This window comes from Grampus griseus (assembly GCF_964374135.1).
Source record: "Grampus griseus genome assembly, chromosome: 3".
Lineage (NCBI taxonomy): Eukaryota > Metazoa > Chordata > Mammalia > Artiodactyla > Delphinidae > Grampus > Grampus griseus.
In genome coordinates, this window is record NC_139019.1 from 5,226,921 (window position 1) to 5,369,722 (window position 142,802).

A 142,802-nucleotide genomic window follows, 5' to 3' on the forward strand; every position below is an offset into this window, starting at 1 on the left:
GAGAAACATGGCGAGACACATAGTAATCAAACTGACAAAACTGAAAGACAAAGAAAAATTATTAAAAGCAACAAAGGAAAAACAACAAATAACATACAAGGGAACTCTCATAAGGTTAACAGCTGATTTCTCAGCAGAAACTCTACAAGCAAGAAGGGAGTGGCATGATATATTTAAAGCGATGAAGGGAAGAACTACAGCCAAGATTACTCTACCCGGCAAGAATCTCATTCAGATTTGATGGAGAAATCAAAAGCTTTGCAGACAAGCAAAAGCTAAGAGAATTCAGCACCACAAAACCAGCTCTACAACAAATGCTAAAGGAACTTCTCTAAGTGGGAAACACAAGAGAAGAAAAGGATCTACAAAAACAAACCCAAAACAATTAAGAAAATGGCAATAGGAACATACATGTTGATAATTACCTTAAATGTGGATAGATTAAATACTCCAACCAAAAGACACAGGCTTGCTGAATGGATACAAAAGCAAGACCCATATATATACTGTCTACAAGAGACCCACTTCAGACCTAGGGACACATACAGACTGGAAGTGAGGGGATGGAAAAAGATATCCTATGCAAATGGATTCAAAAGAAAGCTGAGGTAGCAATACTCATATCAGATAAAATAGACTTTAAAATAAAGAATGTTACAAGAGACAAGAAGGAAACTACATAATGATCAAGGGATCCATCCAAGAAGAAGATATAACAATTATAAATATATATGCACCCAACATAAGAACACCTCAATACATAAGGCAAATGCTAATATCTGTAAGAGAGGAAATCAACAGTAACACAATAATAGAGGGGGACTTAACACCTACTTACACAAATGGACAGATCATTCAGACAGAAAATTAATAAGGAAACACAAGCTTTAAATGACACAATAGACCAGATAGATTTAATTGATATTTATAAGACATTCCATCTGAAAATAGCAGATAACACTTTCTTCTCAAGTGCATACGGAACATTCTCCAGGATAGATCACATCTTGGGTCACAAATCAAGCCTCAGTAAATTTAAGAAAATTGAAATCATATCAAGCATTTTTTCCAACCACAATGCTATGAGATTAGAAATAAATTACCGGAAAAAATCTGTAAAAAATACAAACACATGGAGGCTAAACAATATGTTACTAAATAACCAAGAGATCACTGAAGAAATCAAAGAGGAAATCAAAAATTACCTAGAAACAAATGACAATGGAGACACGATGACCCAAAACCTATGGGATACAACAAAAACAGTTCTAAGAGGGAAGTTTATAACAATACAATCCTACCTCAAGAAATAAGAAAAATCTCAAATGAACAATCTAAACTTTCACCTAAAGGTACTAGAGAAAGAAGAACAACAAAAACCAAAGTTAGCAGAAGGAAAGAAATCATAAAGATCAGGGCAGAAATAAATGAAACAGAAACAAAGAAAACGATAGCAAAGATCAACAAAACTAAAACCTGGTTCATTGAGAAGATAAACAAAACTGATAAATCTTTAGGCAGACTCATCAAAAAAGAGAGGGAGAGAACTCAAATCAATAAAATTAGAAATGAAAAAGGAGAAGTTACAACGGGCACTGCAGAAATACAAAGAATTATAAGAGAATATTACAAGAAATTCTATGCCAATAAAGTGGACAAACTAGAAGAAATAGACAAATTCTTAGAAAAGTATAACCTTCCAAGACTGAACCAGAAAGAAAAGAAAATATGAACAGACCAATCACAAGTAATGAAATTGAAACTATGATTAAAAATCTTCCAACAAACAAAGGTCGAGGACCAGATGGCTTCACAGCTGAATTTTATCAAACACTTCCAGAAGAGCTAACACCTATCCCTCTCAAACTCTTCTAAAAAATTGCAGAGGAAGGAACAATCCCAAACTCATTCTACGAGGCCACAATCACCCTGATATCAAAGATAAAGATACTACAAAAAAAGAAAATTACAGACCAATATCACTGATGAATATAGATGCAAAAATCCTCAACAAAATACTAGCAAACAGAATCCAACAACACATTAAAAAGATCATACACCATGATCAACTGGGATTTATCCCAGGGATGCAAGGATTCTTTAATATATGCAAATCAATCAATGTGATACACCATATTAACAAACTGAAGAATAAATACCATATGATCATCTCAATAGATGCAGAAAAAGCTTTTGACAAAATTCAATGCCAATTTATGATAAAAACTCTCCAGAAAGTGGGCACAGAGGGAACCTATCTCAACATAATAAAGGCCATATATGACAAACCCACAGCAAACATCATTCTCAATGGTGAAAAACTGAATTCATTTCCTCTAAGATCAGGAACAAGACAGGGATGTCCACTCTCACCACTATTACTCAACATAGTTTTGGAAGTCCTAGCCACAGCAATCAGAGAAGATAAAGAAATAAAAGGAATATAAATTGGAAAAGAAGAAGTAAAACTGTCACTGTTTACAGATGACATGATATTATACATAGAGAATCCTGAAGATGCCCCCAGAAAACTACTAGAGCTAATCAATGAATCTGATAAAGTTGCAGGATACAAAATTAACGCACAGAAATCTCTTGCATTCCTATACACTAACAGCAACAGGTCAGAAAGAGAAATTAAGGAAACAATCCCTTTCACCATTGCAACAAAAAGAATAAAGTACCTAGGAATAAACCTACCTAAGGAGGTAAAAGACCTGTACTCAGAAAACTAAAAGACACTAATGAAAGAAATCAAAGATGACACAAACAGATGGAGAGATATACCATGTTCTTGGATTTGAAGAATCAATATTGTGAAAATGACTATACTACCCAAAGCAATCTATAGATTCAATGTAATCCCTATCAAATTACCAGTGGCATTTTTTACAGAACTAGAACAAAAATCTTAAAATTTGTATGGAGACACAAAAGACCCCCAATAGCCAAAGCAATCTTGAAGGAGAAAAACAGACCTGGAGGAACCAGACTCCATGCCTTCAGACTATACTACAAAGCTACAGTAATCAAGACAATATGGTACTGGCACAAAAGCAGAAATACAGATCAATGGAACAGGATAGAAAGCCCAGAGATAAACCCACGCACCTATGGTCAACTAGTCTATGACAAAGGAGGCAAGGATATACAATGGAGAAACGACAGGCTCTTCAATAAGTGGTGCTGGGAAAACTGAACAGCTACATGTAAAAGAATGAAATTAGAACACTCCCTAACACCATACACAAAAATAAACTCCAAATGGATTAAAGACCTAAATGTGAGACTGGACACTATAGAACTCTTAGAGGAAAACATAGGAAGAACACTCTTTGACATAAATCACAGAAAGATCTTTTTTGACCCACCTCCTAGAGTAATGGAAATAAAAACAAAAATAAACAAATGGGACCTGATGAAACATAAAAGCTTTTGCACAGCAAAGGAACTAAAAACAAGACGAAAAGACAACCCTTAGAATGGGAGAAAATATTTGCAAATGAATCAACAGACAAAGGATTAATCTCCAAAATGTATAAACAGCTCATGCAGCTCAATATTAAAAAAACAAACAACCCAATTAAAAAATGGGCAGTAGACTTAAATAGACATTTCTCCAAAGATACAGATGGCCAAGAGGCATATGAAAACCTACTCAACATCACTAATTATTAGAGAAATGCAAATCAAAACTACAATGAGACATCACCTCACACCAGTTAGAATGGGCATCATTGGAAAAATCCACAAACAACAAATGCTGGTGAGGGTGTGGAGAAAAGGGAACCCACTTGCACTGTTGGTGGGAATGTAAATTGATACAGCCACTATGGAGAACAGTATGGAGGTTCCTTAAAAAACTAAAAATAGAATTACCATATGAACCAGCAATCCCACTACTGGGCATATACCCAGAGAAAACCATAATTCAAAAAGAGTCATGTACCCCAGTGTTCATTGCAGCACTATTTACAGTAGCCGGGACATGGAAGCAACCTAAGTGTCCATCGACAGATGAATGGATGAGGAAGATGTGGCACATACATACAATGGAATATTACTCAGCCATAAAAAGGAATGAAATTGTGTCATTTGTAGAGACGTGGTTGGACCTATAGTCTGTCATACATAGTGAAGTAAGTCAGAAAGAGAAAAAACAAATATCATATATTAACGAATATATGTGGAATCTAGAAAAATGGTACAAATTAACCAGTTTGCAAGGCAGAAATAAAGACACAGATGTAGAGAACAAACATATGGACACCAAAGGGGGAAAGCGAGGGGGGGGCGGGGTGATGGTGGTGGGGTGAATTGGGAGATTGGGATTGACATATATACAGTAATATGTATCAAATAGATAACCAATAAGAACTGCTGTATAAAAAATAAATTTGAGAAAAAACATGTAAAGCACAGGGAACACTACTCAATACTCTGTAATGACCTACATGGGAAAAGAATCTAAAAAAGAGTGGATATATGGGTATGTATAACTGATTTACTTTACTGTACAGCAGAAACTAACACAACCTTGTAAATCAACTATACTCCAATAAAACTTAGTTTAAAAAATAAAAGTGAACGAGATTAATAGCATCATTGTAGAAAAGGCTTCCTACTGTCCAGCAGGTCCATGTTTGCTTGACAAGAAAAATCAGTCACCTCATACTCCTTCAAGAGGGTCAGAGCATGCCAGCCAAGATCAGGGAAGACTCAAGGGCTGTTTACTGCCTGGGAAGGAAGTTCTTTGTATGTCATCAGGGACTTGTTCAAACAATGAGTCTTTACAGAGCACATGCTTTGGCTTCATCTACAAGAAGCCTTGGGAACACAATGCTACTTTTGGTGCTAGAAGGACCAAACCAAGACAGTTTCAAGGAAGTTGTTGACAGGGGCGTGATGGCTCCATGGAGACTCTATACCTGGGTTCTAGAGCAGCACGGAACGGAAGGTGCATTTGCTTGGGGTGGAGGTAATCAGGACTATTGGGAAGACTTTTGCAGCCTTACAGCCCCTTTCAACCTTCCCCAATACACCCCTGAGCCAAGAGTGTCTGTCAGTCTTGGAAGATGGATTTGGAAACTAAAGCCAAACCACAAGATTTATAAACAGTGCATTTGTTCCTGGTCTTCTTGACATGTGGTAGCTCAACTAAAGTAAGGTTTCTGTTCTCGTTTCTTCTCTTTTTTAAAAAAAAATTGGACCTCAGATGTGCAGAATTGGGGTCTGTGCATAATCCTAGATTCAGGTTATAATACAACCATTGGTCCATGTATGGCTGTCTTTGTTAGGCACGCATGTCTGTCTGTCTGTATATGATAAACACCCTGAACTCACCAGCCACCTCAAGCATGAGAACACTGCAGATAACTAATGCCTTCATATGTGCTCTTTTCCCATAATCACTTTGCTTCTTTCCTCAGAAGCAACTACTGTCTTGAATTTGGGATTCATCATTACTTTGCTTTAAAGAAAACTATCATGACATACACATGTAGGCCTAAATATTTTGTGTAGCTGTGCATTTTTAAAACTATATTAGAAGTCTCTCATACTATATGAAGTTTTCTGGGACTTGCTTTTTCATGCAACCTTATGATGCTATGAAGCACTGTGTTTTGAATTTTATTTTATTTATTTCTTATACAGCAGGTTCTTATTAGTTATCCATTTTATACATATTAGTGTATATATGTCAATCCCAATCTCCCAATTCATCCCACCATCACCACCCCCGCCACTTTCCCCCCTTGGTGTCCATACCTTTGTCCTCTACATCTGTGTCTTGTTCGAGACTTCTTATACACGACTGTAAGCATCTCTCTTAATGGTTTCTAGGACTGGAATTGCCAGATTGTTGGGTAGGCTAATGTTCAACTTTACAATGTTCAAAGATTGATTTCCAGAGTAGTTTTAACAACTTAACGCTCCCACCAGCAATGTATAAAGTATATTCTTTTTTTTTTTTTTGCGGTATGCGGGCCTCTCACCGTTGTGGCCTCTCCCATTGCGGAGCACAGGCTCCGGACGCGCAGGCTCAGCAGCCATGGCTCACGGGCCCAGCCGCTCCGCGGCATGTGGGATCCTCCCGGACCGGGGCACGAACCCGCGTCCCCTGCATTGGCAGGCGGACTTTCAAGCGCTACGCCACCAGGGAAGCCCTAAAGTATACTCTTGATCTGCTTCCTCTCCAATACTTGGCACTGTCGGGCTTCATAATTTTGCCAAACATAGGTGTGCAATGGTATTTCATTATGTCATGGGCATGTCCCTGATTTCTAATGAAGTTTATTACAGTTTACTGGGTCCCTGTATTGCCTCTTCTCTGAAAGGCCTGTTCATATCTTTCACCCATTTTTCACATCAATTGTCTTTTCTTATTAATCTCTAGAAGTTTGTTTTATAGTCCGTGTCAGCTGCATGTGCTGCTAATACTGTATTCTAGCTTGCCAAACTCATCCGTTTCATAACGCAGGCTTTTGCTGTATTATTACAGAAAGCTTTTTCTACCCCAAGGTCAGAAAAATAATCACCTATATGTTCTCGTTAAAAATTTTAGCGTTTTGTTTTGATGTTCCTACATGTAAAGTTGACCTTTGTGTCTGATGTGAGGCAGGGATCCCATTTTACTTTCTTCTGTATGGACGAAGAAAAGCCACTTTTCTAGTTCCATTTACTGAACAATCTCCCTCCAACCAGCAATGTCACCTCAGTCGTGTATCAAGTGGTCCTGCTTGTGGGGTCTCTGTTGCGTCCCATTGGCTGATTTGTTATCCTTAGCCCAACACCACACTGTCTTAATTGCTATAACTTCGTGATAATACTTGACGTCTGCTAGGCAAATCCTCCTCATGTTTGTTTAGAATACACATGGCTCTTTCTCAGTCCTTTGATCTTCACTACACGTGTTACAAATCAGATGTCAAGTTCATGAAAACCCTGTTGTGATTCTGAATGGAGCTGTCTTAAATCTAGAGATCTATTTAGAGAGAATGTGTATTTTTGAGCCGTTCTGTTTTCCTATTCACGAACATAGGATATCCAGCCATGTCTTTGGTCCTTCTTTAATGTCATAGTCTGTACAGATTTTCTGTGTAAGGGTTTTACAAATAATTTCTTAGATTTGTTCTAAGAAATTGCAGATTTTTTTCTACTATAACTTTTTTTGCTATTCACTTTTCTTTTATTTCTTTTTATTTTGGCTGTGTTAGGTCTTCATTGCTGCATGCGGGCTTTCTCTAGTTGCAACAAATGGGGGCTACTCTTCGTTGCCGTGCACAGGCTTCTCATTGCAGAAGCTTCTCTTGTTGTGGAGCACAGGCTATAGGCATGCAAGCTTCAACAGTTGTGGTGCGTGGGCTCAGTAGTTGTGGTTCATGGGCTCTAGAGTGCAGGCTCATTAGTTGTGGTGCACGGGCTCAGTTGCTCCGTGGCATGTGGGATCTTTCTGGACCAGGGATCAAACCCATGTCCCCTGCACTGGCAGGTGGATTCTTAACCACTGTGCCACCAGGGGAGTCCACTATTCACTAATTTTTTTTTTGCGGTACACGGGCCTCTCACTGTTGAGGCCTCTCCCATTGTGGAGCACAGGCTCCGGACGCACAGGCTCAGCGGCTATGGCTCATGGGCCCAGCCGCTCCACGGCACGTGGGATCCTCCCAGACCGGGGCACAAACCCGTGTCCCCTGCATCAGCAGGCGGAGTCCCAACCACTGAACCACCAGGGAAGCCCCACTATTCACTTTTGAAAATCAATTTTTCATCTAGCCACCTTGCTAAACACCCAATTTTTCTAATAATTTATAGACTTTTGTGTTATCACTGTAGATAATCATATCTACAAATAATGATTTGTATTTGCTCAGTAAGCAAATAATGATTTGTAGATATTAATATTTGCACATCTGAAAATAATGACAAGTGTTTCTCTTTTTCATCCTATGCTATTAATTCCTTTTTATATGTAATGTCAAAAAGAAGCATAGGGGCTTCCCTGGTGGCGCGGTGGTTGAGAGTCCGCCTGCCAATGCAGGGGACGCGGGTTTGTGCCCCGGTCCGCGAAGATCCCACGTGCCGCGGAGCGGCTGGGCCCGTGAGCCATGGCCGCTGAGTCTGCGCGTCCGGAGCCTGTGCTCCGCGGCGGAAGAGGCCGCAGCGGTGAGAGGCCCGCGTACCGCAAAAAAATAAATAAATTAAAAAAAAAGCAGCATAGAGATATGGGACAGCTTTGCCTTGCTGTTGATTTTAAAGTGGACGCTTCCATGTTTCGTCATCAGAATGATTCATTGTGTATATATTAGGTACCCTTTATTAGGTGAAGAACATGTACTATTACTCCTAGTTTAATAAGAAATTTTTATTTTTCATCATGAATGGTTAAGTTTATATGAGGTTTTTTCAACCTCTACCGAAATGATTTTCTCTCTCAATAGAATGACAGTTTCAGATTTTCTAACATTAAATCTTCCTTGAACTTGTAGGCAATCCTTAGGTATTGGCTATTATCATTTTCATACACTCTGGGATTCAGTTTGCTAATATTTTGTTAGGGATACATCTTCATAAGTGAGATGGGCCAACAATTTGGCTTTCTTATACTATCCTTGGTTTCAAGGTCGTACCTCGCTTAGAGAAGGAGCAAAAGCCAGTTCTCTCAAATAAATTAATTTCCTATCTCTCCTTGTTGACATTTTCAAGTTAACAGGGCCAGCTCAGTAAGCAAGATGGGAAGGAGTTCAAAAAGAGACAAGAGGGGCATTTTAACAAGTTATTAGGTTATGAACAAGAACATGTTTTATAAAGACAGCCTATTTCAGTGTCTCTCAACCCTGGATGCAAAATAGGATCACCTGGAGAGCTTTAAAAAAAATGCCTGTGTGGCTTCCCCGGTGGTGCAGTGGTTGAGAGTCCGCCTGCCGATGCAGGGGACACGGGTTCGTGCCCCGGTCCGGGAGGATCTCACATGCCGCGGAGCGGCTGGGCCCGTGAGCCATGGCCACTGAGCCTGCGCGTCCGGAGCCTATGCTCCACGGCGGGAGAGGCCACAACAGTGAGAGGCCCGCGTACCGCAAAAAAAAAATTGCCTATGACAGGCACACCCAGGCCAATTAGACTAGACTTTCTGGGGTTGGGCCCAGCCATTGCATTTTTTAAAAGCCCTCTTGAGTGGATCTAACCTGTAGCCAGGATTGGAAATACTGGCACATAAGAATCTGGATTTTCCTTTCCACAAAGCAGTATCACAGATCTTCATCTTATTAATAGAGTGTTTGCTGGCATATTTCTGATTGGTAACAATGGTGCTGATCACAGTATAAACAACAGAGACACTCATACTCGACAACTCGTGATTGAATAAACTATGGTTCTTTTATTCAATGAAATCTATGTAGCCACCCAAAGAAAGTTCTACAGAGATGTCAGTGATCTAGAGTTCATGCAGATTATAAACCAGGAGGTACTGATCATGACATTTCATAAAACATTTAGAAAGAGGAAAAATTGCATGGATAAGCAACAAATAACCTCGTCAGTTGCTCTGTGTTGCGAGTAGGAATTGTTTTAGCTTGCTTTTATGGGGTTTTTTTCCCCTAGCCTGTTTGAAATGCCTAGGAAGTTCTTAGGCAAAAGGAAAACGATAAACGTAAAATATAATGAGACAGTTACATAATATCTTATTTTATTTAAGACAGTTTTGTTACAAGGACAAATCCACTCATGGCAGCTCCAGCTTCTTTATGCAGCACACACACACTCAAGATGAGGCCAAGCTGGCGTAGAACCAGGACCGAAAGTTCAGGGGCAGCCCCTTCTCCGAACTCCTGTCTCTCTCCCTCTCTGAGAACCTGCTCCTGCTTCCGTCTCCCCAGACGTCCCGTTTGCCCAAGTCTGTAGCTTGCCGTGGAGAGCCTCGGACTTAGTCATGACCACACGATCTTTGAATCCAGTGCCATCCTTTTGGGCAAGCTGCTAAACCTCCTGAAGGCTTAGCTGGTCATTTATAAACAGAGACATAATGGGACAACCTCACATATTTCTAGCAAAGTACCTGTTGCCTTAAAAACATTCAGCCCGGGCTTCCCTGGTGGCGCAGTTGTTGAGAGTCCGCCTGCCGACTGGGGGGACGCGGGTTCGTGCTCCGGTCCGGGAAGATCCCACATGCCGCGGAGCGGCTGGGCCCGTGAGCCGCTGAGCCTGCGCGTCCGGAGCCTGTGCTCCGCAACGGGAGAGGCCACAACAGTGAGAGGCCCGCGTGCCGCAAAAAACAAAAACAAAAACAAAAAAAACCATTCAGCCCATGTTCACTGTAAAACATCAAGTGTGATTATTACTTGTTGAAGATGTGCGATTAAACCTCAGCATTGCCCAGGGGGACAGAGGGCAACAAGGACATTCTGGGGCCTGCGGGGACAACAGCATGGACCAGCCTCAGCATCCAGCAGAGCCAGGAGGAGGGAGGCTGACGTGTGAAGGGGAGAGGGTTCCTGGAAGGATGGGCCCCTGGCAAGTCACATGGATGGCCTGCTCTGGAAGGACCAGGACCCAGAGCCCTTCCTGCTTCCAGAGCCTGAGGCTGGAAGGGGGGCAGCCACCCCTGACCTTTGCCATCACCATGAGCCTGGACCTAACTGCCCCGGCCAGCACGACCCGAGGAGACAGAGAGGCTGGACACGTCGACGTAAACAAGGATGGGCACCCACAGGAGAGACGAGATTCTCTCTAACTTTCTGCGACTCTAATCCCACTAGTCTGTGCAGGCTGTTCACTGAGCGCTCGCCGGAGCCCAGGCACCAGGGCCGTGGCACTCGCTGACCTGCTAAGTTCTCTGACCCGCCCAGGCCACTGCTGTGGCCTCAGATGTGGGGCGTGAGGCACAGAGGTTGGAGGCACCTATGAGCCCCCTCCCCAGGGCACAGCCCAGCCTCTCCCCTCAAGCCCGTGCTCTCCGGGATCCGTGAGGGGCGTCACTTCCCCCACTCCACTGCCTGCACCCCTTTCGACCTGTCCCCCTCCGAAGCCACTGCCCAGGTCTCTTCTGAATGACAGTGCTGACCTCTGAGATGCCTGGACTGCCCCAGGCCCACGTGGTCCGTACGACCATGGAGACCTTTCCCAACTGCCCACCTGACAGCGTGGGCCCTGCTCAGAGCCCCTCCCTTGCTCCCTATCACCGGCCACCAGGCGTCCCAGGGTCGTAGCACGTTATCCTAGGAGGTACTCCTTGCCAAGTCCTTTGAGGGGAATGCATTTGGAAAGGGCAGCGCCCCGTCTGCCCTTCCTGCGATCTACGGACACAGGAGCACGTTTAAGGCTCTGACCTGAGCCCAGAAAGAGGCAGAATTTACTGTCCTAGAGAAAGAAAGCAGAGCCAAGCTAACTGGGCAGGGGGAGGGAGGAACGGGGAGTTAGTGTTTAATGGGCACAGGGTTTCAGTTTGGGACGGCAAAACAGTTCTGGAAGTAGTGGTGATGGTCGCACAGCGTTGTGAATGTACTTGATGCCACTGAACTGTATACTTAAAGATGATTAAAATGGTAAACTTTATATGACGTATATTTTACAATAAATAAACCTAAATAAACAAACAAAACCCCTAAATTTCTCTCATGGAGGCACTCGAGCACAGGTCAGCTGGGTCCTTGACTTCCAGGCTGAAATCACACTGTCAGCCAGCTGTGTCCTTACCTGGAGGCTCCGGTGAGGAATGATCACCTTCCACGGCCCTCGGGGTGGTGGTGGAACATATTTCCTTGCAGTCATAGGAGACCTGGGGTTCCCATTGTCCTGCTAGCTGTTAGCCGGGGATGACCCTCAGCTTCTAGAGGTCACCCTCAGGTCCTTGCCATGTGGCCCCCTCCGCGGGCCCCTCAAACTTCCAACCTCTTGCTCCAGGAAGGGCTCAGCTCCTTGAAGTGCTCACCTGATTAGGCCAGGACCCCGGGATCCTCTGCCTTTTGATTAACTCAAGGTCAACTGATTAGTAACCCGCTTACAGGCATGATATCCCATCGGAGTCACAGCTTCTGCCTGCAATCCAGGGGCAGATTATAAAGGGCATGCCCACCAGGAGATGGGAATCTCAGGGTCATCTTAGAGTCCTGCTACCACACCTGCCCGTGTATATTAGAAGTCCCACTAAATCTGATTTAACCTACAATATCCAGCTGGTTCCACTGAGGTTCTCCGCTTGGCTTGTAGAGCCTCCTGGGAGAGAAGGTTTTACTGTGAGACACAGAAGAAATGAAAAATTAGTCTTTACCCTTCCACAGGGCCAGCCTGCTTTGAAGACCTCAGGAGCAGCATTTGCAAGACACAGGCAGCTGGAACGGTTAGCGTGTGAGTCGCTCCATCTCTCTGCAAAAGAGAACCCCTTGTGGTTGTCAATTAGCTGTGTTTGCTGGCTTAACAGTCTGTTGCCTGGACTTGAAGGTAAAAAAACTGGGTCAAATGAAATGATTTCAGGCCTGCGAAAGAGTTCTGTCTGCTGAGCATCCTGTCTGTGCTCTAGACGCTGTCAGTGCTTGGAGGCGGGTGGACAGTGGTCTCCACCCAGGTTGCCCATGAGAGGCCCTAGGGACCCTTAAGAAACAGGTGCCTGGGCCCTACCCACCGAGACTGATCACATCATGTTCTCTCGTGTATTCTCAGCACTGCTCAGGTGGCGCTAACGGGCGGCCCAGGCAGAGAACCACTAGATTGGATAATCATTTGGGGAACACGTCCTAATAAGATAACAATTAGAAACCAAGCTGATTTCGATGAAAGCGTAGCCAGCGTTTTAGAGCAAAACTGGAGCCCTGTAGGGAGTAGGGATACAGCTTAGAAAGAGCTTGGTTTACGTGCAATGGGGGAGGGATGGCTTGTTTCCAGGACATCCAGAGTCAGAGGAGGATTCACGGGGCCAGAGACGCAGCCCACTGTGCACAGCACGGCCCTCATGGAGCTGTGGTCTCCTGGGCACATACAGTAGCAACACGATGTGTCCCAAAAGCTGCTCAGATCCTGGCTGTGTGTGTGTGTGTGTGTGTGTGTGTGTGTGTGTGTGTGTGTGTGTGTGTGTGTGTCAGGGGGCGGGATCTGTAGACATAACAATGTAAGCCCCAATGTGACTTGTCAGAGTTGAGCGATGGTTGCATAGGGAGGGTTCATTGTACCATTGTCCCCACTTCTGTGCATTTGAAATTTTCCATAATAAAAGTTAACAAAATTAATCTGATGAACCAAGAGACAAAAGAATAACACATCAATTAAAATTTTACAAGTTACCTTAAGAAGAAACAGAGGAGTTCAAAGCGGCACGGAGCACTGCCGCTGCATGAGAAGATCATCACGGCCCTGAACCTGGAAACCACGTGCATTATGACCTGACACATATGCGAGACCCTGCGTTGGGCTGGGACCTGCCCCTGCCTTGGCCGTGGGCTCCTGACAGAGAGAGAGAGACAGCGCTCTGGATAGGACCCCCTCCACCAAGATCTCCGGGACAGCAGGGCCAGGTCTGCATCTCTTTGCACCCTCAGCGCCTGGAACAGCACATGGTGCAGAGAAGTCCCTGAAAAATCGCTGGGCGTTTACAGAACCAAAATAAACCGACTGATTTCTTCTTCTCCTTCCAGGTCCGGTCAGGCCCTTGCAGAAGATGCTTCCATCTGGGGATCCCTGTTTCCCAAGGATGTAAACAATGGAGACAGTGGAGATGTTGAGACAGAAGGGCCTTAGCAGGGGGAGCAAAGGCAAATCGCAGACGTGCAAGGTCTGGACCGGGATGGGACTGGCTGTTTCTCCATGTGGCACCCAAAGGAGATGAGAGGTTTCTATTCTGGATCAGGGGTGAGCCACGTGAGAGACGCTGAAGAGCTTGCTGTGCGGTCATCCCACGGGGCAGAGGTCATGGCTGTTCTCTCACCAGCCATCCTGAGCACACATCATGGCGCTGGGCATGTAAGGGTACACTGTGGAAGGAAGGAAGGAGGGGGAGGGAGGGAGGGAGGGAGAGGGGGATAGAGGGGAGGGGAGGGGGAGGGCAGGAGGGAGAAGCTCATTATATCAATAGGCAGTTACGGCATATTCCACACTGGAGACCTTTTAAAGAAGACAGAAACCATTCGGGGATTTGGACTGCTGAGTTGCAATATTGAAAATGCAGGACTCAAACCAGTCCAGGAGATCTGAACCTTGAAGCAGGTGCTGGAAGAAACACACAGGACTTATAACACACAGGTCCACAGCCTGCAGTAACCAGCACGGGAAGAAACGCCTTATCTGCAGTAACCAGCCCAGGACGCTGCCTGCAGTATTTAGTGACAATCCAGGAAGCAAAACAATAATCCCAGCCTCACGTGGACAGCACTTGATTAATAACTAATGACTTCCCTAATTTTTTTTTTCCCCCTTCCTACTTAGGAGCAGCCAGAGAAAGCCACATGTGCTCCCGTAATCAGTCACGTAGGTTACCGGCGTCCAGCCCCCAGGCCCGCAGCCTCGGTCGGGGCCACCTGAGCGTCCCTTCCCTCCACCAGGAAGCTCGCCCACTCCTCGTCTCTGCCAGAGTGCCTCGCCACAGCCGGCTCTGGGCAAACAGCCTCTGCTCTCCTCACGTGGCGGGCCTTCTGTCATTTCTACAACCCTCACCCCCAGACCGTTTTCCTCCCACTTCTGCCCCCCGCTGCCTGTGCTCCCTCCTGTTCCCCTTTCTGCCTTTGCTGGTTTCTGGACTGGGCTTACTGGATAAAATACAAGACGGGAGTCAAATTTGAATTTCAGAGAAACAACAAATAATTTTTTAGTATAAGTATATCCCAAATATTGCATGAGACATACTTATGCTTAAAAATATACAGTCAAAAAATATATATATATATACAGTCATGGGCTTCCCTGGTGGCGCAGTGGTTGAGAGTCCACCTGCCAATGCAGGGGACACGGGTTCGTGCCCCGGTCCAGGAAGATCCCACATGCTGCGGAGCGGCTGGGCCCGTGAGCCGTGGCCGCTGAGCCTGTGCGTCCGGAGCCTGTGCTCCACGGCAGGAGAGGCCACGGCAGTGAGAGACCCGCGTACCGCAAAAAAAAAAATTAAAAAAATATACAGTCATACCTCGTTTTATTGCACTCCTCAGATATTGCATTTTTTGCGAATTGAAGGTTTGTAACCCTGTGTTGAGCAAGTCTATTGGCGCCATCTTTCCAACAGCATTATTTTTTAACTAAGGCATGTACATTTTTTAGACGTAACTGCTACTGCACACTTAATAGACTACAGTATAATGTAAATATAAATTTATGTGCACTGGGAAACCAAAACATTCCTGTGACTCAGTTATTGCCATATTCGCCTTATCGTGGTGGTCTGGAACCGAACCCAGGATATCTCTGAGGTCAGCTTGTACACGTGTTGTTTATCTGCTAGTCAAATTTGACCGCGTGTCCCATGTTCTTATTTCCGAAGGCTGATGACCCTACCCTGCGCTTCTCCAGGTGGCCATTTACCACCCCTTCACCCAGCTCAGTGATGACTTGGGACAAGAAAGAATGGCCTCTGGCAGCAGAACCTCTACGCCCCCAAGATTTCAAAGAAGGAAGCGGAGACTCAGGACGCTGATGTACACACAGGGAGGTGTGGTAGCTGCACTACCTCTGCGCTCCCCCGAAGCTGAGGAGGGGGCCCTGCCGGCTGCCTGAGTCACACAGTCACATATGTGTCACGAATGATCCTCTAATCGACACTGTGCAGTCATAATTCCACCCATTTCAGATGGGGAAGCCGAGGTCACAGCAGGGCTGGACCCGCACTCTGGCCTCATCGTGTGGTTGGGTGCCCACCTCATCCAGCTGACCACAGGCAGCAAACACAGCTCCCCCTCTGCCCCCTGAGGCATCCAGGCTGTGAGCTGGGAAGAGGGCGAGGCGGGAGGACCCCCCTGAGAAGAGATTCTCCGAGCCTGAAAATGCAAGAGCATCATTCAACTCACCTGCCAACGATTTACCTCTGCGCCCAGAACGCACGTGCTTGTGCCTTGATTAGAACCCCACTCGGAGACGCTGGCTGTTAACTTGATAAACCTCAAGCGACATCTGTCCCCAAATGTTATGCCACAGCTGCCCCGTGGGCTAGTGCCCAATTTTGCATCATACAAGCTTATTCCAGCATCTCCTTGCCAGCTGACTGTACCTCTCTCCGTTCCTCAAATGTTCACTAAACCAGCTTCACCTTCCTGCCGCTCCCCTCGTTGCCTTATGAATCATCAATGAATCATTGATCCACGGTCACCACACACGTGTCTCAGAATCGGGTTTTGAAATGTTCGCCATTATACCTGGACCCCAGGACGGCACGCTTGTGCTTACCGGTTTTCTTTACATGCAGCAAATCAAGCTGTGCTTCCAGAAAGCCATATACAGTAAAAGTCTGACGTTACGATTAGCTACAGGCTAATATTTATCTTGTCCTCAAATACCAGCATTATTTTTAAAAGAAAAGAAAAGGCTTGCTGAGCTGTGGGGCCCATGGCAGCAGCGGGGACCGGAGAACTATAGCACTGACTGGAAGATTGTCACCCACTTTGGTTTCCACTCTGGACTGTCACCTCCAGGATGGGGGGAAGGGGCATGTGCTTGCATATCTTGATGTCTGGTGATGGTGCTGTGTCCTTGTCTACAAAGCCCTGAGGGGGCAGAGCTACTCTGAACAGCAGTAATCACAAAAGGCCCTTCAGGCGACCTAATTTGATGGGACAAGCACGCAGCCCACAGGTTTGTATCTGGCGAGACCCCCTATCGAGATGGGAAAGTGAGGCAGTTATCTGATACGACACGGATTGTGGAGGGGTCAGGGGGCCCCACTCAGGAGACAGGGCTCAGGCCCTAGCTGGACCCCGTGTGGTCTGCTCCCTCACCAAACAGCCAGGGGGTGGACCGGAGCCCTCAGTCCCAGCTGCGGGGAGAGGCTCTGGAGGAGGAGGCCTGCCAGCCTTGGGGCTCCTGTGCCTCCAGTTCTGTGACTTTGGGTGACGCCCTTCTCCATCCCGAATGCCATTTCCTCACCAATAAGCGAGCCGGGAGGGCTGTGTAAGCTCTGAGATTCTTCATCTTGGTGGGTGATGATATTCCCGCCCCTGATTATGGAAGTTTATAGTAATCATATTTTTATTTGCATGACAACTTTTTTGGTCTTAGCTCTGACTTATTTGATGCCAAGCCCTTGTTACGACAGCCAGCTCGCCCCCATTTTATACCATCTCTTATTCTCATTGTTCCCTTGGGGAAATACTGCCTGCCTTCTAACCATTTCTAGAAAGGCACTCCGGCAAAACACCTGTGGTGCTTGTGCCGGGCTCTCCCAATCACGGGGTGAGAGAGCTTCTGCTACGGTGGGGGGTCGGCCTGCGAGTTCCCTGCTGTGGTTGACACACAGTGACGGTCCTGAAGGTGCAGAGCAACGGGGGCTGGGGGAGGAAGGCCCCAGACACCTCGTGTCGCCTTGTATGCCACGATGGGGAAGCAGGGCACTAAGGGGGTTCTCCAAAGGCCTGCAAGTACTTCTTAGAGCCACTGCGCTCTCTTCCAAAGAGATTGATCCCCGCGGGACATTCACGCGTGTCTGGGAAGCTACTGAAACCTCAGCATGTATTCATCCTCGGAAGATGAATGATGCATCTTCAAGACAGAGGAGGATCTCCCTGATTCATAGTGGCTGCCAGTCCTGGGACGAGGGAGGACCACACACGAGAGCCAGTGTCCGTCGTTGGTGTGAGGTTGATGGGCGTTGCTGATTCAGCTGATGTGGAGGTGACGTGGCAGCGGGTCAGCAGGGAGGGTAGGGCCCCGGCTCAGGGATTCTGATGACTCTTCCATGGCTTCCAGACACGTTTTTCTTTGAGTCATTGACGGGCTGTCTGGTGCCAGCCTGCAGCCTCAGAGGGCAGGGTCACCACCTGCTGGGCTGTGCTAGCCACAGACGAGCCTGATGCCTGAGTGGTCCAGGCAGCCCATCCTGGGCCAGGAGGTTGGAGAGGCACAGGGGTGGGGGGGCAGGGCACAGTTCCACCCACCGTGAGCTCACGAGCAGGCACCCAGCCCGAGAGCAGGGGAGGCGAGAAGGAGTCTAACTGCCCACGTGGGCATCAAACCGCCTGGGAGGTTATCCCAGGGTTTGAGGACGTGTTTCCTTAGCCGCAGATCATCTCCTTACCTGAGGCTCAGGTGAAGAAGGAGTGATGTGCTGCAGCAGGGAGACAAAAGCTTTGTCTACCTCCTACATGGCACCATGCATCACTTGGGTCACACGAAGTGGTTAGCTCTCATCTTGGTAACTCAGATGGCTTACACAGCAGAAATTTATTACTCACAGCTCTGGAGCCTGGAAGCCCAAGATCAGGTGCCAGTGAGGTCGGGTTCTGGTGAGGACTCTCTTCCTGGTTTGCAGATGCTGCTTTCTTGCTGTGTCCTCATGTGGCAGAGAGCAGAGAGATGGCCGCTCTTCTGTTTCTTCTCATCAGGACACTAATCCCATCCTGGGAGCCCCACCCTCATGATCTAATCACCTCCCAAAGGCCCCACCTCCAAATACCATCACATTAGGGATTTGGGTTTCAACATGTAAATTCTGGGAGGATGTAAACATTCAGTCCAAAGCAACTGTATTACTTTTGTGTACCATTTATTTTTAACAAGTAATATATATACACAGGACAAAATTTTAAAGTATACAATGCATTCCCCTCTGATTCCCATTGCCCCAGATACCCGGTCTCCTCTCTGGAGACAAGCACAGTGACAAGTTCCATGGGCATCCTTCAGAGATAGCCATATACATAGTGCAAAAGCTGGCAGGCCATATGGGCCATTCTGCACCTTGCTTTTCTGCACTCACCGATGTATGTTAGAGATACACACCAGTAAATATAGAGCTGCCTTATTCCTTGAGCAAGTTTTATTCCATTGTGGACATACAGCAATCTGTTTCACCAATCCCCTATTAGCAGCTGGTTTCCAATCCTTTGCTCTGACCATGCCATGGTAATTAAACTGAATACACACCCTTTTCCCACTTACCAAAATATTTGTGGTATAAGTTCCTGGGAGTATAATTCCCAAGTCAAAACGTATAGGAATTGTAAATTTGACAGAGATTGCCCAACCGCCATCCAGAGAGGCTTCATCAGTGTGCACCCCACCAGCAGTGTGCCAGGGCACCTCGCTCATAGTGTTACAGGGGAAAGACAAACTATCCCATGGCTTAAATTTGCATCCTCTCATAAGACGGCATATTCCAGATGTTTACTGGCTATTAGTATCTATAGATTTTGCCTGTTTCTCTGGCTGTTGACCTTTTTGTTTTTGATTTGGAGGCACTCTACTGGAGAAATTAGCCCTTTGATTTGGCGTGCTTTTCCATTTATCTTTCGTCTTGACTATTTTATACGTTCTTTTTTCCATACAGGGGATTTTTATGTAGTTGAATTTTTGAATCTTTTCTTTCATGTTTCTGGGTTTGGGGGCATATTTTTTAAAGCCTTCCCCACCCCAAGGTTGTAAAAATCAGTTGAACTTTAAACGCCCCCTACACACACACACACTCACACTCACACTCACACTCACACTGTATTAAATGTAAGTCTACTGCAGTCACACTGCTTAATGTCCCCCCATAGAATCACTGATCTTCTAAGCTGGAAGGAGATCAAAGGTCAACAGGTCTGGCCCCCTTGTTTAAGCAGTGAGGGAACTGAGACCCGCTTGTAGTGACCATCACCACCTGCAGTCCCACTGGCAACTGGCCATGTGGCTGTGTGAGCACTGGCCACAGGGAACCCACCCTCGGTCTCCCCTGGATTCTGCCCAGCCCTACCCCACCTCCAGGCCCAGTCTCTCTAGCGAACCCAGAGAAGAGCTGAGGCGTGGCTTCCGTTTATAAAGTTCACAGTGTTTCTGGTTGAAATTCAATTGATATTTAAATCATGAAATACCTTAGGCTGGGGGCTTTGGTAGGAATTTCAAGGTACAGGTAGAATTCCAGGGAGCAAAGAGAAGAAATTCTTCTTCCTGCCAATCCTTTTTCTGCGGGATAGAAAAACACATCCTCGAAAATGCCCATCCTGACCGTGGCATTCCCTGGAGAATGACACACCGAACAGTACAGGATGAAGAGCTCAGAAGGGGGACCACTCTGCCCATCCACGCGCAGCCCTTGGGGAGAACTCGGTGGAAGATGCCCGGGCACCTGACCAGAGGGCGGGGATGGAGGAATAGTGGCCGCGAAAGCTCTTCTGGACACTGAGGATTAACTGTTGCTGCTCGGTGGGACCCAGCCCACGGGTCACCTACGAGAAGCTCCCCCACTGGGATTGGAAGTGGCTGATTGGCGTTTCTTCCTCGTCTATAAAATGAGTCATTTATTACCCATCCCACCAGGACGATTCACTTCCCAATGGCTCTAAATCAAAGAGCAATTCTCTCTAACCATCTAATACATGATCTCAAATAGATCCCTGGCCTTCTGCTCCACTGTAAATCCTGGGGGCCCAGGGCTCAGAAGGTGGGCACAGCACCCCAACTCTAGTGAAGGGAGGGCAGAGCCACCCCCAGAGAGAGCTGGGCTCTGTGAGCAGGTCGGAGACCTCAGGGCTTTAGTGACTCCCCCTGGCGAGTCTGACATGCAAAGACCCACTGCCTCACCCGCTGATGAGCATGTCTGTGCAGCTGTAACTGGTGCGTCTTCAAACCCCGGATCTCTGGGAACAAACGACGCACTGGCCCCAGGAGCTGCAGAGGCTGCCCGCACCGCACAGGCGAACGCGCTGCCGACTCGGGTCCCCGCATGGCTTGGCTTTCCCAGGCTTGCTCGGCTCCCGAGCTCTCAGCTAAGGGGACAGCAGGGGGCAGCAAAGGTGAAAATGTGACGGGAGGCTGGTGGGGCAGTGTGGCCCGGCGTGGGGAGGGGAGGGGTGTTCAGAGGCCGACATCAACCACTGGCCTGATCTTTATTATTCACAGATATCGGGGTGCCCTGTGGCCTGTGGCTGGCCCTACTCCACAGGAGTTAGCCCCTTATAAGAACTCAGGGAAAGCACACCTGTGTGTCCTCCTCGGCGAGGGCTGTGCCGTCCCCGCCAGCCCTGCGGATCCCAGGCACCGGATGCTCACCCTCGTCCATCATCGAAGGAGCCTCGGAATGCACCCACCCACCCCTCCCCAGGCAAAGGAAACCAACATGCTCCTGGCGCATCCCGCTGTCCCCAGGAACAGCCCGAGGTATCTGGGCGCCCGGGTCCCTCCTCCAATCCAGCCCATCCACGGCGACTCAGAGCTGACCCCTGCTGTCCCCTCGGCTGAGAGCCCGGGAGCCGAGTAAGCCTGGGAAAGCCAAGCCATGCGGGGACCCGAGTCGGCAGCGCGTTCGCCTGTGCGGTGTGGGCAGCCTCTGCAGCTCCTGGGGCCAGTGCGTCGTTTGTTCCCAGAGATCCGGGGTTTGAAGATGCACCAGTTACAGCTGCACAGACATGCTCATCAGCGGGGTGAGGCAGTGGCTCTTTGCATGTCAGTTACAGGAAGGACCTCCCCGCCCCCCCACCGCGAGGGCAGCACGTTTCACAGAAACGTGGAAGCGTTTGCCCTCCATGTATGCACCCCCTTCTGCCCCTTCCTGATGACAAAGAGGGAGAGGAGAACAAGGGCTCAGGGCCGTCTGAGACCTACCCGGCCTCCTGGTCCTGAACCTCCAGGGGGAGCTTTTAAAATCCTGTGGCTGAAACTTGGCATCTTTCCTCTCACTCCCCCTCCTGGAGATTCTGATACTGTGCCTGCATGGAGGGGAGGTGCTGGGAGGGTCCCAGGCTGGGAAGGGGGTCTTCTACAGAGCTCCACCTGCCAAGATTCAGATGAGCTTAATTTTCTGCAATTAATGATGTTTTAATGTTCTTAGTGTCATGTTCCAAGTGTAAAATTCATATTCATAATGCTGAATAGATATGCTTTTTAAGCTACATCTGCACAAGACTGCACGAGGGGTCTCTCCTCCCTCCATAGGCTGCTCTTGCGAGGCAGAAGAGAAACCCCAGCTCTGTCCCTGGGTAGAGCCCTCTGAGAGCTTCCTCCCGTTTCCTCATCCTGAAACGTGCCAGGCAATGATGCCCACCCACCGGGCAGTGTGTCTCCATGTGGGAACAAGGCACAAGCATCCAGCAGGTGTTGGCTTGGGAGATGAATCGGAGATCACGTGGGAGTCGCACGCCAGGTAGATGCTTCCCAAGCACCGGCTGGTTCAGGTTCCGCTCCTTGAATCTCACAATAGGCTGGTGTCCCAGGGGTGGGGGGATGGGGGCTTGTTTAGCCCCTTCCCTGAGTCCTGTGACCAGCTGGGCAAAGCAGACACACACACACACACACACACACACACACACACACACACACACACACACACACAGAGGTGACCAGAGAGCCAGTCTCACTTCCTCCCAAACCATAAGCCTGAGGGAGGGACAGAAAAGCCAGTGTCCCCACGAGAGGCTGGCATCCCTCACACAGGACGCCTGCCGCTGGGATTCGCTTACCAACACCAGGCCCTGCGGAGAGAGGTAAACCTCCCCGTCCTGGCGGAGCTTGCTGTCTAGAGGGAGGGAAGCAGACAGAGAGCGAATGCTAGAGGGCATGTGGAAGCGCAGGTGCCAGTGCGGCCGCCAGGGTTTATGACAACAGGTGAGCACCTGGGCGGGGCCTGCGGCTTCAGCTGGTGAGAGAGGGCTTGGGAGACATCTCAGCTCCCAGACTCTGGGTGACACCTGACACCACCGCTGTGGCTTTTATGCACATCATGCCAGTGAAGACCTCTACTAGGACTGTCACCCCTGGAGGGTCACAGCCAGCCAGGCAGAGGCTAAACACGCAAACAAACACACCTGGCCACCCTTCAGCCCCGTGAGAGAACAGGGAAGAGCCTCATCCGTCCGACTCCTGGGACCCAAGTCCTAGAGCAACTGAGATCCACGGAGATCCCCGCCCCTAACCCAGCACCACAGCCTCTCCTGAAATCTAACCGGAAGCACAGGGAGAGCCCACCTCCCAAGATGTGGCGCTAACCAGAAGGTACCCATTTGCCCACCACCTTCACCCCTTCAACTTTGGTCCCTTTGATGAGTGAATAATCAAAACTCCTTGACACTGTCATTTCTCATTTCTGAAGTCTGCATGGGGCTGTCTAGTGGTCACTTGCACATCTTTTTCTGCAAACTACCTGTGTCTCTCCTTTGCTTACTTTTCTCTCAAATTGTTCATCTTTCTCTTAGTGATTTGAAGAAGCTATTTACATAGCATGGAGGTGATGTGTTATCTGTTATACATATGGCAAATATCTTCTCTCAGCGTGTCACTTTGTAAAAATCTTTGTTTATGATGTCTTTTATCTTTATCAAATCACTGAACTATTTAAATAAGAGAGTTTTATATACCATTACAGTTCATTCTCTTGGATTTTCATACATAGATAATTATCTGACATGCAAATGATGGCAGTGTTGATTTCTTCTTTCCCTCATTTCTTCTCTTGGTCTCACTGAACTGACCAGGACTGTCGATGTGGACTAATTGAGACAATAGTGAACAATATCTGTTAGTTGGTTCTGGTTTCTAATATTTTTACTGTTAATTATGATGTTTGATACAGGATTTCTGATAAATACCCTTCATGAAGTTAAAAAAGTTCCCTTCTTTTTTTTTTTTTTTTTTTTTTTTTTTTCAGTACGTGGGTCTCTCACTATTGTGGCCTCTCCCGTTGCAGAGCACAGGCTCCAGATGCACAGGCTCAGCAGCCATGGCTCATGGGCCCAGCCGCTCTGCGGCATGTGGGATCTTCCCGGACCGGGGCACGAACCCATGTCCCCTGCATCGGCAGGTGGACTCCCAACCACTGCGCCACCAGGGAAGCCCTCCCTTCTATTCTTAGCTTATTTTTACTTTTAAGGTAAGGAATGAGTCTTGAATTTCATTAAGTCAATATTTTAATTTTTCTCCTTTAACCACTGAGTATTCCTATGATTCCTTATGTAGCTGTATTAAATGTATACATTCATATATAGTTTATTTTATAATGTAAATATATAATAAATAATATCTACAGTATATATAATAGAATATATAATTATATAGAGAATGTAATTCCTTATGCCCCGTGAATACATCATAGCACATCCCTTATTTTAATTCCCGGCTTGTCTTGTCTCACTAATGTTTTACTTAGGTCTTTTCACATCCACGGTAGTGATGTGTCAGCAGCAGCGTTTCCTTTTTGTATGTGTCCTTGACCACGTGGGGCCTCCTGGGTACGCCAACACAGAACAATGGGGGAAATGTCCTAACTTTTTCTATAAAGTGAATTTAACATAGGAAAGAGGTGTTCCCTGAAAATTTGGCAAAATTCACCTGGAAATCCCCCTGGGCCTCGTGCCTGTTTGGGGCGAGGAGGTGGGTGCATCTCCAACCGCCCTTTCCCTTTGTTTCTCTCCGTTTCTTGGAACAAATCTGGTGATTTCCTGTATGTTTTCATTTCACCCATGCCTTCAAGCCCATTGGCACGAAGGGGGATGGATGTGTCCTTGCACACTTACAAGTCTCTCCAGTAGTGCAATTGCCTTCTCTCACTGTCTCTTTCTTCCTTGAGCAGTTACCAGAGAGGTGCCTGTTTTACTGGTCTTTCCAAAAGCTTTTGAATGATCGGTCACCCCTAATGAGTATGTGTTCTATTTCATTACTTTGTGTTTGCTCAGGCTTGTTAATTGATACTCAAATCGCTATCTTCTACTTTGCTTGTCAATTTCTGATAGATGTTATTATTAAAATTTCTTAATATAACTGTGGATTTGTCAATTTCTTCTTCTATTGGCAATATTTTTTGCTTTTTTAGTATTTTGTTGTAAGGTGTTTTAAGGTTAAATGCTGTTATATGTTCTTGGTAGATTATTTCTTTTATGAATATAAAATATATAAAATATTCCTGTTTTTCCCATTTAATGTGTCTTACAATGAATTCTGTTTTATTTGATATTAATATCAACACGCCTGATATCTGTCCTAATTTAAAATGCACATATTCCCTGACCAATAAATGTCACTGCTAGGAATTTATTCTAACCCACATGCCATGTGCAGTATTTGAAATGAAAGGTACAAGGTTATTCTTGCAGGCTTTTGGGGTAGTAACAAAGGACCGGAAACAACCCAAGTGTCTATTCACGAGGTTTTGGCTAAACGGGGGATCCTCTGCCCCCTAAGAAAGAACGAAGCTCCTGATGTCCTGATATGAAATCATTTCCAAGCTGCATTATTAAATAAAAACAAATGCTGGGAGCAGAACATTCTGTACAGAAGTCATATTTGTGTAAAAGGGAGAAAATACCTGCATGGAATATCTCTGGAGGAATATACAGGAAATTACTGATGCTCGTGGCTGCCATGGAGGAGAAAGGGGGCCGGGAGAAGGTGGGGGGAGGCATCTTGCTGATCTGAACCTCTCAAATACTGAACGCTGTGAATGTTGGACTCTTCCAAATAATATTAAAGCAAAACACCCACACCTCCATCTTTCGTTAGTGTTTGCCTGTGTCCGTCTCGTTTCAATTGTTTGAGCTGTTTTGTGTTTTCTTGTTATTTCTATCCTTTTTCCCCATTCTTTGCTCCCCTTAGACTGATAAAATTTTGTTACCTTTTTCCTCTAGTGGATGGGAAGTCATAATTCCTATTTTTATGTCTCTACCATGTTGACAAACACGTGTCAGTTGTGTAGGGAATGCATCATGCTTGGGCACACAGCCCAGCCCTGCTTTCTTCCCTGGGCCTAGCGTTCTGATCCAAACTTCCTGCATGCAGATCTCCAGCCCGGGGCTGTTTCCCAGGGAACCTGACTAAAACATGCATTGATTAATCAGCCTTAGAGAACTGTCACCTCGCTCCCAAGCAGGACAGGCCCTCAGCACACCTCGACCTTCCCTCACCCACCGGACTTGACTTGCTGATATCATTGGGAAGCAGAGCACTGCCCACTTCTATATTTATATGTACTTTATGTCTCTGACTTTCCAAAGACTGGGCCACGCAAACGGTCCAACGCTAATAATGAGAGATCAGTTATAAAAGGCATATCTGAACGTTGGCACTGGTTGCATCCCGTTAGTGCATGCTCTGGACTCTTTATACTGTTTGTACTTGTCATTGTTTAAAACTGGCTTAAATATTTAGACATTTTGTTACTGGGAAATGCTATCTGTTGCAACCAAAATCCACCTGGAAAAACAAACCACAGATATTTATTTTTATTTCAAAAAGTGTAGCCATTCTCCTGACACCAATGACAATCTTATAAATAATCTAATTAGAACACAAATTTGCATAATTTCCCAGGTGCTTGGATACCTTTAATGCAAGACCTATGTTTTCCAGGTTTTATGAGTTTCTCATTCACTACTTTAAAACTATCTTCAATACTGAAGTTTGACTTTAAGGCTGGAAGGAGCTGGTGATGGAAACTGGTGCTTGAAAATCAAAGAATGGGGTCCACTACACAGTTCCGTATTTCCTGCCGAGACCAGTTCCTGAGCTGCTACCCCTGGCATGAAACACCCCCTCCCCGAGCCCAGGAAAAGAAGTGAGAGCAGAAGGATATGAACCAGGTGGTGCTATGCGGTTCCCGGGCTTTCCCTCCGTGTCTGACTGCCTTAGTCACTCCTGAGACTGAGGACCTTTGCAGCAACAGAACCTGTGAGCGAGACCACAGTTTAAGCTGCATGTACTTCACCCAGCTGATCTCTGTCTACCTGATCAAAAGGTTTTATCCAAGAGGGAAAAGAAACAAGGGCTATGGACTTCCCCAGTGGTGCGGTGGATGAGAATCCGCCTGCCAGTGCAGGGGGACACAGGTTCCATCCCTGGTCCGGGAAGATCCCACATGCCACGGAGCAACTAAGCCCGTGAGCCACAACTACTGAGCCTGCGCTTTAGAGCTCGCGCACCACAGCTACTGAAACGCACATGTCACAATTACTGAAGCCCGCACGCCTAGAGCCCGTGCTCCACAACAAGAGAAGCCACTGCAAGGAGAAGCCCGCACACCGCAGCGAAGAGTATCCCCCGCTCGCCGCAACTAGGGAGAGCCCGTGCACAGCAACGAAGAACCAATGCAGCCAAAATTAAATAAAATTAAATCTTTAAAAAAAAAAAAAAAGAAACAAGGGCTTAGCAGTGAATGCCTTGTCCTAGCAGCCTAAAAAAATCAGCCTGCACGTTGAAACACTTGCTGTCAAGTGCTGTCCCCAGTGTGTCCCACTCTGTCACAACTTCAGCCCTATCAGGTGGGTGTCGTCATTATGCCCATTTCACAGATGAGGAAATGGAGGCCCAGAGATGTTAAGAAACTTGCCCGGGCTCACACAGTCAGTCAATCAGTCAGTAAGTGACTATATCAGTTATCTATAGCTGCATAACAAATCACCCCAGGATTTAGTGGCTTGAAACATTTACCGTCTTGTGGTTTCTGTGGATCAGGAATTTGGGTCTTTTCTGGGTCTCCACCTTCAAGGTGTCTCACGAGGCTCAGTCATCTCAAGACTTGACTAAGGACAGACCCACTTCCAGGCCCGCCTACACAGCTGTTGGCAGGATTCAGTGCCATGTGAGATGCTGCCCGAGGTCTCTCAGCTCTTTGCTCCTTCAACACAGCACTCACGTCATCCAAGTGAGTGAGCCAGGGCAGAGGTGTTCCGGGAAGAGCTAACACAGCAGGGCTGAGACCACTGTCCTCAGAAAGGCCTGAATGCAAGGCTGGCCTCTGGGAACTTGAATTTGGGGAGTGTTCCTCCCACCCTAACTGATTGGGAGGGTTTCTGTGCCTCGACTGTTTATGCAATGTCCTGAACACCTGCTTTCCTTGCGGAAGGCTGGGATTTTGAACGTGCCAGGCAGGGGGTGCCTACATGACCAGCCCTGGTACAAACCTTGGGCTCTCAGTCTCTGATGAGCTTCCTGGTGGACAGCACTTCACACGTATGTCGCAACTAGCTGGATGATTCTCCCAGTCCCCTGGGAGAGGACTCATGGTTTCCTCCTGCCTTTTTGATGGCGGGAGTCTTCCTCTGCATGGTTAGGCATCATTAATTTCACCAGTGCCCTTGCCATGGGCTTCGCAGGTCTCTCCAGTTTTCTGTTACCATAAACGATGTTGCATTGCATGATGTAGACACGTCATTTTGCTCACTTGCAAGTGCAGGAAGTGGACTTGCTGGGTCAGAGTTATGTATATTTGTCATTCTTTTTTAGGAACTTTATTTTATCATCTTCTCTAAGGTGGTATTCCAAGGCTCAAAGGAAACAGAGGCTTTTAAGTGAAAAATTTGTCTCCCAGGTTGCCTCACCTGCAACCAACCCACCGCTATTTCTGGACGTGTGGGTCTCCTTCAGAGATGCCCTCTAGGCAAATACAAGCGTATCTGTGTCCTGGCGAGAAAACGTTCGTTCTTCAGCCAGATCGGTCTTTTCTCCTGCAACAGCCTCTTTTCAGAGCAGAAACCCCTCACCAAAATATTGATTAGAACTGGAGAGAAACCTTCAGTGTAAGTGTTCATGTTAAGAACATCCTTGTCAATTTTTATTTCGGGTTTTTAAATGGTCTCATCAGGCTTAGCCATATACCATCATCCTCTAGCTTATTTTTTAATAAAAGGGATATTTTTTAAGAAGCTTTCTTCTCCCTGTAGTCTGTGCTTCTTCCTAGCTGCTTTGTCCTGTTTGCTTTGATTCCTATATTCAATGACAGGAGCTGTTTCCAGGTGTCTGGGGAATCCTTGGTTGTCCACTCTTGACTACCGAGGGCTCCAAGGCGTCTCAGCGGCACTGCTGGGGAGAATGCCACCTGAGGGTGACTCTAGGCGGCCAGCTCTGCGAACCCTGAGGCCACACTTTAGATCTTTCCCCTGGAGCTGGACAGGTTCCAGAGAAGTGTCTTCCAATAATCTCCCACGGGGAGACTGGTTGCCCCAAACATTCAGGAGCCCAGGGAAGGGCCGCCTGTGGACAGCTGCACAGCGGACTGCTTCTCGGCTGTGCTCACCACTGACTTAGGGGTTCACTCTCTCGGTTCTCTTAGTACTACCTCTCAGTTTGCTTTCCAGCTTCTGAAATTGTGTTGCTTCTGTACTGTCCTCTCTTTGTTTTTGTTTGTTAAAATATGGTTACTGTAGTTTTATTAGGGCTTGGGGGGCAGTGAAATTAGACGCCTGGATTCAATCCATGTCTCAAACCAAACCCTCCTAATTATCCTCTGCTTCGAGAAAAGCTCATAAATTTACATTTGACAAAAAAAGCTTAGAGGTTTTAAACAGCTTTAATTTTAAAAGAAGCAAGAAAACATATACTCATATATCACATTTGTTCCTCTGGAGGTTCACTCCTTACTGGCAATTTCGAAAAGCTGCTGAAACCATGAAAATGTGATCACTAAAAAGCAGCCCTTGCAATGCAACTATCCCTTAAAAAGGGAGGTGTCCTGTGATAGAGGCCCCAGTCACAACTGAACTGCTGGCTCTGCTCCTGTAGGTCAAGACTTTTTTAAAAATTGGAATCCTGTTAATTCAGGGAAGGAGCAGGTCTGAAGAAAAAAATCTGAATTTATTTTTTCAAAAGGTAATGAAGACTTGGTTATGTAAATAATAATAATAAATGTTATATGCCAATTGCTGTACCCCTAATTAGGGAATCAGGGGAAATCATTTACATTTAAATTTGAATTATTTTCTTTATGTTTTGGTAACTAAAGTTCCCGTATTTATCAAAACAGCCTACCTGCAGGCTGCTCATAATGTGATAAAAAAAAATAAACTACTGTGTTTTAAAGAAAAAACAAAACCAAAAAAATTGGAATCCTGGCTTTGTCACTTACTCTGTGTGATGTCTGGCAGTTACTTATTTCTTGCTTCAATTTCCTTATCTGTGAGCAGGGGTGATAATACCGCCCTCCATTAGGTTGCTGTATTGAATGAGTCACATATCACTGGTCAGTTTATTGTCTCATGGCTACAAGTTCATCCATCATTGCCCTCTCTGCCAAAAGGGATCTGGGTCCTTGAAACAGTTCTGCCAGTTCTGGCAGTAGAGGGCACTAGAGAGACACTGCAGGAAGAAGGGGTTTTGCCTCAAGATTCTGGTGTCCTTGCTCCCCAGCTGCCCCACTGTGTGCAGCTGCCCCGTGTCCAGCTCCTGCGGGGTGCAATGGCCAGCAGCGCCCAGTGGCCAACAGCCTTCCCCGGCACCCTAGAGGGCAGATTTCCAGCAAGTTCCACCAACGCAGAGCCATAGCAATGTCCCTGCAGTCACACGCTCCTCAACAAATCCCGGGGTGAGGAGTGATGGGCTCCTCCTGCGGTGCTCTCGCCCAGGGCTAGCTGCTCCTTCTGTCATTCCCATACCCTTCTCTTTACTTTTTACCAGCCAAGCCCTCATTACCCCGACTCCACTACCATAAGCCATCCTTCCTATTAAATTTCCCGTTCCCACAAATTACTATGTGGTTTCTCCTGGTCACACCTGACTGATATGAGTCAGTGTAAGTAAATCACTTAACTATCATTGGCAAAGGTCCGACATTGCCCTGTTAAATGACTGTTATTACCTAGGACTTGGGTTTGCTTATACATTAAATTGGGATGAGATCTAAATACTCAAGGGTGTTTTATCGACTGCGTGGGCCCACAGCAACTATGATGCAGTGTGGACAGACCTGGGTTTGAATTATGGCTGTCATTTAATATTGGTCGTGACGATCTAACCATGCCTATATAGACTACAGCTACACAAAATGTTTGTAAAGTACCTCAACTGAACAAATGTTAGCCATCTTTACTGCAAAGAAAACGGCAAGGGTTCTAATTTGCCTTTAAGGTTATATAAACCAATGGTCCTCAACCTGATCACAAGTCAGGCCATATGGGGTTTAGACTCCACACGGCCATAAGAAATAAGAGTCTCCAATAATAGGGCCAGAAATCTGCATTTTAAAGGAGCTCTGGAGAAACTTGAACAGAACTAAGAGCTCCCCCTTCCCTTTGGCTGGTGAAGTTGGCTTTGGCACAGCTGGTGGGAATTGGAAGGGCCAGGGTCTGAGGCTTTCAACTCCAGTGAAAGAAGGGATTAGTACCTTCAAATGTTGAACAAATAGAAATAGGAAAACCAGGGCTACGCTGCTTACGTGGGAAAAAAGGGAGGGTAAATATGGAAGGGGGACTACAATAGAACCAGGTGGTGGGTTGGAATCAGAGGTATTGGTGTGACATGGTTTTAAACAATGTACAGGTAACACATGCAGATGTACAAATGTAAGGTGTGTGCACACACACGCATTTATTTCCTAGCTCTCTCTGCTGAGAGGGCCTGTAAGAAACAACACCCCAGTAGCTGTGAGCACACCTAATACCAGACGTTGGTTTCTAACTACCAGGTTCTACTAAAAGGATCTGGGGATCTGGGGCGGCTCCAGGACTGGACCATCATTGTACCAGAAAGAAGCATGATGGGGACATGTGGAAGGACGTTAGAACCGACTAGAAGCAACTCCCATCAGCAAATCCTGGGACAATGACAGTAACATATAGCTTACTGAATAAAATAGGAATCCTTGAGTCCACATGACATAAACGAATAAAGAAGTAAATAGGGGAGAGGGGAAAAGTGTTTAGTGTAGAATGCAAACTAATAATGTAGAGGAGTGATAAAATTGCAAATTATCATTTTGCAGATCTCATAGTAAATACTAGTTCAGGAAAAATTACCAAGAAATGCTAAAGCTGGTCAAGTTTGATAACAAAGAGATACACAGTCAAAGTATCTCCCTGAAAATACCTGTTAATGTTTTAAGTGAAGAAATGTGGAGGCAGTTTTACTCAAGTAAAACTTAACTAGGAAGCGACAAATCCACGTCACGAGCCTCTTGATATGCTCCTGGTGCCTTTGTTTTTAGCAAAGACATGCTGAAGTAGTAAGGGATAATGAAACATGTCTGCAACTAACTCAAATGGTTCAGAAAAAAAAATTAGTTACACACACACAGACACAGGAATTTAGGTGAAGGGTAAATAGGAACTCTTCACACTACTGAGCTGCAAAGTATTTCAAAATCAAGACTTAGGAGACAAATCAACCAAACACAGCGTGTGGCCTATTTGTCCAAACCAATTTAAAAAACAAACTGAGAAGAAGCAAATGTGAACATTAACTAAGCTATTGGTGGGGTTTTTTGGTCTTTATTTCTTCTCCATCTCCCAGCAGCCACTTTTCTACTGCTTTTTTCTGAGTTCAACTTTTCTTTTTTAGATTCCACACATAAACGACACCATGTCGTATTTGTCTTTCTGTCTGCCTTATTTCACTCAGCACAACGCCCGAGGTCCATCCATGTTGTCACAATGGCAGGACTGCTTTCTTTTTTACGGCTGAATAATATCCCGTTGTATATACATGCGCCACTTCTTTACCCATTCCTCTGTTGATGAACACTTAGGTTTACCCGTTTCCGTACCCTGGCTATTGTAAATAACATTATGACTAACATGGGGGTGCAGATATCTCTTGGAGATAAGTTTCATTCCCTTTGGATCAATACCCAGAAGACTGCTGAATCATCTGGTAGTTCTATTTTTAATTTCTCGAAGAACCTCCAGACCGTTTTCCACTCCCACCATCAGTGTACCAGGGTTCTCTCTTCCCCATGTCCTCACCAGCCTTTCTTCTTTTAGGTAACAGTCATCCTAACAAATTGTGAGGTGACATCTCGTGGTTTTGATTTGCATTTCCCTGATGACTGCTGACGTTGAGCACTTTTTCATGTGTCTGTGGCCATTTGTCTTCTTTGGGAAAATGCCTACTTAAGTCCTTTGCCCCTTTTTTTAATTGGATTTTTTTTTAATTCAGTTGTATGGGTTCCCTGTATTTTTAGTATTAACAGGTTAAATTTTAGTATTAACCCCTTATCAGACGTATGGTTTGCAAACATTTTCTTCCATCCCATAGGTTACCTTTTCATTTTGTTGGTTTCCTTTGTAGTCCCACCTGTTTATTTTTGCTTTTGTTGTCATACGCAAAAGAATCATTGCCAGGAGCCATGTCATGGAGCTTACCCCTTATGTTTTCTTCTAGAAACTTCAGAGTTTCAGTCTCCATTTAAGTCTTTAATCCACTTTGAGCTGACTTTTGTATATGTGTAAGATAGGGGTCCAGTTTCATGCTCTGTGCATGTGGCAATCCTCTTTTCCCAGCACTATTTATTGAAGAGACTGTCCTGTTCTCATTGTATAGTCTCAGTTCCTTTGCCAAAAATTGACCATATATGCATGAGTTTATTCCTGGGCTTTCTATTCTGATCTACATGCCTGTTTTCCTACCAATAGCATACTGCTTTGCTATAGCTTTTTAATACAGTTTGAAATCAGGAATATGATGCCTACAGCTTTATCCTTTTTCTCAAGATTGCCTTGGCTATTCAGGGTCTCTTGTGGCTCCATATAAATTTTAGGATTCTTTTTTCTGTCAAGAACGCCATCGGAATTTTTTAGGGCTTGCGTCAAATCTGTAAGATCACTTTGGGCAGTATGGACATTTCAACAGTATTAATTCTTCCAATCCATGAGCATGGAGTATCTTCCCATTTATTTGTGTCTTCAATTTTTTCATCCACGTCTTAATAGTTTTCGGTGTACAGAATTTTCATGTAAGTTATTTGACGTTAAGGAATTGTTACTGCTTTTGGTGTGAAGTTATTGAGGTTATTTTTTTATTTTTTTTTGCGGTATGCGGGCCTCTCACTGTTGTGGTCTCTTCCCGTTGCGGAGCACAGGCTCCAGACGCGCAGGCTCAGTGGCCGTGGCTCACGGGCCCAGCCGCTCCGCGGCATGTGGGATCTTCCCGGACCAGGGCATGAACCCGTGTCCCCTGCATCGGCAGGCGGACTCCCAACCACTGCGCCACCAGGGAAGCCCCTGAGGTTATTTTTTTTTTTATTTTTTAAAAGATTTTTTCGATGTGGGTCATTTTTAAAGTCTCTATTGAATTTGTTACAATGTTGCTTCTGTTTTATGTTTTGGTTTTTTGGCCATGAGGCATGTGGGATCTTAGTTCCCAGACCAGGGATTGAATCCACGCCCCCTGCACTGGAAGGCGAAGTCTTAACCACTGGACCGCCAGGGAAGTCCCGAGGTTATTTTTTAAAAAGAAAAAGGGTCCTTATCTTTTGAAATGTTAGACACGATTTACTTCAAAATAATATAAAAAGGTGGGTATTAATAAGACTGTATTCACTGTGAAAGCCAGATGACAGGGCCATGAAGGTTCACCACACCATACTCTTCTCTTCTGAAATTTTGATTGTCATGATAAGATGTGTCACCCAGAACCCCGCCTGACACATAGCAGGGACCTGGTAAGTGATTAACTGAAATGACCGTGCAGCTCCTGCCTGGTCAGCACAGTGCCCGAGGGAGCCCATTCAGCACTGGAGATGGTTCCCAAGCTGCTAAGCAACCCTTTACCCACCCAAATCGGGCTCACTGTAGTTGAAGGGTCAATACCGCCCTCTGGAGGATAAAAGGTAAACCCACAAGAAAGTCCTTCAAGCGCTTTCAGGCCTAACTACTGACTTTATTCAAGAGCTGTCTTCACATTAAAATTCCTTCCACCAGCTAAGGCTTTAATCCTAATGTTTCCATTTACCCCAAAATAAGTTAGTTCCTTCTGCCTCATAACCGGAGTAAACACTAGGAGTCGTACACATACCCATTTTCATTAATGACTCTTTATTTAAACTTTCGAAGGAACCCAAACCCCATTTAAAAATTAAAATTGCAGGGTACTCCAATAAAAGCACATAAGCCCCTCATGACTAGTATCACATTCACAATACAGCTCTTACTGTGAGAAAGTTTACTTTACCTTTTATTACAAAGGCACAGAAGTCATCTGAGACCTCAGATATTAACCCCACTGCGTATTAATGTCGCACTAATGGGCAACTTAACACGATTATTAAAGCTGATAGTACAGTTTTCCAACAATCCACGCGTAGTTACAGATTCTCCCTAAAAAAATGCCTAAAAGAAGCACTAGGCCTTAAGACCAATATAGGCATAACAAAAGGGACCTGAAATTTTCTGCCAGGGCAGTTATATGTCTTGGTAGAATAAGACTTTAACAATGAAAGTCTATTACCGGCAACAGGCATACTGGACCCATCTTTGCCAAAGAAATGGGGAAATTCTAACAAGCTAAAAAAATACCTTCCATACGCTCCATGTGAAAGGAGTCCAGGGGTCATTCAAAGACCTAACCTTCCGTCACTTCCCAGTCTTTACAGATGTGTGCCTCACCAGTCAGAAGTAGGCCTGGGTTTCGTCTCAGCAGCGACGCCGAGGTGGAGGCCCCCTGCAGCCAGCGCACCAGGGCGGGCCGGCCGCCGGGTCACTGCCTGTGGCAGCATCCGGCCGGCCGGCTACTCTGCCCCTTGCTTGGCACCCGCCTTGTCCTCCGGAGCTCCAGGGCTGGCTGCACTCTCGCTTGTCGGAACAGCCCCCTCTTTCTTCTTTTCTGCCAACACTTCCAGCCCCATCATCCTGAGATAGTGAAGCCGTTCGTTCTTTGGCACAAAAGTTCGAATCGAGGCCTTTCCCCGCCATCCACACAACACGATGGGGCACTGGAGTGTGTCCGGTTTCCTGTGAACAGAACGGCTCCGGGTAAGCGTTAAACATCCTCCTAACTGCACCGTAGGCAGTACTAACATAGAACTGCTCCCCCAAAAATACCCCCAAGCCACGGGGAAGGCATTTTAGTCTGTGATTCTATGGAGGCTTCTCTCAAAGAAAACCAGCTTCCTTCTTCCTGTCCTGAAGAGCATCAACACCCTCAGGTTGGCCAGTCTTTCCTTCTAAAAACTCACAGTGGAATAACCCCCAAATCTGCAGATTTCAAACACTTTCAGTGTTAGAATCTCCAAATGCTTGCGTCTTCGCCAATGTGAAGACCTATCTGTATGCCCATCCTACCCACCAACAGGAATCTGTCCTGTCCCTCATGGCTCCTTGCAGCTCCTGCCCACGTCTACAGGTGAGCAAACTAAGGCCCCGCAGAGGCCGGGTAACTGGGCCCAGAGCAACAGCGCCAGCCGCGTGGGGTGCCAGGACCGGGAGCCAGGACCACCAGTCTTTGCAGACTCAGTGCTTCCCAGAATTGGGTCTGGTCACCCACCCCCACAACGGTACAATGCCCAGCACACCAAGCCTGCCTGTGTCCAGCAAGCAGTGCCATCCGGGCCCAACCACCCTCTGGCTGCGCGACCGGCTTCCCAGGCGGCACCGACTCCCCTTTCCTAACTGGGAGGGCGGCTACTGTCTGTATTACGCATGTGTCCCTTATCAAGCACTGTGCGTATCAGCGTGTACCATGCATATTGTTATTTACTTTCTTTCAAACGTGACTCTGGTCTAGTTTTCAGGCTCCTAAAGCCCTCATTTAAGTAAACATGTGTCCCAAGCCTACCTGATGCCAGGCATCAGTGACAAAGGCTGTGCACTGAACAAACAAGCGTTTCAATCATATTTCTTAAAAAACAAACAGAAAAAGAGAAGAGAAAAGCCTGAACCAGGAAGAGAGAAACCACTAAGAAAAGGAGATGGAAACACATCTCCTTTTCTTAGTGGTTTGGTAAAAAACGATGACAGGAAAATACCAGAAAATTCCCATACTCCCATTGTCTTCCTCTTTAAAAAATCTAATTCCTGAAGCTGTCTTTTCACCTGTCTTTTCACCTGTGTACTTCAACTGGTAGAAACCAGTGTATGTGGAAAAGCGGACCCACATCTTAAAACAGCCTACAGTTTTCTACGTGGGCCACACAAGCACTGTTACCTTAAAACCCACCTGCCGTCTTACTCCTGGTCCCACCCCCCCCCCAAGGCTGCTCCCCACAGACGATGCTGGATGCTGGGACCTGGCCTCCTGTGCAGACTCCACCCAGGCTGCTGTCCAGCTGGGTCCTGCCTTCCAGAGAAGCTGCCCAAACCCCTCTCCAGCCCAGACCCTGTTCTATCTCCTCCTTTGGAAATGGTGCTGTATTTGACAGAGGCAGCTGTTAAATGTAAACCAGTCTGGGGATGAAAACGCTGACTCTGCCACCCCCTTGCTGAGGACCCCTGGGTCTGACACCCAAGTCCTCTGTCTTGTTTCTGGCAAGTGCTGACCACGTGGGACCTGCTCCCCCTGTGAGGGGTGTCACAGAACAGTGGTTCCGTGCTCCCGAGGTGGCTGTCAGTCTAGCTACGGGGGCCGGCCCCCCATGCCCCGGCCCAGAGCAACACTGCCTGATACCTAATGGGTGATCCACAAACACCAGCCGAACCAACGGCAGAGGTGGAAGAACTCAACCTCTCTTGACTGTCCTATCTGTACACTTCCTCTGTTTAAGATAAAAATCAGAATTAGATTTCTGGGGCACAGAGAATAGGACTCTGCATTTTATCTTCTAAATAAAAATACACATGGCTTGAAAGGAATGTTTTATCAAGAGTATCTTCATGATATACGAAAATATTCCATTTCTAAAATTTGCACAGTACTATTTGAGGGGAACATCATAAAAGGCTTCTAAGACCACCCACCATCCTCCCACCTCCAAGAACACGGAGGCTCCGATGGCAGGAGCGTCTCACTTACGTGGGGTCCGGTTCGTACTTCAGGACGACGCTGCCCTTGGCTGGAAGAGAAACAGACACACACTGGTCGAGCTCTGCCAGCAGGGACACCTCTGCGGTGCACGTTTATGTGCCCAGAGAACAGTAATCTGGACTCTTGATCTCAGGGGTCTTGAGGCAGAAAAGAGGCCTTTCCGTCTAAATTCACAACACCGTCTGCAAGCCAGGCACCAAGTGGGGTCACGGGGACAGTGTAGGAGAGGCTCACGTCAGACCACTGAGAGACTGAAAACACTCAGCAAGCCTCTCTCAGGAGCAGGGAGGTGGGGATTAACTACTGCTTAATTATCAGAACTCAAGACTAAGTAAATAACTGCTCCAACTCCCAGAAAGAGCATGGAACAACACATTAAAAACTGTCAAAAATTATGCTGCGGTCGTCCAAATGTAGGATTAAAAGAGAAAGAGAACACACGTCCCCTCATCCTTTAAAGCAATCCCTACTTTGAACGCAGCCCTGACTGGGGAGACGAGGACGCCTCGGCACGGCGAGCTCCTACCGCTCAGGCTTCAGGCCGGAACGTAAGGCATGAGACCACGTAACTTCAGTGACTGATTTGTGCCCTTTTCATCCAATCGAGCCGGAAATAAGGAATAAGTTATAAAAAAAGCAAGCAAGAATGAAAAGAAAAACAGAACTAGAGTCCCAGGTGAAATTATTTGTATTCGTAGGAGGAAACGTCACTCAGTGATTCGAGGTGGAAGTTTATGAAACAGAAAAGCAAGGATGTGACCGCTACCCACAGAGCAGCAGGAACCTTGGGCAAGGATGCACATTCTACCGCAGGGGGCTGGTCAAGGTGCCAAACCAAGCCGACAGCCTGCGCTCGTCTCTCCTGGGCCTCGAGATGCAGACACACCCGAGCGCTAGGACCTGCCCTCTGCTTCCACGCGGGGCCCGGTCCTGGCTGTCTGAGTGACAGCGGGCGGCTTGGGGCTCTGGCAGGTGGGCCGGCCGGGCCCCGACACCTGCACAGGTGACCGTGGAAGGCTGGCTCGGGGAAGGAGAGCAACCCCAGCAATGCCCTTGACCCTCAATGAAAAGGATTATCAGGCGTGTCTCCAGAAATCCCTCCGAAAATCGACACAGGCACTAAGAACAAAGCCACAACGTACATGAAAGTGAAAAGCTCCGTCAGGCAGGAACACCTGCATCTTCACTATGTGTGCGAGGACAAGCGACGCCTCTGCGCCAGTCAAACTGCTTACCCATGTCCTTGACTTGGCCGTATGCCTCACTGCTGAGTTTTCTAAAGAATGGATTTTCCTGGGTTAACAGAATTTTAACATCTTCCATCGAGACGGTGACAATTCTTGAATTAATAAATGGATACAATGTATATATTCCCTGTGGGAATAAAGAGAGGTGGCCATTACGAATGGCAGCACACCGCCCATGCACATGAGGTGAGCCGCCCGCCCAAGTCCGCGGGCTTTGGCGGGCCCTCCCCTCACGTCAGCCCCACCCCTCACCACAGCCCCAGGCAGGCGGGACACACGCCAGCAAGCACAGCCCCACCCTGGCGCCCCGGGAAAGCTCAGTGTCTTCGAGAGCCCCCCTGGCAGCAGCCGGCCCGGTGCTCAATGGTCCTGACCCGCCGGGCCGACTCAGAATCACCCATCCATGCCTTCACGGCTCGTGCCGCCCCACCAGCTGCGCTTACCTCCTGCGCCAACCGGAAAGCACAGTCGAACTCTTCACCGCTGTTATTTCGACACCAGACTTTAACCCCAGTGTTAATAACCTGGAATGGAAAATATCAGATGAAACGCACGTAAGTGAAAGTCAGGATAATCGACTAAAATACTCCTTTCTAGCACAAGGAGACAGAGCTCTAAGTAGCTGCTGAAAAGAAGGAAAAAAGGAGTGGAAAACACTTCAAGAGTCATCTGACTAAAATAGACGTTCTCTTGCCCCGACTGATACTCTCACACGGCTTTGGTTTCTGTGGCTTATACGGACTGATAATTACAATAGACGTTAAAACCAGGAAACTCTTAGAACACAAGAATAGGTCAGCACACATTCCACGGGCCATCGGGAGCAAGGATGCCGTCAGCCTGGAAGCCCCAGCGGACACCCAAGAGAGGACAGGAAAGACGGCACCTAATGGCCTAGCACTGTCCTGGGAACACTCTGACCTCGGGGGCCTCCAGACCACAGAGATGAGCTGCGTTAAACAAGCAGGCAAGAGGGAAATGAGCTGGGAAAACTGTAGAGCAAATGAAAAGAGGGCCCAGAAGTGGAAAAAATCTAAGGAAAATGGAAAAAAACAAAGCCAAGTGCCCACAGGAGCAGCAGGCAGACGTCGGTCCCCCGGGACGCAGACGGTGTGAGCCCAGCGGGGCGGACGGGACATGGCCGGGCAGCCTGTGCCTGGCAGTGGCTGAGGCCCCCGGGCAGCTCGGCTCCCCTCTGCCCACGATGGACAGACTGGCAGGGCCGCGTCAGGGCCAGCCCCTCCCAGCCGAGTCCGAGCAGACACGAAAGCACCGCGCGCTGAGCGCACGCGGGCCCCGGGGCTGTGAGCTGTACCTTCACTCTCTCACTGTTGTTCAGCAGCACGTTTCTCAGCTCCTTGGACACCATGTAGAGCTGCCTTCTCTTCCCCTCCACGGTTCGAGTTAACAAATTCATCTTTGGGAAGGAAGGGCCCAAAGCATAAAATTTCCTGTGAAAAAGACAGGGCTGCTTATAAGAGTTCCGTTCAGAATGTGACGAATGCCTCTTGGCGGCCTGCTCTCCCCGACAGATCCCATTTCTCAAAGCTGCTGTGGTTAAGGGTGCTGGCACTCTGCCGTGGACGCCCACCTTCACCTGCTTCACCTGGGCCTCCAGGAGCTTCGCCTGAGCACAGCTAGATCTGGGACCTGCATTAACAGGTGCAACTTCTCCCCTCAACTGCTGCTCCAACACCACACCTGAGAGGACCCACCTGCTCCATGGGCATTTTAGGAGGGAATTTTACAAACACAGGCAAAGGACCAGTTATCTACAAGACGATGAATGTAAGTGACCACTCTGGTTTAAAGATACTAAGTTCAACAAACAAGGAAGAGATGAACCCAAGACTGTTATCCTGAGCACCTTGTTCTACCTGGAAATCCCACCCAGACGCACTACTCTTCATTTCCTAACCGGGAGCAAGGCGGGGAGCCCTGGCCGCAGTCCAGAGTTTTCCATCTCTCTATCTCCTATACCTTTGGGTGGCTTAGGTTCTCTGATTACTGCTCACCTTAAATTGAAGGGTTCAGTAAACACCCTCTAAACTTTCATCCAGCTCTGACATGCGTTGTTAAAAAGGGGCTAAATGAAAAACTACAGTTAAATGTGACCACATGTGCATTTCACCCTACAGTAAATTTAAAAGAAGAATTTAAAACGTTGAATTCATCCTTACTGGATAGGTGGAAATAATGGGTCGTCTTCAGGAATAAATACAAACGGATCTTCTTTAAATCCAAATAACTTCATTTTCTTAGATGGAGGAGGACTGAGAAGGGAATGGAGACGAGGTAATCTGTCATCTGAGGAATACCGCTAAATCCCAACAGCACATCCCTCCTCCCGCCCAGCCCTCATCCCAGCTCCATGCCGCCCAGGCTCTGGAGGGAAGTAGGTCTCTTCCCTCGGGGGGTCATCAGCACTGAACCGTGTCCTATACAGCAAGGACCTTCTCACCCCTGCAAAACCACCCCCGAGAGAGATCTGGGTTCCTGTTTAATCTACAAGGGTTGGGGAGACACAAGAACGTGAGGATCAAGACACAACCGTTGGGCTTCCCTGGTGCGCAGTGGTTAAGAATCCACCTGCCAATGCAGGGGACACGGGTTTGAGCCCTGGTCCGGGAAGATCCCACATGCCACGGAGCAACTAAGCCCGTGTGCCACAACTACTGAGCCTGCACTGTACAGCCCGCGAGCCACAACTACTGAGCCCATGTGCTGCAACTACTGAAGCCCGCACGCCTAGAGCCTGTGCTCCGCAACAAGAGAAGCCACCACAATGAGAAGCCCGTGCACCACAACAAAGAGTAGCCCCTGCTCGCCACAACTAGAGAAAGCCTGCGTGCAGCAGCAAAGACCCAACGCAGCCAAAAAGAAAATAAATAAAATAAAAAGACACAACCGTTTCTTACCCACACACACCATCTTTCTTATTTTCATTATTCTCTAAATTCTCAGCTCTTTCAGTTGCTTCTGTGTCACTAATACCAGCGGCCGGTTTACTCTCCAGCTCCAAGGGGTGGGAAACGCTCCTTCCCATGGGATCTGCGGGGCCCGGCTGCACAGGCCCCCGCGGCTCTGCAGACTCACCCTGCAGCTGGAACAGGGGGTAAGCTTGTTTAAACTCACAACAACCTCCTCTGCCCTGATACAGGAAAAGAAGGAACTCAAAATGTCGCAAAATCCATCCAAATGAATACAGCATTTCATGTACAAAAGAGAGACAACAGAATTTTTTTAAAACAAGTGTCTTAAATCTATCTGCTATTATCAGAATTCACGGGCACTGATTCTAGTTTTAACTTCCTGTTTCCTAGCAAAGGCCAACAACGCCAGCTTGTCTTCACTCAGAAATGCTGCCGTGCATCTGCTCTGCGTGATGAGTCGCATGCTGCCCCAAACATACTATCCGGGGCCGAGAAGACAAGGACATACATACAGGACAGTGGAAACTCTCCCAGGACCCCTGGATAAACCGCTGTGGAAGTTAGAAGAAAGATAGTAGAAAGATAAAGTGGCCATCTAGGGACTGAGAAACTACCTGTAGAAAAACGAACTTCTGATCTGGGATAACAGTATAATTTTGGCTTTAAGAATGTGCAAAATGTTTCACTTACATTAATTTTTTATGTATATTTTATATACCATCTTATATAAAAAAACTATTACATAACACAGTACAGCGACTACAGGTAATAACACTGTTGCATATTTCAAACTTTCTAAGAGAGCAGATCTCAAAAGTTCTCACCATGAGGAAATACATTCTGTAACTATGTATATACAAACAGAATCATTATGTCGTCCACCTGAAGTAATATAATGTTTTATGTCAATTACACCTCAACTTAATAAAATTCTTTAAAGCTACACGTCCTTTCTAACAGGTCACAAGATTGGTAAAAGTGATAATTCTCAACCCCTATGAAGTGAGTTTACAAATTAGGACACTTGAACACAGAAAAGTTCAACATGTCCCTCAGTTCACAAAGCTATTAAGTGGACAAGTTGGTAAGGTTCTAAAGCTATTAACACTAGGCAACACTGCCTCCCAGAAAATGTACTCTATTTGTTTTAAAAAAAAAAAAAGGCAAAAAAGAACAAACCCTTTGCCAAGGCTAGCAATGGTACGCATCCTTTCTATGCCCACCTGTGCCTGCTGTTCGGAGCCCGTCTCCCACGGCCCTCTGTGCAGGAGGCTTTTTCTGTGCCATTGCAATGACCCAGATCTAATCCTGCCCCCTCACAAGGATACCAACAGCACTTTGTCAGCATGGCTCTCCCCGGCTCCAATTCTGACTGTTTTTACAAGCTCCATCACTTCAACTAGACAACGGCGTCCTGAAGACTGAGAATCTGAGTTATCAATGTGGCCCCAGCAGAGTTACGCTGGGCGAGCTCACAGGGCAGGCCGCCAAAACAGGTTTTCAAAGCTAAATGAATGAGGAACTGACATACTCACAGGAGACAGAAGTAGTAGTAAGATTTAAATGAGCAAATGATACCAAGTTGTTCTAAAAGGTAAGATGCCCCATCAGAGGTGGCACACTGAAGAAAAAGCTCAAAACCACTTATGTGACAAAAATGTCAACACAGCCTCAAGTGCAAGTGAACCTGAAGTACACGTACGTGACAGGCGCTGACCAGTACCCTTGTAGTACAGCACAGTCGTGCACTCTGACCATGTCAGATGTGCCCGGTGCTATGTAAGATGCTTCTTAGAGTGAAAGTTCACACTGTTTTTAAATCTCGGAATGCAAGCATGAAAAATATTTCACTAATAACTTACTTTAATTGCATGAAAATCACATTTTATTATACTGCGATAAATAAAATGTCATTAATCTCACTTTTTCGTTCACTTTTTATAATGCGGCTGCAAGAAAATTTAAGTTACCATGTGGCTGGTGTTCATGTGTCAGGGAGTGCTGCTCCGAGCCCCGTGGCCCCATTCCTGACCGGGAGTGAGGGGCTGTGACAGCCAGGGGCTCCGCCTCTGGGAAAACCTCTCCAACCTCACAAGCGCCGTGGCGACAGCCCGCAAATGCCACGTCGCTTCAGTGTGAGGCTGTGCCCCAAGCATTCGTCTGGATTAGCCATACCCCAGAGAACAGTTTCCTTTCTGTTTCTCCAAAGGCCAAGCATTATTTGTCCTCGTTTTCCAACATGGACTGTGACTCCAGGCCATGTTCCACGGCAACGGAAGGAAGGCTGATGGACACGCTAACAAAGTTCCCCACGTTGATACACTGATAAAGGGGAAGAGAGCGCATCACACGGCAACTTTGTCAAGACCCAAGGCTGCCCTCTCCGAACCCCTCGGCTTCATGGCCTCCCTTACATAACCCAGCGGGCGGCTGAGGTTCGTTCGACAGGTCAGGCTCTATCTATGTCCACTTCAGCCAGGCCTGGACAGCTTGTCATTACCTCTTATGGCCAAGGCAAAGACTGGCTGGCCTGAGGTTGGCAGAGTTGTTCCAACTGAAAACTACCCACAGGAAGGCAGACACAGACACTGGCCTGCAGGGGTTCCTTCTGATCCTAAACCACAGAGCAGCCGTCTTTATGACTTTCCAATTTTTATTAAAGAACTGGATTTAAGATATAGAAGAAATGCATTTCCCAACTCCGCCTTTTCCACCTCCCTTATAAGACACGGCTGCTTTCTGGAAAACTCAAAATTTAAATTTAAGAACACCACCATCACCGCCTCACACACAAAAACGCTCCACTGACCTCGGCCAGCTTCTGCCTCAACTGCACAAAAAGACCACACGGTATGCTACATTGTTTCGGAAGATGTTTACCTTTGGGGGACGTTTATTCCATGGCATTGAAGACTTTTTCACTAATACTGCTACGAAGAACCCTCCAGTGTTTTGATGATGTGGTAATATCCTAAGACTGAAAAAAAAAAAACCACACAATTTACCCTTTTTAACTGATCCTAAGTACATTCTTTTGCTGTAAATATTCACCCAACCCTCACTGACAGAATCATCAATGTGTAATGTGTAAAAAGTTAACGTAGTGGCCAAAGTATTACCTAATTAAGTTCAAGCCATTTATTTTTGTTATTTACAAATGCTCAACGCCTGCAGCTCAGGCCCTGAGAACCTTACTTGCTGAAAAGTTCACACATGAGGGGTCGGCCATGGGCGCAGCCCAGACCACGCAGGACACGCTAGAGGTCCCACCTCCCCACAAGCTCACCACCGCCCTAGGTGCATCGCCTGTGACTTCTCGGGGTCCTTTGGGGGGAACATGGTAGGCCGAATTTGGGTGTGTCTGCTGTGCGGAACATCATCCCACGCTGCAAACCACTGCCCATCCTTCGTCATCACCTGCAGAACGAGAGGGTGGGATTCTAGATTACCAGCCCCACCTAATAACAGGAGAAGTCAGAGTGGGCAATTCTCATTTCTCTCCAAAGCGAGGACTGTTTGCAAAGATAAAAATGCGACAACCTTTTACTCCATGAAACAGGACAATCGTTCTATAAAGCAGCATTTTCATTTTCCATGTGGGTTTTTTTTTTTCTTTTTTAAAACAAGCCTCAGATTGTTCCTCGTTTAAAACTGAAAACTGACTTGTTTCATATTGGAAACAAGGCTTGAATTCCAGCCAGTTAAAAGAAAAAAAGCAAAACTATACTTATGGGGATGAGAATAAACAAAGCTGACTTCTAACTGCAGAATAAAGACAGGAAAACTTTTCCAGTGCCAGAGAGAAATATTTGTGTAATCATACCATTTGTCATCAAACATAATTTTGAAATTGATTCTGAGCTGCATAACCAAATGTACTATTTATTCAAGTTACCCAACTGTGGGTGCTCTAAAACACCACAAGTCTAACAGGTCTATCAAGTTGAGCTGCCCTTCGGAGTCAGAGTCCTTGCAGAAAGACTACCTTCCACTGTGTGAGTCCAGGCATCCACTTTAGTCCTGGCAACTCAGAGGACACATCAGCAAGTTCCAAGGCACCTATGTATCAAACAAAAAACAAAACAAAAATTCACATTACGCCCAGTGAAAGAAACTAATTAGAAAAGATCACATATTGTATGATCCCATTTACAGGGAATGTCCAGGGAGGGCAGATCCACACAGGCAGAGAGCAGATTAGTGGTTCCTGCGGCGGGCGGGGTGGGAACAGGGAGAGACTGCAAATGAGTTCTTCTCGAAAATGCAGTGAAGTCACTACAGGTCACTGAACTGCACACTTAGAACAAGTGAATGTTACGTGCATAAATGACAGCACAGTAAAGCTGCTGCAGTAAGGAGCTGCAGAGTCCACACCACGTCCGAGACAAAGTCCACAGCAACAAGAGAAGCCACCGCAGTGATAAGCCTGCGCACCACAACGAAGAGTAGCCCCCGATCGCCACAACTAGAGAAAGCCCGCGCGCAGCAACAAAGACCCAACGCAGCCAAAGATAAATAAATAAATTTATAAAAAGAAAAAAAAGAACACTGTGTCTACAGTAGCACTGCTACAAGAAGCTGTAAGTTAGGGCCATTACAGGAAACCTCTCAAATGAACTACCATCCACAGAACACAGACAGAGCAGACGGTCTCAGGAAGAGGAAAATCCAACATAAGCTCCATGGAAGCTATGAAAAATGCAGGCAATCATGAAAACAGAGCGAAAGAATCCCCGAGGTGGAGGTCCAACAGTAAGAAACCTTTGACAAAAGCATCATACTGACCTCCACTAGTACATCCAAATATTCTGGCTTTTAAAAGCAAACACTAAATAATAGGGCAAGTGTACGAAAACTGGTTTTCTCAATCAAACACTGCCCTGGGCCCAGCAGTGACTTTCTGCCAGCATTCGGGTCAGAAGCTGCCAACGCTGGCCCAGCGCGTGTAGACTGAATGCGTATCGGCCACCCTTCCCCCAGCTGAGTCTGAGGACTTCAGGGCGGGGACCACAGCCTCCCCAGTCGAAAGCCCCAGCAACTGCAGAGTACAAGGCCCAGCCAAGGCCTACTGTCTGATGAAGCCACGTCCACGCATGATGCCTCTACAGGACGTCTACACGTGACGGAGGACAGAGATGAGACATGTACAGTGTGGTCTGGAGCAACCACGTGCAGAGATGGCTGTGAGAGCAAAACCGAGACTGGAAACCCACCTGCCTGGTTAGAAAGTAATTACAGAATAGGACACTAAGAGTTAAATTTACTATCAAATTACATCACCCACAGCTCTCCTCTTCACATGCCTTTCGAAATAAAGTACCATCAAAAATGTAGAGCTCATAACCATGCAAGAAACACTGTTCGGAAATCACATCTTTAGGTAAGTATAGCAAAACAAAATAAACACAACATAGTAAATTCAGGTCGAAAAGACCCCAAAGGTGCGAACAATCAGAGGGCTGACCACACAGCACAGAGATCACTCGGCCACTAAGAATGTAACGGAAGCCTAGACGGTCTCAGATACTGCCTCAGGAAATGCACACCTGTTTCAACATCTGCATTTCAACTTGCTTCATACATAAGTAGAAAACTCGGTAGCATTCTATTCTGGAAATGTAGTTAGTTTGAAATCTCCAATTATTTCTATTAAGGAGAAACTGACGGAAAGGTTAACATTTCAGCAAAAACATGAAAACATTATGAAATGTTCTTACAACCTATGCTGGTCCCTCAGTATAAAACAGTGTGATAAGACCTCACACCCATTAGGATGGTTACTATCAAAAAACAAAACAAAAAAACAACCACAACAACAACAAAAAAACCAGAAAATAACAAGTGCTGGCGAGGCTGTGGAGAAATTGGAACCCTTGTGTGCTGTTGGTGGGAATGTAAAACGGCGCAGCTGCTGTGGAGAACAGTATGGTGGGTCCTTAAAGATAAACACAGAATAACCATCTGGTGCAGCAATTCCACTTGTGTGTACGCACATAAGAACTGAAGGCAGGGTCTAAAAGAGTTATTGGTACGGCCATGTTCAAAGCAGCGTTTATTCACAACAGCTAAAATGCAGAAGCAAAACCAAGTGTCCATCAACAGATTAATGGATAAACAAAACATGGTCTAAACATACAACGGAATATTTTCAGCCTTAAAAAGGAAGGAAATTCTGATATATTATATAACATGGGTAAACTCTGAGGACATTATCTGAAAAGAGGTAAGCCAGTCAGTCACAAAACAACAATACTGTAATGATTTCACTCAAAGGAGCTATCTAGAGTGGTCAAAGTCACAGAGGCAGAAAAATAATGGGGGGGCGGGCAGAGGGGATACTGGGGAGTTGTTTAATGGGTCCAGAATTTCAGTTTAGCAAGGTGAAGAGCTCTGGAAATTGGCTACACAACAATGTGAATGTAGTTAACACTATCAAACTATATATTTTTAAATAGTTAAGATGGTACACTTTTAAGTTATGTAAGTTTTACCACAATTTTTTAAAAAATGCAACAGTGTGGTAAGGATCTGACATAACCTTTCAAACCTAGAGAAACAAAATGGGCAAACTGCAGAACTCACGAAACACAACAAACCCATTATATAAGCATGTTTTTAATCAGGGATACCTCATTTTAGGATTTATAGGCTAATCACACAAGCAAACGTAGAAAAAGCCTACAGAAAAATACACTATAGCAATAAAGGTTTTGAAAAGTACATACTCTTATTGAAAGATCATCATGCACTTACCTTCACTCTTTTCCAGTAAAGATGCTATGACTGCTTCATCTTCAATGGGGTTTAGTGAACACGTAGAATACACCATCCTGCCGCCTTCCACTAGCTGTTCAGCGCCCCGAGTTGCAATCCGCAGCTGTAAACTAAGGGCCGGAGACTAGGTTACCCCATGTGCCGAGCACATCCGCATGGCACATACATCAGAGGCACTGACTGTAGCACATATTCATTACAAATTTTATGACAGACATAATAAAATATAAAATACTCTATGTAAGATGAGCAACTCCCATATAAAGAAAAAAATAACAACAAAAATTTTAAGATTTTTAAGCGAAGTAAGATTAACCCTATATAAGATGTTCCCTGTTTATCTAAAAAGCACCTATTTATAGATGTTGTTACTATATGTTGTTACTACAATGTTGTTACTGTTGTTAACCTTTCCCAACATGCCAACAAGCAAAGCATAAAGCTGATTAACAAATGAATTCAATATATTAGCTAAATTTCACTATTAAAAAGTCTCCATACTTATACAAATATTTGCTTTTTCTTTCCATGAGCAGTTTGTATCTCTTAGTACATTATATTCCCAATTGCCTGTTTCACAAAAACAGTAGTAAGTTTTTAACAGAGAAACAAAATTTCCTGAAGTTATTTATGGTAAATATTCATTAGTACCCTCCAGATCACCCATAGTTCTACATTTGTATAATTTTAATGTTAAGTGAAAAAAAGAAAGCAAAGCTCTGTAGACAGTAAAATCAAAACAGCTATTTTAAAAATCCCTCTGCACAGAAAAACACTATAATATACCAGGCATGACAGAAATTTTCTTTGAGTTATAAGAGTTTCTCTTCCCTTTCACTTCTAAGAACTTTCCAAATTTTCTTTAAAGACAACCAAAACACATTTCTGAGAGGTCAAAATGTTAAGCAAAATAATTCAACACAAAAGAACTGAAAACAGAGAGGAGAAATATTAGTAAGAAATGGTCATTTCATGGAAAACACATGTCTGAAATGTGACAGGAAACTTTTATAAAAGGCGTTCTCAATAAATGTATACCTGAAATGTATACAATCTTCAGTTTCCTACTCTTGGGAGGTTTTAAAAACAACTACTTCTGACAAATAAGCAAACTCGCATGAAGGTGGCCATTAACATTCTGAGGATTACAGTCAGTCAGCTGAAGCTCTGGATGCCCAGGTAATTCAACCATAAACCTTCACTAATCTCTTAGTCACACAGGGCTACCAATTACAGTTTATTTACCCATGCAGCTGCAAGCTGTTTAAGGTGCTCCACTTTTTCCAGACGTCAATGTTTTTCCTCATAGTGCCATCTCCACTGCAAAGAAAGATATTTAAAAACTTAAAACTCTGTACCAGTTAGATGATCACAGCTTAACAAATATGTCATATTCGAGTTAAATTACAAAACAGGTATCATTATTATTACTATAAACACCAATTAGAAAACAATCTAAATTCTCACAAGCTACAATAAACTTTCTATTTTTGTTTTGGGGACACTCTAGTACAGTAAACCAATTGCACTTCCATTTCAATGCAATAAGGAAATAAAGATTTGAAAAGAACACCTCTCTCAACAAAGAGATAGTAATTTGTTTTCATTTGAGAAAAAATACTATAGCAAAACTAATCTTCAGGGCTTCCCTGGTGGTGCAGTGGTTGAGAGTCCGCCTGCCGATGCAGGGCACACGGGTTTGTGACCCGGTCCGGGAAGATCCCACATGCCGCGGAGCGGCTGCGCCCGTGAGCCATGGCCGTTGAGCCTGCGCGTCCGGAGCCTGTGCTCCGCAACGGGAGAGGTCACAACAGTGAGAGCCCCGCGTACCGCAAAACAAAACAAAACAAAAAACTAATCTTCAGACCTAGGACACAGAACCTTTTGATCCTGCTACTTAGAAAAGAAACTTGGCTAATCAACAGTAACATTTTAATCAGAATTACAAGAATAATGATAAACTTATAAAGGATTTCCACAGCAAATTCAATTAAGCCAATTTAATTTCTTTACCAAAATTTTTCTATATATCACACTTAAACATTTTTTAATTTCTGCTTTTACTTAATGGAAATCATTTACATGTAAATTCCATAATACAGAGTTGATCAATTAATCTTTCTGTCCATGTCGAATTTTATCTACTCAGAATTTGAGTAATTCCTGTGTCTGCTGGCTTTCTCTGTAAAATTTAATTTTCCTTGATGGTCTAGTCACATGTCCTTGAGGTGAAGGGTCTGCAGGATGGAAACGTCCTATACGATATAACTGCTTTCAAATGACATCCCTTGCATGTATGGTGGTGGCTTAAATTCTAATTCCCTCAGCTTACAACTCAGAGCTCATGAGGTCACGTCTTTCTCACAGTATGATATTTGTGATCGCAAAAACACAGGGGTGGGAAAAATCAGTTTTTCTGATCCAAAGGAAAACTAAAAAGCTGCAATCTAGAAAGAAAGGAACGTAGCTCATGACCTATTTCAATTCTGTGAAGGAGAATTCTTTCGGAATTTGACAGGCAGTCACACTCAGTGCTAATGAGTTCTGCCACCAGCAGTAATCTGCCCCTTGTTTAAATAAGACAGGATTTAATTCCGATGTGTCATATCTAAACACTGTGTTTAGTGCTAACAAAGTTCTGTGGCAGCGTCTGTACTAAACTTTGTCTCAACAAAGTTTGTACTTTGTCTCAACAAGGTCGTGTGTTCAGAAGGTATTAAACATGTGTGACACCACTGCCTGTGTCACTGCCTCCAGGAAATTAACAGACGTTTTAAGTTTGATTCTCTTCTTTTTAGAAAAACTAAGTTATTCAGTTATGCCATGAAATTCTTTTATAGGTAAACTCTAAAACTCTATAATTTATTTGTAAAACTTGAAGAAAGGCACGTGTACAAATACACTTGAGTTTCCCAAAGGTTGGAACCCCTGAGTTTCACTGTGCTACATAAGATTCACCACAGAAGCCCAATGTGATCACGTATTATCCTATGACAAGTATCCTACATACTCACCGGAAATAAGCACAAGCAAATCGCTCGCGGCACTAACATCCTGAAATGCCTGTTAACGAGGCTTTATGACGACACTGCTTGCCTCTCAGGTATCTTCTTCGTGTCCCTTTTCAAGACGATCAAAACCACCCCCTTTCTGATCTCTTCGTTCTGTTTTATCACTAAAATTGAGTTTCTGGCTTCTGATTTACGCTCAGTGTCTCTCTCTTCAAACCAGTTGCCACAAGATTGACACCTGCAATTGCATGCACACCGTGTGCAGATTCACTTTAGACTATATCTGATTTGATTTTGAGTGGACTCTGGGCTTTCCGGCCTCTTAATCATACCTGCAAGGGACGTCACATAAGATGCGGTCATAGAAGAGAATCTCCTTCTTCCCGTTCACATCCATCTGGAGCCGAGGGATGCAGGAAGCATCGTGGTTGACCACCATGATGCAGGGACTGCTCAGCCGCTTGGCCTGATGCACAAGCAGGTAACAGCGCTTGTTGTCCACGTCATTCGCGATGACAAACCCCTCTGGGAACATAAAACTGCGTCAGGTGAAAGGTGGCGTAAGTGGAGCGATTTCCTGAAATGTGTAACCTCTAGGTTGGCAGGTGAGACGGACAACTGAGCAAACGTAAGACGGAGCTTCAGATCTGCTAGAACTAGGGAAGTGGTCCAGAAAAAGGAACCAGGTGGCTCGGCATGGATTTCACAGTCAATTAAAATGTCAAAACTTCAAAATTCATCTGTTCAACAATTATTCACTTTGTACCAATTACTGTGCCAAAAGTAACATTTCCATTATTAACGATTAACTAAAAAGGAGGGTGAGGGAAGAAAGATGTAGAAAACAACGAAATCCCCCAACAAGTGTTTAAAATAGTGCACATGTGCTGGGCCTCCATTCTGGACCCTGCGAATCTGCTTCCTGGGGAGGGGCCGAGGCTCCTCAGGGTCAAGTCAACCCGCTCCCTGGGAGGCTCTGACCTTTGCAATCTTACATAATGTCCTCCAAGTTCAAGACAGATGTCCCATTTCGTATGTGATGTCTGGTAATGTCACAGAACTCACCTATTAAATGGCGGTGGGATTTGAACCTGGGGAGTCTGACAGCAGCTCTGGACAACTACATTCTCCTGCCTCTCACATAGGTAGTAAAGAGTCAAAAGGAAACAAAAACCCCAATGTGAGACTGTTACTACTGAAAACTCAAAGGGCAATCTACCTACTATGGCTTTAAAAAGAAACACCACTTGCTTTTATAGAAAATACACGTAGGGGGCTTCCCTGGTGGCGCAGTGGTTGGGAGTCCACCTGCTGATGCAGGGGACGCGGGTTCGTGCCCTGGTCCGGGAGGATCCCACGTGCCGCGGAGCGGCTGGGCCCGTGAGCCATGGCCGCTGAGCCTGCGCATCCGGAGCCTGTGCTCCACAACGGGAGAGGCCACAGCAGTGACAGGCCCGCGTGCCGCAAAAAAAAAAAAAAGAAAAGAGAAAGAAAATACACGTAATTCTAAAGTAAAGGCCCTCCCCACAATGCACGTGTGGGTCTGAGGACAAGTGACAGGTGTGCACAGCGTCCAGCTCTACTTCCAGAGACACAAAACCCATCTGCCTGATGCCTCCTGTGTTATGCTCTTTTCCTTGTCTACAACCCACCAAAGTAGCACCCCTACCCTTCAAAAACCAGCCCAGTGCATACCTGGGAAAGGCACGCTCATGTCGGCATGCAGCATTTCGATTAGCTGTGTGGTCTTTGATCCAGGTGCTGCGCACATATCTAAAATCTACTGAAAAGCAAGAAAATGTCTGATGTTCTTCTTTTAATAAATCAATCATCCTACATTTAATTTAGAACGACTTAAAACTAGTTTCTCATTTCTATTTCACAACCCAAATACATTTATTTATAGAATGAATCTATAGCATATTATACTGAACTTCCAGGGGCCTAATATTATATGATGTCCCCAAACCACAGAAGGATAAAGATACTTACTCCACAGGGGATAGGAACAAAATGGCACTAGACACCAGTGAAAGCAATACATTTAGGGATGATGAGTAAAGATGCTAAGTGCGAGAAGCAGTATAACAAAATGCTAAAAGGCAGAGCTAGCTGGGTTCAAGTCTCAGCTCAGTCACTGGTGACTAGTTGGTGACTTCAGGCTCCACTTTCCTTTGCCTCCTTCCCCTCATCTGGAAAAAGGGGGACAGTGATAGCATCTACCCTCACAGGGGTATGCGGATAATAAAGTGAATCGATTCACAAAAAGAACATAGAACAATCCTCAGCATTCAACAAGTCCTCAATACATGTTCACTATGATTTTCAACCGATTTAGTCAATCAAGAACACTGAAGATTATCTGAGTAGTAAGTAAAGAAACTGAGTTGTAAAAATTGCAAAAAGAACCTAAAATAAATGTCATTCTCCACTTTACCCAAAGTGAAAAGGAAAACAGAAATGATTAACTATATAAAGAAAAAAAGGTCTCAACAGAACAGAGAGACACAAACACTGAGGGTGGTCTACCCACCAGAATTTTCTATTCAATGCACGATACCTTATGGTGAGGGTGAGCATTAAGCAACAGTGGTGGAATCATGCTAACGGCTTCTTGACGACTGATGTTTCCCTTAGAAAATAAAATTTTTTAAAAATCAGCAATGGCATTAAGAAAGGCAGAAAAAAATTAATACTGGGCGTTATTTCCAATGCAACAGGAAAATACCATATAATTATACCAGAACACAAAAGTTAGTACTATCACATAGACAGTAAGTAAGACAGATTTTTATACTAGTGGATAAATGGTTGCTACCAAAAGACTAAGTAAGGATGACCATAAATATCAAAACAACATTAGAATATTAGAAATTCAAGTATAACACGAGCACAGGACAGGACAGAAAGTCCCCGTTAGAAGTTTCATAGCTGAAACTGTAAGTTCTATCTCTTAGTTCTCCTGTTTCCAGAACAGCCCACGCCTGCTCTGTATTCCTGAGAACTGTCCCCATCAACCACTGCCCCCATGTTTCCTGTGGAAGAGAGAGAATAATTAAAACTCCTCACTAAACCAACCATCCTCTAGATCTTCACTCGTGGGTCAGGACATCTGTTAAAATGTACAGCTGTTCAGATTCAGACAAAGTTCCTTAGTGAAATCCAGCACTTGTGCCAATCACAACTCTATTGTAACAGCTTAGGACTAAACACTTAACAAAAAGCCAAAAGAGCATCAGCTACCAGGAGGCTTCTGCTTCTTTACAACCTGGGGCCCCTGTCCTGGAAAGGCCACCCAAGCAGCCATCACTCATCTTACACCTGCGCACCTGACTGTCAGAACCTAAACACAGGCCTCCACTCACACCTGTTCCTTTCACCTCATGGGTTTCCGGCCAGCACTGCATCTGTGAGGACTGAACCATGACTGCCTCGCCAGGGGCACGGATCCCAAGTTCTGGGTTACACCTGTGATTCTGAAGAGCCTGCCTTCTGTTTTCACCCGAGTTGTCACTCAGAGCATTCATGTAGGACGAGGATGTCAGGCCCGTGGCTAGACACCCCAGCAGGTGGTCCCTGGATTCATGGACACTCTGCAGTCAACTTTGAACAACCCAGGGAGTATTGCACCCTGCTGACTCCTGATCAAAAATCTGGACTGGTTCCCTACCATACACGCCGCCAACACTAAACTCCAGTGTCCTCTACCTTTCAAAGCTGCCAAAACCCAGCTCTTCACGACCTACCGGACTGTGTATCCCTCCATTCCCCACAAACCCTCTGCTCTGTTGAAGTTTGAACCTAAATTGCTCTCTAACGCATCCAAGTAGATTAAGAGCTGAGCCAGAGAACCCCTTCTTGTATGAGCCCGAGCACAGAACTGGGCCCGTGGTGGTGCTCAGCTCTGTTTACTCCTTACCAGGGTAGGGATGGGGGTGGGAAACCAGGCAAGCGGAGCCCAGGTTACCGGGTTACCAAGCTGGACACAGAGCCACAAGAGGGAACAGCTCTACCCTGGACTGAGAAGCTACTAGAACGGAGCGAGGTGAAAGGTTTCTAAATTGGTTATGGCTTCAAGGCAAGAAACATGGGAAGCACGATAATCCTGTCAGCTGGACACAGACGCTCCGAGTGAAAAAGAAATAAAAACCATCTGGTGACACAGAGGTTTCCTTGGCTAGAAAAAGGAGATTAGAAAATAAGAAGGGGCAACTTCTGATTTTAAACGTGAGACTATTAAGAATGCCCAAAAAACTGAAAGTAAACTGCAAAGCTCACAACATCCAAATTTTATGGGCATTCACTCAATCATGCATTACACGCGGGAACAGCTATTTTGTCGGGGAAGATGTGAGGCTAAAGGTTAGAAGTTCAAGTGACTGAACCGCCATCAGGGAACCTGGGGAGGCGGAGGGGCTGACAGGGCGAAGGCGAGGTCGTTCTACGAGAACCAAAGTTGTCGCATTTAGGTCTTGTTTGTCTGCCTGGCAAATGCGGGGTAAAACACTTTAATAAAATACACATGGCCGCGAGAGCATATTGCTTTCTCCGCGGGAAAGGCGCGTGGCACGCGCACCTCGGAAGGACATGAGAGCGGACAGGGCAGCTGCTCCTGAGCGAGGCCCATGGAGCAGGGCGCTGTGCCCCGCCCCCGGCTGCGGCCACCCCAACCCGGAGCGGCCAGAAACAAGGAGCCACGCCGGCATGTGTGACGGTGCCCGCCGGACGTTTCACGATCAGAGGCGCCAAACGAGACAGCAGCCACGTAACTTAGCAGAAATTCAGGGGGCGCGCACACACTTCAGCGGGTTTTTCTGCCTGCCTCATCCACCTCGGCACTCCCAGAGGCACGTATGGTTAAAATAAAACTACCGGACTGATACTAAGGCCCAGTTAAAGTTTCAAGGAAACCAACAAACGTAGAGGCATCTACTCACAGATTCAGTTTCGCTAACCAGAAACTGGTGAAACTTTTCCAATTGTGGAGACTTTCTCAAGATTTTTCGACTTAAGTTTGTGTGCCAGGCAAGTTCTTCAGGATACCTGACCGAAAAGAAAGCAAAACATTTATGGGTTATGTTAAAGCGGCCTCTTCACAATTTCTTGCTTATACAGGTCATAAGCCAAACGAGACACCCGGCTGTGTTCCGGCCGCTCAGTCCCATCCTCGCGTGACGGCCAGCAGCACCGTGAGAGCTCTGGGACACACGGGTGCACTCTCACTGCGCCCCGTGGCCCCGGCACAGGCGGCCTGGGCGCTCTGAGAGACACACGCACATGACACCACTGAGAAGTTATGGTGATGCATGTCCACGATCTGATGAAACGGGAGCCTCCCACCCCGCTGCTCTCCACTGTGGTGAGCTAACGTGACGGCACGGAGGCCAACAGAGGACATAAGGTGACGAATTACTTAAAATGCAGATCATACAGAATCAAAGTGATGCCGTAGGGCAGGTATTAGAATGTTTGCCAGACGTTTGATTACAATCCTTTTTACTATATTTTTCACTATTTCCAAAACAAATCAGTCCAATAATGTACTGAAATGTTTTACATACCAAAATCCTTGGAAATCACCAATGCATTAATTTGAGCGCCTAGGCTGCTACTTATACAGACCTAAGAATGAAGCTTCTCCTGCCATTTCTGGGAATATATTTGAACTGTCTATAAATCACACCACCACTGATTAGGAAGTGTGTGCTTTTTCATCGCAGCTTGCACCTGCCCACCCACTGAGCTCCAACTGCACAGGTCAGTACACGGATAGGACACATGGGGCCACGCTCAGCATAACGTGGCACTCGGTGACGAATCATACCAAACTCATTGTTAACTCTGAGGTACAATAATGAGCTCAACTTAACAATGCAGGGTCACAATGTTTCCATGTGTCAAACTGCAGCTAAGGCGACAGCCAAGAAAATGAAGCTGGAACATCTGAAAAACAACACATCTGACTGCTTTGAGACTCTGATTATTTGACAGACACAAACTCAGGCTTAAGATCTGAAGACACTGCTCAACTGTCATGTTATCATGAGATACATGTGAAAAATACTTTCCACCAAACAATGAAGATTAAACTGGCTGAATCTGTTCACGGCCACCCTCCAAATGTCCCGGTGCTTTGTTTCTATCTCTTATGCCTGCTTCTCTCTTCAATATTTAACCTGTTTCAAAAATACAGAAGCAAAATGCAATCATACTTATCAGACAATTTCAAAAAGTTTAGCTTTAAATACTCCCTTTGGCCTCACTAGAGGTGAATGGCAGGGATTCACTCAGGTTGGCTCCAGCTGTAGAACTGAAGAAAACCTGCTGACCCACTGCTACCTTTGCTGATATCCAAACGTCTACTGGCAACCCCAAATTGTCCGTGACTAATGACAGCACACATGCCAGTTACTACGTTACCAAGCCACCGAACACCACAAATTTGAATGCTGCCTGCCACTATTCATTGTACATTGCTGAAGTTTCATTTTCAAATAGAGACAGCAGTCTCTAGATATAATTTGAGGGAATATTTCCTTATGTGCCTTACAGGTTGAATTTCTAGTAGTTAAAATGTAAATTTACTATTATAAGAATAAAATTCGATTGTAAGTTATTGTACATTATTATGATTGTGAAACCTCTTACTCATATGAGAAAAATATTTAAGAACTTTTAGACAGTTAAACACAGACAATTAAAATGAAAAAGTATGTTTCTTATATAGCTTTAGGAACAACTCTTTTGAGCTAACAGATGTTTATGAAAATCTTCACAGATTTCAACATCAAACAATCTTAAAAAACTGTATTTAATTTATAGTTATGTAATTCAAATTTAGCTCCTGAGTCTCTAAAGTCCTATTTTGCAAACTTGTCGTATCTTTTAAGGATAAATTAAAAGCACCACTGTCCCCTTTGTCCCTAAAAAATTCTTAAGAGAAACAGTCTCTAAATATATACAACACCTACGATAAACCATCTTCAACCCAGACATTTAAAAAGAACACAAACAGCATGACAATAAGGTGTGTTCTCAACAACTGACTGTCAAAACAAGGTCTCTTAAAAATTGCTTTAGGATAATTCCTTACAGTTCCTAGTCTATGAAAAGTAAGGATAAAAATGAAATCTGCCCAAGCTGTAAGCCCTATACATGATAAGTCCTATACCTTCTAGAAAACCTGGTTCCCAAAAACATTTCTCCTATATTATATCCCACGATGTAGCAAAAGGTTAGAAGAATACATGACCTATTTCTGCATTTTGAACAATATAGAAAACCACCAGAAGTAGTTTAAGCTTCTGCTTTACTTGCTTACTGATTTATGGGTTTCCCACACTTGACAAGTGAATTTGATTGATTAAATGTTTATACAATAAAACTATCACACAACTTCACCGATAATGGAAGAAGGTTGACTATCAGGAACCCAAATCTTACAACATGCTGCTCACACCCTTCAGCCATGTTCAGAAAATTAAAGCAAACAGTAACGTGTAGAGAATGCCTGGCTGTTACTGGAGTGACTCGCTTGTGTTCTTCACCCACAGAACACCTGCAGAGCCTTTCCAACAAGTCTGGGAACTGACTGGTCCTGTACCCATACCCCAAATTCAAAAATCGAGAGCGAAAAATAGCCGTTAAATGTTCAATGAGCTGATTAAACAAAAGTATGACCACAGTTTGCAGAAAACAATAAAAATAGCGAGACTAGGGCTTCCCTGGTGGCGCGGTGGTTGAGAGTCCACCTGCCGATGCGGGGGACGCGGGTTCGTGCTCCGGTCCGGGAAGATCCCACGTGCCGCGGAGCGGCTGGGCCCGTGAGCCATGGCCGCTGAGCCTGCGCGTCCAGAGCCTGTGCTCCGCAACGGGAGAGACCACAGCAATTAGAAGCCCACGTACCGCAAAAGAAAGAAATAAATAAAAAATAATAGCGAGACTAATTCCCGTATTTGTTGGAGCTGTGGAGGAAAATCCCACGAGAACAGGCCCAGAGAAAAGGCGCCTCTTTCCCACAGGAGCACGTGCTGAATTTTCACCTCCTCTTACTGCCCAGACCCAGAGGACACTCAGAGACCTTCGCATCCGAAAAGCTGCACCTCTGAACATAAGGCTGAAGGAATAAAAATGTTTTCAGGTGATTGTGAGAGGCAGCAAATGCAGGCAAGATTATTAGAAATAGAAACGTGCACAAAGACAACCTTAAACCTGCTTCTGAAAACATCAGATGACCCCTGCTTAAGCGCCAGGACATCAATCACATCTCCAAACCTCGGCACGGAAGAGTTAAGTCTACAACCCAAGTCCTCTGAGAGGAAGAGCAGCTCACCACGTGAAGGCTACCTCACTCGGCAACACTGTAGGTACAGCAACTGGAAATACATCTTCCTTGTCCACTGGCCTCAGGACCGCGGACATGCAGTGAGTGACCACCAACAGCCACCGAGCACCTGAGTCCTTTTCCTGTCCTCTAACAGTCAAGCTTTTAAACTCTGACTAAAATCGTTTTAACGAAAAAAAACACCATGAAATGTTCTGGCTTAATACTGAAGGTTTAGTCCTGTGTCCCAGAAATGCATTCTATAATGCTGACATTTGGTTTTGATCTGATTTTAGCATCTGGCCATTCAGCATTCATTCTAAAGGTGGATGATGTGCACATCTGTGATACAGACACTGAAAATCCAAACGGCCAACAAAAGAATGAAAAGGAAGCAAATCCACAGCCCATGATTAATGAGAACCTGACCTTGGTCTGTGATCACTAAAGGGTATCACAAGGGTAAAAATGAAAGGTAACATGAAATACATGAAGAGTCAAAGCTTCAGAAGTTGCCAGGAAATGCTGATTAAATTCAGCTTTTTATAGCAATCATTTAAAATGTGTTGTTGTTTTGTGAGAACTCTCAATACCGCAAAGTTGATCATCGGAAATGTGGAGCTACAGCAATTTAACGACTTTTCTGTTTATAAATTAGTCCAGGGCTCGGCATTGCTATGGTTTGTGCTCGAGTACTCCAGACATTTTACGAGACAGAAGGGTCTGCCTTCACACATCTGAGCCCTGAACTGGACCCTGAGAAACAAGTAAGCCACAGGACACCTACGGGACAGTAAGATTAAAGGGCAGTGAGCAGAGAGGGCAGGAGTGTGCTTGGGAGACACTGGAGACAGCTGACACACAGGACGGCTGAAGCAGCCTTGCTGAGCCTTTGCCAGGTGAAGGGCTATGTTGTGATTTCTAGTCATGTGATTCCTACTATCTCTTTTGTTTAAAATAAATTTATTTATTTTATTTATTTTATTTTTGGCTGCGTTGGGTCTTCATTGCTGCGTGTGGGCTTTCTCTAGTTGTGGCGAGCGGGGCTATTCTTCGATGCGGTGTGCAGGCTTCTCACTGCGGTGGCTTCTCGTTGCGGAGCATGGGCTCTAGGTGCACGGGCTTCAGCAGTTGTGGCACGCAGGCTCAGTAGCTGTGGCTCGCGGGCTCTAGAGTGCAGGCTTAGTAGTTGTGGCGCACGGGCTTAGTTGCTCCACGGCATGTGGGATCTTCCCGGACCAGGGCTCGAACCCGTGTCCCCTGCATTGGCAGGCGGATTCTTAACCACTGCGCCACCAGGGAAGCCCCGATTCCTACTCTCTTGTATGACTTTTGGCAGCGTTGAGTAGTCCGAAATGGAGTCACAGTGACCAGTGTGAATCTCCGTGGTGACTGTTCGGAAACGTCTGGTGTTTGGTAACGTCCTCAGAAAGACGGCATGGGAACAGAAGGGTGACAGATAGAGAAGAGAACCCCAGGTGCATAACTCTTTGAAACACTGAGACAGTGGCTGGAAGGCTCATCATCCCAGGACCTTATGCTCCAAGGCCGAGGAGCTGCTTCAGACAGAGACGCTGCTGGAGGCACTGTCAGATCAGATGGGGACTTCCCGCCTGCTCACATCCCAGGAAAGGGGACCAACATTCATGCTGAGACGCCCCCTTCATCACCCCCTTCCTTCCCTCAAGTGCATGATTACCTTCTCTTATGTCGTGTGGTGTGTACAATAAACCGAGCGATTCACAAACTGAACATCGGCTACCCTCCATGTTACCTCCCGTGCCACGATTCTTACCTGGCCTAACGGCTGGGCCCTGCAACAAAACATTAAGTTTGCAACGCTTCTGACATGAAGACAAGGGGTGTAAATGGAAATGGTGGAAATGGTAATGTCAAGGAAGGTAAGAGGCTGGACTGACTTGGAAAAATTAACTGAGATCAAGACTTCAACACACTACGGCTGCAAATCACATAGGAAAACTTGCACACCAGCGTGAACTAACAGCGATTAAAAAAAGCACTGGGAAGAACAGGAGAATGCCCGGAAAGTATATTCAGGTTCTTTCAGGCCAACAGCAAACGCACTACCAAGAAATACATTCAAGTGAGAAAGATTAAAACTCCAGAGAAATATCCAGCAGGATGAAGCCTCGTTATACCTACCAACTCAGAGGCTGTGGAACTTCAACTTTCTGCCCATCCACCTCCAGGTCCTCCAGTTCCTTGAAATACTTGTTCTTTAAGCAATGGAGAATCTCTTTTGCGTGGCTATTAAAAAGTAAGCAAGTTTCAAATCCATCTGGAAAGCTAATTTAATAAATTTTATCTCTCTGTAAATTCAAGATTATGTTTTAAAACTAAAACCATCGTTGTGTGGAGAGAACACATTCTTTAATTACTGCCTTTTTACTCTATTCTTTCAAAGCTTAACAATCCTCATTGTCTGACCACTAAAAGGTGATAAACTAAATACAATACTACTGCCTTCCTTCCCTCCTAAATATTCCTCGAGTTCCAATTTCACTTGCAGGTCATCTTCAAAAGGTATAACTGAAACCATACCCTGTAACTTACACACTCAAGGCCCATAGGCAAAACACAGTGATTAACTGAGACCTCTAAGCTTGTTTTGCAAAAGACCAGGGATGTGCAGACATGGAAACAACATGCTAAAGGCCCCTTCGCGTGGCACAGGCGCGTTTAGGGACTAAAATAACGCACGGTAAACTTTAGACATCACAGGCTGAAAATCCACCACATGTAACAGACAGAACGCCCCACCCCGAATTTGCACATGGGACCCATAAACAGGCATGAAGGACAGAGAACCTGTAGGGAACTCTTGAAACTCACCCCAACTTTCCACCCATCATTTCCGAGCCCCCTCCTCCTCTTACTGGCCACCTCCAAGATAAATACCCCAGTCAACAGCTGACGGGGAGAGCTGAGCTCTGCCTCCTGTCTCCTTGCTTGGTGGCCCTGCAATAAAGCCTTTTCACTTTCTGCAAAAGCCCCTTGCCTCGGTATTTGGTCTTTGTGCAGCGGGCAATGGGCGCGCACTTGCTCACCTACAAGACTACAAAAAAACATTTTTTTTAAGGAAAGAGAACACTGTACGTTTCACTTAAACTCGGTAATGTCACAAATTCTCATGTGTTCCAAAGGGTGGGCATCCTCAACTCACGAATTCCCAGGAGTCAACCCTTCCTCAGGCTGCATTTTCCTTTCTCATTCTGGCCTCCCAACTTGCAATCCCTCCTTTCCCTACGCCGTAGGACACTTAAGCTCCCTCCCCTCAAGGCCTCCAGGATCTCGAATCCGCACCGCTGACATGCGCTTCTTAGAGGAAAAAATAACACCCGCGTTTTAAACCTTGGGCGTTCTAACCCCAACTTTCCAGGAAATACGAAAAGCATGAGCCCCTACCTTTTGTAACCCGTAATTCTTAAAGTGGCCGGGAGAGGCTCCCTGAGCGCTTCCATGAACTGGTCCCACTCGCCTTCGGGCACGATCTTGAGCTCCTGATAGTAGTGCTCGAACAGCTTGTTCTCCTTGACGATCTCGGGGTACCCGCCTTCCCAGCCCTGAGGAATAAGAGGGACGTGTGCCCAGGGCCGGGGAGCCTCCCCTTCGCCGCCCCACAGGCCTGGGGATCGGGGAGGTCCCCGCGGGTCCCCGGCTCCTACCGCCCCACTGCGCTTCCCGCCGTCCTCGGCGCCGTCCTCCGCGCTCCCGGGTCGCTGCTGCTGCTGCTGCTGCTGGAGCCGCCGGCTCCGCGACCGCCGCCCCATGGCCCACGCGGCAGCGCACGCCGCCCGCACACAGCGAGCCGCCACCCTCGGCCGCGAGCACTTCCGGGCTGCAGCTCGAGGACCCCGTGGGTCAGCGCCTGCGCCTCTCCCGGACCTGCAGGACCCTTCAGGAAACAAGCCAGAGCGCCGCGACCCGTGCTCCCGGAAAACGACGAGCAGGAGGAGCCGGGGACAGTCCTGAGTGGGAAAGTGGCTCCAGAGAGCAGGCCGAGAGACGCCTACTGGCCGAGGGCCTGGGTTTCCGCGCGGGCTCAGGCGGCGATGCGGACAGCCCGAGGTCACGCATGCGCACCAAGGCGACGGGGGGGGCGGAGCGGGCCCGGAGTGGGCGTGGCTCTAGCTTGTGGGCGGGGCGGGTGGCAGACCCGCCTCCCGCCCAGTCCGCGGCGCGCCCCTTGTACTGGTGAAACAGGCGGAGTCAGCGTACCCACTGCTTCCTGGCCGCCAGGGCGGCGTGGATCGCGGCCCCGGATTTTGACAGCGGGCCCCGACCTCAGGTAACCGCGCCTCCCGCCGCCCCCGCCGCCGCCCTATATGTGGCGCGTCGCGGCTGCCGGGCCATGGAGCACGCCTGCTGTCCCCCACAATGGAGCTGGCCGAGCGGTTCCTGCTGGACGCACTCGCCTACCTGGAGTGCGCCCTGGGCTTCCTGTGCTACGTGCTGCTGAAGCTGGTGGGCTCGCCCTACGGGCGCTACGCGTCGCCGCGCTCCGCATTTCGGCTGCCGGCGCGGGCCGCTTGGGCGGTGCAGGAGCTGCCCTCGCTGGCGGTGCCGCTCCTCGCGTGCGCCTGCGCGCCCGCCGAGCGTCTCAACCGCTGGCCCAACTGCATCCTCCTGACCATGTTCCTCGTCCACTACGCGCAAAGGTGAGGGCGGGCGGCCCCGTGCCTCTCCCTGCCACCCCTGGTGCGCTCCCTTCTCCCTGCCACCTCTGGTGCCCTGCCCTCTCCCTGCCACCCCTGGTGCCCTGTTCCCTCCCTGCCACCCCAGGCTGGCTCCCTCCACCTGTGCAGCAGGGCCTGGCGCCCTCTCCTTGCGCCTCTGCTTCTTCTCCCAGCATCCTCTTTCTACTTTTCTAGTTCCACTTTGGGCTCTTTGCTGTGGGTGGAGGAGCTCTTTTCCTCCAGCCAAATGGGCACCTGCAACTTGGGAGCCTGGTTTCCTCAAACTCCTTGTGACTTGCCCTTTACGATGCACGGACTGTATGGGCTTGAATGGATCACGCTCAGAGACTTTCACCTCCACATTATGCAAGGGCCCCCGCGACTGTGGAAGTGGCTTTCCAAGAAATAACCTTAAACACACATGAGGTCTTTACACTGACTTCCAAGTGTTTCGTTTTTGTGAAGAATGCTCAATGGCTGTGTCTGAACTGTTCAGGTCTAGTAATAAGTTGGGACTTTCTCCAGCTCTTAGGTTTTGGCTTTTACACCGCTAAACCAAATGGCTGGACAAAAGTTTAAAATCAGAATTTGAAAATGTGTATTCAGACTTCAAAAGGCTGCCAAGTTAAAAAGGGCGTTCCCTGCATGTGAGAGACCTGGGCTCACCTGCTCTGTGAACGTGGGCAGGTTACTTGACCTCTGTGATCGTGGGTCCCACCCCACTACGCCCGCTTCATAAAGTGGGACGGGAAAGAAGTGTGGGTGTCTCTAAGCCTCTCTTGAGCCCCTGGCACAGCTGTGTCCCCACCTGCTTTTAAGCAGGCACGGGAAGTGGGCAGAGTCCGCGTTCCACAAGGCTTTCTGGGTGCCCTGTTTCTGACACTCCTAGAGAATTCCAGTAAGCAAAGTTGTTACCAGACTCATGGAGGTTCTGTAATGTGATTGAGCATTACTGCAATTTGCATATCAATAGAATTCTCATGACTACATAATTTCTCCATAAATATGCCAGAACCTGTGTCTGTCTGTTTCTGTCACAACTAAAAGCAAGCTCTCGAGTCAGACTGCTAGGTGTTATCTCAACCGCATCACTGGTGACTGGTGAGGTAAGTTATCAAGCTGCTCTGCAGCAGATTGCCCCATCAATGAAACTGGCATAGCCATGGTACCAGCTACCCACCAGTGGGATTGGCATGCATATTAGATACTAAAGGCAATTCCATAAAATGCTTGTGAGGTTCTGGGAAATCTGAATGCTCAATGGTGACAAATAACACCACTTGATATCACCATGCAAATGGGCGTATCCGCATACACACTCTGCGTGACATTTGTGCACGCTGCAGCCAGCTTCCAGTGCCAAGAAAAAAATCTGAAGACATTGAAGGCATTGGAAAGATGTGAAGGGAGCACTTTACAGAGCTTTGTCTGAAAGCCTGGAGTTGAAGCTTTTTGATGTAAGGTGTCATGTGTAATTGCATCGGGGCTCACTCTAGTGGGAGACTGGATGTGGCCTCCCGGAGGGCCGAAGTCGCTTCTACAGATAGAACTGGAATAGATCCTTTCATACAGATGAGGCCACAGAGCCCCAGAGTTCAGGTGTTTTATCCAAGCTTGTTGGATGAGCGATTGCCGGAACTAACACCCTGCTCCCCTCCTCGGTTTCTAGACCAGTGGTTTCAAAAACTCTGCTCCAAAGGATTGGACGGGTCACGTGTAGTTTTTTAAACTGCTGGGCTATTTTTTTTTCCCCAAGTCGTTCATGTTACTATACACATAGCCCATGTGGTTTGGAGGCATTTAAGTTTTTCCAAATAGAAAAGATAAACATCTTCCATTCTACCCAAGCAACTAATTTATTAAACGGTCATTTGACCTAAGTCGGTGAGCTCTTGGACGAGAACGGAAGTGCAAACCACATTGAGCGCTTGTTCCAAACCACTGAACTCCTTGACCCAGAAGCTGTTTCTTCAGCCCCTCATTTGTCAGGGCTCTGTAGGCCAGACAAGACAGTGAGAAGGCAGACAGGTGAATCCAAGCCCGAGTCAGGCTAGTGGCGGGAGAAACACAAACCATGGGACATGCTTAGGAGACATGAGACCGAGTGGGCAGCAACTTCCAGAACTTGGCAGACGTGTGCCGAGGCCCTTGTGCTAAGACGTGGGCTGACCCAGGAGGGAGGCGGGGCCCCGCCTAGGGGAGCTTGAGCCTCTTGAGGACTGAAGCCAGAAGGAGGCTTCCCACGGTCTGTGAGAAGGAGTGTTCGCCTGTGTGTTTTTAGCTCTTCATTCGGCACACACTGACTACGGATTGTTTGATATATTTGGCATTCTACTCGCCGTTGGGCGTACAGAGTTGAGATGTTCTCTTGAGTCAATGAATACAGGACAGACTCTGGAGAATCAACAGGATCTTCGGGGCACAAGAGCCAGGGATGGGAGGGAAGGCCTGCCTAGGAGGGCAAGAGGGGACAACTGTGGGACAGAACACACCAGGGCCCTGACCAGCTCCCCCAAGGACGGTGAAGGATGTTTGTAGTAACTTTTTTTTATTTTAACTTTTTGGCCACACTGTGTGACATGTGGGATCTTAGTTCCCTGACCAGGGATCGCACCCATGCCCCCTGCAGTGGAAGCGTGGAGTCTTAACCACTGGACCACCAGGGAAGTCCCCGTAGGAAGGTTTTTTTAATCTATGGCAAACCACATGGTTGTCCCGCCAGCGGCCTGTGGCCTTTGCATCCTGTCTGCACTGAGGTCACCTCCTGTTGGTCACGGGCTTCTGAGTTCCCAAGGGCACCACCGCATCTTCTTACACCGCCCTTGGTTTCGTGTGTGTGGAGCGTATCCGACCTCTCGCCTGCTCACCTGAGGCAAGTGTATGCCGGAAATGGGCAGTTGCCTGTTCTCAAGTCAACTCAGAGCTGCTCTGCCTTTGTCAGAAGCCCAGGTGTGGCTGCCTCAACCCCGTCCCACCTCGTGTTCTGCTGCTTTCTGTCCAGCCAAGCAGGGATTCGATATGACCCGAACCCTGGGTACCTGTGTCACAGATTTTCCCTTTCCCTTCAGCAGTGAGTGAGTGAGTCAGTCACTGATTATTTCTTAACAGCTCCTCTGTCTAACAGTAGTTATAAACCAAAATCCCACTTGAGCGCTGAGCTGTTTATTTACCGCTGGGGCCCCAGTCACCCTGAGGCCACAGAGGAAGGGAGCCAAACACCCACCTCCCAAGTGTGCAGACTTTGAAACACCCACCCCAAGGTCTCTGCTCAACCAGATCTGTGACCTTGTGGGATCTTGATTCTGTGGTCATCCTTGACTGCAAGGCCTCAAAGCCCCTCACCTACTTCAGGTTCATCGTTCCTCCAGCTGGGGCCTGTTAGTGGTCTGGGGAGAGCCTGGCCCAGCCTCTCTTTTAACTGTGTCATAAAGCATGTATCACATTAAAACACAGCAGAGGACTGGAGAGGGTGAAGGGCACACCACATCCTTGGCCCTTGCCTTGTGGATTCAAATAATTTGAGAAGAGGAAAACTTTTATGTCAAAGTATAGAATGACAGAAAGTAAAGTATTAATTGTGTCTGTGACCTTGCCTTGAAAGAGCAAAGTGCTTATTTAGGTGTGTAGCTTTACTGCAGTTTAATCACTACAGGGAAAGAGTCTTTTACAGAAGGAAAGAAAAGCAAAGGGCACTGATCCAAATGTAGGAAGTGCTGTAGGTTTCAACGATGTCAAATTGTTGGGAAAAAAGTAATACAGTCAAATATTAAAATCAACAGCCACTCGCAGTTTTAAACATTTAAAAATGGTTAAATCTACCATTACCTAAATTACTGCCAGATCACCAAGTTGGTTACTTAGTGTTCCCAAACTTGGGTGGGCGACATTATAGGCTGTCCTAGGAGATGATGTCCAACTGCTTCCATTTCCAGAGTCAAATCATTTGCTGAGTGATTGCGTTATTTCTCGTTGCAAGAAAACTGCAGTGTTGTTATTGCAGTTTATTGGGAAAACATTTTAAGAGAGAATTCTTATACTTCACTATGCAAATTAAGCAGTCATGGAGCTTGTGTCTGGGAGCCCAAAAATTGAAATCTTAACTTTCAACCATAGAGAATTGTCATTCCACATGGTTGCCGGCATGTTGACCTTTGAAAGGAATGCTTTCACTTGAGTCTTTCCAGCAGATGGGCACAGTGGTTATTTGCCAGTTAACTTGGGTTTTGTGTAGGCATTAACCCTACTGGCTTGAATGGTTCAAGAAACCACATGAGAGCTGCTTGGGAGGATGAGAAGCTTGGGTCTCTGGGCGCTACTTTGCAGTGAGAGTAGAAATGCGGGCTAGCTCTGGGGACTTTGTTCTTTTCTGTAATCCATTTTCCTTCGTGGGTGCTAATAGGATACTTTCTTGTTTCCTTAAAATTCAGGAAAAAATTTAAGGAAAAATTTTTGGTTTGCTTTATTAATTTTGCCTGATTCTCTCTGAGCCTTTTCCAATAAGCAATTGCAAGTCTTCAGCCCAAGAAATCAAATTTCTCCCTCTCACTCATCAGGTCTGTTCTGAATGTATTAGGTTCCAGGACTTAAAATACATGTGTGCATATTGCATGCAAAAGAACCTACAACTGAGGTACATGCTCCTGTACAAAACTTAGAAAATGTGGAGGAATTGAAGGAAGAAGATAAAAACCACCTATAGTTCCATCACCCAGAGATAACACTGACGATATTTTGGCATATCTCTTTCCCATCTCCTTCACTGTCTTTAATAAGTTTTTGATCACTTTTTTTTCTAAGCAGTAAAGATAACACGTATAAACACGCATAAAACCTTATATCCCACTTTTGTCACTTAACGTAAGTATTATACTGGCCTAGTAGAAATACTTACTAAGGATGACTTCTAAAGACCAATGTGCCACAGAGTGAACAGACAGAGCCAGCCCTGCTTGGTCCTGTTTCTCGCCACCACCTTGCGATGTGTTGGATGGCACACCTGGGTCATTGCCTCGGAGCCTGCCTCTTCCTAGCCTACTGTCTCTCTCCATCACCCAGGGCACCGCATTCCTCTGAGCCTCTGGGTCCTGATCTATTAAATAGGGTAAATAGTAACAGTTCTGACAGTATTTAAAAAAAAAAAAGCATGTTGTATAGGATTAGGAATTATTGGGAACATTTTTATCAGGCACTACGAGAAGCACCTTTATGCTTTCTAAGCATGGAAACTCACCCAAAAAGTAAACAGGTGGCAGACTGCCCTGAGCATCAAAGCCCCGCGGAGTTTCCGGCATCTCAGGGCTTTTGGTTCATCCAGTCGTCAAATATTCCCTGCATTCCTGATGGTCCTACAAACACAAACTTTTGTAAGTTTCCCTGGGTAATTAAAAACAATTTGATGATTGGGCTTCCCTGTTGGCGCAGTGGTTGAGAGTCCGCCTGCCGATGTAGGGGACGCGGGTTTGTGCCCCGGTCCGGGAAGATCCCACGTGCCACGGAGCGGCTGGGCCCGTGAGCCATGGCCGCTGAGCCTGCGCGTCCGGAGCCTGTGCTCCGCAACGGGAGAGGCCACGGCAGTGAGAGGCCCCGCGTACCGCAAAAAAAACAAAACAAAACAAAACAAAACAATTTGATGGAAAGTACATATTCTTTCTTTACATGGAACAGAAAGAAAATAAAATAAGGAAACTAACACAATGAAGAACAAAGTATCAAATTCAATCCCATATCTGCTTCTGATGATGTAGGAAAAAGAATTCCTTCCTAGCTCCTTGGGACCTGGCTACTGTGTATCCAGAAGAGGAAATGGCTTTATAACCCAGCACCTAAATAACATACTTTTTTTTTTTAATAAGTGGAATTTGTGGCTTTATTTATTTATTTATTTATTTATTTATTTGTGATACGCAGGCCTCTCACTGTTGTGGCCTCTCCCGTTGCGGAGCACAGGCTCCAGACGCGCAGGCTCAGCGGACATGGCTCACGGGCCCAGCCGCTCCGCGGCATGTGGGATCTTCCCGGACCGGGGCACGAACCCGTATCCGCTGTATCGGCAGGCGGACTCTCAACCACTGCGCCACCAGGGAAGCCCTAAATAAAATACTTTTAAGTCCAAGTGCTTCATAGTTTCTCAAAAGATTATTTCTATTTTAAGGAATTTTCAACCTCTGACTTAATGCCGTTATCTTAAAGAGGGGTGGTATTCATTTCCCATAGGTGAGTGTGAGGGTGAGGCAGTGTCTGAGAAGAGCTTTTGAAGACGAGTGTCTGTTGTAACCAAGGTGGCCTGGGTCCCAGACCCTGGCGCATGACTGGTGCTGTGTCCATCCAGCAGGTGTGCCTGCCTTCCTTACTGTCTGAGCCTGGATCCTTCGCCCTGATAGGCGGCTGGGTCCACGGCAATCCCTGAGCTGCTCTTGCCCCTCCAAAGTCTGGATGAAGGCTCAGATGAAAGCCAAGCCCAGAAGCCACCACTCCTTGGTCCCATTCTGGTTCCTAAATGGCCCAAGTCAAAGGAAGACACTGCTGACAACAGCTGCCTGGATTTCCGAGGAAAAGATGTAAAGCTAAAGGGAATAACCCAAAAAGAGAAAAATAATCGAAAAGATGCCAAGAGGGGGCAGAGCACTCCCCTCTGGAAGGCATGTTGCATTTGGACATCTGGCCCCTGAAGACCCTGGCCGGCATGTCCTCAGAGGCAGTCCTAGAGGTCTGCAGGCATAGGTGGCATTGCTCAGCATAGCTTGTTCTGACTTTGATGGTTTTTGTGGCCAGGCCTGTGGACATCAGGGCCACTGCTGTCCCCTCCAAGGGCAGAGAGCAGAGAGCAACGGAAGAGGCCTGTGTCAACCTTTATAAGGCCCTGTTTCCAGTCCTTGCCCCTTTACTGACATTCACGTGAGACCAGAGAGGTAAATCCTCTCCCCAGGTTCTTTATGACTGTCTTCCCCAAGTTCCCCCCAGGGCATGCATAGGAGCAGAAGTCAGTGCACCTCTCCTGCCTGGTCAGGTAACAGGACACAGGTGCGCAGTCCCTGCCAGCCACTAAGCCACAGTGAGCCCCGGGACGCAGCGGCTGCCCGAAGTCCAAATGCTGGGGCCACAGGCAGGAGTGTTTTCTAAGAAAATCAAAGTGATGGTTCGAGGTTAGAGCTCCTGTTTTAATCTAGACCAAGAGCTGTGAACTTTTTGGGAAAGGGCCAGATAGTGCATATGTTAAGCTTTCTGGGCCAAAGGACAAAATAAAGTACATGGTGTAGGAATTTATAACAAAAGAGAAAAAATTTCACAAAAGTTGTATTGACAAAATTTGAAATATGATACCTTAGTGCAATTTTGGTAATACAGGTGTAATGAGAAGAATGGGGTTCTTTTTTTGGTTGGGGAATAACATGTAACTTAATTGGACATCAGGGTTAGGGCACCTTCTTATGAAAATCTCTTGTGTCTACCTCTTACCGCGATGACATTTTATCTTTGAAAATGTCCTTTCGCGCATGTATGTCCTGCCAAATATTCGTATCAGTCCACAAGTTTATGATTGCAATTTAACACAACCCTGGCTTGAAACCCTTTTGTGAAATTTTTTTAAACTTTATTCTATAAATGTATTTATTTATTTATGGCTGCGTTGGGTCTTCGTTGCTGCGCGCGGGCTTTCTCTAGTTGCGGCGAGTGGGGGCTACTCTTCATTGCGGTGCACGGGCTTCTCATTGCGGTGGCTTCTCTTGTTGTGGAGCACAGGCTCTAGGCATGTGGGCTTCAGTAGTTGTGGCACGCAGGCTCAGTAGTTGTGGCTCGCAGGCTCTAGAGCGCAGGCTCAGTAGTTGTGGCGCACGGGCTTAGTTGCTCCATGGCATGTGGGATCTTCCCGGACCAGGGCTCGAACCCGTGTCCCCTGCATTGGCAGGCGGATTCTTAACCACTGAGTCACCAAGGAAGTCCCATGAAATTCTATTGCATTCTTCTCTCTTGATATCTGCCTTTTAGTGGGTCATGACATTGTAGATTAATATCTTGCGATTGAATATCAGGTGGCAGCTCCTCGATTACACAGCTAAGTGGATTTTGAAGTATGGAAACCAAAGTTCGAGAAGCACTGCTAGAACTAGTCTGGGCTTAGAAATTGTCCACTGCACATTGATGTGAGAAAGTAGATCTTGCTGCTGCTTTTAATTTTAACAGCACGGAAAGTATGAATATATAGAGCAGTCTGACATGACTTGTGATTCAAACAGTGTCAGTTGTCATTGAAATAACTAACACAGTGTAAATTTTGCACCTGAGTGATTTTTGTCCTACAGTTTTAGGTGGATTCACTAAGAAGGTGAATTGAACCTGCAGCAAAAGCTAATTTCCAAACCCTTTAAAACTCAGTAATAGTGGGCTTCCCCCGTGGCACAGTGGTTAAGAGTCTGCCTGCCAATGCAGGGGACATGGGTTCGAGCCCTGGTCCGGGAGGATCCTATGTGCCACGGAGCAGCTAAGCCCCTGCGCCACAACTACTGAGCCTGCACTGTAGAGCCCGCGAGCCACAACTACTGAAGCCCACACGCCTAGAGCCCGTGCTCCACAATAAGAGAAGCCACCGCAAGGAGAAGCCCACGCGCAGCAACAAAGACCCAACGCAGCCAAAAATAAATTAATTAATTAAAAAAAAAACTCAATAGTAGTGGTTGAGAGCAATTTTTCTCAATGAGAAAATTTGTCTTGAGCTCTAAATAGTGGTCAGGTCCATGGAGGGAATGTCACATGCACTGTTGACACTGTTGATTCAGTCACACACAATAGATTTTGTTTGTTTTGCCGAGTGCCTGATGGTATAGGAGATAGCTTTAAACACCTTACATTTTCACAAGCTTTGTAAATTTGTAATTTATCTGTGTGTCTGTCCCACACATTTTTACCACCATGAGTAATAACATCCTAGCTGATTCCCCTTTAGGCTGTACTGAACTAGTGTTTCCTCAACCTCTTTGGAAGTATCCTCACCTTTAGCTGTTCCACGCAGACTGTTTAGAGAGCCTGAGCCTGCAGTCGCTCCAGCCTCGGCACTGAACCCTAGAATGAACTGCTGAGCGATAGCATCCAGTTCCGTGGACACACCAAGAGCCAAGGATGCTCACATGCTGCATCTTCTGCCTCGCTTTTTTTTTTTTCGGTACGCGGGCCTCTCATTGTTGCAGCCTCTCCCGTTGCGGAGCACAGGCTCCAGACGCGCAGGCTCAGCGGACATGGCTCACGGGCCCAGCCGCTCCGCGGCATGTGGGATCTTCCCGGACCGGGGCACGAACCTGTGTCCCCTGCATCGGCAGGCGGACTCTCAACCACTGTGCCACCAGGGAAGCCCCCTGCCTCGCTTTTTAACTATAGACGTCACTCCTGGTATCCTAACTCCTCAAGTGCTGTTCTCCCCAAAAGACTAATAATAATGTACAAGTTTATATTCCCTGGACATGTTTCTTTGGCTGCTGCAATTAATTGCCTCACCATTGGCATATGGTTTTCCTTGTTTGGCTAACAAAATGAACTGCTTGGTAGCTTCCTGGGGGTCCGTAGCCTCATTTTCATTTCTTTTGTAAAGAAATTCTGTCATGGGGTGCTGTTTTAAACTCTCTGATTTTTTTGATCGTTGCTTTCCTGGGAGTTGGGGACATTGTGATGACGGCTCAGCCTGGTAGTGGGGACCTCTGTTATATTCTCCTGGCACAGCTATAGTGGCATTGCATCCCAAAGAATGCTTTGCCCTCTGATGCAGTAACAAAATAGCCCACACTCCACTGTACCTTCAAAGCACGAAGAGGCCGTCAACTTTTCTTGTTCTGACAGGATGGGTATGCACTGGTCACACACAGCCCAGTGCTGTGCTTGGTACTCAGGTCACTGCATCACGGTGATGGGCAGCGAGCACACCAAGCAGCAGTGCAAAGCGATAAGATGGTCATGTACAGTTTCTGCCACAGCTACTGAACTCTGCGCAGACAACGTGTAAACAGAGGACCATGCTCACGTTCCAGTACTGCTTCATTTATGGACACTGAGATTTGAATTTCATATAATTTTCACACGTCATGAAATATTCTTTTGATTCCCCTATCCCCAATATTTAAAAATGTAAAAAGCATTCTTAGCTCACAGACTGTAAAACACAGTGGTGGTGGACAGGATTTGTCCCAGGGGCTGTGTTTGCTGACACCTGATCCAGACTCACGTTTTGATATCACAGGCATAGAACATTAGTGACAGATGAGGAACATTTGTGAAGGCAAAACAAAAGAGAGGTTTGGGTTTCACCTTTACAGTGTGCCAGCCAATGTTTGCCAGTTCAGAATTCAGCCCTGAACTTGAAACCGGATTGGGAGAAGTCCATCAAAAGTTTGCTGTACAGAAACGTCTACCACCTTTGCAGAATGTTTCCTCAGAGTTGCTTCTACAACACTTTATACATCTATAATCTAGAAATTTGTGACATCTAGCCTAGAAGTTTGCCTCCCACCATTTTTTAGTACCTGTTTTTCCTATTCCAAGCTTACTGTTTTTCCCTCCACTCTCTGACCCTGCGTTTCTATTAGCCTGTGTTGAACTCGGCATGTTCCATTCAGGTCAACAGTCCCAGTCTTTCAGGAACGGAGCATTCTACATTTTAACAGGCATCTTTCTAAACCAAGTCCAACCCCTGCGTCTACCACAAGTCTTATATCCTGCTCTCTCTTCTTTTTTTTCCGTGTTTCTCCAAACTTGGAATTCTAACACTTTCTCAGTTCAGCCCTGCAATTTGCCTCCTGGAAATTTCCTTGAGACCATAACTCCCCAAGGAGATTTTTCCTAACTTTCTCACCATACTGTCCCCTTTCTACTTTCTCACGGCTAGAGAATCCCCTACGCTGACTGTGGAAATGAGGCTGCTCACTCCTGGTACTTCTGAAGTCTGGGCACTCAGGGACAGGGTGAGAGCCATTTTGTATTCTGCCATCTACCGTTTTCTCTGGGTCTCACACAAGGGCCCCTACCCTGGCTGAGAAACAGGGAGAGGCAGAAAGGCACCTTGACAACAGTGCCCAATCACAACATGTCAGAATCCCTGCCTGTTTTTAAGGCAGGTCCAAGACACGCACACTTACCCCCAATCAAGACCAAGTCCTGATCTTGCAGTGTGAGTGTTCGCAGTTAACCTGCATCCCCAGTGCCAGCCCACTGTACCAACTGTCTGCCAGATAGGAACCATGTTTTCCCGAGGCAGAGAGAAGTGGTTGAGATTCCCTGTTCTTTTTGAGGGGCTGGTCAACACTATAGTTTCCAGGTAAATCTCTACTTCACTGATGATGTCATAACCAAAGGGATGCTTTGCCCTAAATTTGAATAAGGTCTTCTTTGGGGGACGTGTCGTGAACAAGATGAGAACCTTGAAGGCTGCTTGTGATTCGTGTGAAAGTTCTCCCAAGATGCTGAGTGAGACTGTTGGGGAGAGAATCCCTTGAGGATGTATAGCCAACATTATAGTACTATTCTCATGCTATTACTATTACTATTAACAATCAATTACGTTTTTACTCTAGAGTAGATGGCCAAAATGGAAACAATAAGTGTTTACATTGTTCCTTGTTTTAAGCTATAATTTACATAAATAAAATTCACTCATTTTAAGTCTATAGTTTGATCAGTCTTGGTGATTGGATTAAGTTGTGTAGTCATGGCCACAATCTGGATACAGAACTGGTGTACAACAATTCCTTTCACCGACAGAGGGATTCAAGTTGTCACTTTCTTCTTGGGTCAGTTTTGGTCACCTTTGTCTTTTAAGAATTTTGTCTGTTTCATCCACGTCAAATGTGTTGACATAAAGCTGTTGAAAATAGTTTCTTATTATCCTCTTAAGTGCTGTAGGTTACATAGTGATGCCCCTTTTTAAAATGTATTACACACTGATTCTAAAGAGCAAATTCAAACACAGAATAAAATTTTGCATCCTGTTTTCTTCATACATTTCACGTTTCTTGTCCTTGTATTTTCCCTCTTTAAATTTTTAGTAACGTGCCCCTACACCAGCGTGATATAACCGAAGAACGTGATGTCAAATTGCCCAGGTTTACACGGAAACTCAGCCACTCTCTAGCCCTGTGGCCTTGAGCAGATCACTTAACCGCTCTGAGTCTTAATCTTGTCCTCTGTCAGATGTGCGTAACGCGATCTCCTGTGCAGGTAGCTGGGAGGCCTTGCTGTGATGGACACTCAGGGAATGAGAGCCACTGTGATGGTGATGGACAACGTGATCGTGGTCCCCAACGCGTAGTGCTCAGACTAGAACGAGTTACTGGTTTTAGGATGGTGGGAATTTTGAGAGTCTCTTGAAGCCTTCAGTCTCTCTCATTCAGTGTGTCTGTTTCGCATTCTGTACAGTTGGAATCCTGAGTTTGTGCACGGTGGTGTCCATTATTGAAACACGGTTAATTCTTTAACTAGAAATGCTGCTTTTAACAGATGTGGTACTCTGGGCAAGTATTACTAAGAATGACTTTTGTACAAAAAGCAGGATTAAAAACCCAAGACACTTAAAGTAGAATTGCAGAAATTAGATTCTTTATCGTTGTTGCTTTTCTTAAAAAAAAAAAAAAAAATATATATATATATATATATATATATATATGTTTCTTTTTTCCGAAGGGCCTTGATTTTCCCATTTCTGATCCGAGGAGGAAAGCCCATGCCATTGTACACCTTTATCCTGGCATTCACGTTCTGCACCTATAATGGCTACTTGCAGAGCAGGTACTTGAGCCAGTATGCGGTGTATGCTGACAACTGGCTCACTGACCCCCGATTTCTAACAGGTGAGTGTCCTTAGTGATGCCCTCCATCCTCCTAATCATAACTTTGGTGCTCACCTTCCAGTAGTGTCCAGTGAGAAAGCGCACACTTCTTGAGAGAACAGAGAGTCTGCGTAGGTCCATGACCTAGTAGGGGGCCAAGCACTGGCGGGAGGGAGGGTCAGGCTGTCCCAGCGCCGCATCAGTAGCAGGAGATGACGCAGGTGCCCGTCACCCTTGCCCACTCAAGCACTGAAAGCACAAATACCTGTTCTTAAGGTGAGCCTAAAAATAGCAACCGGTTCCAGCAGAGTGAGCAGTGGACGGAGAGTGAGTTCATTTGGGCACTAGTTGACTGTGTAATCTAAGACAGGGTTAAACCTCCTACGCTTTCTTCCGGAAAGCAAGAGAAAGTCAGACTGGGTCATCTTCCAACAAGATAATTAGACTTTTATGGTTATACTGACTTTAAACTTTGAGGTTTGTGAGGTTTTTGAATTTTTTTTAAATTTTTATCAATGAATGTAATGTACATTTTCAAGTTCTAAGTATAACCTTACAAGTTCTGAACAAAAATGATGATAGAACATTAGCCATCAAAAATATTTGCAAGGATGTTAAAACTACGTTATTTGGGAGCTCTTGTTTGTAAGGAAGTTTCTTCTATATGTTTACCCTCCTAACATTTAGACATTCTAGCACATTCAGGTATAGCTTACCCCCAAGGTAGCATGCTAAGAATCTGCAGTTGGTCCATCAAATTCTCAAACTGCCCCAGAGCCCTTCACCCTAAAGTACATAAAGTGATCTTACGTTTCATCTGGCTTTTTCTCCATGTGTATGAATTTGTCATAATAGAGAAAACGAACATTTGAGTAGTACTTTGTTGTTGACAAAGCAGTTTCACATTTCTCGGTCATATTTTTTTCTGTGAATTAAAATTTTGCTCCCAGGGCAGAGTCCTCATCGAACCTGAGAACTGTGACAACAAGGGATCTGCTTCCTCATCTATCAGAGGGGGGACGAATGCGAAAATTTTCAAGAGCCTTTTCTAGCTCCACAAGTCTGTGCCTCCATGAAACACCAGACTAAATTGTTTCGTTTGCACCCTGCCCCCAAATATCATCTTGATTTATCTGCTCCCTGACTGTCTGATTTTCTTCTGCCCCAACTCTCAGAAGGAGACAGAACAGGCTTGGCCATCTGCCAGGAGCTGTACCCATGCTTCTGCCTGTCCGAGGTTCAGAAAAGGGCAAAAGTTAGGTCCTTTTCACAGGAGAAAGAAAGGTCATATGGTTAAGCAGCTGGCCCCAGATCTAAATCGAGTAATAGCAGAGTGGTGGTTTAAACCAGCTCATCACACTGGCCCACAAAAGGCAATGAGGGACAGAGAAAGGGGATTGTTTTTTAAACTAAAAGGTAAAGGTTTTAAATGTTTATTTGAGATTCTCATGGGAATCGTGTTTATGATGAATTGTTTGAACTTTTGATGAACAACAAAACAAAAGAATTCTTTGGTCTGTGAATTTCAGTGTCATTTAAAGGAGCTCTATAGATAGACCATGTTACCTGCAGGTGCCTTTGAAATTGGTCTAAAATTTAAGACATCAATAAATTGTATACAGACTTCTTGACTTCTCTATGATTGAACAGAAGTAATTGAAAATGAGGAAATATGCCAACTGAGAAACAAACTGGGTTACTTTTTTCATATTCATTTCATAAAGTTTATAGATTTTGTAATTACATGAATAATTTTGGAAATCACATAATTAATTATACTTACAATAGTTATTATGAAAAGGTTAAGCAAGTATCAATAGTAATAGAATCCTAACAAAAAGTTTCCCAGAGAAGTAAGAGTGGTTAAGCTAAAAGAATTTATACAGAGATTTTAAGATCCTTAACCATGGAATTAAATGTTTAGTTCAGATAAGCACAGATATTAGTTTTCCTACGAATCTAGGCAATAGAGGGAGCTTGTCTCTTAGAAGACAAATAAAGGAAGCATGGAATTTTGAGAACGTGATGCTTTCTGGAGCATCACATTGGGGGCCAAATCACCTAGAAGGGACATACTGAAATTCAAACAAGGTAGCAAGTCAGCCATAAATTGATGGATCCAATAAGTGACTTACAAAACGTATGAGACAATTTGGTACAAACTGTTTAGAAAGGAAGCTGTCTAGTGAAATCAATAGGAAGAAATCTTGCAGGTCTTACTGTAGACCTGAACATGATTCACATGTCCCTGTTCTAACTGTGGAAAACTATTTAATGCCACGGGGGTAACTAATAATGTTACTCCAAGTGTACGTTCCCTTGAAATTGAATTGAATGCCACCATTAAGCACCATCTACCTTTCACATTGTTTTAAGTATCTCAGAATAATCAAATTAACTCTTTTTATGAAATCAAGTTATTCCTTTTATCAAGCACTATTTTGACATCTTGCCTTTTCTTGTTGGAATTAATTGGTATGATACTGATAAGTCTCCTTTAAGTGATGAGAAACCTCTGAAGGCTTTGGAGAACTGGAGAGAAAATGTTCAGATGCTGTGGAATATCTACGCAGAGCTGGGCGGCTGGCAGTTGAAGATTTAGTTGGGGGAGATGAGGTGGACGAACAGACCCAGGAACACCGACTGATGAATAAGCAGGAAGTCGGGTGGGGGAGGCCGTGGATGTGCGTTAAATTGTTCAAATGAGGTTATGGAGAAAGAAGAGAAGAGGACCAGAGGTTAGCTCCTCCGCACCGCCCCTCAAGGGGCCTGAATGCAACCAGTCATGGTAAGGCACGTGCTGGGATTTCCCGTCTCCTCTTCTGCGAAACAGAGGGGCCAGAGGGGGCATCGTGCTTCAGACAGTGTTTGAGAGGACAAATAAACGTTGTGGGCTGACCCACTGAAAATGGTAATACCTCTTCCTAGAAAAGAGCCTTGTGCCTTAGTCATAAGTCAAATTTCTGATCATACCAGTCATCCTACAAACATAGATTGTGGCCATCCGGTCAAGCTATCTTAAATAGTTTAGATAATTTAATAGTATTATTAGAAAAGCAAAGCCCTATCTAGCAGGCCTAGAGCAGTGCTTCTAAGTCATCTTCCTAAATAAAGGACAGTATTTATTATACACAATGACTTTCGCCATCCGTCATGGCTAATGTGTTATACCAATAATACCCTTCATTCAGGCTTGGGTTTGTAAACTGTGTAGTTTATTAACCGTAATACTCTTGAATATTTTATTTTCTTTATATCTCATTTTCTTTAGGTTTTGTCTTGTGGTTGTTAGGTCTGCTGATAAACATCCATTCAGACCATGTCCTGAGGAACCTCAGGAAACCAGGGGAGACTGGATATAAAATACCAAGGGGTATGTACCGAAGATGGGGAATTTATTCTAAAATCTTACTGAATGATGCTTTGCTGCTTTAGTTTTGCCAGATCTCGTAACTAAAGTGCAGTATGTTTTAGCTGCAGGTTTTCAGTGTGAGTCACCATTATTGTTCGTAACAGTGACTGATGACTGTTTTGTTAAAATGATGAAGAAGCAATTCTGACTAACTGGACACTTATTAAGCAAAAAGGAAGCTCTAGTTATATCTGTGTTTGGAAAGAGAGATTAGTAGGAATTTGTGGTCTACAAGGGGTGTCGGATACTTCATTTCTAGCCACAGAATAGAATCGATAGCTCGATTGACCCTCCCTCCGAAAACAATTTAAAATGTTGGGTGAAAAATTTAAATGCGTCAGTGTGGTATCAAGAAAGCAAGTAATCATCAGAGGGCAAAATCTAAGTGAGTGCTAGAGTCCAGAGTGCAGCTTGTTTTAACCACTAGCTGACCCTCATGCTGGTTTTGTGGCCCAAATTCGTGCCACTCGCCTGGTCTGAAAAACGTCCAGCTGTGAATTAGGATCCATGTATTCCTGGGGGCGGTGCGCTCATGCCTGTGGCCAACGCAAGCCCAGATCCCCAGGGAACCTGCCTTCAACTCAGGCCTCCGAGAGCCCAGCAGACCACACGCCACAGAATAAGGGCCGCAGTCAAAAGTTGCAGAGCCCATGAGGAAAAGGGCACCGTGAACAAGAGCTTCATGAACGTGAGCGAGCTCAGATCTTAGAGTTCATAGACACAAGTTGTAAAGTGAATACTTAAATATATAAAAAATAAAAAAGGGATTGAAATTATGAGCAAAGGAGCAATATACTCTTAAAAGGACAACATAGATACAAGCTGGAAACCAACAGAGCTTCTGAAAATTTTCTTTAAATATCAGTAGGTAAGACTACAACTAGAGTGAACGTGAGAAGCACACAGCAGCACTTAGTTTGGAATCCTTCAGCCTATCTTCCTGGAAACCATACAGGAACAACAGCAGAACAAATGACCAAAAAACCCTGTACAGCTCAAATGACTTAAACTGTGGCCCTGGGGTTCCCCTTGGAGTGTGCAGCTCTGCTCTCCGGCCCGATGACTTCCAGGCCCCCGTGCCCTGCTCTGCCCCTTGGGTGCCCCCCCCTCCCTGGGGTGTAATGGCCCAGATGTTGGGGGAGGGGTCTGGTCCACACAGCACCCCACGTGCTTCGAGAAAGGTCTGGCCTGTCATGTAGACTTGATGCATCTGTGAAGATGTGAGGAGTGAATGAATGAGTCTGTCCTTGAAAATCTGTATTTTCTCCAGCTCTTTGTGTAGGGGTCCCTTAGGTCCATTTTATCAAGTTGGTTCATTACTGTTAGTCTGTGTTCCCCATCCTTGTTTAAGTTTGATCAGTGTGATTCATTAACCAGGGAGGTGATATATTGAAGTGTGTTAAAACCGTAGCATTTTATAGTCAGACAAACAGATAGGTATTGATACAGGCATGTACTTCCTACCAGAAGTTGTGATATGAAATAGTAAAACCGGTCATGTTAGATGTGTCTCATTGATGAAAATTCTGTAAAGGTTGTATTTCCCCAGAGTTGATTTGTGTGTTCTCCGAGGACGTATCCACTGGTATCTCTTAAGTCAGGATTTCATTAGGCACTGTTTCATAGTAAACGCACTGCTGGGTCTCTGTTTTCTTCTAGGGGGCTTGTTTGAATACATCACTGCGGCCAACTACTTCGGAGAGGTCGTCGAGTGGTGTGGCTTCGCCCTCGCCAGCTGGTCCATCCAAGGCTGGGCTTTTGCTGTGTTCACCTTCTGTGTCCTGCTCACCAGGGCTCAGCAGCATCACCAGTACGTTTGAAAATGCTTTTAGCATTTCTAATTTGTCCTCCGACCTTGGTAGAGCAATTTGCAGGTTAGATTTTTGAAATGTTCGTATCAATTTGCCAAATCCCAGTTTAAACCAGGCTTTAGCTAAACGAGCATGGAACCACGCAAATGTCTGAAGTATAGCCCAGCTGTAATCGTCAGGTACGCGTCAGCCACATCATTTGCTCCACCCTGCTCTGAGCCTCTTTGAATGTCTGCTGCTGGACTCGGTGGTCAAGTTGAATGTCAGGCAGGGGGATTCAGGGTCTGATGTGGACTCGCCAATGATAACAGGGGACACTGACCGGGCAGCAGGCCCTCGGGCGGCTGCAGTTGGAAGCATCAGTGTCTGGCCCTGGCAGAGCCCCTTCCCACAAGGGCATCCCACTGTGCAGGGTCCCTGATGGACTCCTGGGATACCACACCTCGAGGTCACATTGTTTTCCAGAGTGTGAGGCCTTTATCAGATCCCCAAAAGGGTCTGTGATCCATTTGACCAACAGTATAGAAAACAAAGTATGTTAAAGCTGAAGTGAGCTTGGAGGGCATCTTCCCCATCTAACAGGTGGGGAAACTGAGGCTCAGGCTCAGACAGGGTGGAAGTCACGTCTCGCTGAGACTGGAGAGCTCGCAGACCATCTGAGCACCGGGACAGTCCCCTGATGCCGCAGCAATGCTGGAAGTTTGGCGCGGCTCGTTCCCCAGTGCCCACATGGACTGCTCGTGTCCTCTGAGCTCGAGGGGACGCTGCTCTGCTTCCCTGGCTTCGTGCACTCGGAAACATTCCATCCTGACCTCCCGGGCTGCTGACACAGAGGCATGCAAAAATGTATATCATTGTCCTGCTTCACGGACTTTGCCATCTCTTTGGGGAACAGGACAGAGCTGGAAGGCCAGCAGAAGAATAGATGATATCTCGGTGCAGTGGGAAACACAGACTTCTTAGAGTCAGAAGTCCTGGGTTTATTTCCCAGGCTCACCATGTATTTGAAGACACAGAGGATTATTATCGGAGGTAGTAAGGAAGAGCTAAAAATATCTGTTTAGCTAATAGTTGAAGACATTACAGCAAAAGCGTGAGAGTTATTGAGATCCTGAGAGCAGCACCTCTGTTCTTTGAAGTACCCCCTGCGCTGGTGAGTTGTTGAGCTTCCCTCCTGCCAGTGAGGGGAGCAGGGCCACAAAGCCAGGTCCCGTGTGTATCCCGGAGCTGCTGTGAAGACAGGGGTGGGAAGGAAGCCCATACCAGCGAGGGCTCAGGAAAGGGGTTACAGCGTCAGAAGTGGCTCAGACACACAAACGTTCAGGAATGATTCGCCGTCTAGGGTTGGATTGAGTCCTAACCCCAGGAACAGAGTCCGTGTAGACGGGCTTAGTTCAGATGAGGTCACCCTGGAGTCAGGCCCTAGTCCAGTAGGACTGGTGTCCTTACGAAGAGGAGACGCTTGGACACAGACATGCACGCAAAAGAAGCGACGGCTGCGTGCAGACAGACACAGAGGGAAGCTGAGGGCCAAGAGTGTGGCAGTGATGCAGCCACAAACCGAGGAACCCCAGAGGCTGCCGGAAGCTGGGAAAGGCTGGAAGTGAAACCGTACACCTCAGACTGGGACTTAAACCCACGCCGGCCGGGACTCGAACACGGCCAAAACCCACAGTCTTCCAACTGAGATCACACACCAGGTTTCAGGACTTAAATGAAGCTCAGATTCTTGATGTCTCATGGCAGAAAGAATTCAGTGAGAGACAAAGTGATGGGTAAGAAGTGGATTTATGTAGAGAGAAACACACTCCACAGACAGAGTGTGGGCCATCTCAGAAGGTGACAGAGGCACCAGGGTATGGGAGCGGGTAATTTCATAGGCTAATGAGGGGGAGGAGTGTTCCAGTTGTTTCAGGAAGGGGCGGGGATTTCCAGGAATTGGGCCACCGCCCACTTTTTGATCGTTATGGCCTGTCCTGGAACTGTCATGGCGCCTGCGGGTGTGTCATTTAGCGTGCTAACGTGAGCTTGCTGATACCGAGGCTCAAGGTCTAGTGGAAAAAGTCGACTTGTCCGCCATCTTGGACCCATTTGGTTCTAATCCGTTTATGTCACGTCCTCGGGCTGTGTCATTCTTTCAAAGGTTGTGCCCTGCCTCTTTCGCTCCTGTTTCAGAAAGACCCTCCCTTGGAGCCTGGGAGACAGCAGTGGCCCTACCACACCCGGACTGCAGGCTTCTGGCCGCCCGGCATAAATGCCGTTGTTTCAAGCCCCGGGTTTGTGGCTCTTCGTTATAGCAGCCCTGAGAAACCAGCACACCAGCCCTTCCAGGATTTACAGTCCATGGGGCTGTAAGCAAAGGCATTGAGCCTGAGGTCCTCAGTTTTCTCCTCTGCTAGATGATTTCCCCAGATCTCATGCCTATGAAACACTTTTCTCAGAACCAGAAAGATTCATACTCTCAGCAGGCCTGGCTGAAATAATATGTTATTATCACTTTAGAATAAAAGTATCTAACAACGTCCTAGAAAATGAATAAAGCAAAACTAGGTTCATGTAACAGCAGTGACAACAACTGCAAACTATCTTCCCCACCCCCACCCCGCATCCCTTCCCCTCCCCCTCCTCCACCTTCCTCTCCTTCTCCTCTTCCTTCCCCTCCCCCTCCCCTTTGTGTCCCCATCTCCCTCCCCCTCCCTTCTCCCCTCCCCTCTCCTTCCCTCCCCCTCCCCCTTTCTTCTCCCCTTCCCCTTTCCTTCCCTCCCACTTCCCTCCCCTCCCCCTCCCTTCTCCCCTCCCCCCTCCTTCCCTCCCCCTCCCCCTTTCTTCTCCCCTTCCCCTTTCCTCCCCTCCCCCTCCCCCTTTCTTCTCCCCTTCACCTTTCCTCCCCTCCCCCTTCCCTCCCCCTCCCCCTTTCTTCTCCCCTTCCCCTTTTCTTCCCTCCCCTTCCCTCCCCTCCCCCTCCCTTCTCCCCTCCCCCTCTCCTTCCCTCCCCTTCCCCTTCTTCTCCCTTTCCCCTTTCCTCCCCTCCCCCTTCCCTCCCCCTCCCCCTTTCTTCTCCCCTTCCTCTCTCCTTCCCTCCCCCTTCCCTCTCTCCCTCCCCCTTCTTCCCCTCCCTCTTCCCCTCCCCCTCCTCCCCCACCTCAGCACCAGCACCTACCCCACACAGCCCAGTGCAGGGGCCTAAGACCACCTTCTCATGGCCATGGGGGAGATGCTATTCCTGTCCATTTGTTATATTAGATATTAAAAAGTGAATATTGATTGGTTTCTAATAATAAAAGCAAAAGAGATAATCCTGACATTTTAAGAAAGTGGAACAGAGGAAGATTGAACAAGAGCACACTAGGTCAGTTGTAAAGATGTTTTCTCAAATGAAAACAGGGCACAGGAAAATCCCTCTCAGTGCTGCAGTGTGACACAGATAGAAATAGAAAATAATCCTATTTTCCAAATGAAAGTCTCTGTAAAGAAAACCCAAAGGTGTTCTTTGCAGATTCACGGGTTGAAAGGGCTCTTTTTCGTTCATTTGCTGTTTAAATTGATGTCAGTGTGAAAGCAATTTTAATTGCTGAACAATTAATTCGGTTTAGGGGAAGTATGTTCAGAAATGTTAGATTTACAAGCTGAGGACAAAATTAAGGCTATCTTTGTTTTTTTTTTTTTTTTTTAAATCCAGTCAACCCAACTAATGAAACCATCAGATAAATTGCTTCCAAAGGAAACAATCCCTGGGACTAGTCCTTGCACTATATTTGACTTACTGACAATGTTCCTAAAGCCATACTTTATTACAATGAACTTCTTTCTGTAACAGCTAGATGTGAAGTGTTTAAATCCATAAATGATTGTTATATTGATAATTAGATCTGTAGATCAGAAACTTAGGGTCACCTGTTCCGAGTAGCTAACAGATATTCAGGTTCGAGGGCCACATTTCAAGGAATGGTTAAGGGGGGCACGTTTTCTCACCGATTTCTTCCCTGCCAGCCTCCAGCAGCCATGCTTGTTGGATGGGGCCAGGGTGTGGCTGCACACGATTTCACAGCTGTGTGAGAATGAGCTCAGACGTGTGCTCATTCACACCCGGGCACTGGAGGTTGGGGCCGGCCTCAAGCACAGTCTTTGAGGGCAGACTCTGTTTCATGCTTATCTGTTAACTTTAATGTCATTTTTAAAAATGAACACAATGAGTCTTCAAGACACTCGTTGATGACACAATTATTTTTTTTTTTTAAAGACCCATGTGAATATTACATGCTGCCATCTTGTCACAGCCTGTTTCATGAGACGTGGGTGCATAACCGTGATTTGTGAATGCTCGGAAAGTGTTTACTCAGCTGTCAGTGGCCTGTCCCTGTGTTCACAAACACAAAGCTGTTTCTGAGCCCGAAACGCACAAACGGTTAGGGATTATTTTGCATTCAACAGAAAGGCAATGAGATGTTAGTTCAGTCTCCACAGTAATAAAATCAAGACAAAAAATTGGTATCCAGCCCTGGTCAGTGTCACATAAACTTTGGTTCTAAGGGTAGCAAAATGAATGAGAAAAGTAATAGAAATATGCCGCTTGTCCTTTTAAAATTATCTATACATACGCATATACTTAAAGTACTTTTTTCTTTTTGGCTGCGTGGCATGTGGGATCTTATTAGTTCCCTGACCAGGGATCAAACCCATGCCCCCTGCAGTGGAAGCACAGAGTCCTAACCACTGGACCACCGGGGAAGTCCTTTAAAGTATGTTTTCTTGAGGTGGGTTTGTGGTCTCAGTGTTCAAACAAATGAGAAGTTTCCTGGGTGGCTGCACAGCGCCTGGAGCCGTCCCGAGGGCGTGGGCGGGAGCGCCTGTCCTGTTCTTGCTGTCTTTGGGCCACCGCCTTCACTCTTGCCCATCTGAGGCCGGTGTCCCAGGTCCCCGGGCAGTTTCAGGACAGGGGCTTGCCTCCTGCTCTCCTAGCATGCTGTCCACACTGCTGCCCCATGGGAGGCTCTTCGGAACTGGCTGCCGGGTCTGTGTCCTGGATCCCGAGCGGGCTGTCTTAGTCTGTTCAGGCTGCTGTCACAAACATGCCATAACCCAGGGCCTTATAAACAACAAACGAGGGCTTCCCTGGTGGCGCAGTGCTTGAGAGTCCGCCTGCCAATGCAGGGGACGCGGGTTCGTGCCCCGGTCCAGGAAGATCCCACATGCCGCGGAGCGGCTGGGCCCGTGAGCCATGGCCGCTGAGCCTGTGCGTCCGGAGCCTGTGCTCCACAACGGGAGAGGCCACAACAGTGAGAGGCCCGCGTGGAAAAAAGAAAAAAACAAAACAACAAACGATTATTTCTCAGCGTTCTGGAGGTTGGAAATTGGAGATATGGGTGCCAGTACAGGCAGTTCTGGGAAAGGCCCTCTTCTGGGTTGCTTTCTCGCTGTAACCTCAAGGACAGAAAGAGCCGGGGGGCCTCTTTAATCAAGGCACTAATTCCATCCTTGAGGCTCCACCTTCATGACCTCTTCGCCTCCCAAAGGCCTCACCTCCTAATACTATCATTGCCTCGGGCGTTAGGTCCTTCACATGACTTTTGCGGGGGTCACATTCAGACCATAGCACAGGCTGACATGAGTAAATATGTGGACTGTACACATTCTTGGCACCTCTGCTGCCCGTAGCCCTGCTTGTCTCCACACACATCACTGATCTGGAAAAGTCCGTTGTTACTGTGGCCTCATGTCAGGGGAGGTGCTGCTTGATCTGAGGCCCAGTGACCAGCTTCTGTGGGTGTTTCTCATCCTGTGTCTTTTGGGGAATACAGAACAGCACATGAGAGCACCATGGCATCTGCTATGTTGTAATTCTGTAGTTGTGGATGACAGTGTTTAGTTGATCTAAAATCGACAGGATTTTGTTGACTCACTTTCAGGTTGTTGTTTTCATACGTTTCTGCCGTCTTAACAAATTAGCTAATTTTTTTTTTAATTTAATTTTATTTATTTATTTATACAGCAGGTTCTTATTAGTTATCCATTTTATACATATTAGTGTGTATATGTCGATCCCAACCTCCCAATTCATCCCACCCCCACGACCCCGCCATTCCCCCCCCCCTTGGTGTCCATACGTTTGTTCTCTACAATAGCTAATTATTTTTCATCGTTGTTTTTAGTCTGTTTAGCACTCTTTTGTACTTATGGAAAGGCTTTTTCTGCCTATTTCTCCATTTTGTCAAATTATTTTTAATCTTTTACTCCACCCACTTAGCTGCCACCCTTCCCAACGGGCTATTACCCCACAACGAATGAGTGTGCCTTTGTTGATTTAATTTATATCAAAACTGAAAATACCTGTTTGAGTGCAGGGCCGAATTATGAACGACCCGTGTCACGTGTTCCTAGGTTTGTTTGAGAGTCACCTGGCATTTAGCTGCGTGCCCCTGCCACAGACCCTGGGTCTGGAGCAGTAGTTCTCTTCTGGGAACTGGAGAAAACTCTTGGGGTAACTAAGAGATACTCAGGATACAGCTACTCGGTTCCTCTCCCCTCCCCCAGTCAGCCTGCTTCCCAAGATCTGCAAAGATGGCGCCCCGGTATCCTGATCTGCGTGTTTATCACATGCCTGTAGTTTTCCCTGCCAATATAAAGGTGAATTATATGAGTCACATCTTCGTGAATCGTGCTGTACCGTCTGATATGTTCATTCATGATACAGACAAAGTCAAGCTATGTGTCTTGAGATGCCAGAATTTTTATTACTACTTTTAAAAAGCTCAGTATCCCTTTATGATGAGAAATATTGTCCGTTTTGTTAGCAACTGTTAAATGTTTCAGTGAGAAAATTAATTTTTAATGTATTTTTTTGTCTTATTTCAGGTGGTACCATGAGAAATTTGAAGACTATCCCAAATTCAGAAAAATTATGATTCCATTTTTGTTTTAAGTTCGTTGTCAATGGGGTTACCTTCAACTTGAAGCTTTTCGATCATGTTTCTCTCAGGATGATATAAATGAATGTGTGTCTGTGTAATGTTTCTGCTACTTCACCTTTTTCAAGATTTGCTCTAGGATTGTGTAAATGAGTAAACTAGCTAATAACAGTAGCCAATGTGTAAGCTACCTAATAACAGTCTAATCAAACTGAAATGGCAGCTGGAAGTATGACGCTGCATACCGGGTCACGGATCTGGAACTCTAATTGCAGCTTGACCCTCCTCTCATTTGTCTGCCTCTTTGGACCAAAACATTCTCTACCCCTTGCACAACTCCCTACAGCAATGGGTTTAAGGTCAAAGGTGATGTTGTCCCCTCCCCCTATGGAGGTGTGTTCTGTCTTCATGTCCCTCTCATCCCCCTAGGTCGGAGAGGCCCGGGTCCCCACAGAGTACCCACCACAGCCTCTCACTGTTGGGTGTTGGGCAGGCAGAGAAGCTGGGCATAGAGAGGAGAGGCCCAGCGGAGGCCGATGCAAAAGGCCTCTGGCACCTGCTCCAGCCTGGACCACCAGGTGGCTTCACTGGCAGGACAGGGCACTGGGGGCATTCCTAAGGAGCAAGCTGCTGTGTCCCCCATGAAAGGGACTTACTCCCTGGAGGCCCTCAGCTGGGAGCACGAAGGTGCTGCGGGGCAGCCTTCCCATCTCGGGTCACTCGCCATGAGCCATTAGGAGTCTCTGTCTTGGGATAATTTTTCTTCCTCCTTCTAGGTAGAATTAACATTTTTTAAAGGCACTTTTTCTTTTTAAATACCTCTCAATATTGCAAAACTATAATTTGAAGCAGAATTTCTTATTTTAGATGCACTCAAAACCTCCACGGAGATGAATGACAGTAATAAAATGTACTACTTATTGCCAGATATGTGCAAGAAATCTCCCCACTGGAAGGCTACCTACTGAGTCTCTTGCCCGCTCTGTGAAAATCCAATGAACACATGGTACGGACCCCTCCTCACCTGGGACAGCACTACCTCTATTGCTCCCGCATTTGCAGGGGTGGGAACCGAGCAAGGTGTTAAGTGGAGAGAGTCCGTGTTCACTTAACTATCTCTAACGATGCTGGGTGGCAGAGGCCTCCGGGACATGCCTGACGTTGTGTCCTGTATGTTCTCCGACCGACTGCCACCTTTGGGCAGGGAGCAGGCCCTCCTGCCCCCGGCACCCCGGGGCCCCTGGGCACCCCATCAGTTCCCTCCCGCCTTCTCCTGGCTCACCTTCCCAACCAGGGGCTCCCTCCCCATGAGGTTTCATGTAGAAACTGTGTTCTTGGTGTTAGTGGTTTTTAGAGTCCCTTAGGGTTTTAGAATGACACGGAAAGCTTTTCCTGATGTGGCCGTGCTTCATTTTTAACTAAAAATGGAATGCTTTTGTGGGGAAATGTTATGATCAAATAAACGTTGGCCCTTTTTCTGACTGAATAATTACTTGAAACCATAAAACAATAAATATTTAGGATCTCCTCCAGAAAACTCAGAAATCTGAGCAAGTCTTGACGGATCTGGGCCCCTGGGCTCTGGAAGGTGTACCTGGCCAGAACGATGCTTGTCTGAGAGCTAGAGATGCTCACTGTGACTTTTAATTCTGTTGGTGCTTCTTTTTTATTTGAGTGACCAAAAGTTTGGGTTAAGTGGGGATTTGATGAATGGTTGCTACTTCACTGTCATGTGCTGGGTGGATGATTGACAGGACGAAATCTTGTTCTATGTTGTCTGCCTGTCTTCCCTTTGCTAAAAACTGTAACTAGCAGATTATGACAGTTTGTTATTGTGTTAGTTATAATAATTAAGGAGATTAATAAAATTACTGGTAAAAGTTCGGTTGTTTTGTTACCCTTCTGTGTGGACAATTCTTCACGCTAGAAGTTCAGACAGCCCTGAAATCTCTTTCCCACCCATATTAATATTTCATAGTGCTAAATATTCTCTTCTATCTCTCAGTAGAGCTGTGTGACATTCTTCGTATAAATCTTGTGCATTTCTGCTAAGGATATTTTTATTTATTTCATTTTTTTAACATCTTTATTGGAGTATAATTGCTTTACAATGTTGTGTTAGTTTCTGCTGTATAGCAAAGTGAATCAGCTATATGTGTACATATATCCCCATAGCCCCTCCGTCTTGCGTCTCCCTCCCTCCCACCCTCCCTATCCCACCCCTCAGGTGGTCACAAAGCACCGAGCTGATCTCCCTGTGCTATGCGGCTGCTTCCCACTAGCTTTTGGTAGTGTATATATGTCCATGCCACTCTCTCACTTCGTCCCAGCTTAAGGTTATTTTTAGATATATGTGAATGAGAATATGTCCCCAAATACATTTTATAACCAGGATAAATCAAACCTGTTGAGGTTTGTATATTTGTCACATCCAGCCATGCTACTAAGATTATTTTATGAATTCCCACCCTTTGTTGCTGTTATTCTTAGGTTCTCTAGCTTTACAGTCATACCATTCTCAATAAGTAGTTCTTATTTTGCAGTATTTGAAGCTATTGCTATTGTCGTTTGCTGCTTATATTAACGAGAAATTCAAAAGCAATATTAAATAATAGAGGTGATTGCTAGGATTCTTGCATAATTTTGACAGGAATGCCTAATGTGAAATGATTATTTTGAGCACTCATTTTCTTGTGTGGTTATGGTTCTGTTTAAGCTTCAGCCGTTGGGATCTTGTCTTTGCTTTTTTTGTTTATCTTTTTATTGAGAATTTCAAATGCACGTCATACAAATCAGGAATGAAGACAAGGGTTGGCCAGCCAGGCGTAGAGGAGATGGCAAACTAAGAACAGGCCCACTTGGACATTCTGGTCTTGTAGGTTATTCATTAGATATTCTTGGAGTTTATCTTTTTCTGTTTTACTCTATGTTTTTTATGGTAATTTCCTCTGTATTGCCTAATTTGTTAACATTCACTTTGATCTTATTTTCACTATTCTAATTTCACTCCTCTAATTTGGGGGAGATTTTTCCATTGTGTTCCTAGCTGTTGAGAAGGAGTGCTTCATTTATTTTCTTCTGAGCATGTGTATTTTTTGGCTTTTATTAAGGCTCTGTGTTTCTGCTAAGTAACATTGACCACATTTCCTTAAGTTTAACCAAGTTCCTATGATTATGATCCTGAAGAGTCCCAGCTATACTTCTTAGATTTGCTTTGATCCAAATATTGTTAGGAAACTAGTTTTTTTGTTTGAAATGGTGCTTTTTACTTTTCAACCATTTGGGGGGATTTTATTTAAACATTTTTTGTTCTTTTCACATGTGTGGATATAGTAGAGACCATTTTCTGTGAGATTTCTCCTTTGTGGATTTTGAGTTTTCCTTTGTAGCCTCAAACCTTTTTTATAAAATAACAACACCATTTTTAAAGTTGGTGCTGTTTGTTCTATAGTTAATTCAAACATGTTAGTTATATTTTTAAAATTCCCTTTATTTTTTAGCACCTTAGGAATGATTTTAGGTTTTTAGGAGTTCACTTAGAAGCTCCCAGTGAAATATGATGAGCTGAACTTATACTTTGACTTCCTCCGCCTGCTGACAGAGGTTTACAAACCACATCTGGTAGAGGTCTTGTATCCAAATATGTCAAGACCTCTCAAACTTCAGTAATAGATATTTTAAATATATTTTAATGGGCAGAAGATTTGAACAGACACTCATCAAAGAATACATTCGAATGGCAAGTAAGCACATGCAAAGGTGTTTACCATCTTGAGTCACTAGGGAAACACCCATCAAACCACAACGAGATACCACTGCCCATCTCTTTGAATAACTAAACTTAAAAAGAATGACCAACCAAGGTTTGCCAAGGATGTGGAGACCCTGGAACCCTCACATACTGCTAGAGGAAATGGGGAATGAGCTAACCACTTTGGAAAACGCGTTAACAGTTTCTTAAACACTTAAACGTACATTTAATATATGACCCAAAATTTTCACTCCTATGTATTTACCCAAGAGAAATAAAAGCACATATCTATACAAAAACTTTTACATGAATGTTCATCGCAGTTTTATTTATAGTAGCCCAAACCTGGAAACAATCCAGTTGTCCACCAGTTGTTGTGTATCCACACAATGGAATACTACCCTGCATAAAAAGGAATAAACTATGGATCTCAGCAACAACATGAATGTGTCTCAAAATCATGCTGGCTGAAAGAAGCCAGATAAAAAAGAGTACCTGCTGCATTGTGTGGAGATAAGCGTTTGCCTGGGAATGAGGGCAAGGGGGAGGGGGCATGAGGAAACCTTTGGGGTTGATGTTTGTTATCTTGGTTATGTGAAGCTGTGTGCATCCAATGATACACTTTAAATATATGCAGTTCATTGTATGTCCCTTATACCTCGAGCTTTTAAAAAAAAATCATGTTATTACACTTGCAAAACAATAGAATGCTATGAAAACGAACTTATCTGAGAACAATGAATCTAGGAACTTAGAAAATGAGAATTTGATAGAAGAGGTAGAAGGCAAAATCAAGGCTGTCCTAGAAAATATAACGACCAAGAACAAGGAAACACAGCACCACGTAGACGGTCCCACATTTGACTCATGGGCATAACAGAAAAGCCTTCTCCCCAATTCTTCCCTAACTGGGATGATTTCAAGAACCTCCGTCCACATAAGCTGATCTGAGGATTGCTTCAAGGTGACCTGTGAAACAAGGTGGACTCAGACTAGACAGGAAGCCCTGGTTGGCCTTCTGGTGAAGGAAGCAAGCAAGCGGCACGACAATCACTGGAGAATGATACAGTGTTTGCAAGTTGAGAGGGAAACAAAGCGCTGTATCTGTGGAGAATGTGCGTGCACATGTAGTAAAAGCATAAAAACAGGGATTGGATACACAGAAGTCCTTGATCATGGTTGTCTTTGAGGAGGATGTTTCAGCAAAAAAAAATAGAAATGAAGTCCTCCCTCCCCTGAGAGCAAGGAAAACAAAGGGACAGCGAACAGCCTAGAGAAGAAACATAACCTGGCCTGAAAGAGTTAATCACGCCTTGGTTTACTTTAACTGTCACTAATTTGGAGTAACTAGATTTGTACTTTACAAAGCTAACCTCACTCCCTCACTCCCTGACACTGTGTAATTTATATTCGGTACCCATCACCCCTAACTCTGTGTGAGTTACATCCCCTGCCTCTCACTCCCTAATCTTATTATGTCCAGCACTTACAATCTGTACGCCCCTCGTAACAAATCACCCACTATAGGTTTTGCATTTCAGAAACAAGGTCACCGGGCAATAAACCAGAGGCAAACGGTTGCAATTACCAGACAGCGGGACCCCAATTACGGGGCGGCCTGACGCCAGCTATGACTGTTTTGAAATAATGCAAAGGAAAGGAAGAATGCAAGACCTTCACTACTTTGATCCTTATCATATACCCTGGACTGCAAGCCCCACATATAAAATCTTCCCTGATTCCCAAGGAGGGAGGACACAGCTCTGGAGGTGCTAGCCTGCTGCGTCTTCCCTTCTGCCTGGCAGAAATCCCTATCTCCGTATTTCTGTTCAGCCTAGGTGCACAGGGAAGCCAACATTTCGGCAGCAAGGAGAGGAGACTGGAAATGGGGAGGAGAATCCGGGCTACTTCAGGCTTCCAGGCATGTTTGTTCTAAAGATCTAAAGCAAATATATCAAATCTATGTTTCAAATAATATTTATGCTGGGTGGCTATGTTATACTTTGCAGTTCTATGTGTTTTTATTTTTTCATTAAAAAAAGAAAAGAATATGGAAGTGGAGTCTGGATGGTGAGGAAAGTGAAGCCAGGATGCTGTAAATAGGAAAGGAGAAAACAGGCTGTAAGCAAGGCATGCCTTGAGTTGGAGCAGCCGTACACATGGAAACTCACAGGACTCTGGAGAGCTCCACACAGGCAGCCATCCTGTTCTTAGGGCAGAGGGTCTCACACCTTCCTTTGCTGTCGTTGTTGTTGTTGGGGGCGTCAGAAGCAGCACAAGGAGTTCGTGAACACCACTGAGATTTGACGACAGTTCCTACACACTGAATGAGGAAGTTTAACAGATGACAGATACTGTATCCCTGTATCCCAAAAGAGAAATGCAGGGTTAGATTATTCAGTACGTTTCTGGAGAAACCTGTGGTCCACCGTGGCCAGTCACGGAATTAGACAAGGGGGCTAAAAGGCACAATGTAGTTGTGTCCCCAGTAGATCTGGGGTCTAGTGTAGAAGGAAAATACAATGGGATGCTGCATTATGGGAAATGAAAAGGACAGAGGGCCCTCAGTCTGCTCAGTGGCTATTGTGTGTTTACAATTTGGGGAAAACAGTCTGGGCAGAGGCCATATCTGTAGAGGCCAGAGGAGTGGAAGGCCAGGAGGCTTCTGGGACCGAATTTAGTCCAATGTTGGTGAAAATAAGTGAGAAAGGGGGAATTGGAGGGGCTAAGATAAAACAGGTGAGGCATGTGTGAGGAAGACACCATGTGGCAGGCAAAGGACAGAAAGTCCCGTCGTTCAGAGCCCACAGACATGCCTGAGAGGGGCTATGACATCAGACCTGGAGGCTCCGGAGGTTTCTCTGGTAGCCATGAGCGTGATGCAGAGGAGTAGGCAGGACAGGGAGATGGGTGAGGAGTCAGGAGAAGAGCAGGTGTGGACCTGCACAGACAGGTGTTGGGGGAGGGGTAGACCTGCACAGACAGGTGTTGGGGGAGGGGTGGGCATGATAAATACCGAGGAGTAGAAGTTGAAAGTCTGTATTTCTTTTTAATTTTTTTTTTTTTTTTTTTTTTTTTGCCTCACCGCACAGCCTGTGGGATCTTAGTTCCCCGACCAGGGATCGAACCCTGACCCCCTGTAGTGGAAGCACTGAGTCCTAGCCACTGGACTGCCAGGGAAGTCCCATGAAAGGCTGTATTTTTAAATGAGCCAAAGATCTGAACTTCACTAAGGAAAATACACCTGTGGCAAATAAGCACATGAAAAGACGTTCAACATTTTTAGTCATTAGGAAAATGCAAATTGATACCACAAACATACTACCACACATGTGATAGAATGGCTCAAATGAAAAGCCTGAGCATACTAAGTGTTGGAGAGGATGTGAAGCAACTCAAAGTCTCACCCACCTGGCTGGGGGGAATGGAAAATAGCAAGACCGATTTGGAAAACCAGAAATTTCCTTCCTCTCTTTTTTTTCTCTTTCTCTCTCTCTCTCTCCCTCCCTGTCTTTTCTTCGTTTCTTCCTTGTTTTCTTCTTTTCATTCTTATGTTCTTTCTCTCTCTCTCCCTTCCTTTTTTCCTTATTTTGTTTTGAATTGTCAAATATTTAATGCTAATTAAAGACCCAATGGTCTTACATTTTTATCACTATTACATTTTATCACTTACATTTTATCATTATTTGATCATGAATGTAGAACATTGTTGGTCTACAACATACCATCTATCTATATACAAAAACACCGTAACATATTCTTAGGCTCTTAATTCTGAGTTTGAAGGTTAAGCTGAATTTCTATTGAATTTTAGGAAATGTTAACTGTAAAAGTGATTGAATTTTTTAAATGTATTGCTTGTTCTTTGAAGACCATTGACAGTGTGAATTTAATAAGCACACCGCTGGAAGCTTTAGGAGTTACATTCCTAATATTTATCTTGCCTGGACTTAAAATTACTGAAAGCTTTCCTTCATTATCAAAGCTCAGAAGTATTGATTTCATGGCATACTGAACTGGAAATGTGCCATTAGAGGATTTGGAAACTGTTTATCACATACGAAGTAAAGACCATAGTACCATAAGAGACTCCAGTTCCAGTTGGCAGGCAAAATATAATTTAGACTTAAAATGCTGTATTTAAAAAGAAAATAAATTTTCAATTTGGATAAATAAAAATAACTTCATTTTCAAAGCCTTGGCACCACAAAGGATGGTGTGCACAGTAAGAATCCTTACTTCACAGTGTCCCTCTGCTCTTTCTAGAGACTTGAAGCTGGTCAAGTAGTGAATAAGAATGAACATTTTCCTCAGTAAGATTCATAAGTCATAACTTATTTACTTCCCCCCATTAAATACTGTTACATTTACTTCAAATCATTTAAAAACTAGGTCTGTTCAAAGTGGAGGTTCTCCAAGTACAATGCAAATTTGTTTGACCAGAGAAAAGCAAACCTTCCTAAGAATATAATCTTTATTGACAACATTTTAACCCTCTTTTTTAAAATTTAATTTAAAAAGCTAGTCCAAAAATGGCCTTTTCCTGTAAAGATGCATCTCTTCCAAACCACAGTGAAAGAGACGTAAGTCATTTTCTATTTCATTTTCTACCACATGCCTCAGAATTCCTCACGAAATCACTCTCGGACACACCAGAAGAGCATTTGCAGAATGAGTTATGGGGATGACAGTGTATGAGCCTGTTGGACATGTAGGCAACGAAACCAGTATGCTGATTGTTAACCTGTTAAAATTATTCAGACATCAAATGGTTGGTTATATGCTAATTATTTACATAGAACATGGATTCACCAGCATAAAAAATAGGTAGCGGCTGCCAGGAGACTACTTCTTTTAATGTGCAGAGGGTTAGCTGTTCTTCCCACTTTCTGCAGGCAAATCCTCCTCTGATAGACATTTTATGCCTTCCTATGATAGAGATCTCTGGCATTTTCCCAAGTGATTGTCTGGACAGCAGGCTAGCAGCCATCATACACAGAGACGTCAACCTCAAGTGTTCCATTCACCCAGGCTGATCAGTGCCCAGGAGGCTGGGTTCCAAGGATTAGATATGAGCACAGCGTGGCCTCCGCCGCTTACGTTTTATCCCCCCTGGACAGCACTATCCCAGGGCCCGTCCGTCGAGGTCCACTTGAAGACCTGGTAGGGAACCTGGGGCATAGTCAGGGATCAAAACACACTTGTTAAATGAAACAATGACTCCCACACTGCTTCTCACTCAACAAGAAAACCAAGGTAGAAAAGCTCCATGCTTTAGGATGGGCCAACGTGGGCCGAGGGTCTGGATCCTGAAATAAGTGTCCTGTGGGGAATTGGTGGCTTTCACACAGACAGTCTGGACAAGTGTGCCTGTCGCTGCCTCTGGCTGGAGGTCATTCAAGTGTATTGCCGAGCACAGCTGGCCTGTGTGTTTTTAGACCCATAATCGTCTTGGAATCCTGTATGCTTGGAAGCGAGTGAGTGGGTACACATGATTGATGGCTCTTGGGGGTGTCCCCTGGTGACCCCTCTTGCACAGAAGCAACTTCCAGAAGCTAAGACTCCACTCTGGGCCAGCTTGGGGCCCTTACGTCTGCCTCTTTGCTCTGTTACCTGGATCTTGTTCTCAAAGCGCAGACTCAGCCTTGACTAGCATCACTAAGGATGAGATTTGGGGTATCCTTGCGCTATGATGAAGTCCAAGATTGCCAAATAAGTCGCGACTTAACAGCCTGTAGCTCCAGCGTGATTCAGGGGCCCCTGGTTCCTCCAGACTTCCGCGACGCCCCTGGGGAGAATCCGCTGTCTTTGTTTTGCCCATCGGAACATGTGTCTCCCTCCCCCACTGGGACCAACTCTTAGCTGAGATTCAACGTGGGACTCCGGCGCTGTCCACCCATCCCAGGCAGGAGGCTGGTCTGCAGGGAAACTGCCCTGCTACTGCTGAGGCTATAGCCTCTCCTCGGGAACCAGCGTCCCAGCCTCTCTCTAGTGGCCAGGGCAGTCTTCCCTCATCGTTCAGAATCCCTGGGGAACCAGGTGCATCCAGGGGTCCAACCCACAGCTCTTCATTCAGCATGGAGAGGAGCTGGCCGCCCTGCCCACAGACCTGCTGCCTTCTGAGCTGCCTCTCAGCATCTGCAGTCTCCTATAAGCAGCGTGCTTTCCCATATCTGGCCTCCCTCTGCCAAAATCACTCTGCTGTGGCAGCCCTGGGGCTGGAGCAGGGGCCCAAGCCGGGGGCAGTTTCAGAGAGCCCCTCCTTCCTCCCCTCACTGTGCCCAGGTCTGGAAGGGGCAGGCTTCCCACGCTGTCCTCACTTGCCTAACTGGGCTTTCTTTCTGCCCTTCAACTTTGTGGTTAAGCCTTGCTGCTGCACAAGGTGCAGGACAGAATGCGGGACTTGTTTAGCATGAAGGGGCTGAAGTCAAGCGGTATTGCAGAAGCTGTCATCTTTTACAATTGCCAGCTGCCTTATTTGTTTTAACCCCAAGTGATTTTTCCCTCAGCCCCAACAGACGGTCCCTTTCCTTCACTGACTCAGAATCCCTCCAGCAACCCCCAGGGCTCAGTGCCAAGCTTCTCCTCACTTGACCTGGCAGCAGTTGGCACTCTGCCTGGCAGGGACTTCTCTCTCTACCTTTTACCTGCTTCTCATCCAAACCACCTGAGTCCCAGGCTCCTCCCTCCCATGACTGTGCAAGGCGTCAGTCATCTGCTCTCTGCTACCCACTCAGTCTGCTGCTATTTATGGGAAAACAATCCACTGGCTGTCTCGGCTAAATCTGAAATCCAACAAGGCAGAGAGCTTACTATACCTGCCCTCCTCAGAGGTTGCTTCTCCAGGGCCAGGCTTCCTCCTGTGACTTCCATTTCTGCTGGATCCAGGAGGGAATGTCTGTCCCGGGCTCCACAGCACAGCAGTTTGAATCACTCTGCCCACTGATTCCATTTCTAGAAACCTCTGCCTTATGGGGTAGGACCCTCTTGATATTACATCTCAGTGAGAAGAGAAATGCCAAAGCGGATGGATACCCAATGGGTCAGCTCATGGAGAAGGCATCTCCAGCAGGCTACCTCACCTTCCCCTGGTAAGCCCAGCATCGCGGACAGTGCCTGCAGATCAAGCCCACTTCTAATACGTACTTACAACACATACTCTGAGATTTGCAGTTACTGTTGGGAGTTGGAGATAAGACTTTCAGCTCTAAAAACCTCATTCGAATCAAGCTTCCACAAAATTTAGAGTCGAACCCATAGTTTTATGTCAATACCATAATTCCTATAGCTTTGTAATATAGTTTAAAATCAGGGAGCATGATGTCTCCAATTTTGCTCTTTCTCAAGGCTTCTTTGGCTATTTGGGGTACCATACAAATTTTAAGATTACTTGTCCAATTTCTGTGAAAATGCCACTGAAATTTTCATAAGGATTGCATTTATTTGTAGATTGCTTTGGGTAGTATGGACATTTTAATATTGATTCTTCCAATCCATGAGCACAAAATATCTTTCCATTTATTTGCATTCTTCCTCAATTTCTTTCACTGATATTTTGTAGTTTTCAGTATACAGAGCTTTCAGCTCCTTGGTTAAATTTCTTCCTAGGTTTTTTATTCTTTTTGATGCAATTGTAAATGGGATTATTTTCTAAATTTCTCTTTCTGATAGCTTGTTATTAGTGTATAGAAACACAACAGATTTTTGTGTATTGATTTTATATCCTGCAATTTTACTGAATTTGTTTATTAATTCCAACAGTTTTTTGGTGGAGTCTTAGGGGTTTCCTATATTTATGTTATGTCATCTGCAAATAATGACAGTTTTACTTCTTCCTTTCCAATTCGGATTCTTTTTATTTCTTTTTCTTGCCTAATTGCTCTGGCTAGGACTTCCAATAATATGTTGAATAAAAGTGGTGAGAGTAGGATTTCTTGTCTTGTTCCTGACCTTAGAGGAAAAGATTGTCACCACTGAGTATGATGTTAGCTGTAGGCTTGTCAAATACGGCTTTTATTATGTTGAGGTATGTTCCCTCTATACCTGCTTTGTCGAAAGTTTTTACCATAAAGGATGTTTACTTTTGTCAAATGCTTTCTCTGCATCTGTTAAAATGATTGTATGATTTTTATCCTTCATTTTGTTTAATGTGGTATATCACATTGACTGACTTGAAGATATTGAGCCATCTTTGCATCTCTGGAATAAACCCCACTTGTTCATGGTGTATGATCCTTTTTTTTTTTAATTTTTTAATTAATTTATTTATTTTCGGCTGCATTTGGTCTTCATTGTTGCGCGCTGGCTTTTCTCTAGTTGCGGTGAGCGAGGGCTACTCTTTGTTGCGGTGCTCAGTCTTCTCATTGCAGTGGCTTCTCTTGTCGCAGAGCATGGGCTCTAGGTGCGTGGGCTTCAGTAGTTGTGGCATACGGGCTCAGTAGTTGCGGTGCATGGGCTTAGCTGCTCTGTGGCATGTGGAATCTTCCCAGACCAGAGCTTGAACCAGTGCTCCCTGCATTGGCAGGCGGATTCTTAACCACTGCACCACCAGAGAAGTCCACGTATGATCCTTTTAATGCATTGTTGAATTTGGTTTTTTAATATTTTGTTGAGAATTTTTCCATCTGTGTTTATCAGGGAAATTTTCCTGTAATTTTCTTTTCTTGTGGCAGCTTTGCCTGGTTTTGGTATCAGAGTAATTCTGGCCCCATAAATGAGTTTGAAAGATTACTTTCCTTTTCTGTTTTTTTAAAGAGTTTAGGAAGGATCAATATTAATTCTTTGAATGTTTAGTAGAATTCATCAGTGAAGTTGTCTGGTCCTGGACTTTTTATTTTTCTTATAAATTTATTTATTTTATTTTTATTTATTTTTGGCTGCATAGGGTCTTCACTGCTGCGCGCGGGCTTTCTCTAGTTGTGTCGGGTGGGGGCTACTGTGCGTTGTGGTGTGCGGGCTTCTCATTGTGGTGGCTTCTCTTGTTGCAGAGCACAGACTCTAGGCATGTGGGCTTCAGTAGTTGTGGCTCGTGGGCTCTAGAGTGCAGGCTCAGTAGTTGTGGCGTACGGGTTTATTAGCTCTGTGGCATGTGGGATCTTCCCAGACCAGGGCTCAAACCCACATCCCCTGCACTGGCAGGCAGATTCTTAACCACTGCGCCACTAGGGAAGCCCTGGGCTTTTGTTTCTTGTGAGGTTTTGATTACTGATTCAATTTCTTTTATGTGTAATTATGACATATAGGACTGTAACACCCATCTTGTAAGATGCTCTCTCTGCTTTGAAGAAGCCAGCTGCCATAGTGGAATCTGCCCCATGGAGAGGTCCACATGACAAGGAGGTAAAAATGGCCTCCAGATGACTCACAGCAAGATGCTGAAGCCCTCAGTCCTACAACCACAGGAACTGAAGGCTGTCAACAACCACACCAGCTCGGAAGCAGATTCTTTCCAATTAGAGTCTCTGATGGGATCCCAACCCAGTTGACACCTTGACTGCAGCTTGGTGAGACCCTGTGCAGAGGACCCTGCTAAGCTGTGCCCCTGAGTCCCAACCCTCAGAAACTCTGAGGTCATAAACATGTGTTGTTTTACACCTTAAAGTCTGTGGTACAATTGTTATGCAGCAATAGGTAACTAATACAATTATAAAGAGTATGATGGTTTGCTTTTTTGTTTGAAAACCACAATGGACTGAGGATGGAAAACTTTTCAGAGCAGCTAAGACAAATATACACATATCAGGACATCCTCTTAACCTCACAAAGAACCAGAACATTTTGTAAAACTGCCTTGTTCTAACCCCAGTGCTAACATCAGGTTTGGTCAAAATGTCCTTCCTGCTTTAAGTCATTTCAAAACCCAACTTGTCAGAAGATAGTAAATGGAACTGCTAAGTCAGTAAAATAGTCTTTCTGAACTTCTAGGACCTTGTCCACAGAATGATGGAATCTAATTAACACTATCATTCAACTACGAACCAGTTTAAAAAGTGCTGAAAGCAGGTTTTTTTAAATGACATTCTTCACTTTTCCCTGAAGAAAATGGGGTTGGAAAATCATATTTATATTGCCACTGACTAATGGAACTCAAAGGTAATATTTCAGAACGTTCACCTTCATTTATAAAATCCTCACCTTTGTCAAATACAATACGAATGGAATATTAGATTGTTACCTCATCAATTCCTGGGTCTCCTAAAGCAGTCAGTTTTTACATAAAATGAAGATATGTTTAAAGAAGCAGTATGAAAATCCCTCAGCACTTAGTGGTCTATCTAGACGTCTGTTGGCAGATGGACAGGTGTCTGTATATAGGGAAGAACAGGAAGGATTAGATACTATTCTCCTGCTTTCAGGAAGGATGATGGGACTCTCTAGCCCACCAGAAATGAAGCAAGATGGATTCAACAGGACTGGAACATGGAGAGCTGATGGGTGCTGGGGAGGGCTGCCTTAGCATTAGGCTGAGGACTAAGGGTTTACATCATCCATGCAGCTAGTCCCCCGGTGAGCATTTGCTCTGCTCCAAATGGAAAAGGGGAGGTGGTATCTTTTGAAGACTGTATATATGAAGCCCTCTGGTCAAAGAGATCTGCCCTTTGCCAGGGTACCTCCCTCAGTTTGCATTTCCTCTAGGAAGATACTGGAAACCCAGCTGCTTTGTATAGATTACACTGGAAGAGTGGGTTCTTCATTATCTATGAATGAGTTGGTTGAGGAAGAATGAATGAATGAGATTGTTAAAACTCTATATTTTGGAGGGAATATTTGGAAAAGTTTTATGTAATACCCAGAGCGGAGTGAAAACCATGATAAATGAAGGGCCCCTGGGCTAAAGACAAAGCCCAAGGGTGTTAAAGACATCTCACTTCCCGTCTTGCCTCATAGAGCGATGCTCGACAGAGCTTGGCCAGGATGAAGATGAGCAGCAGCGAAGCTCACAGTCGAGCTCCACAGTCTGAGTGCATTTGGGAAGAGTCTGGCCTGAATTCCTGGAAACGCTGACTTAGACATTCCAGAGACCTGACAGTTCATTATCCCCCAAAGCTTAAGGAGGAAAACTCAAGCTGTGAGTAGGGGGCCTCTAGGAACCATGGTGCCCACACACTGACCATTGCAAGGACACATTGAGGATCTCAGACAGACAGCCACTGGGCTCTGTCACTCAGTCTCACTAAGAGGAGGTCCTTCTTTGGGGTGGCACGCTTCAGGGCAGACAGCTCCCATTGTCAATGTCAAACTAGAGACAGAAAGAGCTCAAGCGTCATGGTCAAGCTGGATGTTGAAACTTCTGGCAGTTGCATTCCTGTTTGTAGATGTTTGCTGTCCGGGCTGTTGTCTGTGTATTAATCCCGTCTTCCCATCAAGGTGACAAGGGAGCCACCACTCTTTGCTCTTGGCATCTCTCACTGTGGCTGACAGGGTGGTCCTTAAGAGATAACGTTAACGTCTTAATAAATATTGCCTCATGGAGAATTTGCTGGAGCAAGCACAGACACTAAATTTAAATTCTTCAGTTTGATAGAATTGAAAACAAGCCAATTCTCTCAATGAGGTGACAATTGCCTTTCTCTTTTTAAAACTCTAGCTTGCATGACCTAAAATACACAAGTGGGAGGCAGTATTGTAGAACTATCTCAAGTTAATTAGTGTCTAGCTCTTTGCAAAGTATTCAACAGTCTAGATTGGTTGCTTCCGCACATGGCACATCAGCAAGATTTGGTCTCAAAGGCTCCACGTGGCTGAGAAAACTCCATTCCCAGCTAGGATCCTCTGGAGAGGGCATCAATTATTCCCCATTGTTTTAACATTGATTGTACCGTCTAATTTGAAAGCATGTAAAAAAGAAAATGTTACTTGGCATTAGTATCATTTCCCATCACTTTTGAAAGATGTGTTAAGGGAGTGTTTGGCCCAATCAGTCTAGCAAAGTATTCCTCCCATAATGACAAGCCAATTATTTCTGCTTTGAATTACAGATATCTCCCTTAGGCCCATAGGGAAAAAATGAGTGACAAGCATATGAAAAAATGCTTGATAGCATATCAAGTAGGGAATTGCAAATTAAAACAAGATACTACCGCAGACCTATTCAAATGGCCAAAGTCCAAAACACTGACATCACCAAATGCTGGTGAGGACGTGGAGCAACAGGAACTCTAATCGGGCTTCCCTGGTGGCGCAGCGGTTGAGAGTCCGCCTGCCGATGCAGGGGACGCGCGTTGGTGCCCCCGTCCGGGAAGATCCCACATGCCGCGGAGCGGCTGGGCCCCTGAGCCATGACCGCTAAGCCTGAACGTCCGGAGCCTGTGCTCCGCAACGGGAGAGGCCACAACAGTGAGAGGGCCGCGTACCGCAAAAAAAAAAAAAAAAAAAAGGAAGCCTCATCATCGCTGGAGGGAATGCAGAATGGTGCAGCCACGTTAGAAGACAGCTTGGTGGTTTCTTAAAAAGCTGAACATACTCTTACTATACTATCCAGCAACTACGCTCCTAGACGTTTGCCAACCTAGCTAAAATGAGTTGAAAATTTATGTCCACACAAAAACCTGAACATGAATGTTTATAACAGCTTTACTTACACTTGCCTAAACTTGGAAGCAACCAAGATTTTTTTTTAATTAATTTATTTAATTTATTCATTTTTGGCTGCGTTGGGTCTTCGTTGCTGTGCACGGGCTTTCTCTAGTTGTGGCGAGCGGGGGCTACTCTTTGTTGCGGTGCACGGGCTTCTCACTGCAGTGGCTTCTCTTGTTGCAGAGCACGGGTTCTAGGCGTGTGGGCTTCAGTAGTTGTGGCATGTGGGCTCAGTAGTTGTGGCACACAGGCTTAGTTGCCCCGCGGGGACATGTGGGATCTTTCCGGACCAGGGCTTGAACCCATGTCCCCTGCATTGGCAGGCGGATTCTTAACCACTGCGCCACCAGGGAAACCCCCAAGATATTTTTCAAAAGATAAATGAATAAGGAAATTATGGTACATCCATGCAATGGAATATTATTCAGAGATAAAAAGCTCTCAAACTACAAAAAGACGTGGAGGAAACGTAAGTGCGTATTGCTAAGTGAGACCAATCTGAAACGTCTACATATTGTATGATTCCAACTATATGATATTTTGAAGAAGGCAAAATATGGAGACAGTAAAAAGATCAGTGCTTGCCAGGGGTTGGGAGCGAGGGGAGCATTGAGTAGGCAGAGCACAGAGGATTTTTAGGGCCATAGAGCTATTCTGTATGATACTATACTAACGGACACATGTCATTATGCATTTGTCCAAACCCATGGAATGTACAACATCAAGGGAACCCTAATGTAAACTATGGACTTTAGTTAATAATAATGTATTATTTGTATTATAATTATTTTAATTCATCATTTAAATAATAATTTAATTGTCAAATGTAAATGCTATTTAGGTTTTACTTTATTTAAATTATATTTTTAATATCATTAATTGTAACAAGGGCACCACACTAACGCAGGATGTTAATAATAGGGGAAACTATGTGTGGAGAGAGGGAAGGATACAGAAACTCCATTTTCCGCTCCATTTATTTCTGTAAACCTAAAACTGCTCTAAAAAGTAAAGTCAATTAATTAAAGAAACAATAGCTAAGTGGAAAGAGAGGGCATTTTGCCCATTCGGACAGACCAGGGATGGAACCTGCACCCTCTGCAGTGGAAGCACGGAGTCTTAACCACTGGACCACCAGTCTTGTTCTGATTTTAGAACAAGACACTTGCATCTGCTAGAAAACTGTCAAGATAAGTACAAACCTGCACTGTCCACACTTCTGATGGTACCTCCTAGACGTGGTGCCCCCCTCCGCACTCCCCAACCACCCGACAGCTCCTGGAATATCCATCCTGGTGGCTGGTCCCCTCTGTCCCCCAGGAAGCATCCTCTTCCACACTCACTTGTCCCTGCTGAGGGGCCAGGAGACCTCACAGATGATGTTCAGAATCCCTTCGTGCAGCTTCATCAGGAGTCCTTAGGAGTTTCCTAGGTTAATAGCACAAAAATGGGCTACTGTTCCACGTTTCTGTTTATTTCCATCAGTTAATTGGACTTGGTTCTGCCTGAATAAGAAGGTTTTCTCTCTTGGGCTCCTTGAGAAGAGAAGCCTTGGGGTGCCATCCTAAATCTTCAGTGGACAGACTCCCCGTACATTACCCTCCCAGTACTGAGTGCAACGTGGGTCCTGAGAATGTCTAATGCCCATAATTTACAGCTGTTTTTTCTATTATAGGTAATAATTTAATTCAGGACAAGAGATGTTATTCAAAGACATATAAATAATAGCCTCTACTAAGAATGTTCATTGTGTTGAGAATAAAGCGCTGGGAGTTTCAAGATTGGCAAGTGAATGCCAAGGCTGGTGGGGCTCGGGGACAATTTTCCCTCTTGAATAAATGAAAAGGAGCATACTGCTACTTTCATTTTTTTTAAGAAGTTGAATATTTTATTATTAAACCGTTTCTTATTTTCCTGCAAGGCTGTTGCTTCACTGTACAAAAATAGTACCAGCAAATACAGTATATTGCAAAATTAAGAGAGTAATGCTCTTCATTGGACACTATACAACTCACAAACTTTTCTCCACTGCCATTTATTTCCAGTGGGAAAATCATTGAGTATTTTGATCCAAATCCAGGGATGGCTGTAAGCAATTTACAATATTGTATAAGGTAAGATAACAATGTTATTCTTGAATTACATAATTTTTATAACTAGTTTTACCACAGATAATTTCAGGAATTCTGAATGTTATAACTGGAGACTAGCCTAAAAATCATAGGCTGTTGAGAAAAAGATGCATAGGGTTTATCTGACATCATTAGGAAGTTAAGGGGTATTTTCTTCAGGCAATATTGTAACAAGTAGTTTCTTTTGCTAAAAGTTGCTTTTAAAAAATCTATCAGCTACTAATTTAAGACAACTATGCTAGATTAAGTTGTTTCAAACTAGTTTACTTAGGGGTTCCATGTTCACTCCTCAATAGATTTTATGTATTTCTCATATGCTTCTTCACTCATTAGTTCATCTAGTTCTGAAGGGTTACTCAGTGTCATCTTGATCAGCCAACCATCTTCATAACAAGATTTGTTGATAAGTCCTGGATTTTCTGCTAGAGCTTCATTAATTTCAGTTAATTCTCCTGATAGAGGAGAATGGAGTTCATTAGCAGCTTTCACATTTTCCAAAGCACCTCGTTTGTTCAATTTTGTCCCAGCTTCAGGCAGCCTACAGTAAACAACATCTCCCAAAGCTTCCTGTGCAAAATCGCTGATTCCCACTGTTCCAACACCGTTTTCTGTTGTTACCCATTCATGTTTGTCTGTGAATTTACGCACCGACAGCAGAGCGGGGCTGGTGCGCAGCGCCCCGCCGGCACCCACCCTCAGTCCCCAGGGCCACGGCGGGCAGGGCATGTTGGGCACAGAGATGGCACGCAGGCTACAGACCATGGCTGGCACACTCCGTGCTGCTCGCAGAGCCATGTTCTCAGGGGTCACTACTTTCATTTTTATTAGAAAATATGCCTTATAATAGCTCCCAATTTTTCTCTTTCAAACTGTCAACTGAAAATAATGCACAACCTAAAAGTTGAGAGTTGTTTAATCCGGTGGACAAAAAATGAGGACTTAAGCCGGGGACAAAGAATCTCAGATCACTCTGAAGAGACAAGGTGGGGAGCCAGGTTATAGAGGAGTTTTTGCAAAAAAGACTGGGTAGTGGGAATGTCAAAAGATTATTGTTAATTAAAGAAAACCAGACATCTCAAGTTAAGGAAATTGGTGCTCTTCTCTGTATGGGAAGATGCAAGAGTCTGGACTCACTGAAATCGTTCCTTTGATGTGCACCTCAGCTGTCTGGGGCCGGTATCCTGTGCTTTCCCATCCTGAGTCTCCTCAGGGTGCATCTTTGTGGGGTGGCTGCAGTGACTGAGGGCTTGATGGCGGGCATCCTGTTTCTATCCTGAGTTCCCTCAGGGCTCACCGTCAGGAGACTGTAACGTGATGGCTTAATGGCTGCTACATCCTTTGTTTATTGATATGGCAGGCAGCATTTTTAGTCCACATAATAGAGAACACCCATCCTACCCTGCAGAGAGGATAGATTCAATGTCCACTCTCCTCCACTCGCCTCCCTCCCCTCTCAACATCCTCCTGACAAGCATTCATTCAGCTCTTGCCAAGTGGCAGGCAGAGCTCAGGCTCAGGTGCTACAGAGATGAATACAGGACAGTTCTCAACCTTGAGGCACTCATTACCTGATGAGTCAATAAAATACATTTTTAACACAAGGTGGCAGGTATGTGATACAAATTATGTTCAAGACATGTGTAAGTGGAGGGGGAAACGTTTGATTCTGCAAAGACAGCAGGTAACATTTCAGAACAGTCTTTGGCAGAAATAATTCTCATTGTTATCAACCATTTAATTCTCTTCCTGTGCAACCAGGAGGATGACATTTACCAGCTCCATTTACACAATTGGGGACCTGAAACTAATTCCAGCCGGTGGGATGTAGGCAGATATGATAGATGATACTTTTAGGCTGGCCCATAAAATACCTTGCACACCTGATCCTTTCTCCTCTTCTGCTGTAGCAAATCTAGAGCCACATGTTAGAAATGGCAGCATTTCAAGACAGAGGAGCCAGGATTGCTGAGTCACGGCCTGAGGGAGGTGCCCCAGCTGGAAAATCTGCATTGGATATCAAGTGCATGAGAAACTTTTACTTTGTCAAGCCACTGAAATTTGGGTGTTGTTTACAACAACTACCGTAACTTATTTAACACCATGGAAATTGCTGTTTTGCAGTGGGCTGTTTGGGTGACAAAAAATAGGTGGCTATTTTCTTAGCAGCTGGGCAAGAGAGGGTGAAGAAACAGCATGCTGGGTGGCTGGACATCTATGTGATGTAGTGATAAATCATTCGACCAAAGGGTCACCTGCAGAGATTTGGAAGGCAGACCCCATCATGATAGGGGGTGTACTGGAAAATGGAATGTTAGAAGCGTGTTTTAATTGGACTTGGCTCTGTTTGGCAAGGCAATCCAAGAAAGAGATGAACTCAGGAAATAGTTGGCTGTTTTTAAGCAGAAAATGAAAGGTAATAGAGAGTCCAGAAATTCAGGAACTTGTAAGGCTGCAAAAGGTAACTGTTTCTAGTCCCCAAACAGTAAAATATGGGAATAAAATGTAATTGAGCTGACTTTTCAGTTTTGGTGAACTTTCTGAGTGAAATAACATGACTTGGGACAAAGGTGTGAGTGAGCGGGTAGACTGCCCCTCAAGCCAGTGGCCTCCAAGAGGCTGCCTCTTTGTTGAGAGAGAGTCACAGGAGTGAGGAGGCCAGAAAACAAAGGAGATTCCACAACAGTGCTTAGGAAATGTCTTTGGGTATAGTTATAGGTACCTGAGAGTGACTGGAGGCAAATATATCAGCAGTCATTAAGTTTTTGAGATGATTGCTTTGCCAAGAATACCACGAGGCAGTGAGGTAAACAGGGAAAAGGGGTCTGTCTTTAGGTAAAAAGAAGGCTGAGAGATGGTCAAGATTCACTGTTCTGGACACCTAGGATCTGATCCTGTCAAATTGGAAGATAGATACACAAGCCTTGATCTTTTTTTTTTTTTGCATTACTGGGGCCTCTCACTGTTGGGGCCTCTCCCGTTGCGGAGCACAGCCTCCGGACACGCAGGCTCAGCGACCATGGCTCACGGGCCCAGCCGCTCTGCGGCATATGGGATATTCCCGGACCGGGGCACGAACCCGCACCCCCTGCATCGGCAGGTGGACTCTCAACCACTGCGCCACCAGGGTAGCCCAAGCTTTGATCTTTTCAGAAGGTAATTGGACTATGGATCACCACAAACTTAATTACATGGTGACTCCGATATTAGCTGTTCTTTCAGACATGGTACCTTTACTGGAAAATATGAACAGAGCTCCTGGCATTTGATATGCAGCTATTTATCTGACAAATGCTTTCATTGATTATTTTCCAACTTGCAAGTACCAGAAGAAGTTTGCTTTTACTTGGCAGGGCCAACAATATACCTTCACAATCTTGCCTCAGCATTGTATTCGCTTGTCTTCTCTGCCATAATCTAGTCTGTGGAGAACTTGATTATTTTGATATCCTTCAGAATATCACACTGACCCTGCATGTGCCTGGAATTATGCAGATTGGATTTGATCAAGAAATAACAAGTACCTTCAGTGCTATCTCAGTCAGCTCAGGCTGCCATAACAAAACACCACACTGGGCAGTTTAAACATCAGAAATTTATTTTCTCACTTCTGCAAGCTACAAGTCCAAGATCAAGGGGCCAGCAGGGTTGGTTTCCAGCAAGATCTCTTTTTCTGGTTTGCAGATGGCTGCCTTTTGCTTGTATCCTCACCCAGCCTCTCCTCTGTGTACTCAGAGAGAAGGAGTGAGCACTAATGTCTCTTCCTTTTATAAGGACACCAGTCATATAGGATTAGACCCAACCCTTACAACCTCATTTAACCTCAAAGGCCTCTTTAAAGACCTCATATCCAACTATAGTAATATTGAGGGTTAGGGCTTCAACATATGAATCTGGGGGACATAATTCAGTGTATAGCAGATGTCATATAAGAACCATGACAGTTAGAGCAGGTGAGATAAATACAAAGAAAATTCATGGGCCCATTACCTTGATAATGTCCCTAGGCCTCTATGGTCTATAGCACATCGGAATACTTTTTTTTTTTTTTTTTTTTTGCGTTACTGGGGCCTCTCACTGTTGGGGCCTCTCCCGTTGTGGAGCACAGGCTCTGGACGTGCAGGCTCAGCAGCCATGGCTAACGGGCCCAGCCGCTCCACGGCATGTGGGATCTTCCTGGACTGGGGCATGAACCCGTGTCCCCTGAATCGGCAGGAGGACTCTCAACCACTGCGCCACCAGGGAAGCCCCAGAATACTCTTTGAAGGCTAAAGAAAAGTTGCTGCACACAACTTCTACTTAAAAATAAAAACAGATTCAATACTTAGGGGCACTTTCAGAATTTGGAGGCAACACATTCCACGTTTGAGTTTGCTAGTCCAACCTATCTACAGAATAACCAGAAAGACCACCAGTTTTCAGTGGGGTTTCAGAGTGAGAGAAGATTCTGTAGCAGGTGCAGATTACAATCCAAACTGCCCTGCCACCTGAGCCTCAGGACAGAGCAGATGGGTGATGTTCCCTGTGTGTTGCCTCTCTGGGAAACCCCAACAAGAGGACCATGGGACAGAACCATACACTTTTGGAGAAAAGACCTCTCTTCTGCAGAGCAACAGACTTCTCTTTGAATAAAAGCACCTGGCTTGGTAATAGGCCTTGGAAACTATGGAACTTTGACCACAGGATCGGTGTCCTTGAGAGCTGAATGCCTCATTCTGGACTAGGTGCTATCTAAGCTACCAAGTGTGGGTGGATGCATGAGTATTTCATTACCAAGTAGATGTTGTGTCTATGTGCTTGGCCCCTGGCTGGTATAGAAGGCACAAGGAAGTTGCATGAGTATGTGGTTCAGACTCTGACCTCTGTCCCTGCCGAGCTGCCTCATTTTCCTCGTGGGAGATTTGTTATGTCTAGTTGACTGGGGAGAAGCCCTCATGCCTGCTTTATAGTTGGTTCTACACAACATGGAGAAACCCTTGATGTGGACGCCTGCCCAGTCAGGGGAGTCCCAGCCACCGCTGCTCAACTCTGATGTCCTAATACAAAAGCAGCCAGAGACAATATGGCCCCAATACACATGGCTATGCCCCAATAAAACTTTAGTTATAAAGACAGGAAGCAGGCTGGACCTGGCCCACAGTCCATAATTCTTGACCCCCTATCCATGGGAGACAGACAGTGAAATGATTGATGAATAAGATGAGTCACTGGCCATCAAAGACTCTCCATAACCTCCCCGAGAATCTTAAAAACCACTTTGAGATTTGACATATGCCTGAGGCATCCATTTGCCGTGAATCATTTCTTACCTGCATTTAAAAGGAAATCTTAAATTTTCTCTCCATTTGTAAGAAGATTTAAAAATACTCTTAACGGACTTCTCTGGTGTTGCAGTGCTTAAGAACCCGCCTGCCAATGCAGGGGACACGAGTTCGAGCCCTGGTCTGGGAAGATCCCACATGCCGCGGAGCAACTGAGCCCGCGAGCCACAGCTACTGAAGCCCACGCACCTACAGCCTGTGCTCTGCAAGAAGAGAAGCCACCGCAATGAGAAGCCCACGCACCACAACGAAGAGTAGCCCCCGCTCGCCACAACTAGAGAAAGCCCGCGCGCGGCGACAAAGACCCAACACAGCCATAAATAAATAAATAATAAAAATTTAAAAGGAAATAGGTTTTCTTAAAAAAAATAAATAAAAATACCCTTAAGACATATTTTATTATAAAATACCTTAATCTGTGACCCCCATAATAAATGCAGTAGTGATCGTTTTCAAGGAGTAATTCTTCACTTTTCAAAGACATTGCTTTTGAATTTCTTTAAATATTTATATCCCTGCCTGAATTCACTGTGTTGGATCTGGCAACTGTAATTTCCAATAGAGGGCGTAAGTAGGTAGGGGAACATTTTAACCTGATGCATTATAGTTAATTTACTTCAAAATGGTGAAGGGAGAGAACCAACGGAACAGTGGGGCTTCTCTGGGCCTTGAGCTGCTCTGTGTGTGTGTGTGTGTGTGTGTGTGTGTGTGTGTGTGTGTGTGTGTGTGTGTTGAGGGCCCACTCTCTTTTCCTCTCTCTACCGACTGTGTGGCCACTACCGTCCTGGAGCTCGCCTTGGCCACTGCTGCAGGCCACGCAGTGGGCAAGGACGTCAGAGGCCCTGGGGAGGGGTGCACCCCTGCCATAGCATCTCCCCTCAAGGCCAGGTTAGAATCCCTTTCTCACATCTTGCCCTCCACTGGTGGAGGCCAGTGTTGTGCTACAGTAAGAGCCAGGAGCTCTGCACAGACTCCCAGCCCCACGCCTCACCAGTTACGGGATTCCTCACATCCCTTACTGCTCTGCACCTCAGTTTCCTTGTCTGTAAAGTGGGAACGATAGTAGTTCCCTTGCAGAGTTGTTGTTAAGATTAAATGAGGGCTTCCCTGGTGGCGCAGTGGTTGAGAGTCCGCCTGCCGATGCAGGGGACACGGGTTCGTGCCCTGGTCTGGGAAGATCCCACATGCCGCGGAGCGGCTGGGCCCGTGAGCCATGGCCGCTGAGCCTGCGCGTCCGGAGCCTGTGCTCCACAACGGGAGAGGCCACAACAGTGAGAGGCCCGCGTAACGCAAAAAAAAAAAGAAGATTAAATGAGACAGTATCTGAGCAGCCAAAACAGGGACACCCCGCAAGCAAGGTGGCTCTTAGCCCAGTTCAGGGTCTGCTTCTGATATTTATTAAGCCTTCTTCAGTGAACTTGACCTCTCCTCACTCGCCTTCTTCAAAGTAACACTTGTCATTTGTACAGAGTGATTCAGTGGGTTCTTCCATGGTTGTTTCTCATGTTCTCCCCCTAAGAGAAAAGTGACTGTAAGAGCCGTGCCACGCACTTCTGTGTTTTCACCAATAACACACACAGAACAGCTGTTAGTTTCATATTCAATATTGGTAATAAATATTGATATTTATTTTTATTTCAGGGAGGTGAGGAATTATTTCCTTCCATCCTTCCTCCCTTCCATCCTTCCTCCCTTCCATCCTTCCTTCCATCCTTCCTTCTTTCCAGCCTTCCTTCCTTCCTATCTTCCTCCCTTCCTTCCTTCCTTCCCTCCTTCCCTCCTTCCCTCTTTCCTTTCTTCCACCTTTTTGGACACAGGGCAGTGGCACAATGGGTTCTGGCTTCAGCTGTGACAGCTCAGGCTGCCCACCTCAGGTCTGGTGCTACCTTCCATCCACACAAACAGCTCTCTGCATCTCTGCAGGGACCACACCTGGCCCAAGGATGGAACGGCTCTTCGAAATCTCTGGAGCTGGGGACTCGACTGTCCTCCCTTCCTGCAGGGAACCTAGCATGCAGGCCGATGCTGGGCTTTGGGGTTGCTTCCCCTTGTAATACGTTGACCCAAGGGGTTCAGGGCATCAGTGGCAGCGCCTTGGGCTCAAGAACTGCTCTCCCAAAGTGTCTGTTCTTCCCCGACCACCAGGCACTGTGGAGAGGAGGCCACAGGCTGTTGGGCAGGCAGAGAGTGGGGTGCAATATTTCACAACCACAGGTCTGCTTAGGGGAAGTGCAGGACCAGCCACGGGGACAATGTACCCGTCAGAGCGCCACCGAGAGACATCCAACTTGGGATCCTTCTGTCCATCAGCCAAAATAACAAGACCTCCTGTCCCAGCACCCCTTCTGGTACCCCAAAGCCTCTGCTATTGGTCAGAACTTCCTTGGTTGAATGTGAAATAAGCGCAAAGGGGAGAAGGTGTTCTCCAAGGAGACATCGCTTGGCCTTCGAGAGGCTGGTTGCCAGGGAGCTTCCTTTTCCCTTGGTCAGTGCCAACTTCTTCATCTCTTGGAGCCATCCTTTCTTCCTGTTGGCTCCTGGCCTGGTTGACCAGTGCATCCTTGATTGTCCATCACAGGTGGTTGTAGGAAGAGTCCCTGTTTGCCCCAGGCCCATGCCAAGTACAAAGTACTTTTACTCACCCTTCATTTATTCACTCAACCAACAGTTAATGAAGACCTACTGTGTGTGTGTTCCGGGCACTGTGCAAACATCAATGAACAAAGCTCACATTTGTGGAAGAAGACAGAACAGAAACAATAAGCACAGTAAAGAAGTGAATTCCACAGCACGCTGGGAGTTGCAAAGTGCTGTAGGGAGAAGAATGACAGACTCAGGCAGGACTGGGGGCATCAGGATCGTGGAGGAGAGAAAGGCGTACTGATCAGGGCTACCGAGGCGGGCGTGGCTGAGACGGAGGGGAGGGAAGGAGCCAGGGGAATATGTGGAGGAGGGGGGTGGGCGGAGGGAGGGGCCATGGCAAAGATCTAAGGTGGGAGCCTGGGGGGCTTGCGAAGAGCAAGGAAGCCAATGTGGCCAGAGCTAGGCAGAGGAGGCAGACAGGGCAGGGGGAGCTGGGCCAGCCGCTGTACCAATATACCACCCCTGGGGGCGCTCATAAACAGCAGAAATTGACTGCTCACAATGCTGGAGGCTGGAAGTCCGAGATCAGGGTACCGACATGGTGGGCTGATAGTCCTTTTCTGTGTCATAGACTTCCCACATCCTCCAATGGCAGAAAGGGCCAGGGAGCTCTCCGGCACCTCTTTTAAGGGCCCTGGCTCCATTCATGAAGGCTCCACCCTTATGACTTAATCATCTCCCAAGGTCCCGCCTCCTCATAGGATCACTTTGGGCATCAGGTGTTCAACATATGAATTTGGGGGGATGCACAGATTCAGTCTGTATGTAACAAGGCTGTTATGGTTGAACTTAAGGCAGAGGTGATGGTGGCTGGGACTGAGGTGCTCACAGCGGGGATGCTGAAAGGGGGTGGGTCCTGGGTGCACAGGGAAGGAAGAGCCAGAGTGAAACAGAAGGAGAGGAAGAAAGGATGACTCCAAGGTTTTTGATCTGAGCAACTGGAAAGATGGAGGTGCTATTGTTAGCAAAGATGGGGGCTAAAGGAACGGGGGCTTTCTTGGGAGGAGCAGTAGCTTCAGATCTTTTTTTTGAAGTATCGTTAATTTACAATGTTACATTTCAAGGGCACAGCAAAGCGATTCAGTTATACATATATATTCCTTTCCAGATTCTTTTCCATTATAAGTTATCATAGGATATTGAGTATAGTTCCCTGTGCTACACAGTAGGTCCTGGTGTATAGCACAGTGATTCATATATATGTATGTGTATGTATATGTATATTTTTTCAGATTCATTTCCATTATAGTTCATTACAAGATATTGAATATAGTTCCCTGTGCTATACAGTAGGACCTTGTTGTTATCTATATTATATGTAGTAGTTTGTATCTGCTAATCACAAACTCCTGATTTATCCCTCCTCCCTCCTCCTTTCATCACCATAAATGTGTTTTCTATGTCTGTGAGTCTGTTTCTGTTTTGTAAATAAGTTCATTTGCATCACTTTTTTTTTTAGATTCCACATATAAGTGATATCATATGATATTTGTCTTTCTCTGTCTGACTTACTTCACTTAATGTGATAATCTCTAGGTCCACCCATGTTGCTGCAAATGGTATTTCATTCTTTTTTATGGCTGAGTAATATTCCACTGTATATATGTGCCACATCTGCTTGATCCACTCCTCTGTCGATGGACACTTAGGTTGTGTCCATGTCCTGGCTGTTGTGAACAGTGATGCAGCTTCAGATTTAAGCATTTTGGATCTGAAGTATCTACTCATAGCTGGTCCCCTCTGCTTTTCATGACTCTGCCTAGATTCCCTCTCAGAGAGTGACTTCATCCCCAGGTCTGCAGACCCCTCTCCAATAACAATGGAAGGATATTACTTTTCCCCATAAAACTACAGGATTCAGTAATGAAAGTTGTAGCATGATGTCATATGCATAAGCAATAAAAAGTTAAAAGTCATAGTTTAATATTGTCTGTCAAAACTTTTTATAACATGTAGCCAAGAAGCGTCAGTTACATACTAGCAACTTGATTTAATCTCAGCCAGGTTTCTGAGGTATAAGAAAAGCAGAAAGTAAAGCAATTTCCCCGTACATTTTATTCAATTGAGAGAGATAGTCAACCAGACAGTTCCACCGGAATGACTATGCCTTGTACAGGTGCACTTGTTTGGAAACCTGCATTATATATATATTTTTTCTTTTTTTTTTCTTTTTTTTTTTGCGGTACGTGGGCCTCTCACTGTTGTGACCTCTCCCGTTGCAGAGCACAGGCTCCGGACACGCAGCCTCAGCGGCCATGGCTCAGGGGCCCAGCCACTCCGCGGCATGTGGGATCTTCCCGGACCGGGGCACGAACCTGTGTCCCCTGCATCGGCAGGCGGACTCTCAACCACTGCGTCACCAGGGAAGCCTCTGCATTATATTTTAAATATGTACCTATATCAGTCAGGATTTTGCAGAGAAATAGAACCACTAGGATGGTTGGATGGATAGATAGACAGAGGGACAGGCACACACATACAGAGAAATAGATACAAAAAGACTTATTTGAACAAATAGGCTTATGCAATCGTGGGGCTGAGAAGTCTGAGCTCCATCGGGCAGGCCAGCAGGAAGGGCAGGCTAGAAACGCAGACAGGAGCTGCTGCTGCTGCCTTGAGGCAGGATTCCTTATTCTCTGGAGAACCAGTTTTTGCTCTTAAGACCTTCAACTGATTGGATGAGGCCCACCCACATTATCAAGAGGAATGTTTATTTCGAGTCAACTGATTGTAAATGTTAATGACACCTACAAAATACCTTCCCAGGAGCACCTAGATTCATGTTTGACCAAACAACTGGGCACCATGGCCTTGCCAAGTTGACACATAAAATTAAGCCTCCCAGCACACTTCACAAGCAAGGGTCCTGCTCTTCTTAGAGAATTCAGATCTTTTTTTTTTTTTTTTTTACTCAGGGCTCTTATTAGTGAGAGAACTGCTAAGACGTTACAATCAGCTCAAAGGAGAATTTGCAGAATAGATATATATATAGATGAATTTGCCAATTGAGGCCCTAGGATGTTTGGAATCATCCTTTCTACAGGGTAGAAAGCACTTGTATCTTGACAGGACAAGATTCACTTGCATGTTTAATAAGGGGACTCCTCAGTTCTGTGCATGTTAACTCCTATCTCTATAGAGTTTCAAAATGGCCCAGCCAGAGACAAGGGTGCTGCCCCTATGGATCAGATAAGCCATACCTGTCCCCTAGACACACCAGAGTTCCACTGGAGAATTCAGATCTTGAAAAGATGACATATATGCAAAAAAAAAAAAAAATACTAAGCTTACATTTTTTTTTTGGCCACGCTGCACAGCATGGGGGATCTTAGCTCCCCAACCAGGGATCGAACCCATGCCCCCTACAGTGGAAGCACGGAGTCTTAACCACTGGACCGCCAGGGAAGTCCTTAAAATAACACCAAACTTTAATGGAGAGAAATTCATAATAAGAGTTTATAACAGTCCTGGGCAGATCTGAGGCTTTGGGAATTGTGCAGAGGCTGAGCTAAGGGTGGTGTAGGCGGCCTGGAGAATCAGGGACGCTTCGGAGGGAAGAGCCGGGGCACAGGACACAGGGCCTGCACCTGCTCTGTTTCCTTCACCCACCCATCCCCACTGGGGGGCTGTCATCAATCACAGAGGCTTACTGGGTTTCTGCCTGCTGCTACGTACTTGGGGTTGGACCAGAGGGGCGCCAACAGTTAGGATGGCAGATTCCTGCTCTCTAAAACCCCACCTGTGTCACTCTTCCTTTCACGGTGGATTATTCCATCCTTCATATTCATTGAGCACCTGCTGGGGCCGGGCCTGCAGTGGGCCCTGGGGATGTGAAGACCAGGAAGCTGAACCCACAGTCAGAAGGGGGAGGCTGCCAGGCGGTGATGGCGGAGTTAGGGTAACCTCAGGGTGCTGTGGAAGCTCCAGAGTTAGCGGGGGAGGGATGTTCCTACACCCCAGGAAGTTCAGGGAAGTCTTCTCGGAGGAGGTGACCCCTGGACAGTCTTGAGAATTCTCCAGCAATTTTGTAAAGATCAAACCACAAATGACCTGCACCTGTTTGCTAAGGTTCAAAATGATTGCAGGAAAGACCTAAGAATTTTTCTATAACATGGTTACATAAATAGTTCCAGCTGAGTGTCACAATTTCCAATCCCAGTTGCTTACCCTTTTCCCATTCCTGTGCTTTTTTTGGCCATACAGTTTGTGGGATCTTAGTTCTCCAATCAGTGATCGAACCCGGGCCACAGCAGTGAAAATGCCAAGTCCTAACTACTGAACTGCCAGGGAATTTCCCCATTCTTGTGTTTTTGAGTTGGAGTTATCTGAAATTATCTTTAGGAAGGTCATAGAAATCTCTTCAGAAGAATTTAAACTCATTTCATGAGAGTACTATGAGGCCACTTAAAATTGAGCAAGTTGGGGGAAGTGATTAAAAATCAAGCAACATGGCATTTAACATTTCCAAAAAGGATGAAAATCACCATTACAGATGCAAAGCGAGTCCAATGCCGCCTGAATTCGCTGAGTGTCTTTTAAAAAATCAATCGAGACATGTTTAGGAATCAGAGAACTGAAGAACCCACCGGGATTTCTTTGTATTTTCAGGTTTGAGCCTTTATACTCGAGGGAGAATTAATGAGTCGTCACTATGTAACTGTCATCTGTTGAGAGCCTTCTTTGCTGAGTCAGCGGAGGCCCCGTTCGCAGGGAGTTGTTAATGAGTCAGTACACACGTAAATAGATGTGTGGTTTGCACAAATGTCTGATTCAGGCAGGACTGAAGCCCCCGGGACCAGCGGTGGGATAATAAGTAGGACTCACTGTCTTAGTCAGCTGGGGCTGCCCTTGAAAAATACTGCATACGGGGTGGCTTAAACAGCAGAAATTCATGCTCTCACAATTCTGGAGCCTGGCAGTCTGAGATCAAAGTATTTGAGGTTTGAGAACCTGCTGCCTCAGGGCGTCGTGGGTATCTTTTTTTTCCTGGGAAAGGCCAATATTTCATCTTTTCCTCAGGGTTTTGAAATACCACTTCTTTTCATTTCCTAGATTCCGAATCTACTAGGGTCTGTTTTGGCGTTCTCTACTTTGCTTATTAATTTACTAGATACACGATTTCTTGGAAGACTATACTCTTACAGTGTTGTTTGATGTCTGGAAGGACAAGTCCCCTGTAATTATTTTTCTTTAAAAATGTTTTTCTTTAAAATTAAAAAAACAATGCTTCCATAAATGTATTGTTTCTGTTATTTCATGTCACTTTAAGTTGATCCCACTTTAATTTTTAGCCAATGGAAGAGCCAAAAACACCCCATAATGCACTTTACCAGTGTGTAGTAAATACTCAGGTTTTCTCAGTGCAGGACACTGAAATGAGTTACAGGAAGATGGGTTCCTGCTGGCTGGGACATACAGCCAAAGCTGGGGCCTGAGAATGAGAAAATTGCAGATGTGATGTAGTGAGCACAGGACTCTTGGAATGTAAATAATGAGTTTATTCTCAATAGAGAAGTTTTAGAAAGTGAAAAATGGTGAAATTAAATGAGTGGATATAAGATTATATTTAAAATGTGGAGACATGGACGGGAGAAGATAGAATGAAAAACAGTGTGGTGTGTGTTTGTGTATGTGTATGTGTGTGCAAAGGTGTGCATGTGTCCGTGTGTGTATGTGTGTATTTGGGGGATTGGGTGAGATGGAGCAATAGATAGTAAATCAAAAAGTAACATTTAGATCTTTACTCTGAGAATTAGAGAAGGCTAGCTCATGAGCTTGTATTAAAAATCAACAATATAACCATTTCCAGAATTAAAGGTCAGGATATCTAACTTCGAAATATAAAGCTTCTCCTCCATACCATCAGGAAAAAAAAAATGAAGGCGAGGAGAAAGAACAAAGACGTAGAAGATAAATGCAAAGAACAAGAAGACAGAAGCAAGCAATTATTTATCAACTAGAATAAAAAATATAAATGGTGTAATAACCCAGAATCAGAAAGAAAATTTTCAGAAAGTTCTGAAAATGTGAGTACTATTCATGAGAGTCATGCCTACAAAATCTGATATTAGCAGATTGAAAGTTAAAGGAAGAAACTAAGCGGAGAAGGACTCCAGCTTTGTTCTGATTCAAGATTTTCTTGCCGTTTCAGCATTATGCGTTTCCATATGCATTTTGGAATCAGTTCGCCAAGTTTCACAATAGTAGACATGCTGGAATTTTACTTAGGGTTGGATTCAAGGCGCAGATCAATTTGAGAGGCCTGGCATCCTTAGCATATTGGTTTTCCCCATCTATGGACATGATGTACCTTTCCACTCACATAGGTCTGTTTTAATTTCCCTCAGAAATGCTTCATCATTTTCAATGTAAAATTCCTGCACATATTCTGATACATCTACTTCTAGGTATTTTATTTTTATGTTATTGTCAATGATACATTTTTTTAAATTCTTATTCTGCTTCTTTATTGCTGGCATATAGACATACAATTGATTTTTGTGTGTGTGTTGGTTTTGTATTCAGTCACTCAGCCCCATTTGATTATTAATTTGAATACTTTGTAGATTGCTTTGGCTTCTCTATGTGCACAATGATGCCATCAGCAGATAATGAGGTTTATTTATTTCTTTATAATTCTCTTGCCTTTTTTTGCTTGGCTTGTCACAAACGGAAGACCTACCATATAATGATGAATGTGTAACAATGGACATCCTTGTCTCATTCCTGATTTTATGGGGGGAGTTCCAATATTTTATCATTAAGAGGTTTACTTCAAGGTTTTTGTTGATGTTTCTTATTAAAGATGGCCCATTATATTCCTGGTTTTCAAGAGTTTAGTTTTTTGGGGATTTTTTATAATCATGAATGGGTGTTAAATCTCATAAAATGCTTTTTTTCCCTGAATCTATCTAGATGATCATATGCTTTTTCTTCTTTTTATGCTAATGTGGTAAACTAGGTGGATTGATTTCAAATGTTAAACCTTCTATTGTAATTACCCCAAACTTGACCTGACGTATCATCATGTTTATATATTGCTAAACTTTGGCTCTGGGTCCAACTTGTGCTCCTGACTCCTGGTCCTGCTGAGAAACCACGTCCCCAGGCCACCACCAGGCAATTGGTTGTAGACCTGTACAGATGGCTGTACTCAGAGGCAGCGCCTCCCTTGAGGCAGAAGTATCCCTGGCCCTCACCAAGGACTCGCCCTTTGTGGTTTCACTTTGGAAGCAAGACCTGCAAGCCCCCCTATGTCCACCAGCTTCAGATGAGCTGGTGAGTGACCGCTTCTCAGATCCTCCATCCCCCTTCACAGACCTTCAGTGCCCGAGCCTCTCCCACACCTGTCAGCCCTGGGTCCTAAAATAAGTCCCTCATTCTCATAATGCTCACAGTGGCTCTGTTATCCTGATAGAATGCTGACTCACCAGCGAGAAGAAGCGGATTGAATGGAGCACAGGGGTGTCACTTTACATTGTTAGATTATACAGTTCAGAACAAATATATAACTTTAATGACTCTTCAGTGACCAAACAACAGAGCTTAAAAAAGGCAACAACTATTTAGAACTACAAAACAGAAATGGATAGAAACACAACTTTATGCTATAGAAATGTGAAAACTGATGTTTTGCTAGAAAGATGCAGATAACTCAAATAGATTCGATAAGAAATAGAAAGCCAGCAAAGAACTCTGGAAATTTTAAAAGTTATCAGAAATCTGTCTTCAGTAACATTGCTGTCACAAGATAATTTTACAAATCATTGTCATGAAATCCTTAAGGAACAAATGTCACTATTTAAACTACGTATGAGTCTCACAGATGCAAAAACTTTAATAAAATATTAATGTCTAGTGGTCTATTCCAGTAATAATCCACCATGTCTAAGTAAGATTTAACATAAATTAAGTTGTTCTATAATTCTTTTTTTTTTTTTTCTTTGTCTGCGTTGGATCTTCATTGCTGTGCACGGGCTCTCTCTAGTTGCAGTGAGCGGGAGCTACTCTTCATTGTGGTGTGTGGGCTTCTCATTGCGGTGGCTTCTCTTGTTGTGGAGCATGGCCTCTAGGTGTGTGAACTTCAGTAGTTGCAGCATGCAGGCTCAGTAGTTGTGGTGCATGGGCTTAGTTACTCCGTGGCATGTGGGATCTTCCCGGACCAGGGCTTGAACCCCTCTCCCCTGCACTGGCAGGTGGATTCTTAACCACAGCACCACGAGGGAAGTCCTTGTTCTATAATTCTTGAATGAATAAATAGGTCAAAGTAGAAAGGCTTTGGGCTTCCCTGGTGGCGCAGTGGTTGAGAGTCCGCCTGCCGATGCAGGCGACGCGGGTTCGTGCCCTGGTCTGGGAAGATCCCACAGGCCACGGAGCGGCTGGGCCCGTGAGCCATGGCCACTGAGCCTGCGCGTCCGGAGCCTGTGCTCCGCAACGGGAGAGGCCACAGCAGTGAGAGGCCCGCGTATCACACACACACACAAAAAGTGGAAAGGCTTTATGATTTTTTGATAAATATAAAAAAGGTGTTTGATAATATTCATTTCTGAATTAAAAAAAAAAGCTTCTAGAGCTAGAATGTCATTTTCTTAAAAATCTAAAATCCTATTGGAAATAAGCAGGTAAATTTATTTAGCAGTGAAAAAATATGGGCACTCCCATTAAAATCAAGAACAAGAAAAATGCCTACAATCACTGCTATGGTTAATCATTCATTTGAAAATTTTAGACAATGAAATAAGATGAAAAAAACACGAAGCTGCATATTGCAAAGTAGGAGACAATGTTATCTCATTTTACAGGCAATTTGACTGTCTGCCTGAAAAGCCCAAGGGAATCAACTTATTAAAACTGTTTTAATTAATGACAAACTCAAACTGAGTGGTTGGTTAGCAATCCAATACACAGAGATCAATATCTTTCTGAAATAGCAGCAATAGCAGTAAAGTTAAAAAATCATCTACATATTTTCAATTAAAAAAATAAAGATACTAGTAAAACACAGAATGTGCAGAGTCCCTGTCAAGTCGCTACTAGCACTTTACTTCAAGACATAAAATTCTTTTTTTTTTTTTGGCCCGCCTTGCATCATGAGGGATCTTAGTTCCCCAACCAGGGATAGAAACTGCACCTCCTGCGTTGGAACATTGGAAGCACAGAGTCTTAACCACTGGACCGCCAGGGAAGTCCCAAGATATAAAATTCTTGAATAAGTGAAGAGAATAACATTCTTCAGGGTGGGAAGACTTACATTAATTCTTATATATATTTAATACAATGTAATAGAATTGATTTAGAGGATCTAAAAATGTAATATAATTTAATACATTTGGATTTATAGAACTCTATTGGGTCTTTTTTTGACCTTGACAAAATTATTCTAAGATTTACCTGGAACAATACCTTTACTGAAACATACAAGATAATTTGTTTCTTGTAAAGTAACATAAAACTTTGGAGAGGAACCGCCCCCCTTACCAGACATTAGACATACCAATGTACAATCTAATAATTAAAATGGTAATTTTCTGGTTTAAGAATGGACAGACTAATTATCAATACAGAAAGAAACTTTAGAAACATATCAAGTGTTTGTAAAAATGTAGTATGTCACAATCAGAGTAGTCAGAGAAATATTGGATTGTTTTTGTTTTTGTTTTTGCGGTACGCGGGCCTCTCACTATTGTGGCCTCTTCCCGTTGCGGAGTACAGGCTCCGGACGCGCAGGCTCAGCGGCCATGGCTCACGGGCCCAGCCGCTCCGCGGCATGTGGGATCTTCCCAGACCAGGGAACGAACCTGTGTCCCCTGTATCGGCAGGCGGACTCTCAACCACTGCGCCACCAGGGAAGCCCAGAAATATTGGATTGAATGACTACTTATTTGGAAAAACTAAATCAGATTTCCTATCTCACAGTTTACACATAAATCAATTCAAATGCATTAAAGTTTTAAATGTGAAATATAAACGCATATATTTATTTCCATTGTGTATGCATAATATAAATGCATACATATATGGTGGAAATAAATATATGTATTTGAATGGGTGAAGAAATTCTAAGTGTGACTCACAGTCAGAAAAAGTATTCTATGAATTGTTTATCCCTTCACTGTGGTTGAGCATTATTCTCAAAATATTATACTAACCCATTGAACCCTTGTTTTATTTTCATGATCCACCAGTTGAAAACAGTATACATGTTCTTCTCTCGAATTACTTTTTCATAAAAAATTCACAAATGTAGAAGGTATTTTTCAGTATTGGGCTTAACTTTACCGTAAATATTTTTTCTCCCATGAAATTATACGTCACATTTTAGACGTCAGGAGACTGGATCCTAAGGGGTCACAATTTGGATTTAAACATGTCTAGCTTTCAAAAATTTTAAGTAGCAGCTATAAGTAATGTGCCAGTGTTGGCAATAATTCTTTACAGCAATTTAAAATTTTTGAATTCTGGAAATGCCTTTGTCTCCACAGCATGTTTGTTTTGCTTTAGACATTTTGCAAACAAGATGCTTTTGGAATAAAACTTTCTAACTCCCCTGGAAAAGAAAATGATTTTATCATTTTATTGTTTAGACATGAAATGCGTTCACCTGTCTGTTACTACACAGGCCTTTATTAAGTAATGACCTAATTACAGGATTCGTGCATATATTTTCTATGACACTTCAAATTTTCACAAACTCATTCTTAGAAATTAGTGGTAAAGAAACGAGGTCAAAGTTTCTCCCATCTCCCTCCAATAGCCGTGTGCCTGGTGGAAAACACACGCTCTGGTCTGTGTCTCTAAAACACGCTGAGTGCATTGTCCTGAAAAAGAGCCAGTTTCTTTGGGAAAAAACTTAGCCAAGATCACTTGCAAACTTTATGATAAAATGTAGTGTTTCATTATAAAGCACATATTCTGTTTCAAAAGGATGGGAAGCAAATTTTTTAAAAAAATTTTATTGCTGTATAGTTGATTTACAATATTGTGTTAGTTTCAGCTGTACAGCACAATGATTCAGTTATATATATATATATATATATATATATATATATATATTCTTTTTCAGATTCTTTTCCCTTATAGGTTATTACAAAATACTAAGTATAGTTCCCTGTGCTATACAGTAGGTCCTTGTTGGTTATCTATTTTATATGTAATAGTGTGTATCTGTTAATCCCAAACTCCTATTTATCCCTCCCCCACCCCCCTTTGCCCTTCGGGTAAACGTAAGTTTGTTTTCTATGTCTGTGTGTCTCTTCCTGTTTTGGAAATAAGTTCATTTGTATCTTTTTTGGGGTTTTTTGTTTGTTTTAGATTCCACATATAAGTGATATCGTATATTTATCTTTGTCTGGCTTCTGGAAGTGAATTTTAGAAATATTATTTGATTGAGCTAAGGATGAAAACAAAATAAATTGAATATCTCCCTCTACTCTGGGACAATTTTTTGGAATTTTAGCACCCAGATAATCCATGTCAGCAATTGTGCTGAGTTCACTGAATCCTACAAGCGACCCGTTTCAATCTTTTGATTTTTGCTTAATAAGAGCTTATGTTTTCAAACCAGTGTGGAAAAACTTCTCTCTTGTCCACTAAGTTGAGGTCTTCCGGATAGTGGGCAGCTCAGAGCCTGGCACCCTGATGTGCGGTGATTACTCCTTAAATACTTACAGATTCCCCCTTTTGCTGCCTGGAGCACTTGGAGATGAATGGTGTCTGTCTTCTGTTAATTTGAAACTTTTGTAGTTCTTTTAAAAGATCTGTACCCAATTGCGGTTAAGGACATTTCCTCCCCTGTGATACTGGGTTATCCCAGGCAGAGTCAGAAGGACCTGTGCCTGTCCTGTGAGTTACAAAGGAGCAGAGAAGCAGCTGGAAACACGTCACACCTGCGTGGATTGAGCGCCTCCTGCCGGCCAGCTGAGGGGCTGGGGCCAGTGCAGGGCTCAGATGCTCAGGAGGTAAGACTCCTGCTGTGATGAAGCCTATGGTCCACCTGGGACACCGAGTAAAAGGGTGAAAAATCAAGGGATCCCACAGTTGCCAGATTCCAGGCAGTGGGAGAAGCCCATCACTCCTTTTCAAAATCACTACAGTAACGTTCAGAATGACTGTAAATCTCCACTTCCTGATTCCATCACTTTGAGTTAATGTGGCCAGGAAAGCCTTGCAAAGGTTTTGGCTGGACCTGGGTCTGGGAGGTTTGAGTTGTACTGGGAGAGGGAAAGATGAGGTTGAGAGAAACTTCCAGAAAATTGGTGCACCTTGAACGCAGGTCAGAGACAAGAAAGACTGCGGCTCGCTAAGCTCAGGGGCTGTGAGCAAAGAACTCTGAGACCCTGGGCACCAGCAAGTGGCAGAGTGCCTGGAGGGAAGCTGGTCTGGAGGTTGAGGTCCGGTTGGGAGGATCTTGAATGTCGGTTGCTTTATTCAGTTGACAACTGTGTATGGGACACCCCGCTGAGCTGTGCCAAAGGGTGCGCAGGTTGGCACTGTCCCTGTCCCCAGCCTGGGTAGCAGAAGGGGACGTCACCAAGGTCACGTCACTCTGACATGGCTCATGGCCCATCTCCTGTGCACAGAGTCGGTCACACTGAAACTTTCTACCCAGAACTTTGACCTCCTTTTCCCAGGCATTTGCCTTTTGCTCACGGGGGGTGGGACCTTCCCCGGGACTGAGGAAGGTGTTTGACCTCGAGTCCTCATTCTGACTTTCTGATGGGAGGATGATCCCTGCGGTATTCCCTGCTGTCCATCCTGTACCCATCCCATGGGGGCAAAAGGACTCCACATAGGTCTGTTCAGTCATTGCATAATGAATGCACAAGTGGACGAATTTATCTACAGAAGAACCGAGAAAGACACGGCCACAAAGGCAAAGCAAAACTTTGACAGTTGAAATGGTTTCGTTCTTGTTTCCAAACATCTTGAGGTCAGAACATCCACTAGTCTTAAATATTTTTAAGATAAAAAGAAATGGACTTGTTAATGGCTGTTTTTAAACTTAGCCAGACTGAGGCAATGAACAGCCCTGCATTTATTAGCCCAGAGTCTGCAAATTCCAGCGCCACCTTGGAACACAGAAGCATTGTCTATGAGTGGGGTGGACCACTGGTGAGATGTGGAGCGTGCAAGGTGACATCCTTTGTCCGGAGGTGGTATTGGATCTCCATTATCCCTGATTGTTCTCCGTCCTCTGTCAGAGGATCACGCATCCCATCCTCTCCCTTGGGCGTGGCTTCAGCCAGTGGGGTGTGACTTGATGTGGCACCGCCACATCCCAGCAGAATCCCGAGAGCCAAGGTGCGGCTTGGCTATGTCTTCCTTTTCCCTCGCCGTGTGCCTGAGTTGGGGACTGATCCTCCGGCCAGGGTCCCTGAATGAAGAAAGTATGATGTGGAACAGTGCTGGGAGGTGCTGCCGCAGTGTGCCGTGTTATTCCTAGAAGCCACTGAGACGGGGGCTGGGGGTTGTTACTGCAGCATAAACGAGCAAAGCTGACTAATCAAGTGAATTTTATTTTATTTTATTCATTTTATGGTATTTTATGGCCACGCTGCTCAGCTTGCGGGATCTTGGTTCCCTGACCAGGGATCCGGCAGTGAGAGCGCTGAGTCCTGACCACTGGAAGGACAGGGAATTCCAGCGATTTATATTTTAAAACGTTGAACAACATAGTGTAGGCCAAAGGAAGCGTGTATCAGGCCAGCGTGTTCTTTGCAGCTCAATGCCCACACCCTCCCCTCCAGGAAGGCTAAAGTGACTTCCGGTGACGCTGGCCCATCTCTACCTTAGGGCACGGTCCTCCTTCAAAGCGTCTGTGCCAGGACAGGCAAATGCATCATGCAGAGCCCCCCAGGCTGGAGCACCCTCCTTCCAGCCCCCTTGTGTAGGGGTATTTGATAACCCTGCCCACTCCCTTCAAATCCCAAACTCTTGAAATGCAACTGTAAGTCCAGAGCAGGAGTCCGGCCCAAAAATACTTCCCATAGAATGACCATGTTCTCTCTGAGCTGCACTAAGGCACCTCATGGCTAAAATTAAACACTCCTCCAATTCAAGAGAATTAATAAACGGAAAACGACAATGATTAGCATCCTGTCCTATACATTTTTTTTTTTTTTCCAGTATGTGGGCCTCTCACTGTTGTGGCCTCTCCCGTTGCGGAGCACAGGCTCCGGACGCGCAGGCTCAGTGGCCATGGCTTACGGGCCCAGCCGCCCCGCAGCATGTGGGATCCTCCCGGACCAGGGCACGAACCCGTGTCCCCTGCATCGGCAGGTGGACTCTCAACCACTGTGGCACCAGCGTCTGTGCCCAATACATTTTTTAAACCACGGTACTTGTCATCGTTTCTTTGCTGGGGGTGAAACCCATGCCTTTTTCACAACTTGTGGTCTGTTAAGGAAGCACTGCGGCATCATGTACTGGTTTGAAACTTCAGAAACGGATTCATTTGATTGCTCCCTCATTTTCAGGCAGGAGGGTGCCCTGTGCTTTAGGGAAGGTGACCGTCCTGTGTCCTGTGACCGTCCACCTCCCATTTTCTTTCATGAAGGGCTGTGGCCCTTCGTGATGGGGGACTCCAGCCATGATCCTGTCATGGCTCAAGTTCAGAAGGAAGGCGACGTTAGGATGAGAATGTTTTTCTCAACAAGTAGCGGGTTGCTGGACGAGGAGATCCCCAGCACCGCCTGCATCTGCCCTCCTGGCAGCATGGAATTCACCAGAAACGCCTCTGCCGACAAGTCTCCGGGCCCAGCTGTGCCTTCACCTCCAGCACTGCTTGGCTGGGCCTGCGAGGCCTCACAGTCAGGAGAAGAGAACCCGCAGGTCTGTAACTTTCTATTTTTAGGCCTCGGTGGACCTAAGCCAGTTACCCGAGGGTATGTAGTAATTGCTGAAATATTTTATTGAATACGGCCTTGAGAAGTGACAACACACATCTTAAATCTACTCAGAAATTTGAACAGGTTTAAAACGCCATGCAGCGAATTCGCACAGTGACACGAGCTGCCTCGCCCTGTGCCATCAGGCTGGTCCCATCCCCCCTTGGCTGCCCTGCCAACCACACCCACGGGGCTGAGCTCACCCATCGGCACTACAGGCCAGCAGTGAAGTTCCCTCCCAGACACGCCTCTTCAGCCCAGCTTCTCTTCCAAACACAGCACTTATGTGGCCAACCGCCTCCTGGGTATCTCCCCAGGATGTCAGGCAGGGACATCTCAAACCTAACGTTTCCAAAAGGGATGCTTCTTGCTTTCCCTGTGTCTCCATCTGGGAAAGGAAGGCTGTCAACTGCTCAGGCCACCAACCCGGGTGGACCCTTTACTCTTCCCTCTGCCTCACTCCTCAGTCAATCCTAATAATTCTACCTTCAAACTCCATGCTGGATCTGCCCACTGGTCCCCGTCAGCCCCCAACATCCTGGGACCAGCGCCCGTATCTCTTCCGTGGAGCTGCCGTGGCGCCAGACTGGTTCCCTGCCTGGATTCCTCCCTCTGCCCGGTTGCCTGTCACAGAGCATGTGGGGCGACCTGCTGGGGGTGTAGGCGCCGTCTCCCTTGCTGGGCCTAGAATCCTGTCTCCCTGGCCTATGAGGAAGCACACGTGTCTGTGGGTCCTGAGGCCCCTCTCGTCTCTAGCTATTAAATGTCATATACAGGAGATCTTGACTCAAGCGATGGTTTAGCAATGACTGGAAATAGGGATGCTTCCATTCCACCCGTCCAAGTCCTGGTTTGCACAATAGAACAAAACAGACAGCCAGAGGGTTTGTCTGGGACTGAAGAGAAATAGAAAAATGAATGAGTTCTTCAGACCTGCAGAGCAATAAACTCTTCTCTTCCATCACCAGGGATGTTGGATCCTGACCAAGAGCCGAAAGCAGAGAGCATGGCCTTTGACTGCATCTTCCCCTCAGTTAGAGGAGGAGATAACTAGGAAACTAAGGATGCCAGGAAAATTCTAGCTTCTTTAAGAATCTCCGCGAAATAACATTGCGAACACACATGTAGCACCTGTGCTCTGTGCCAGTCACTCCGGTAAGCACTTCACATGTATGACTCTTTTAATCTGCACACAATCCTACGCATAGGTTACAACTATTGTCCCCATTCTGCAGATGAGCAAATCAGGGCCACCAAGGTTAATCAGCTTGCCCAAGGCCTAGCCGTCAGGAAATGGCAGAGTGTTTGCAAAGTGAGCTGGCTCCACAGCCCCTGTTCTTAACCAGAGAAACAGATCTGGGTTTAAGAATGGGCTGTATGCCCCATTACAGTCCTAAAGCACAGGGAAGTTTCAGCAGACTCTGTGAGACAGAGCGTCTGGGTTTACTTGCCTACGACTGCCTCCCTGTATGGAGCCGTAGCTTACGAACGCCAGGGGCTGTGGCAGTAACGTATGGACCTGGCTGCCAGTGACCTCTGTCAGGGGCGGGGACAGAGCCCCTGGCGACTTCAGCTGCGGGAAGTGTCTGAGACTCTGGTGTGTAAAATAAACACTCAGTAGGTGCTTCTGGTTGTAAAGGCTTCTCCAGGGAGTGGGAGAAACAACGAAGCCAAGGGGCCTCTTCTAGCTAAGAATGAGATCCTGAAAAACGAGAGTTTTCCGGTTTCACATGCAGGGTGTCTTTTACATCGTAGACTTACATGCGTTTATATCCATATTTCTCCTCCAATGGGATGCAGGGCACACAGTAAAACAGGTGGTGCCTGTTAAGTGTTCTGCGGTGCTTTTAGGAGAGCCCTGGTCAGACTCGTCGTTAGGGCCGGGCTCCGTCAGCGGGTCTGTCCTCAGGCTCCTCGCTGGAAACCTGGAAGCTCTCCGGCTCTTCCCTCGTCCCTTCCTCCAGGTGGAATCAATTACAGGGCCGAGGGTTTTACCTCTGAAAAGTATTCTATGGCAGAGTCAGTGCTGTGTGTTTACCAGACCCGTTTCCTTTCGGTTTGGGGCTCTCGGCTCGACTACACTTTCTAGACTCCCTCCGATTAGGTGGGTCCGTGAGCCTGAGTTCTGGCCACTGGGATGTGGGCCGAAGATGCGCCGGCCACCGCAGGCCTGGCCCCAAACCTCCTGCAGGACCCGCCATCCTGCTCCTTCCCTCTCCTGCCAGCCCACTGCCGAGAACCAGCGGAGCCTGCCAGGAGCCAGGGAACCGCTGCACTCCTGAATTAGGCAGCCTGCATCCTTGAGGGACCCCGTGAAGTCCCTCCCCTCCCGACACCCAGGCCCCATCAGGCCCAGCTGGATGGGGATGTGAATGAGAGAGAAACTCACTACGTCCTGCCACTGCGATCTGAGGGTGTTTCTTACACCATCTACAGCTACTGACCCGAACTAGTTTATCTTCTCCTAAATATTCCTGTGCAAACCTAATACTGTGCCCATTACTGACTTTCTAGTTCTCTCCCCAGGCCACGTTCTCCTCACCTCTGTCCCTCGTGCATCACAATTCCATCTCCTAAGGCAGAGTGAGCCTCTTAAAACACAGCTCAGACCCTGTCACTCCTCAGTGCAAATCTTTTCATGGGGACTCCGATAGCCTCCAAAGTGCTGCAGCGTGGAATATGGTCTTCCCAGGCCTGGCCTTGGTCTACAGCGCCAGCCTCGTGTTAGATTTCTGTGGCCATCCCCTGGGCCCGGATGCAGGGACGGCAGACGTGTCTGTCCTCAGGGCTGTTTCTCTCCCCAGGCCTGGAACATCCTTCGTCTGCCTGCCTCTACCTCCCTCTGCTGGCTTACTTCTCTGCATCCCGCAGGATCCTCTGGCAACACCTGCTCCAGGCTCCCTTTTTCTGTATCCCTCTCAACAACCTGCACGCCACGCATATCACTGTGTTTTCTCCACCCAGAGCATGTGGTTCAGAGACTGTGCTGGTCATCTTTGTGCCTGACACACAGCAGAGGCTCAGCAGCTACCCCTGAGACCTGACAATCACAAGTGTCTGCAGACGTTGCCAGATGTCTCCTGGGAGGCAAAATCCACCCCACTTGAGAAGCCCTGCCTTTGAGTCAGGTGGGAGAAGGGACCATCTGCTGATCCTGACAAGAAATCAGAGGGCACGTTATCTCGGTGGGGTCACCCTGGTCAATGTTGACCTGAACCTGGATTTTATCAAAACAAGCTCTCAAGGGACCAAATTCAGAAGAGCCTGGGGTGGCAGACACTGGGCTTACACAGTACCCACTGCCTGCTTCTTCTGAGCTAACAGACCCCGGTCTTTGTCAACACGGCCATACGCCCAGCACAAGCAATGTCTCATGATTAGTCTAGGCCTTTCTTGATCATTCTGTGTCTCAATATAATTTCCCAGCTTTTCTTGCAGTTAGGGGTGGCCTTATAACTGGTTCTAGTCAACGAGATATAAGGAAAAATCTAGTTTCTTTTTAGAAATGTCTGCTTTTCTGATAAAAAGGGCCACAAGCAGGAGACACCTCCCTGCTTCACCTCCCTCCATCCTTGACTGTGAACATGACAAGTGGGCCTGGGGCAGCCCTGGAGCAAAGGCCAGCGGAGCCACGGGTGGGTCAGCTCGGACATCCTCGGACACTGAACCACCCTGCCAGGGGTGCTTTTTCTTCTGACTCTTAGTTATGGGAGAAAAAGAACTCTTTGTTTTCATGTAAGACCCTGCAGTGGGTTGAATAGTATCTTTCCCCTGACCCCCAAATTAATGTCCACCTAGATTCTCAGAATATGACCTCATTTGGAAATAGGGTCTTTGCAGTTGTAATTAGTTAAGGATCTTGAGATGAAATGATACTGAATTTAGGGTGGGCCCTGAATCCAGTGACTGGTGTCCTTATAAGAAGAGGAGAGAGCACGGGGCGACTCACAGGAAGAGGGCTGCGTGGAAAGACAGAGGCAGAGAAGGAAACAATGCAGCCACAAGCCACGGGACACCACGAGCCACAGGAACTAGAGGAAGCAGGGAGCGCGGCCCTGCCGACACCTTGATTTTGGGCTTCTGGCCTCCTCAACTATTAGGGAGTGGATTACACTTGTTTTAAACCTCCATGTTTGTGGTGATTTGTTACAGGCAGACCCAGGAAACAAATACAGCCACTGTTAGTGAAGTTTTCTGCTGCTTTAAATGAAACTATTCTTTAAAAAATTAAAAAAAATTTTTTTTATTGAAGTATAGTTGATATACAATGTTGTGTTAATTTCTGCTGTACAGCAAAGTGACTCAGTTTTATTTATATATACATACACACACATTCTTTTTCATATTTTTTTCCATTATGGTTTATCACAGGATATTGAATATAGTTCCCTCTGCTAGACAGTAAGACCTTGTTGTCCATCCATTCTATATGTAATAGTTTGCAGCTGTTAACCCCAAACTCCCAATCCATCCCTCCCCGCCCATTGGCAACCACAAGTCTGCTCTCTATGCCTGTGAGTTTGTTTCTGTTTCACAGATAAGTTCACTTGCGTCATATTTTAGGTTCCACATAAAAGTGATATCACATGATATTTGTCTTTCTTTGTCTGACTTATTTCACTTAGTATGATAATCTCTAGGTCCATCCGTGTTGTTGGCAAATGACATTATTTCGTTCTTTTTTATGGCTGAGTAGTATTCCATTGTCTATACGTACCACATCGTCTTTATCCATTTAGATGAAACTATTCTCAATGAATACACTAAGACATGGATGGAAAAACCAACTTAAAAACCACACTGGGAGATTTAATTTCCAGGGTGCTTGTTTGAAGACAAGGGAAGGAGAGGAGCAGGTCAGCTGTTGTTCTAGGGAAAATGAAGCTGGTTTCTTTCATGTCTAGGTGGAGCCTTTAAAAAAAATTGGCTCCAAATATTTACCACTGATCTATTTTTTATTATTTATCATAGAGACATTAAAATGGTGGAGAACAACATTCATGGAATACACTTCATTTATCTTACATTGTGAGGAAGTTAGATTTTCCACATAAAATGATTTTGCAGAAAACTGAGGCTTACCACTTTTTATGCTCACACACTTCTAATATTGTCAATTATACATTTATTTAGTGTTAATTTTGAAGCATTCTGAAACGTATATTTTCTGTTTTCTCAAAACCAAATTTTTTTCAATATGCTTGAACTTACGTATAAAGTTTTAAAAATTCAACCTCATTTCTTTCTTTATTTTACTTTTAAGGAAAAATTGTGCATATTAAGGTGTACAGCATGGTGATTGGATACACCTGTACATAGTAAAATAATTGCTACAGCCAAGCTGACATATTCATCTTACCTTAGGTTTTTTAGGTGTAGCCTTTTGAAAATCTCCCTGCCCCCCTCAAATCTCATGGTGAAGGACCATGTGTGTCCACCAGGGTCAGGGTGTCCATCCTGGGACAAGAGAGAGTCACAGCATGATTATGGGGCTCCCTGTTTATAGATTCCCTACAGACCATTTCCCAAATTCTGTTACATATGCCTTCCACAGGAATACTTCCGAATTCCGTTATGTCATATTTGCGTGACATACTGAAGTTAATTCTTATGGGGTCTAACTGCCAGGACTTGCTCTGCTGAGCCCCCCACTCCAGTCGACCCGATTGGGCCAGAAGATTAGAAGTTTGGGTTTCAGGAAAGCCTCAGAGTCCTCATCCGGGGTTGTGAGGAGTTAGACCAGACGATCTGCATGGCACCTTCTGCGTCTCAGGTGGGAAGGGGCATCTTGGGACGGCTGTGCTGTTGAAATGTGGTGACCCCGCCCTGGTGGAATAATGGACGGAGGGTCTTAGGTGATGCTCATCAAAGGCACTTGAGGGACACAGATCCACCTCCGCCGTTGTCACACTTGCCAAAAAAGACCAAAGCCGAATGTGATCAAGATTCTAGATCCAACAGACCAATTTACAGAAAAGAGAGATGACAGGGAACACATTAGATGTTACCACAGGGAGATATAACTGCAAGATCCAGACCGTGGGACAAAGGAACCAAATTCTTCAACAACAGATGGTAACCCCCTCAACCCTTGCAGGAGAAAAGAGAAAAAGATGAGGGAGAAATCATAGATTAAAAACCTGGGAAGACACAAATCAACCATTGCAATATATAGAACTTTGGGGAAAAAACAACCTATTAAAATTTTTGTAAGATAATCAAAGATATTCATTATATTATGGATCAGACGTTTGATGATATCAAGACATTATTATTACTACCTTGATGGGACAATATCATAGTTTTGTTCTAAAGGAAGTGTGCTTATAACTTAGAAATACCTACTGAAATATTATGGATGAAATGATATATTAGCTGGGATTTGCTTCAATGTATTTGGAAGGGAAGAAAGTGCGTGAGGATATGAGTGAACACAGTTGACCACAAGTTGATAATTACTGGATCTGGGTAATGGGTATACAGGGGCTCATTATATAGATTCTCTCTACTGTTGTATAAATCTGAAAATTTCCATAATTAATGATAAGAAGAAGGTCATTTATTATACCAAAATGCTCACTTCCAAGATTTCTTTTTTTTAAAAAAACATTGAAGTATAGTTGACTTCCAATGTTGTGTTAGTTTCTGCTGTACAGCAAAGTGATTCCATTATATATATATATATATATATATTCCATTATATCTATCTATATATATATAGAATATATATATATATATATATATTCTAGATTTCCTTTAATGAGTGGCCCCAGTGCTTGCAACTTTCAAAAAGTCCAGCACTCACCTTTGCAGGAATATAGCTCTTTGAAGGAAACCTCTGCTCACGAACACAGAATCACTAGGGCACAGCACAGGTGGATCGCTCTCTCGCTTTCTCTCACCTCTTTTTTCTCCATCATATTATTTGCCTCCCAGGGACCAGAGATTACCCATAAGCTACATGTAACCCACTGACTATTCGAGTCTGGCTCTCACCGTATGGTGGCATTTTCTGAATTAAATTGCTGTATCAAGGTGATTTCTGCAGCAAAGTGTGACCCGTCCAGAAAATGCCTCAACTAGTGAGGGTGGTCATCACCTCGGACGCCAAGGGGTCTGCAGAGGGAGGCTGTGCTGTGGCTCATTCTGTTGCTCAGTGAGGCAACCAAGGGCATCTTCTTTCCATCATTCTGCTCGGCCCCCAGAGCGTTGGTCCCCTCTCTTTACTGGCCTCAGCGTGGCTGCAGCAGTGCCAGGCATCCTATATAACTGTGTCCAGCAGTGAAGAGGGGAGTTTCCTCTTGGATGTCTCTTTTATGTTCACCTTGAAGACTTTCCCAGGAGTGTCCAGCAGCCTTTCCCACAGGTCCTGTCCTCTAGGACAGAGTCATGTGTCGTGCTTATATTGGTGCTGGCAGGGAGAATGAGACCCCCAGGAGTGACGTAGACGCGGCATGATTCAGCCTCTGATCCAAGGAAGGTGGGCCCTTCCTGTTTACCTGGCCATGCTGACACCTGGGCAGAAAGGGGGCTCTGCCTGCTACAACAGAGGGGGGGCAGCAGGGCCAAAGGACTTGAATGGGCAACCAGCAGCACTCGCCTACAGGTTGACATTTCAAAACAGGACATTTCAGGCTCACGTCTGCATTTCCAGTTTCCTGTGAGAAAGGCCATCTCTGGTACCTTGGGTGAGTCCTGTATTCCTGCCAGCTGGAGAGCAGCATCTGTGGTTCTTTACGGCAGGCAGGTGCTCTCCAGGGCCCCTCGTTCCCACCATTCCTCATTCATGTCACTCTGGGGCCCTAATTATTCCCTTCATAGCATCCCATGACCCTTGAAATGTGACTTCAGCTCTTCTATCAAGGGGTGAAGGCTACTCTTCCACCCCTTAAATCTTGCCAAGGCCTTGTCACCTGCTTGGGCTCACAGAATTGGGAGGAAGTGAAGGCATGCCAGTCTGGCCTCGTGCATGCCCGTTTGTTTTCTTGAAATCCTATTCAGCCACCCTGAGAATGAGCTGGGGCCAGCCTGAGAGGTAATGAGAGACACATGGGCCAGTCAACCCTGGTGTGCCAACTGCTACCCAGCCAACTGCCAGCCCTGTGCGTGTGGCCCCTCTAGGTCAGCCAGCCTTTGGGGTACCCTCTAGCTGACTGAAGCACCTAAGTCACCTTAAGTCAATTTCAGCTGTGTCTGACCCAGATCAGCAGAACCACTCAGCTGGTCCACAGACTTGTGAGGTATACCAAACACTTATTTTAAGCTACTGAGTTTGGGGGTGGTTTGTTACTCAGCAGTAGCTAACACACACACACACACACACACACACACACACACACACACACACACACACACACACACACACACACACACACACTGATTTTTTTGTCAGTTACTTATATTACCTAGTCAGTTCCTGTGAGCAATTGAGTTTGGAAATCTTGGATTAGGCAGAGGTTTTCAAGCTTTACCGTGCTTAAGAATTGTTCAGGGAATTTACTTAAAATACTGATTCCTGGGTTTCACTTCTAGAAAGTTTCAGTAGATTGGATGAGCCCCAGATTCCTGCATTTTAACCAGCATGTCTGATTCTGGTACAGAAAGCCCATGAAACACACTTTGGAAACCATTTGTTCGTGAGAACACTAAAACCATAATGTAATCTCAAATATCACCTCTCCTTTAATATCAGGAGAGCGAGAGAAGAGTGGGTTTTGGCCAAAAAGGGTAAATGTTGGGCTTACTGTGAAAATTGATAAGCAAAGAGAAAGACCTCCCCTGCCCAGAGTCTCAGAGACTGCATTTTGCCCTCAGTGTTGTTTCTTGATTTACATAAAGTAATATACTGCTTCTAATTTACATAAAAGATTTCTGATCAAATGCATAAATATCAAAATCTGGATATAATTACAAGAAGTTGACTGGTGGCTGATGAATCAAACTAAGGGGGATTAGCTAGAGGCAAAGACAGAGTGGGAGGTCATGGGGGGGAGGTTGAAATGTTGAAAACAAGTAAACAACGACAACCCGTGTACTAGTTCCTGGAAGCTCGGCAAGGCAACTTCCTGCTTTCATTCCCATTGGGTCGGTTAGGTGAACATTGGTCACCCCACCAGCGTTCACTGAGGACCTGTAATGTGCCAGACACCGTCCTTGAGTTGGCACCCAGCAGGGAAAAGGACAGATAAAACTTCTTCTCCTTGTGGAGCTTATATTCCAATGGGGTGAGGGGACACAGACGACAAACACGGTAAACAAAATTTAGATTAGATGGTATAGCGGGTTGAATTGTGTCCGCCCCCCCCACCAAAAAAAAAAAGAGATACGTTCAAGCTCTAATCCTGGGTACCAGTAGAATGTAACTGTATTTGGAAATAGGGTCTTTTCAGATGTAGTCAAGTTAAGATGAAGTCAACAGCGTGAGTCCCAACCCAATGTAAATGGTATCTTTATAGGAAGAGAAGAGACACACACACGGGGAAAACTCCATGCACCGATGGAGGCAGAGATTGGAGTGATGTACCTACCAGCCGAGGAACACCAAGAATTGCTGGCAACACCAGAAGTTAAGAGTAAGGTTCTCCCACAGAGCCCTCAGAGAAAGCACGGCCCTGGCAACACCTTGATTTCAGACTTTCAGCCTCCAGGATTGTGAGGGAATAAATTTCTGTTGTTTTAAGCCATCTGGTTTGTGGTATTTTGTTATGTGGCCCTAGGAAACTAACGGAGATAAATGCTAAGAAAAATAATGCAGGGTAGGGTAGCAGGGAGTGTTGAAGGCTAGCTTTGTAGTTTAAACAGAGCCACTTGGAAGTCCTCACTAAGACCTGAGAGTGGGGAGGGACATCTCGGGGAAGAGCATCCCAGGCAGATGTAACAGCAAGTGCAAAGGCCCTGAGGTAGGAGTGTGCCCACTGGCTTGTGACTTGATCAGGCTAGGATAGGGCACCAGACAATGCAGGGACTTGTAGATCACAGTAAGGTTGAGTGAGAAAGAAAGCCACCAGAGGGTTTTGAGCAGAAAAGTGGCATGATCTTATTATTTTTTAAGTCCACATTCGTTTTTTAAAGGACCACTCAAGTGGCTGTAGGGAGACAATGCCAAAGGGCTAAGAATGGAATAGGGGAAACCAGCTAGAAGGCACTGTTTAAAATAGGCTAAAAATATTGGTGGCTTGAAGGGGGGTGTAGGTAGGGGGTAGGGTGGACTGAGGGTAGCTGTAGGGCTTTGGCTGTTTCCGAAGGTGAAGCCAAGAGGGCGTATTGGTTATGGAGACAGAGGAGGCTGGGATGACTCCAGGGGTTTTGGCCTGAGGCACTGGAAGCAAGGAGTTCCAGAATGGCGCCTAACTTGCTTGTGTGCGATTTTCTGTAGTTTATTTAACTGGACATGTTCTAATACTTGATCATAATTTCCACATGTACAATATACAGGTACTGAAAAACGTCTGAACTCAAAGAGCCACTTTTATCATCTGGCAAAAAACCTTAGTATGCAACACACGGACTTTTCATGTCGGTACAAGGTTTGAGGCGTCAAGCACTTGGTAACGTCGACTCACCTCTGACACAGACGAGGAACAGACCATTTGAAATTCGCCTCGTTCCCACATATTTAACAGGAATGGCGCCCAGGCGCTGTGGGAGTGAGGCACACAGCCTCAGGTCCCTGGCTCGGTGCCGTGAAGTCGCCTGGCCCGGGAACGCATTCCCCGGACTCAGACCAGGACGCGCGGGGGCGGGGGGTGCCGCGGTCCGCGGGGTCCGGCAGGCAGTCTGGGCTGCCATGGCAAAGGCAGGCTTGCTTTGGATCTCACAGACTGCGTGGTTAGCTTTGTATTCCAAACAATACTATTGTCAGACCCGGCTCAGAGCATCCTCTGGACATGGGGAACTCAAAGAGCAGACAGCTGGGCAATTCTCCAATGCATCCTGCGAACCCGTGCCAGCTCGAACAGCCAAGGCCACGCGTCCGACACCCACGTACACGGGCTGTTTCTCTGATGGGCAGCACTGCCAAGCTTGCCTCGGGAAATCGCTCCAGTGAGCTAAACTGAAAGTTTTAACACCCGTTTCTGCATAGAAAGTCATTTTTAAATGAAACTAAAAAAGCCTGTGAGGAAACAGGCAGATTAGGGCTCTGCCAGGGCACCCCTGGGCCCCGCTCCTGGCAGCCGCTCAGGGGCCAGTGCCGGCCGGGCGCAGGGTGTAAGACCTGCTCCTCCGGGAGGACGCCGGCGAGCACTTGTGAGGGCGCCGACACGAGGGACCGCAGCGTGACCGGCGGCACGCAGGACCCTGATGGACAGGAGGGGGCTTCGCGCATCTCTGTCCTTTCCCTGGAGCAGCGACGGGACCGCAGTGGGGGCTGTCAGTTCCCTACGCAGGTCTGGAAGGTCGGCCAGCGGAGGGCGAGGACCCCGCACGGGGGTGCAGAACGTCCACCGGCACCGCCGGCCTCCCGTCCCTGCGCACGCGCGGCGCGGCTAGGCGGCTGCCGGTACCCCAAGGCCAGCGCGCATGTCTCCACGCCTCAGCCTTGCGCGGCGGAGGGAGGTGGGGCTGTCGGCCGCTGCCGGGCCGAGGACTGCGCGCCGCCTCGCGGCTTCTCCGTGCCCCACCGCAGCCCAGTTTGGTCTAGAAAGGCCCACGAAACCGCCGCCGTCGCCGCCCCACTCCAGCCCCTCCCTGTCGCGTATCCTTCCGTCGCGGTGCCCCCCGCGCCCCCCCGCTCCCCCCCGGCCCTCGCCGAGGAGAACCCCAGTACGCAGGCGCGGTAACCAAGGCGGCGGTGTCTAGTGAGGATTTGAAATCGGCAGCGCGTGCGCACTGGCG

At 45.8% G+C, this 142,802-nt stretch overlaps 3 protein-coding genes across 3 annotated transcripts; 1 reads left to right on the plus strand and 2 right to left on the minus strand.

Annotated features, from left to right (window-relative positions):
- Positions 1-34,808: 34,808 nt before the first annotated feature.
- Positions 34,809-63,877, minus strand: NSUN2 (NOP2/Sun RNA methyltransferase 2). The gene is made up of 19 exons (XM_082651015.1): positions 63,721-63,877; positions 63,461-63,618; positions 62,198-62,302; positions 56,649-56,754; positions 54,272-54,343; positions 53,407-53,491; positions 52,044-52,236; positions 49,946-50,020; positions 48,680-48,810; positions 45,912-45,985; positions 45,213-45,343; positions 44,807-44,903; positions 41,912-42,096; positions 41,174-41,266; positions 40,309-40,444; positions 39,437-39,517; positions 38,982-39,120; positions 37,735-37,774; positions 34,809-35,738 (listed from the first exon to the last, which is right to left on the minus strand). Exons 1-19 carry the CDS (start codon positions 63,823-63,825, stop codon positions 35,516-35,518), a joined length of 2,229 nt encoding a protein of 742 aa, XP_082507141.1. The 5' UTR covers positions 63,826-63,877; the 3' UTR covers positions 34,809-35,515.
- Positions 63,878-64,432: 555 nt separating this feature from the next.
- SRD5A1 (steroid 5 alpha-reductase 1) lies at positions 64,433-89,833 on the plus strand (the record flags this gene model as incomplete). Its single annotated transcript, XM_082650963.1, has 5 exons — positions 64,433-64,713; positions 77,389-77,555; positions 80,806-80,907; positions 82,606-82,756; positions 89,610-89,833. The coding sequence occupies 5 exons, from the start codon at positions 64,433-64,435 to the stop codon at positions 89,674-89,676; spliced, it is 768 nt and encodes a 255-aa protein (XP_082507089.1). The 3' UTR covers positions 89,677-89,833.
- Positions 89,834-108,403: 18,570 nt separating this feature from the next.
- On the minus strand, positions 108,404-108,916 carry LOC309820102 (glycine cleavage system H protein, mitochondrial-like; the record flags this gene model as incomplete). Its single annotated transcript, XM_082650607.1, has 1 exon — positions 108,404-108,916. The coding sequence occupies one exon, from the start codon at positions 108,914-108,916 to the stop codon at positions 108,404-108,406; it is 513 nt and encodes a 170-aa protein (XP_082506733.1).
- Between the last annotated feature and the right edge of the window lie 33,886 nt (positions 108,917-142,802).

Excerpts from the sequence above, each read along its gene's own strand:
- NSUN2 (XM_082651015.1), bottom strand. The coding sequence starts at position 63,825 with ATGGGGCGGCGGTCGCGGAGCCGGCGGCTCCAGCAGCAGCAGCAGCAG. Across the intron at positions 48,811-49,945 it reads AACAGCTTGCAGCTGCATGG|TTTACAGCTGCGGATTGCAA; the intron begins GTAAATAAACTG and ends TCCGGCCCTTAG. Across the intron at positions 41,267-41,911 it reads AAGAAAGATGGTGTGTGTGG|TCCTCCTCCATCTAAGAAAA; the intron begins GTAAGAAACGGT and ends TTCCCTTCTCAG.